General features: G+C 38.9%; 11 protein-coding genes, 1 non-coding gene and 1 pseudogene across 39 annotated transcripts; 7 read left to right on the top strand and 6 right to left on the bottom strand.

The window, feature by feature from the left end:
* The first annotated feature begins 4,578 nt into the window (after positions 1-4,578).
* Positions 4,579-7,369, top strand: LOC103707894 (probable trehalose-phosphate phosphatase 6). Its single transcript, XM_008792596.3, has 11 exons — positions 4,579-5,005; positions 5,109-5,249; positions 5,354-5,425; positions 5,516-5,614; positions 5,727-5,780; positions 5,887-5,988; positions 6,104-6,181; positions 6,297-6,366; positions 6,541-6,611; positions 6,754-6,846; positions 6,983-7,369. Exons 1-11 carry the CDS (start codon positions 4,730-4,732, stop codon positions 7,049-7,051), a joined length of 1,125 nt encoding a protein of 374 aa, XP_008790818.1. The 5' UTR covers positions 4,579-4,729; the 3' UTR covers positions 7,052-7,369.
* Positions 7,370-13,877: 6,508 nt separating this feature from the next.
* On the top strand, positions 13,878-21,039 carry LOC103707970 (pentatricopeptide repeat-containing protein At5g39710). Of its 2 annotated transcripts, none has more exons than XM_026804943.2 (4): positions 13,878-16,140; positions 19,128-19,256; positions 19,379-19,624; positions 20,173-21,039. In XM_026804943.2, exons 1-2 carry the CDS (start codon positions 13,917-13,919, stop codon positions 19,136-19,138), a joined length of 2,235 nt encoding a protein of 744 aa, XP_026660744.2. In that variant the 5' UTR covers positions 13,878-13,916; the 3' UTR covers positions 19,139-19,256; positions 19,379-19,624; positions 20,173-21,039. The 2 variants fall into 2 exon arrangements, with proteins under 2 accessions (XP_026660744.2, XP_008790931.2); XM_008792709.3 differs by having other exon boundaries at positions 13,878-16,339.
* Positions 21,040-22,053: 1,014 nt separating this feature from the next.
* LOC103707895 lies at positions 22,054-23,448 on the top strand (annotated as a pseudogene).
* Positions 23,449-31,545: 8,097 nt separating this feature from the next.
* Positions 31,546-32,916, top strand: LOC103707897. The gene has a single exon (XM_008792598.4). It carries the CDS (start codon positions 31,674-31,676, stop codon positions 32,589-32,591), a length of 918 nt encoding a protein of 305 aa, XP_008790820.3. The 5' UTR covers positions 31,546-31,673; the 3' UTR covers positions 32,592-32,916.
* Positions 32,917-45,407: 12,491 nt separating this feature from the next.
* Positions 45,408-46,679, top strand: LOC103699546 (putative protein TPRXL). The gene has a single exon (XM_017841098.3). It carries the CDS (start codon positions 45,408-45,410, stop codon positions 46,677-46,679), a length of 1,272 nt encoding a protein of 423 aa, XP_017696587.2.
* A 16,828-nt stretch (positions 46,680-63,507) lies between these two features.
* LOC103707898 (protein LNK1-like) lies at positions 63,508-84,122 on the bottom strand. 16 transcript variants are annotated; one of them, XR_003385884.2, is made up of 12 exons: positions 83,890-84,114; positions 83,690-83,767; positions 77,481-77,817; positions 77,232-77,340; positions 76,822-77,119; positions 76,615-76,728; positions 72,624-72,710; positions 71,977-72,513; positions 71,272-71,414; positions 68,319-68,454; positions 68,020-68,227; positions 63,508-63,813 (listed from the first exon to the last, which is right to left on the bottom strand). XR_003385884.2 is itself a non-coding variant. In XM_008792599.4 (12 exons), exons 2-12 carry the CDS (start codon positions 83,702-83,704, stop codon positions 68,186-68,188), a joined length of 1,716 nt encoding a protein of 571 aa, XP_008790821.2. In that variant the 5' UTR covers positions 83,705-83,767; positions 83,890-84,113; the 3' UTR covers positions 67,705-68,185. The 16 variants fall into 16 exon arrangements, 15 of the variants coding, with proteins under 15 accessions (XP_008790821.2, XP_026660760.2, XP_026660761.2 ...); XM_008792599.4 differs by lacking the exon at positions 63,508-63,813 and having other exon boundaries at positions 67,705-68,227; positions 71,977-72,281; positions 72,384-72,513; positions 83,890-84,113; XM_026804959.2 differs by lacking the exon at positions 63,508-63,813 and having other exon boundaries at positions 67,705-68,227; positions 71,977-72,281; positions 72,384-72,513; positions 72,624-72,701; positions 83,890-84,113.
* Positions 84,123-88,657: 4,535 nt separating this feature from the next.
* On the top strand, positions 88,658-88,730 carry TRNAR-ACG. The gene has a single exon. It is a non-coding gene; the product is annotated as a tRNA-Arg (tRNA).
* Positions 88,731-89,396: 666 nt separating this feature from the next.
* On the top strand, positions 89,397-93,507 carry LOC103707899 (annexin D1-like). Of its 7 annotated transcripts, none has more exons than XR_001879502.3 (5): positions 89,506-89,684; positions 89,776-89,921; positions 90,004-90,222; positions 91,552-91,772; positions 92,823-92,937. XR_001879502.3 is itself a non-coding variant. In XM_026804962.2 (5 exons), exons 1-5 carry the CDS (start codon positions 89,555-89,557, stop codon positions 93,114-93,116), a joined length of 948 nt encoding a protein of 315 aa, XP_026660763.2. In that variant the 5' UTR covers positions 89,532-89,554; the 3' UTR covers positions 93,117-93,507. The 7 variants fall into 7 exon arrangements, 1 of the variants encoding a protein (XP_026660763.2); XM_026804962.2 differs by having other exon boundaries at positions 89,532-89,626; positions 89,772-89,921; positions 91,560-91,772; positions 92,823-93,507; XR_003385885.2 differs by having other exon boundaries at positions 89,397-89,684; positions 90,902-92,946.
* Positions 93,508-97,557: 4,050 nt separating this feature from the next.
* LOC103707900 (mRNA-binding protein PUF3-like) lies at positions 97,558-107,770 on the bottom strand. 2 transcript variants are annotated; one of them, XM_008792610.3, is made up of 6 exons: positions 107,531-107,769; positions 106,009-107,422; positions 105,730-105,892; positions 99,989-100,152; positions 98,104-98,362; positions 97,558-98,018 (listed from the first exon to the last, which is right to left on the bottom strand). In XM_008792610.3, the coding sequence occupies exons 2-6, from the start codon at positions 107,367-107,369 to the stop codon at positions 97,911-97,913; spliced, it is 2,055 nt and encodes a 684-aa protein (XP_008790832.2). In that variant the 5' UTR covers positions 107,370-107,422; positions 107,531-107,769; the 3' UTR covers positions 97,558-97,910. The 2 variants fall into 2 exon arrangements, with proteins under 2 accessions (XP_008790832.2, XP_026660764.2); XM_026804963.2 differs by having other exon boundaries at positions 106,009-107,770.
* A 5,813-nt stretch (positions 107,771-113,583) lies between these two features.
* On the bottom strand, positions 113,584-119,602 carry LOC103707901. Its single transcript, XM_008792611.4, has 5 exons — positions 119,381-119,602; positions 119,216-119,289; positions 116,352-116,484; positions 115,690-116,001; positions 113,584-114,103 (listed from the first exon to the last, which is right to left on the bottom strand). The coding sequence occupies exons 1-5, from the start codon at positions 119,504-119,506 to the stop codon at positions 113,831-113,833; spliced, it is 918 nt and encodes a 305-aa protein (XP_008790833.1). The 5' UTR covers positions 119,507-119,602; the 3' UTR covers positions 113,584-113,830.
* Positions 119,603-123,548: 3,946 nt separating this feature from the next.
* On the bottom strand, positions 123,549-126,001 carry LOC120113334. The gene is made up of 2 exons (XM_039134486.1): positions 124,711-126,001; positions 123,549-123,622 (listed from the first exon to the last, which is right to left on the bottom strand). Exons 1-2 carry the CDS (start codon positions 125,999-126,001, stop codon positions 123,549-123,551), a joined length of 1,365 nt encoding a protein of 454 aa, XP_038990414.1.
* Positions 126,002-128,524: 2,523 nt separating this feature from the next.
* Positions 128,525-129,094, bottom strand: LOC103707903. The gene has a single exon (XM_008792612.3). The coding sequence runs from the start codon at positions 129,092-129,094 to the stop codon at positions 128,525-128,527; it is 570 nt and encodes a 189-aa protein (XP_008790834.1).
* A 1,863-nt stretch (positions 129,095-130,957) lies between these two features.
* LOC103707904 lies at positions 130,958-140,290 on the bottom strand. 5 transcript variants are annotated; one of them, XR_003385890.2, is made up of 7 exons: positions 140,132-140,290; positions 139,893-139,969; positions 136,129-137,166; positions 134,114-134,981; positions 131,886-132,041; positions 131,347-131,493; positions 130,958-131,254 (listed from the first exon to the last, which is right to left on the bottom strand). XR_003385890.2 is itself a non-coding variant. In XM_008792613.3 (5 exons), exons 3-5 carry the CDS (start codon positions 137,095-137,097, stop codon positions 131,447-131,449), a joined length of 1,884 nt encoding a protein of 627 aa, XP_008790835.1. In that variant the 5' UTR covers positions 137,098-137,166; positions 139,893-139,969; positions 140,132-140,289; the 3' UTR covers positions 131,000-131,446. The 5 variants fall into 5 exon arrangements, 1 of the variants encoding a protein (XP_008790835.1); XR_003385887.2 differs by lacking the exon at positions 131,886-132,041 and having other exon boundaries at positions 140,132-140,289; XR_003385888.2 differs by lacking the exon at positions 131,886-132,041 and having other exon boundaries at positions 130,958-131,176; positions 140,132-140,289.
* Between the last annotated feature and the right edge of the window lie 3,102 nt (positions 140,291-143,392).

Here is a 143,392-nt window from a genome sequence, read left to right as displayed (position 1 = left end):
AAAAGGAAGCAAATCATGACTCGGATGATTGCGAACCATCAGCCATCATTCCGGCAGTTAAATCGGTTGTGGCCGACCTCCACTTAGATAGCTGAGACCGAGCCGCACCCAGACCGTGATCCCCCCCAAATCCGACATCTTGCGGGCCCCATTACATTCTTGCACCCAATGGCCACCCGAAAGCTGGACCACCGTGGGACCCACATCCTCCACTATCCCTCAACGGCTGAGGTTCCACTCTCTCTTGATCCAACGGTCAAGAATTTGACACAAGTCCGAACAGACCCACTAATCGGTCGAGGCCGACAAACCCAATGATATCGCACCACGTCGCCCCACGGTCACCCCCCACCTGGGAAACTGGGAAGACGCTTCTTGCCACCCTGTCCCGTTCCGTTGACCCCGCGGAACGGTAAGATTGCTTGGTGAATACATGCAACCAATGGCGTGACGAAAAACGGGACGGGAATTAGGTGCTACAATGATCCGCAGGACTAGCGGAAGCAGTAGCGTCGACTTTAAAGGCCGCGGGGCTCATCAACCGAGTCGTAATCAACGGGTTTAGCGATAACGCTTGCTTTCCACTCATCTTCCATGGCCGACGTCGGACAATCGGTTTTGACAAACAAATAATAATAATAATCTTGTTTTAGATTAAAGATTAGGTGAAAAAACTGTAAATATAGAAAACTGAGACATGTGATTGACTAAGGTGGTGACAAAGAATTATAGAAATATATTCTTAGAATCTCATGCGCTGTTTCTCGAACGATGCCCTTCATGTTTTTCGAGGAGAATCCGTGCCCAAGAGCTTGTAGTCTAAAGTAGAAGACGGGATCAAACTTGTTGACAATTAGCATGGCCATGAAAATAACTACATAAGTGACAAGCCTGCGTCGTTGATTCGGAATTAGTTAAGAATTACATGCATCCCACTTTGAGAGTTTGCTTCTTTCTCAAGTTGCAGTTTGGCGCTAATTTACGAGCAGATGTCGGAAAGCTTAGTATATATAAGATATTACTGCACGCATTGCACTACAATCATTTGAAACTATGACACTTGCATGCACTGTTCCAGCCTACGACACATGTTCTGTTGATTGTCGGGGTGGGAAAAAAGTAGCAGTTGACTGTTTGCTTGTACTTAGACACGTGCCATACGCTCGAGTCATGTTAAGCATGCATAGAAATAAGTTTAATAAGTTTAAAATAGCAGCATGAAGTCGCTACGTGTATCATGTGTAAGTGAGTCGTACTTAGACAAATGCTTAATGTAGACACTTTGTTATTCATGGTTCTCTTCTAAGTCAATGACTACTGACTTTTCTTCGACAGCGTACCATTTTCAAGAATGGATTATTATATTGTCAACCACTCCAAACACATTTTTTTAATTGCCCACACAAATTCTATGCTTATATACACACTCTTCATTTGCCAAGAGCTTGAGATACCTAACCATGCGAAATCAAGTCATTGGCACGTTCCACTGCATATAGACAGATATCCGGCCAGATCTATATTCATCCACAAGTCCGCCACTGCAAATAGACAGATAGCCAGAGCTAGATATAGATTGATGGCATTGAAAGCAAAAGCAAGAGGCCATCACAGAGGAAGTGGAGCAGATCGCAGCCTTTTCTTTCCATTCACTGGGGCTTGTAGAGGAGATGAAAAAGAGGAGGTGCATAAAGCTGACTTGTCCCGTCTCCCTCTCTTTACGTTAAAAGACCACACCAACTCCAAGTCATAACAACACTGGAAAGTAGAAACGGAGCACAATGACTTGGAGTTGGTACTTAGAGAAGCTCGTGGTGTTTCCTAAAGGGATAGTAGTAAAAGGAGAGAAGAGCGCCGGAAATGGGGTAGGTTCAGAACCAAGTCAGAACGACGTGTCAGGAGATGCCAAGAGCTTGGGTGATAGCTCGGGAAACCCAAAGGTCCAAACGTTTAGACAGGTGGCTCCATTGGGGTCTTTCTGGAGCTAGAGACCAAGAGAACACGCGTCAGAAGAATGGAGTTTTTTAGTCCGGGTTCTTTGCACCGCCCAAGGCCTTTTCAGCGAGACACGAAAGTACAGAAGCTGAGAAGTTGGTTTTGGCCTTTGCGGACAACCCCTTTACAGCAATTTATTTTAGAAAAATGTAACAAAGACCGACCTCGACTCAAAAGAAAAAAAAGAGGCGGCCTACCATGTTCTTTATATCACAAGCACACCGTGTCCTACAACTAAACCAAACATCTGTCACGAGTAGGAGTAGTGAAAAAGCTTTTCTTTCTTTTTTTCTTCCAAAAAAAATTAAATTTAGGCCCCGTAGTATTACTCTTTAATTTACAAATAGCTTCATTTAGATGATACATTAATGCTTCGGTCTCTCGTTGAGGATAAGTGGTAATTTGATCACTCTTGTGAAAAATAGGACACACAAGATATGCATTTCAACAACATCTATATGGCTTCATTCAGTCCTTTTCAAGAAGAGATAGAATTCTTATGGAGGGCTGCCACTGATGAGCAACATCATCAAAAGTCCAAGCCACTGCACTGTGAGCATGTTGTGCAGTCATGGCTGCCCCTCTAATTTTTGCTTTCTTTTGGAAGTTGGACCACTACGTTTTTAACGCATAATTAACGTGATTTTTTATTTTTCTAAGAGGAGCTCTCATATGACTTTAGCTACTCATTAAGGGACGTGAGTTATATATATATCAACATCCATATGTAGGGATTGCAATGGTGGATTGTGACCTTGGGGTCTCTGATTCCTAGGAAGTTAAATATTTATATGAAAAGAAATGCCTCACTTACTCACCTCTAAAAATGTCAAAATCCTCACCCTCTTACTGGTTGACATATGGGTTATGCTTCATCACATCAACGTCCATACGTACGGTGGAACTTGTCAGTTGAAAAAACGTTAGCTTACGTGTGTTTTTAGATTCACAGGGGGGGGGGGTCCTCGACATTGCTTTCAGTTCATTGCACGCGAATACAACGCTCAAGCTTTAGGCTTTGTGCGGAAAGCTCACCTGCAATGGACTCGTTCATTTATGGAGTTCTACCTCGTTGGAAGCTTAGCAAGTGATTCTTTGAAGCCTAGTTTAGTGATTCATGCATTAAGCTATAATTATTCTTGCTCATGATCGCTTACTTTTTTTCGGCTAGTTGCCTGAATTCAAGCTCAACCTTGATGGTGTGTTAAATCTGTAGTTAAATTTACTATCACAGCACTTAAATTAAATACATGCTTAATTTTTTTTGATTTAAACTAAACAATCGGACACCAGCGACATAAGTAACAACAAGCATAGGTAACTTTTTCTACTAGAACAGTCAAATTTCATGAGATTGTTTAGGAATTCTGCTTGTGTATCTGGGCTCTAGAGGTTTGTAAAGTCAGAGAGATGGACAGATTAAAAATTACGAAACATAAATAATTTATATCGGGTTAGTCACGGTCATACAACCTATTTATGAGCTAAAGTAACTCTATAGATATAAAAAATTGATAAGAAACCGACTCCTCAAGCATTCTAGAAACTTGACAGTTGATTATTTGAGTCTAGATCCTCTTTAATTCTTGCAATAACTGATCTGCTAACTGTTCATGGATTAATGTCCATACACGTGTACTCAATTTGTTGATTAAAGAAATCGATCGATCCCACCATCATCCCATATAAGTTTTCATCCATGAGTTAAGAACTCCGCTATCTAGCTAGTTATTCAACAACCAAACCATATTTGTTTATAAAGCTATATTGTTATAATATTATCATAGGAAATTTTTTTTTTCTTTTTCATCATATTTGGTACATTTTAAAGTTTTATATACTTTATGCAAACTCAATAAAAAAATAATATAAGCTAATATAGAATCACACTAATAATAAAAAATATTACTAATTGATACAAGTTGTTATGTAACTCTTAAAATTATTCTAATAAAATAATATTAATAAAAAATAATATAGATTGATATGGAATAATGTTAATAAAAAATATATTATAAAATGATGTCAATTATGTTAATATATATAAAATAAACTAGTGAAAAAAAAGGGCAGCTGATTTTGTGCTTCCGCTTGGAGCTGCTTGTTTCCAGAGCTTCCCAGGGGCGTCAAACTCAGCGACCCAGGACCACGTCATATACTTTCACTAGAAGAAGCCCAAAAAAGTGCCGATAAAATAAAATAATTCGGTTGGGTAAAGGGGGGAGAGCGCAGAACCAAACCGAACCCAATATCGGCTATTAGTTAGTGATTTTTTTTTTTTTTGGGAAAAATTATTGCGACGAATCCGTGGGTGGCTACGCGGTTAAGGGATGGGAACTCTCACGTGGGGCCCACGAGGCTTGGCACGTGCAGCAGGGCCAGCTGGCGGTTGGCGAGGACCCACGATGAAGAGGACGGCGGATGGGTCCATTCATCGCCTGAAACCCCCTGGGGCCCACGTGAGGGCCAGTGGCGTGCGGCCTCTCGCGTGGGCCACCGCCGAGTCCACGATCTTCGTCTCCTTGTGGGTTCCATCCGTTATAAATCCCCCCCTTCGATCGCTTCCCCTTCTCCCTCGCCAGCTCCCCAACCGCTCTAACCTCCTGAACCCCCGCCCCCCCGCGCGCCGAACCTCCGCCTCTCGACGCGAAAAATCGTGTCTTTTCCCCCGTTTTCTCCACCGATTCCTCCTCGCCGTCCGCCACTAGAGTGTCTCGAGCTCGGAGGGCTCGTCATGACGAAGCAGAATGTGGTGATGCCGGAGGCCATGGCCATATCGGTGGCGGCCGTGGCCAACCCGCCGCCGCTATTCCCCTACCCACCGCCGATAAGGGGAGGAGGCGGGTTTGCGCTCAGGAAGAAGTATCCCTCCCAGCTAGACCTCGGCGGGAGGAGGACCAATACGTGGGTGGAGTCCATGAAGGCCTCCTCCCCCACCCACTCCAAGGCGGCCGCCGCCCTCGTGGCCGCCCCCTCCGTCGGCGCCCAGGACGAATACGCCACCTGGATTGTGAGTTATATTCTCCTTGCTTCTCTTTTTTTTTTCTTCAATCAAAGATTCGATTTTGATGTGCGCTAACCATGGTGGATTGGGTTATCCTTTTGGTGATCAGATGCGGCATCCTTCGGCTCTGAGCAAATTTGAACAAATCATTAGCGCTTCTAAAGGGAAGCAGATTGTGATGTTCTTGGACTACGATGGGACGCTCTCTCCCATCGTCGACGATCCGGACTCCGCCTTCATGTCCGACGCGGTGAGTTGCTCTGTTTTCCTCTGTTTTCGTGGTCCAATCCACCAGTTGATTCCATTGTATGGTTAAAGATGTGATTTTGATCTGTGTTTGCTCGTGGGAATTAGATGAGAGCTGCTGTGAGGGACGCCGCGAGGTTCTTCCCCACCGCTATCGTCAGCGGGCGGTGCCGAGACAAGGTACATTCCCATCCCCCCCGCCATCCAAAAGCTTGGCCTTTTCTTCTATCTTCCTCTTTTTCTAACTCTTTTCTTTTCTTTTTTTTTAAGGTGTATAGCTTCGTGGGGCTAGCAGAGTTGTACTACGCTGGCAGCCATGGCATGGACATCAAAGGCCCCGCCAGGGGCCCCAGATATAAAAAAGCTAAGGTTGGCACTCTCCTTCCTTCTCATAAAATCAGAAATAGCGAGTCCGTCACATCCCTTTCTCAGAGTTTTTCTCATATTTTGATCTATTTCTGTCTCATTTTGTGCGGTTCAGGCCAAGGCAGTTCTGTTTCAACCAGCTAGTGAATTCCTGCCCATGATAGATGAGGTTGGTTTCTCCTTCTAAGTCTCTGTAGCAAGCCTAGCCTGGAGCAGCAGCAGTCTATGATTTATATCTGGATGAAAGGATCTTTATGTATTATTATGTCTTTTAGGTTTATAAGGCTTTGTTGGAGAAAACCAAATCCGTCCCTGGTGCCAAGGTGGAGAATAACAAGTTCTGTGTGTCTGTCCACTTCAGATGCGTAGATGAAAAGGTCACAAGTCATATAATATTTGAGCCCCCCCTCCTATTCTTTTGCCATATTTGGTAAAAAAATATATCTTCTTTAATTAATTAATCCATAATACTTTTAAATTAACTTTATGCAGAGTTGGAGTGGATTGGCTGAGGAGGTGATGTCTGTGCTCAAGGAGTACCCCAGATTGCGGCTCACCCATGGAAGAAAGGTGTGACCTTGGTCTGGTTCAACTCTATTGGCCGCCATTTCTTTGTAGAGCATACTCTTTTATTGTTCTTTATAACATGAGTGTGACTTAGATTTTGCGGCTTCTTGACCATTAGGTCTTGGAGATTAAACCAACTATTAAATGGGATAAAGGGAAGGCCTTGGAGTTCTTGTTGGAGTCTCTTGGTAAGCTGAAAACCGCTAAACACACACACACACACATTACGTCACATCCCTTTCATTAGTTTGGTTTGTCGATCATACTATATATTAAGCAAAACTCACCAATTTTGTTGCTCTTCCTCAGTTCCTTGGCCTTTGATTGGAGCCACCTATTTTAATAATCTTGTTTCTCTCTAGGATTTGCCGACTGCAATGACGTGTTGCCTGTGTACATCGGAGATGATCGCACCGATGAAGACGCTTTCAAGGTATCTCATATTAATTCTTGTTTAAAGAGGATAACATTCATTTGATACTATAAATTTTTGTAGATGGCACTGTCTTTGCTTGTTTAAGTTCCTTAGCTAGTGTTACTAACAGCATGATATATGTTTTGCACTCGTGTACTAGGTCTTGCGTGATAGGGGACAAGGCTTTGGTATCCTTGTTTCCAAGCTTCCGAAGGAGACAAATGCCTCTTACTCTCTCCGAGAGCCCTCTGAGGCAAGTGCTGATGGCCGCTGCTTTCCATTCTTTCACCTCTAGGACCACTTAGATGGCTACACTCAAGTAGTTTTCTCATGTGTTTGTGTTCGGTGTCAAGTTGCTAATATGATTGATTCCTTGAATGCTTTTATAGGTCATGGACTTTTTACTTCGCCTAGTGGAGTGGAAGCGCCTCTCTTTGAAACCTGGGCCAATGGTGTAATAGGATAAGAAGGTGTCCCACCACTCCTGTGAAAAAAAAACTTGGACTTGTGGGATTCTATGAAATTGGGGAGCTACATATTCCCTTGTTCAGGAAGAAGAAAAAAATCCGCAAAATGTAACCTTTTGTACTTTAGCCTACTCTTTCTTTCCCCTCTTTTTTGGGTCTTTTCGTGGGCTTGGAAGTTGGAAGCAATGAAAAATTAGCTTTCCTGCCCTTACACAAGAAGCTAAAACCTTGTAATTAGTTCGATGTACAATGGGAAAAGAAGAAATAGCGATTATTTTCCTTCTATAACATTTGTGGAGTGTTACCCCATCTCTGGCTTTTGGATGATCTTTACTTGAGATCTGAATGGAAATGGGATCTGGAGTCACACTATCATTTCCACAAAAGTTTAAGGAGTCCGTACGATTACGAATGATATGATTCTTGAGAACATACATGAAGTTGGTTAAGCAGTATTCATTCGATTTATTTTCACTGCAAACAGACAGGTCTCTCTGTCTTCTTTAATCAAACTTACTGGCTGAGTGACATATAACTATATAAGTACATCAGCCTTTATATTTAAATGCACGTTATCGCTAATCCCATGCAGATGCATGTTATCACCGGTATTATGTTCATTGTTTAGTTAGATGTACTTTTTGGTCTTTGGGAAGAAAAGTTATTTTATGGAGCCATGTATCTTAATATGAGGACACCTATTTTGAGTTCAATGTAGGTATCGAACTCCAAACACTTTCTAGTGGTCCAGGGATCGATTTTGGCATGCCTGTTTCGGCTTAAACTTTCCATATCTAAATCTATCAACAAATGAAGCATCGACTTTGGTTGAGATGGTGGTTTGATGGCTTGCTTTTAGATGTTCCATGGATCCTCATCTGACTCGTCAAATGGCAATTTAAGTTCAGACAAGTTAAAGAGTGAGTAAATGATTTGACGCGTGCCATATTAGATTATTCAGCTAAATGACAGATAAAAGGAAGACAAGGAAACTCAAATTCCTAACCAACCTTAGCTTTTGCTTTACAGGCCCTGTGCACAGCAATGGCTAAATCAGCCAGGATTCCATTGTAGATTGTCCTTGAACTCGAACTTATTTCGATCATGCATCCGTAATATCTGAATGACATAGGTCTCAAAATCTGACATTGTTTGCTTCCCGCATCTACTTGTTGGCTGACTGTTCGTGCTGATCATGATGTACTAGTGTTAACGATTCAAGTTTAGACTCTATTGATTTAAAGGGTTCAAATATTCGGCCAACGCATTCTAGGTAGGTATAGAAGTAGGGAATAGTCACTTGTCATAGATAAATAACTTTTCAAGTGGTCCCATAATTTTCATTCTTTCACCTTTATGATGAAGAAAATCAGGAGTTAGCTCAAAAAATGGCATATGCCCCAATCATACAGATGAGCCTTTTCCGTCAATCAACAATCATATGCTGCTGCTCTTCAAAACCAGGAGAATGCACCATTATCAGAAAAGTATCCCCTACTGAATTAAGGCTTTCCAAATTTGATACAATCATCTCATTTGCTCTTTAAGCTTAGCAGCTTACGTAGCCTTGTAATCGTGCACTAATTATATGAAGACGGATGAGGACTTCGTCGTTCTACCTTATGAATTCGATCAGATCGGCATGGCCATTTTCAATCTCAATCAACGATGCTTCGAAGTCGAAAACACCCACCAACCGCAGCGTTCTAAATGGAATACCTTATCATCTCTATCAAGTCTACCTGCAGCCACAACATCCTTCCCATAAAGCAATCACAACAGGATTGAGATAGAGCCGCCAGGCAGGTTGGGACCCTGGTGGATAAATGTGACAACGCCAGAGAGGTCTCATGTCCTTTCTTGGGTGTCCAGCTAGTATCCAACTAGCTAGCTATCTCGGTTTGACCCTCACACAACTTCATTTAGCTCCAAAGAATTGGGCCGCTCTGAAGGATTCAATGTTCCTTTTAACCAATTAAGGAATCAGAGAGACTCTTCAGTCTTGGTGATGAGGTGCCAAGTCCTTGTGCATTGTAAGCTGTCATGGTTGCTTCTGATGCCATGTTTTAAAAGTCTATTCTTTAGGCGCCACATAATAGAGCAGTTTCGTGCAGGGAAACCTGGCTTTGTGCATGATGGCTGCATCCTAGCCTTGCCCCAAGATTCTGGTCATGTTTTGTGCTTTCAAATCTCAGGTTGAAAGAAAAGAGATTTAGTACCACCTACATGAAGTCGCAATATAATAAGTTGCATCCACGTACTATTTCAGGATTCATTAGATGCCACTGTACTATTGATGCATTAAATTGATGGAGCTTTGAGTCAATAATGCTGTCTTCTTTGCTCCCTCTCGTCCACACAAACCCCATTCATCCTGTGCTGCCCAGGCCAGGATGAAAGAAATCATCAAGAGCTGCTCTTATATTATTGAGATTCCCTTGAGATCCCCAACTCAAATGAGTTAGAAAAAGTCCTCTCGTATAGAATACGGACTGCAACCATTATAGGGTGCAGGAGAAAACATTAATATATGGGATATTTTACGCCAAAAGTCGTGGAGGAAGACATTGATCTTGAACCAAGGGACATGGGCAACCGCAGAGGGCACACGAACGTGATAGCACACCAAAGAGAGGATCTGTAAGCTTGAATTATTGTCCTTAGGGAGAGAGGATTACATAAGCACCATTTCACTAAAACATAGGTTCATTTCCCACACCTTTGGCCACCTTGGATCTCAGTCAGCCCCACCTAGAAAGAGGGAGTGGAATCTCAGCACCATCTGTTGAATTTCTTTTTGTTTTGGTAATAATGGGTGGGGGCTTGGGAGATACTTTTAGGTAGGGCATGAAAGAGGAGGCACCCACTAGGTGCAAAAGAATCTATGGTTGGAGAGGAGTTGGATTCCACTTCAGCCCTGATGCTTTTGAGCACACCTGGTCTCCGAATGGGGACAAGGAACATGCCTCCAGGCAATTCTGACATGGTTAAAGATGGTGCCCACTCCATTTGACTCATCATTGGTGCCAAAGCTCAAATAAACTAAGCCATGGGAGGCCCCCATTATTGGTGGGGAGAGGTTCTTCCAAGGCAACCACCCACTAGAACCTCTACTAATCATCAATCCATCAAAGTGTCCATCACATTGATGGAAAAGAAAGCAACCAACAACTCATCAAACGCATTGCTAACCAAAAAGCAACTGCAGATTCGGATAGTTATATAAATGAGCAATGAAGGAGGAATCCAAGGAAGGAGGTGCTTTCGAGAAGATTTAGATACGGCTACGTTCGAATCTTCGGTATAATATTAGCCAGCCTTCATAGTTCATGCATGTCGCCCTTCAGGTATACAATCATCCACATGCCAGTTCTGAACTGAATCCAAAAGATGAGTCGGGTGCAAGAACTACAATGACAACCATATAGTAATTATGGCAAAGAGTTGGCAGAGAGTGGACTCCTGTCCACGTGTTGAGTGGAGTCAGCATGCCAGATAAAATTCTCTCGTCTCTATGGCTACAGGACCGGGCCCCCCGCACAAAGGGGATCTAGTAGTGAGGGCTGGAGTGGGGGAAGCACTGATTGGGTTGAGCTTTTCTACAGAATTCTCTCATTTCTATGGCTACAGGACCGGGCCCCCCGCACAAAGGGGGATCTGGTGAGGGCTGGAGTGGGGGAAGCACTGATTGGGTTGAGCTTTTCTACAGTGTTGGTTAATGGGATCATCCTTGTTCTTCCATGTTCTTGTCACAAGGGGGCTACACGTGCCCTGAGGCGCCCCCTTCTGCCATGGGAACTGAATAAAAGCCGATGGGGGAGAACGATGGTGCTCTCCTTCCTCCATGACAGGCTCGAAAAGGCGAATGAAAGGTCATTTTGGAACCCTTTGCCCGCTAAGTTATGACTAAATATGATCGTTAATGGTATCATAGAAGTTTAGAGTTGAGAACTTACTGTACTGTTGGTAAACTAGAGGAGAAGATGGAATCCATTTTGATGCAACCATATCGACTAGACTGTAAAAATGGGGATGTGGTAGAATCTGAAGCATGACAAAACCAGGGTTTTACACTGATCAATATCACCTGAAAGAGTGTGCTTCGAATTTTCCGGGGTGAAGTCATGAAACAGTCATTTAAGTACTACAAACTTTTTCGTGAATGTGATAATAAACATAGTTCGGCTGCTTTGGTTATTTCACGACTCCGAAGTTTAAAGATCAGTATTAGTTTTAAAGCTATGGTTTTACCAAATAGAATTTTATCAACGAGTAGTGCTCAAACCTTGCTTCTATCAGCTCCCGATAAAAATGATGATGCTTTAACATTGGAAGGCCGGATTTGCTTGAGCCTGAGAACATCATTTGCATTGAAAGAAAGGTTTAAGACTCGAAGCTTCAAAACAGCAGAAGTATATTCTTCCCTTTTGAGCCAAAATTTCAAGTGTTTGCTTCCAATTTGTGATTTAATGCTCCCGCTACAATTCTTCCTTATGCTTTAAATTGAAGACTCATAGCACCAGGGATATAATCAGCTTTTAAGGGTTTGCACTTGAGGAAACTTGGCTTTGCGAAAAACCAATTTCATAGGGAGAAGAATTCCATATCACTTACATTTATTGGATGAATTATATGAATAACAATATAATTACCGATTTTCCAAGGTTAACTGAAGATCAATGATATATCGATCCAAATGATGAGTGCCTGTCAACTAAATTAAATAGCACATGGAAGCAGTTCAGATGTCTTGTGTTAAGTAGCATCTTTTAATTAGGTGGTGGAAATTATGGTGTTGTTGGTTTGTCAATATCTTAGCTTTTCACAAACTTTAATGTTGTTATTTATAATATAATCTGAACTCAAGGTGATAACAAAGATGCAGTCCAGTAACATGTTGCTTTCACAACTATGATTAAAAGACAAACAACTAAAAGGTGATCTTGCACCAAATCTAAATGACATTATGCTGTCTAGTAACATGGGATACTTGTGGGTCTGCAACAATTTCTATATTTATGACTGGTATCTATTGAAGCATCACTTATTTTGGACATCCTCTGAAGGTTCGGATATCGAATGTCCCAATTTATTGTCAGCCAGATTTCTTAAAGATAAACATGCATCTCAGCATGGAAATGACATAAATATTCATCTATTTTTTATTTGTATCGGTCACTGCAAGGACACCAAAAATAGAGAATTAGAAAAAACAAAAAAACAAGTTGATATATACTCTGAAACTGAAAATCGAATTTCCTTTTTATTGATCTAAGCTGAACTATAAATCTAATATTGATTTATATCAAGAGTAAACTAAAATGACCTTAAGTATATTTTACAGGTTATCCGGTTAGGATTCAATGAAAGCAGATTAGAAAACCTTAAGAATGGATTGACCAGATTTGTATTTCTGATGGAACCTAAATATGTCTCAGAATACCCATTTATGCCCATGAGGCAATGTGCCATTGTTAATTGGGTGTCCTTAGCTTATGAGGTGGAGTTTATTCTGTAAATATTCATGTGGTGCGAAAGGCCTCATGGTGTGATAGCAGCATGGACATCTGGGCCAGGCTTCTCCCATTTAAGGGATCCCCACAAATAACACAGTATATGGATGGGTTGGGGCCCCCTATTGGCCCATTTCCCAGTCCAGATTTCTAGGTCCATCTTTCGGAGATTGTCATGTTGGCCTGGGCTTTAAAATGTGGCCTAGTGGTCCACAACACCGCCTGGTCCATTAGAATTTGTCACCATAAGTGCTTATATACCTTGCATGATCATTTTAAGATTATCTAAGTCATGTAGTGCCTTGGATATCTATATTTCCACCTGTGGATATATATATTGGTATGTTTTTCTAAATGAATGTTGACAATTCATTTGTCTAAAAGAATCCTTCCATGATGGCAGTGGTGAATTCCCTTAACTATGGACTTGTATACCAGATTGCAAATATCTATCATCTATATTTGTTGTCATGGGACAAAAGTTTGTATTCGTGCATGAATGTTTCCCTTTGCGCTTTCCTTTTCTTTTTCCTTTTTTCTAGTTGGTGGGGGAGGGGCTGTTTGCTTAAATTTCCCTTTGCATCTTGTTGAAATCACCCTATTACACGACCTTGTCGTCCTAATTTCTTTTACCTAGTAACTTCAAGATTCTATAAGATTGATATATGCACTCAATAATGCTGCTATAGTTTTATTGAGTTTTCTTTAAAGTCTGTAGATTTCCGTGCCCATTGAAATTTAATGCTACTATTGTTTAATTGAGTTTTCTTTACAAGTCTGTGGCCATCCATGCCATTAAAAGTTAATGCTACTATAGTTCAATTGATGCGACTATAGTTTCATTGAGTTTTCTTTAAGAGTCTGTGGATTTCCATGCCCATTGAAACTCTTTCTTTTCTTTAATTAACAAATGAAATACAGTATTGCAAACTAAATTTCGAAAATCATACTAATGTTGAGGCATTGAGGCTTTTTTGAAACTAAATTTTTATGCCCTAAACCCGAAACTGAAGGAACCATTACCATTTTTCAGCCTTTTAATAAAGATCAATTATCTAACTTGTGTAATTTCATGTTATTCCCAATATTAGGTTGAAAGCATTTCCTACATGTGAAGAGGAGAATTTACTTCATATTCCTCCATTATGCTTATATTCAATAGGTTGGATGGACAAGATTTAAGATATAATTCACATTTTTCATATGTGACGTGTCCTCATAAAATATCTATGCGGAAAGAAAAGCCGCATAGAAAACATACGAGGACGTCCGTATTTTTGGCCCCTGTTGGGGAGCGACGTTTACATCGGAGGGAGTGGGTGGTGTCCCCTTCTAATGTCACCATGCGGCCCCTCACCCGCCCGCCGTCCTCCTCCGCTGCTGCCGCCCACCACCGCCTCCTCGCCGAGAAAGCCCTCGCGCTCCTTAAGTACCGCCGCCGCCTCGATGCCCTCGCTGCTGCCTTCACACCGGAGGCCGCCGCCGAGGCCCTCCTCCTCGCCCAGCCCAACCGCTCCCTCACCCTCGCCTTCCTACGCTGGGCCTCCCCTCTCCCCTTCTTCTCCGGATCCCTCCACCCCCAATCCCTTGCCCTCCTTCTCCTCTCCCGCTTCCGCCTCTTGCCCTCCGCCCTGTCCCTCGCCCGCCGCCTTGCCTCCCGCTTCCCCCCACCCCCCGTTGTCCACTCCGTCGCCGCCGCCATCCCCTTCCTCCGCACCTCACCCTCCCCTTCCGCCGCCTTCGACCTCCTCATCAAGTCTTACGCCTCTCTGGGCCGCGTTCCCGATGCTCTGTCCGCCCTCTCCCTCACGAAAGGCGCCGGCTTTGCCCCCGCCACCCTCTCCTACAACTCCATCCTTGACGCCATGTTCCGCTTCAGCCGGACCCCACGCAATACCATCGAAGAGTTCCTCGCCGACATCACGCGGTCAGGGGTATCCTTTAATGTTTACTCCTATAACATTTTGATCCGTGGGTTTTGCTCTTGGAGCGAATTGGATCGGGGGCTAGTTCTGCTCGCCGAGATGGAGCACGCCGGGTGTTCGCCAAATGTCGTCACGTACAATACTCTCATTGATGGCCACTGCAAGTCGGGGAAGGCCGACGATGCGTTTGGGCTGCTGAAAACAATGCACGAAAAGGGAGTGCAGCCAAATGCGGTTACTTATAACACGATTATCGATGGGTTGTGCCGGGAGGGCCGCGTGAAGGAGACGGGCAAGGTGGTCGATGAAATGGCGCGAGAGGGATTTTCTCCTGATGCTATTACTTATAACACATTGGTGAATGGGTATTGCCGGAAAGGGGATGTTCATAAAGCTCTCGTCTTGCATGCCGAGATGGCTCAAAAAGGGGTGGCACCTAACGTCGTGACATATACTTCTCTAATTAGTGCGATGTGTAAGGCGGGCAACTTGGCAAGAGCAATGGAGTTTGCTAAACAGATGAGGGAGAGAGGGCTTCAGCTTAATGAGATTACTTTCACAACTTTGATTGATGGTTTTGCTAAAAAGGGGTTCTTGGATGATGCTCTCTTGCTCATGAAGGAGATGCAAGAAAGTGGGATTTTGCCATCTGTCGTGAGTTATAATGCTCTTATTAATGGATATTGTACTTTGGGAAGAATGGATGAAGCCTTGGAGATCATTCGAGAAATGGAGGGAAATGGGTTGGTGCCTGATGTAGTCACTTATAGTACGTTACTAAGTGGGTACTGCAAGAATGGGGAGTTGGAGATGGCATTTCAGTTGAATCGAGAGATGGTTGCAAAGGGTGTGCTGCCTGATGCCATTACATACTCTTCGCTCATTAGGGGTCTCTGTGAGGTAAGGAGACTGGACAATGCTCATGAGCTTGTTGAGAAGATGTTGAGTTTGGGTTTACATCCTGATGAGTTCACGTACACAACACTGATTGATGCCCATTGCAAAGAAGGAGATATAAAGAAAGCTCTTCTTCTTCATGATGAGATGACAAAGAAAGGGATCCTTCCTGATGTCGTGACCTATAATGTGCTCATAAATGGCCTTAGAAAAATAGCTCGTACAAAGGAAGCAAAAAGGCTGCTTTTTAGGCTGTATTATGAGGAGTCTATTCCAGATAATATTGCATATGATGTGCTGATGGATTGTTGTGACAAGGGAGAATTCAAGAGTGTGGTCTCCCTTTTAAAGGGTTTTTGTATGAAAGGTTTGATGAATGAAGCCGATAAGGTATTTGAATCAATACTAGAGAGGAAGTGGAAGCCTAATGAGGTTGTTTATAGTGTCTTGATTCATGGACACTGTAGAGGAGGAAATGTGCAGAAGGCACTTGACTTATATAAGGAAATGATGCTGGCTGGTTTGGTTCCTAATGCAATAAGCACTATTTCACTAATTAAAGGTCTTTCTGAGGAGGGGATGGATGAGGAGATGAATCATGTTATTCAGAAACTATTGGGAAGTTGTATGCTTACAGATGCCGAAACTTCAAAGGTACTTGTTGAAGTTAATCACCAGGATGGCAACATGGAGGCCGTGTTCAATGCCCTGACTGAGATGGTCAAGGATGGACTCCTGCCAAATGGTGGGTGAAAGGATGAACTTGGTTCTTTTGATGGCTAGAATTAGATCTAATGGAGAATCATAGGACACTGTCATCTGTAATTTGGTGTTTGAATAAGTGTCTTTTAGAATTCGTAAATGAAGGTTCAGCTGGCACATTCTTGGGCAATGATTGAGGACAGTCTTTTTCTCTATCCAATGCTACCAAAACTCAGGCTCAGGTTTTGAATTTGCACTTTTCATTTTTAGCTCTATGTCCTATGCAAATCATTAATTTTAGGCTATTTTGTTTGATGTTGCATTGCTACCATGACTTCTTTGCATTTTAAAGTTGATTCATTAGCACTTGAACATTAAATAGATCAAAGAGTGTATCCCTCAGTAGTTTGGCCCACTTTGCTTCTGCATACTTTATATTACTAAAATAAGAGTGGTGCTATGTGCCATTAGATTTAATTTGTGTTATAATATGCATGCATATCTGTTGAGGATTGTACCCTGCTGTTCTAAATTTGTTTGCATGCTATGCCCAAAGCGCATGCTGTAACCCATCAATAAGAAATAACTCCAGACATGGTTAGAACTATGCTTGTCCTGATATACAGGTGATAATTGTATATTGAGTAAATTATAATAGAAACTTAGGAATTGCACTTTTGTTGGTTTGATTGGTTAAGATATGTGATAATGGCTCAGACGCACAACTTGGAACACCTATGGATATTGTCGAGTATATCTGTTTTCATGGTTCAAGACCATGATGTGGATACAAATGCAATGCTATAACATCTAATGGTGTTGTCAAGTATATAAATCATCTATTTTTTAGGGAAAAGATACTACTATGTGAGTCTTTTGTTTTTCTAGCAGGGAAGGAGTGGCAGGATCTTGTTAGATTTCATGAAAGGAGAGAATAAACAATTGTGGGATTGGGCGGCGGCAGGAGGGCGGGGGATGGATTATAGTTATTGGATTTAAAAGAATTGGGGAGTGTTTGTTGAAATTATATCCATTAAAAAAAATTTAAATATAGTAATGTTTCAGCATGTTATTTAATTATTTTTCATCATTAGAGAAAATAGCGAACCCATTGACCCCAACTTGTGCCTTCTACCATAGCATAGATATAATTCTGCAAAGAAGTTCCATGATGCCAACAATGCCTACATAGTTTGTCAGAATCCAGAGAATAATCAATCACCTCTGCTATCACAGTCAGATGATTTGCTTTGGTCATATGCTTTTAACATATGGGATCCTTCTAGAGTCCATTATATATTATGCAATGGATTTGACTAATTACATAGACTTTATTACTTTGCAAGTCAGCATATTTTAGTCTTCAACGTAAAGTTGGATACTATGACTTTAGACAGATTTTGGATAGGAAGTTCAGAAATAATTATTTTGGCATTTATAATTGGGAAACAATTTGAAGTTATTCAGCATTTATCTGTGGAACCATTTTGCAGTTTGTATTTGAAAAATGACTAAATCAGCCTTGCCATTAGTAGAGCAAAACTGTATTGAAGTTTTGATTTCCTTCATTAATATTGTCCAACAGATATATGCTAAAGGTCTCAAATATATTGCATAAGTTTTTGGTGATAAATATGCTATTTGAACTTCTATTCTTTTATTATTATTATATATGCATGTGTGTGCATCTCTTCTTCTTTTACTTTTTAGCTTTCCAATTCAGGTACGACAAAGATATGCATTGCTTTTAAATCAATAAATAGTTGTTTAAAATTTTGCATTTCGTTAATGTTAAAGGCAGGAACTCGCCGCCAAATCTTGTCCTATCATCTAGTATGGGTTATATGAATATTTTACCTTATCTGATGGCTAGATCTTATGGCAGTCATTGGATGCTGCAATGTTAATTTGCTAGCTTATTTGATAGCGCTTAGATATAAGATCAAAGGGTTCAGGCTTGACAATGAGATGGATGAACAGTGACAAAAGCGAAGCTGCATTCTCAAAAGAAAAAGCCTAGCTGCCAGCATTTCTTCCCTCTAACCCTCTCCCATTTCCAATAATTTCAGTCTCTCTTCATCTAATCTCTCAAAAATCTGACAATGGGTGGCAGGAGATCTGATCTCTTGAGCCCCAATTAGGGCACTGCAACTCCTTTGAAGAGCCAACAGGTGTGACAATCCTGTTTTCCATTCTTCCTTTTCTCCATAGTCTCAATCTCCATGAGTTTGCTTCCTTTGATGATCCATGTCTCCCTCACTCTTTTCTCTCTCCTATTGCTCTGGACACCAAGCAGCTGGATGGAGACATGCCCTGGGCTTCAGACCATGTGATCAACCCCATGCTGGAGTCCTGGAGCCACTTACTTAAGTGAGGTGATTATCAAGTCTTAGAGAGTCAGAGCTTGAGCTGGCCCGAAATTAAATGAGCTGAACTCAATCTGGCTATATTTATTGCTAAACTAAGCTTGCTTAAGTTCAGCTGATTTACGCCCCTGCCCACTACTACAATTTGTCAGAACACTGGATTCAATTCAAGCCCTTTCCCATTTTGCTGATTCTCATTTACAGGTAGTTCTAGTTCCAAAAGCAAGGAAGATGCTACATTGTCACAACCTAGGTTATTTTCTAAGAAAATATCATTGACCAAGTACGAGCTTCACCAGTGGTCCTCCGTAAGGCTTGTTTTTCTTATCCTTGTATAAATTCCAGCCAATCAGCTGGAAATATTCACCAAAAGAAGGCCTACAATTTTTCTAATAATAGGAGAAAACTATGCTGATTGTAATAAACCTGAGCTGGTTGACATTGTCATTTCAGAGGTTGACTTTGTAATTTCTGATATCATATTTCCGGATGGAAAGGTGATCAACCTTAAAAGAATGATTCTGGATTCATGTGATGAGTAAATATTTTAAAATTTTGATGTATAAAGTGCTTGCAACAAAATCTGGTTCGCTGCTAATCTTGTGCTCTTATAAACTGTTAGCATATGCTTTGACCGTCAGACTGACATAAAGTTATGGCGCAGAACTGTGCTGATGATGGCCGCTGCTAATCTCTGCTCCATTTACTGTCACTTTCCTATGAGGACCTCATCAAGGTGCAGAGGTCCTTGATGAAAGTTTACTGGGTTGGGCTACAAAATCTTTAAGTTCAGGTAGTAGCCACCACTGACGCTTTTTGCATTGGATTAATATTTAAGTTATGAATGAAATATGTGGTATAATGAGACTATTTACGAACAACTAATATTTTTGCTCTGTTTATTACTACACACAGCTACCTCACTGGGTTGAATTATTGGAATGATGCAACTGCTATGATGTTGCTGGTAGCCAAGCAACTTATCTCGAAAGGCATAAATGTGTGGCCATGCAAGCAAGTTCAGCATGAAATGAACTTGAATAAATTACGTGAAACATTGTTGCAACTTACGGATTACATGGGCAAGATGATTTCAGTCACATCAAATTGATACTCAATACAAGCATTCCAGCTTCCCACTGAAGCGGCAGGGTCCTCGAGGTAATATACTACCACATCCACAAAGAAAATTATAGTTGTATGCTTGTTGTATTCCAAATTCTGTGCACATTGTTTTTGGGCTCTAACTGGTATATTAGGTGCAACTGATTGACGAAGGGTACTGCTTCATTCCTTGGTTTTTGAGGCAGGGTTCTCAAACAGAACCCTCAATTTTACATATAGAAAGCATGAACAGTTACAAATACAATTAGGATATAATGGCTATCTCATCTTTTTCAAATTTTAGTCATTCAGTGAAGAACCAATAAATAATTAAGTCTCCATTTGGCCACATAAACTTGTAGATCTTAGTAACTAGAAAATATTCTGCATGATATTACACTAACTTATATTGCATTTTTGAGTTGTTTGAAATGCATGTTAGTTTTATGAATATGATCTTTACTATTTATCTTGTCATATAGAGCAATTAAAAAATGCTGGGATCCTCCATCTGTAATTAATCCTGAGGTCAATCCATAGTGGGTGTCACTCCTTTATTTCTTTCTTTCTTTTGTTTTTTTTTTTTACAATTTTATTTCCTCTAGAACCATCTCCTGGAGTCAAGCAGCTGCATCCTCTCCAGTCTCCTGTAATCTTCTTAATGGCAATTCAAAAGGACCTACTCCATTGCCGACCATGGGACAGATAGCACCCAGATGATACCTGTTGCACAAGAGATCGTCACTTAGCGAGCTGAACCCGGACGCATACCTGAATTCAACAGTTGGTGATGGGGGGAGTACTGTCCCACTCAAATCAGAAGGCATCTCACTATCTCAGGCGTTGGATTCCTGTGTGGACAGTGGAGCTCAACATTCATGACAAAAGGAAGAGATTTTACATGACAAAAGTATTCCTAATATCTGTCTTGCTAGAATAAAGAACGGAAATCCTATGGAGGAGGCACTAGAGAAGCAAATATAGGGTGGGCTTTGTATTTTACCATGTTTCTCCTGATTCGTATTTAAAAGAAAAACCAAAAATGAGGAACTCCACCTTCTAACAAAGTTGTTAGTCTCATGATTTGAAAAAAAAAAGCCCAGAGATGGAAAGAAAATTGCACACCGCATTCTCTTTCTTCCTCGTCAAACCTCTCTATCCATCCTCTTGTTCGTCAAGCTGTCTCTCTTGTCTGTGAAATCTTTCTTCTGCTTTCCGAGTTTCTTTCTTTTCCTTCAAATCTCTCTATTTTTTAGGCTCTTTGCATCTACTTGCACACGACATTCTCTTTCTTTCTCGGCGTGATGAACACTATATTTTGGAAACTATGTATTGATTTATCTGAAGATGTGCATTGGCTTACCAGATAATTAATTTGCTTGTTGTGTATCATCTAGCCATATGGTGTATATTGGTAAAAAGTATATTTTGGAAACTGTATATTGATCTATCTGGAGATATGTGTTAGATCACTGCTGGCTGTATATTAAAGAAGCTTGTAGTATGTATTAGGAAGTCGTTGAGTGCGTATCACCTAGCCATATAGTGTATACTGGTGAATATGATGTTTTGAAAATTATGCATCAATTTTTTTAAACATTCATATATTTTGTGCACGCCATATCTGCTTTTATTTTTTCTTTTAAATATAACATCTCATTGATAAAATTAGATCATTTACGTTAAAAGTATAGACAAAAGATTAGTATGATGATCGCATTGCTTCTTCTTTAACTAATAACTTTGATAAAATGTGTTTTAAAAAATAATGTTGACAAAATGCAAAACCTCACTTATGGCCATGTGGACTCTTGTTCAGTTGCATTGGAATTATGTGTTGTACTGGTTAAAAAATACTTGGTATTTGATATCTAAGATGCAAAAGAAAGGAAGCATGGATGGCTCTAACTGCTGATACGTGTGGCTCTGTTCAAATAAAAATACTTTACCCAAAAAAGGAAAAGCATTAAAGCTCTACCATTAATAAAGAAATTGAAAAACAGGCATACATGAATATTTTAACAGCTAGCCTTATATGACATAATTTTGAGATTATGATGGTATTATATAGATGCATGCATCATCTCATTCTAATATGGCCAATTAACACCAGGTTAACTTTTTATTAGATGGAAGTAAATAATACTCCTTACTGGATGGAAGATAGCCTAAAATATTCACCCTCAGGAGGAGTCGGGAACCAACCTTCTAAAATTAGGGATGGCAATTGAATCAAGTCGAACTAAGTATGGATTGGGTCGAATACAAGATAAATCAAAAATTTCTAAATCCAAATGCAGATAATTTATTAAAATGAGTTAGAAATTCAGTTCTGAATTTGATTATTTTATTAAAAATTTTAAGGGGGTTGAATCTGATCAAACGGGTTGAACGTTTATGCAGCTGCTCTCCTGCTCAAAATCCTTATTAATAAAAACAAGCAATTGTATAATCGTACATTAAATACCTGCTGACTGACTCCATCTCCTCCTTTTCTATATATATTCTCACCCCTAATCCCCCCGGCTTCATCGCATCACCAATCTCTCCAAAGCCAATTACAAAGATGATCCCTATGGCGAACGAGGGAGCCATCCTTCTCTTCCTCCTCATCTCCTCCTTAGCCATAATCTCCCATTCCACCACTCCCATCACCATAAAAGTAAGCTTTTTTTCTTTTCTTTCTTTCTTTCCTTCTTTTTTTTTTTTTTTTTATTTAGTACTTGACATGATATAATGTATGAGTACAACTAACAAAATCAGAAAAAAGAAAGCAGAATAAAAAATATCCGCTTGGCTCTTCAATTTTTTTTTTAAAGTGATGCGTGGCAAATTAGGCCATCCAATTAGCAACAAACGAACCTTTCCCATCCATTTGCTATCCCACCCTCCTGACACTTTCTTTTCTCTTTGTTAACAGCCCGTGAGCGGCGAAAATGATGAGAACCAGTGCGTGTATACGGTGTACATCAGAACAGGTTCCATCTGGAAGGGGGGCACGAACGCGGCGATCGGCCTCGCCCTTGCCGGATTCGACGGCTCGGGCTTCGCCATCACGGACATCAAGTCTTGGGGGGGCATCATGGAGGCCGGCCACAACTACTTCGAGAGGGCAACCTCGACATCTTCAGCGGCCGGGGACCGTGCCTGGAGACCCCGCCGTGCTGGATAAATCTGACCTCAGATGGCACCGGATCCCACCACGGGTGGTACTGCAACTACGTGGAGGTCACGACCACCGGTCCCCACATGGGGTGCGCCCAGCAACTGTTCACCATCGAGCAATGGATCGCCAACGACGCTCCGCCCTATCAGCTCTACGCCGCCCGCGACTACTGCTCCCATGCCGAGGAGGAGGCAAAGATCGCCGATCGGATGGGCCGGCATGTGACGCACGTGGCGTGAGACCTTCGCTGGGTTTTTGTTGGCCGAGCTCCTCCATTTTGCTGGTTCTGTATGGTTTTAATTATGTCAATTATTGCTTACCGGCCGGTTGATAAAATAAATGGCTAAGAGGTGATTCCTGTCTTAATTGTTCTTTTTCCTAATTGGAGGGATGATCTGGGCCGTTGGTGCGACGGTTGTCGTTCTGGTGATGCGGACCGTTGGATGGGGTTGGATAGGGTTCGAGGATTAGTTGATCGGTCATGTTTAAAGCCAGGAATGATCTGGGCCGCCCAAGATATCTACCACATCACCTATATTGGATATGCCACGATGCACCATGAATTGCACCGGACCTGCCTTATATTTATATTTCTGAGATAAAAAGAGAGATGCTCGTCTCTATATCCAGAGCTCTACATCTTACCCACCTGTGCCTTCAAGATAGCATAAATTTGTATTCCGGCAAAATGGTGCAGTAAAGACATCCTTCATTATCCGACCATTTTAACACCTTTTTTTAGTTCCTCCATTCTGCCCTATTCCGGGCTCAATATATTCTTCAACAAAACTGGCAGAAGAATCACATATGAGTGTTAGAAATCAGCATCCAGCCAAGTTGCAGGACTTAAATCACCCAAGAAAAAAGAGAGCATAACTTTGATTCTGTAACTGTCTGATAATGGAATGGACTCAATAAGCCCAGTGGGCCTAACCTATGTCCCAATGACAAATAGATTCTAAATTTACAAGCACAAACCTGATCAACCTATGGCACTCTAATGACCCTCCAAACCCAACATAGTGCTTGTGAGAATCCGTGCGAGCATATATCTAGTCTCATATTAGATTTTGGATACTTATATAGGACTGCGGAGCCTAAAAATACCTTCCGATTATTCATTTTGGGTATGACCCTAGATTATTACAAATGGTATCAGAGCGAACTAGACCCATAGCATTTATGGACTAGAAAATATTGCAGCATGGGTTCATGGAGGCTTGAACAGTGAGAGCATGTGAGGATCCGTGCGAGTGTGTATTTAATCCTATATCGGTTATTGGCCTAAGGTCTGGATTGTTATAGTGCCTGGCCGTGACTTCCCATATGCTCTTGTGCTAGGGAATGCAATGGGGCCAATTTCCATCAATATGATCCAAAATGGAGGCAAAATGATTAGATTCATCGAATGCAAAGACGAGTTGCTGTACTACCTACCAGTCCACAGGCACCTTGTAACCCCCTCCGGTCCTTTAGTCGCCACCACTTTTCACTTGATCTGTTCTTCTCCCTTTTGGTGGACCTGAAGACGTTGGCACGGGTGGTTAAAGATGTTACCACCTTTTCTTGGCCCCTTCCTCTTATTTCACCTTTAGTGGCTTCCATAGGATTGAAAGTATCATCCATGCATTTTAACGGTCCAAAACACCCAACTTTACCTCCACCTTCCATTCCTATACCATCAAATTAACTCTAGTAATGTTAATTATATGGGATAAAGATATTATGGTATCACATTATTGTTGCTTCTATATCAAACAGATCTCTTAGCCATGCGCTTGGCTCTATATTTTATTTAGGTCAGTACTAGGAAGGAGGCAATAATTATACGTTGCTAATATATATCATGCACTTCGACCATCCATGTATTATTAACTCGGACGGCCAACCATGTTTGAACAATGGAGAAAGGGTATGGAGGAATGTCAAGCTACATCCACTTAAACACATCTTAAAGATAGTTTGTAGAATTGTGGGTAAGCAGTTGTTTTTTTAAGTAAACAAGCAAGCAGTCTTGGCTGGATTGAGCTGCCAAACTACTGAATTGCAGGCCCCAGGCTACACCCCTCATGGACTTGAAAGGCCCATTCGAATTCTGTGGAGTTTGTCCCAAGGTTTGACCAGAGGTATGTGATATGGGTCTAGATTAGCGAGGCACAAGTTAGCACTCGGTTTAGATGGCACAGGTCAACAAGGTTTGGTCCGATGTGGTTAGGTTTGGTGCAGCAAGTAAACAATACTGGGGCCAAAACTATGCATAGATTAGCAATATACCAGCATGATATTTTCTTTTCTCTTTTCTCTCTCTCTCTCTTTTTTTTTTTTTTGTTGGGCTATCATGGATGAATCACACAAATCTAGTTTGAGTATACTTTCAAAAGTCAAAAAATAAAATATTCTAAAGAAAGGGTGGCAACGCCGCACTATCCGTTCATAGCATCTCGTCAGAATGATCAACGACAAAGGATGCAACTTAGTCCATGGCTTTCTATATATTCATCTCACTGTAAATACGACTTATCCTAAGGGTGGTACATTTTCTCGCAGGCTGCCAAATGTCCAGGAGCAAAAGGTGTTTGTTCGTGGTTTGCCCACCGATCCATTCGATCACGGTGGCCAAGTCGCCCTCCAAATGGATGAAGTCCGAGTAGCTTCTGGAACAAAGGTGTCATAAATCTGACTCCCACCGGCAACGATGAAGTTTATCTTGAGAAAACTTGGGGGTAGGGGCTCTCAAGTGATGAAAGATCATCCTGATCACCACTGGAGCTAAGATAGGGTCTCAGGTGTCTCGAGCTGTCATAGGTTCTCCAAGGGGAGGCGTGGGAGGTGAGTGGATGACTTCTACTGCCTGAGGGAGGGCTCTTTTGACAATGAATCTTTGTGGCTGACTGCTCATCTCTAAGACAGAGCCATTCCTTGCAAGCAAAATATGAAATGCCAAATAAGCAACCCAGACCTAGCCTCTAATAGGGGCTCTACTGGTACAATCTCTCAAGAGGAGAGAAAAATACCAACAGGTGCTGCCGACCAAAGAAAGATCAAGGAGGCATAAGGAAGCCCCCACACCCGAAACACCCATGGGCATTAGAAGAGGACATGAGCCACCGACCTCTCAAGAGGGCAAACATCACAATTTAGGAGAAAATTTATCTCCTATTTGATCAGCACTTCTCTGGTGGGCAGGTGGCCCCACGCTACCTTCCAAAGAAACAAGGCATCTTGAGGATGCGCCTCTAGTTTCGAGACCCATGAACAATCCTGTCTATGATTAGTGTCAATTATGTATAGCTCATATAGGTCCCTAGCCTTTACCTTCAGGCTGCCTCATCCTATCTTGTCAAAAATATCGACCTGAATAATTTTGGCATTTGATGGCCCATAGTTGAACATAAATTAAAAAAAAAAGCAATGATTAAAGAAAATTGAACTGCCACATTTGCCGTCAGAAAGCATAGACTAGGCAATGTGGTGATGAGTTAGGGTTAAGATGAGGATCACCCAAACCTGCCCAAATTTCGCCATTAGGTTGGCCCCAATGAGTCGGTTCGGCCCAATTGCACTCTTCCGGGTGCATTTAATTTCCTATCCACGGTTATTGATCAATCTAGATGCATCTCGGTCTCCGAATTCGAAAAACAAATTAAAATACAAGCAAAAGGTTGTAGTAGAGAAGTAATATAATAGTCATTCCAAACCTTTACATCTTCGAAGGGCCGAAAAGTATCAATTGAAAAGGTTCCGCAACAAAGCTGCTAGTAATCGACCATAGGAATATTAGTGGGGAGGGGCACCCTCTCCATGCTCTCAAGCACATTACACCTTTCATAATTGCACACTTTTTTTTTTTTCTGGTGAACATTATAAATATGAGTGCCTTAGCTTTATGACTATCCTCTACATACATTGAAAAACAAGGCGCTTAATATGAAATCCAACGCCTCTCACAAGCAAACATCATGCTTATGTTGTCCTTATTCTGAGAAAAATAAGCGAATACCTTATGAATATATCTCTCTCCTTGAATGTTCCCATGTTTGGTGGGCATCCCACTCATGACATTTCCCTGTTGTACATCAAGTGGTTATGGTCGACACTGCTTTATATCACAATCCATACTTTAATTCTTGACTCGCATCCTAGTCTCAGACTTCTTTCGAATGACTAATTAAGTACATGCTCGAGAACACTAGCTGCAAATACTCTTTTTTTTCTCATAAAAAAATGTTATAGGTATCTGAATTGCCTCATTTTTTTTTTCTGAATTTCTTTTCTGTTTGGTACTTTTTTTTTTTTTTAGCAAAAGCATATATTTGTTATAGAATCTCATTTTTCTATTCCCTTCCTTTTTCTCTTGGTTAGTCAGTTCAATTTTCAAATTGCAGGCAGTGCCGGCCCGAGCCCTAGGCGATCGAGGCGGTCGCCTAGGGCCTCGGACCAAAGGAAGGCCTCCGCCTCCGGCCTCCGCCCAGCGAGCTCCTCCTCCAGGCTCCAGCGACCAGCGGGCAGCGAGCCAGCGACCAGCGGGCAGCGAGCCAGCGACCAACGGTCCGCAACCGGCATCCAGGCCAACGGCAACGGGACAAGACATCTTAGCCATCCGCCCATCCCCCGTCCGTAGCGCGTCTTCTCCAGCTGCCCAAGCCCTAGCGTAGCCAACTAGCCCGTCTTCTCCATCCAACCATCCGCCTGGCACGCCACCGTCTTCTTGCTTCTTAAATCCCAAATAACCAAAGTGGACGGCGTCTTCTTCTTCATCCTTGAGTTCTTAAATCCCTAATCCTCAAGTCACTCAACAGTTCTTCCTCTTCCTTCCCGGCTTCCCGTTCCTCGAATCTCGATAAATCGGTTCTTGAGAGTTGAGACTTGACGCCGGCGTCTCTTCTCCAGGTCTCCTTCTCGTTCTCGGCCCTCCGCGGCTCCGCAGTCCGTCCTCGACTAGGTGTCAGGTGAGTTCTCCTTCTGGCTTCTCCAGCTCCGCCCCTATTCTCGATAACTCGGTTCTTGAGACTTGACGCCGGCGTCTCTTCTCCAGGTCTCCTTCTCGTTCTCGGCCCTCCGCGGCTCCGCAGTCCGTCCTCGAGGACCTCGACTAGGTGTCACTGTGTCAGGTGAGTTCTCCACTTCTCCTTCTGGCTTCTCCAGCTCCGCCCCTGTTTCCGCGGCTCCGCCCCTGTTTCTTATTCAGTTATTTGTTTTCCCCTTTGTTTCCGCGGCTCCGCCCCTGGGTGTCTGGCAGTCTGGGTCTGGCCGTTGGGCAGAATGTGCCGGCTGCCGGCAGGGGATTTATTTTTTTGGGCAGAATGTGCCGGCTGCCGGTAGGGGATTTATTTTTTGGGCAGAATGTGCCGGCTGCCGGAACTGTGCCGGCAGCCCGGCACCCATTTTCACTTTACTATTTATATTTCAATGCTATCAAAATTTTTATTGTCGGATTCTTGAAAATAAATTTTATGTCTATTCTTAAAAATTGATAATAGTTTTTCATGTCTAAGGTCTCCATTAAAATTGAGTTCGGCACTGCTTGTTGGGATTTGAGTTCGTCATCGAGTCCGGCACCGCTTGTTGGGACTGGAGTTCGTCGTCGAGTCCGGCACCGCTTCTATTGGCATTTCGGGTTTTATCATTTTCAACTCTATTCTATTTTGATTTGTTTGTAGTGATTGTCTTAATTATTTGGTTTGATAATATTATTTTTGGATTCAAATGTCTAATAGAAAATTTGAATGTGGGCATGAAAAACTCAAAAAGAAAAGAAAAATCGAAAAAACTCATTCAATCTCAAAAAGGTGCTTTAGATAGATTTATTGTCACAAATAAACAAAACACTACATCAAGTTCAACTCAAAACGAAATAGAGTTAGAAGATGATATAAAAAGAACGAAACAAAATGAGATTGACAACCAAACAATATCTAGTGAAGAACACAATAAGAAATTAGATGAAGATAGGATAAATAAGGATAGTATAGAATTTAATGAAACTAGTTCTATTTCTATAAATATATATGATCCTGGTCAATGGAAAAATATTGATACAAAGTTGAGAGATCTATTAGTAGAAAGAGGTCCAATTAGAGATTATGATCTTCATTTTCCTAGGGATGAAAATAATAGACACTTTTCTACTATACATTATATTCGTAAGTTACCTAATGGCGAAAAATATGATAGAAGATGGTTAGTGTATTCAAAGGATTTGGATAGGGTATATTGTTTTTGTTGTAAATTATTTGATTCAAAGTCTAGCACGAGTCAATTAGTCAATGAAGGAAGTAGGGATTGGAAAAATCTAGGTATCAAGCTTAAAAGTCATGAAACAACTAATGAGCATATCATTAGCATGAATAGGTGGATTGATATAGAAGTGAGATTGATAAAAAATAAGACAATTGATAAAAGTCTCCAAGAACAAATAAACCAAGAGAAGGATCATTGGAAAAAAAGTTTTATTGAGAATTATTGCTGTTGTAAAAAATCTTGCAAAAAATAATTTAGCATTTCGAGGAAAGAATGAAAAGATCTATCAAAGCAATAACGGAAATTTTCTAAGTTTTATTGAAACGATTGCAGAATTTGATCCAGTAATGCAAGAACATGTTCGACGCATTCAACATGGTGAAATTCACAATCATTATTTAGGTCATAATATTCAAAATGAATTGATTCAAATATTAGCGTCTGAAATTAAAGCTATAATAATTAAAAAGATTAAAGAAGCAAAATACTTTTCTGTAATACTTGATTGCACTCCTGATGCAAGCCATCAGGAACAAATGACCCTAGTTTTAAGATGTGTAGATACTTCAACAAGTCCAGTAAAAGTAGAAGAATATTTTTTAGAATTTTTAGAAGTAGATGATACCTCTGGAAAGGGCCTTTTTAATGAACTTATAAATATAATAGAAAAACATAAACTTGAGGTTAATGATATAAGAGGACAAGGGTATGACAATGGATCTAATATGAAAGGAAAACATCAAGGTGTACAAAAAAGATTATTAGATATAAATTCTAGAGCATTTTACACACCATGTGGATGTCATAACTTGAATTTAGTATTATGTGATACTGCTAACTCATGTCCTAAGGCTATATCTTTTTTTGGAGTAATACAACGAATTTATACCTTATTTTCTTCTTCTACAAAACGATGGAAAATTTTACAAGATAATGTATCTACATTAACTCTTAAACCTTTATCACAAACACGTTGGGAAAGTCGTATTGAAAGTGTCAAAGCAATTAAACATCAAGCTCCTAAAATAAGAGATGCCTTAATTCAATTAGCGGAAACTAGTGAAGATCCTAAAATAAAGAGTGAAGCCATATGTTTAGCTACATATGAGATTGAAAATTTTGAATTCTTATTAGGCATGAATATTTGGTACGATATATTGTTTGCTGTTAACTCAGTTAGTAAGAATTTACAATCTGAAGACATGCATATTGATGTTGCTATAGATCAATTAAAAGGTCTTCTTTCTTATTTAAAAAGTTATAGAGAAAATGGATTTATGAATGCTTTGAATTCATCTAAAGAAATTGCAAATGAAATGGAAATAGAACCTACATTTCGTGAAAAACGTGTGATCCGTAGAAAAAAACAATTTGATGAAAATACTGATGATGAGACAATAAGATCAGCTGAAGAATCTTTTAGAATTGATTACTTTTTATATGTAGTAGATCAAGCTATTTCTTCAATTCAAAGTAGGTTTGAACAATTCACCATATATGAAGATTTTTTTGGTTTTTTGTTTAATTTTAGAAAGTTAAAATCTTTGAATGAAGAGAATTTGAAAAGGTGTTGTCTTAATCTTGAAAACTATTTAAAGCATGGTGAATATTCTGATATTGATGGTCTTGATCTATTTTCAGAGTTAAACGTTTTAAAAGAAATTTTACAAATAGAAACTTGTACCCCTATTGATACTTTAAGTTTTATTAAAAAAACAGATTCTTTTCCAAATGCATGCATTGCTTACAGAATATTGTTAACAATACCTGTAACAGTTGCTTCTGCTGAAAGAAGTTTTTCAAAATTAAAGTTGATAAAATCTTATTTGCGGTCAACTATGTCACAAGAAAGATTAAATGGATTAGCTATATTATCGATTGAAAATAGTATTTTAATGAATCTTGAGTACAAAAGTTTGATTAGCAATTTTGCATCTCAAAAAGCTAGACGGATTATTTTTAAATAAATTTTTAAAATATTTTGCACTTATTAAAATTTATTATTATTATTATTATTATTTAGAAAAAAGGCCTCTCTTAGAAAGTTCGCCTTAGGCCCCCAAATGCATTGAGCCGCCCCTGATTGCAGGTATTTTGTACGAAGATGGAATTTAGCAAAAATCTAAAATTAGCATTTAAGTTTATAAGGCTACCATACTTTAACTTCAAGGTTACCCTAGCCGCACTCTATTTGTTTAGATATGTACTTCCAAAAGAGAGAGGAAAGGTGATTCCCTATCATCATAGACCCCCAAACCGTAAGATTTCTTTGCAGTCTTCTACTAATTACCAAGTGAACTCAAGAACATATATTAGAATTCCTCAAGAGTGGAGGTTATAAATAAATCAATTCTTCAGCATAGCTCTCTTTCTAGTTCTTCCGCTACTCTTAAGTTGATCTCTGATCCACCTTTACTTCAAGATGCAAAAAGCTAGGGCCCACAAAGGAGCCCTCCCCCGTGATCGACAGCCCAAAGCAAAAGGAGGAGAGACGGAGAGGGAAAAGGTGGTGAAAAAGACTATAATAAGAACCAAAGGAAGAAAGCAAAGCTGGCATACTCCTCCATTTTAAACCAACCTAACCTTTCCTCAGAGCCAGAGTAGCCATCCAAACAGCACAAACAAAAGAGAGGGAAACTAAGGGAACGAGAGAGATAGATAGATAGATAGAGAGGAGGAGGAGGAGGAGGAGGAGGACACATGAAAGGAAGAGTAGGAGGAGGTGGAGGAAGAGGGAATAATGGAGGGGCAGCAGCAGACCCTCTGGTCTGCCTCCCCTCCAGCTCCAGACGTCATCTGACACTGATGCCAAAGCCCATCTGTAGCCCATCTCGGCCCACAGAGCCCAGCAAACGCCGCCAGTCGAGGTCCCGCTGCCGGGGCCAGGCCAGCCCCCTCTTCAGGACGAAGACCAAGCACATGAGCTCGGAGATCGCCGAGCCGACGTCTCCCAAGGTCACCTGCGCCGGGCAGATCAAGGTGAGGTCCCGGCCCAGGCCCAGAGGCAGCCGTGACAAGGACTGGCTCTCCCTTGTGGAGGAGATAGAGAGGCTCCGCAAGCATCGGAAGAGGAGTAACTGGCGTGAGACCCTTAGCCTCAAGAAGGAAATCATGCAGTTCCTCGGAGCCCTCCGCGGGCTCCGCTTCAATATGAGGTGCTTCGGCTCGTTCCATGGCTCGGTCGATTGCACAACCGATGAAGAAGATGAGGACGAAGAGGAGGAGAAGGAAGTGGACAGCAGTGGCTCTAGGAATATATTCTCCAAGTGGTTTATGGTTCTAGAAGAGAACCAAGATCATGGATATGGGAAAGAAGTAGTGGAAGTAAAGGAAGAAGAAGAGAGAGATGGTACGTTCGAGGAGGTTGCACCACCTAATTCTGTGCCACCTCCAAACGCTCTCTTGCTCATGAGGTGTCGATCGGCGCCAGCCAAAGGGAGGTTAGAGGAAGAGGAGGTGACTGCAAAGTTGATCAAGGAGGAGGAGAAAGAGAAAGAGAGGTTGGTGCTGATGAGCTATGCTCCTGACTTCTTCAAGATCTCGACGGATATTGCAAAGGAGACTTGGATCGTTGGGAGCATGGATCCTTTAGCAAGGAATCGGAGCTGGAAGAGATAAGCTGCAAGAGATAAGGGATGAGAATAGAAGGGTGGTGGCGGTGGTGATAGCTAATTTTCTCGCATGATGCTTGTGGTGCTGGTGGTATATTAATCTCTCCTCTTCTTGTTTTTGGTTTTGGGTGATCCTAAATTCTTGTATGTGCGTGTTTATGTTCTTTCCCGATTTTGATATGCTTTTCCTTTTTTCCCCCCTCTGGAAATCGATCCACAAAACAGAGGTGAATATTATATTAACCTTGTATAGTCTCTTTATGCTTGTTGCCTCTTTTACTTTGTTGGAAGGATTGATTCTATAGAATGTATAGCTTCTTTCATTACTCTCTCTCTCATGCGTATCTCATAGAAATGCATCATATTTGTGTGTTTATATAGACGTATATGCAATGTGTATTGATACTGTATGTACACAAACACATGCACACGCACAGATTTATTACTTGATGGGGGGAAGTTTCCAGGAAGGGGGGTAAACTGAGTGTTATTGGGAAGGTATCACTAAGCGTGGATTAATTGTGTTTTGCACATATATTAGTATAGAAGGAAGAAGTCCTAATTAATTAAGGTCATGGTGGGGAAAGAAGTTGGCCTGGTGCATCTTGAACATATGTTCTTTTAGGAAGGGGAGGTGTAACCTTCATCCAATTACAGTGTTGAGAGTGCAACAACAAAATAGGTGCAGGCCCAATCAGCATTCTATGTACCTCAGTGTCATGGGGCATCAGCCTGGCCTCTGGGGTTAAATATGGAGTTGTCTAGTTGTAGTTGATTCAGAAAGGAGTAAAAGAAACAAACACATGCAACACCGTGTCCTTCAATTTCTACAGAATGGGGATTGATCTCTCAGGTGAGTAAAAGTAAAGGATAGCTGGAAATTAGTTCTTAAGTGCTTGGTTGGGTGGTTAGGAAGAAACATAAATGGTCATAAGATGACCACAGCAGATATATGTGTGAATATGGCTTCATAAATTTTCTTGACACTAATATTGTACCTACTGAGAAATGGAGCCGTCGGAAACTTGAATGATTTCAGCAGAAAGCTGTGGAGAAACACATCTGCTAAGGTCAAGTATTTTCAGAAGATGTTAAATCTGGTTGTGCAAAGTGAAATTTGTTCTTTTCAGAAGATGATGTAGTCACCTATTGAATACAAGAAATTCATGCATGAGTATCGCTGTGATGACTATAAGGAACTTTCAGTTGATATAACAGAAGGGTTTAGAGAAGAAGTAGTAATTTCTTGTGTCCAGAAGTTATAGTGTTTTGGCACCTTGTTGTTGTCCTTGCATAATGAGTTTGGTTTTATATGCACTATATATCTGATAAACCTTCTCAAAATTAATTATATTCCTTCTCTCCCATTCTTTCTGCAAAATGTCCGAGCACATCTAAAATCCTCACCTCCCCCACCTAATTAGAAGCTCGATTTGCAGTATCATACATCCTATAAATTACTTTTCCACACCGTCATCATTGCAAAAGTTTCTGTAACATTGCATTTATGCAGCAGTTTTTTGATAGATTAGAGCGTTTACTTAAATTTTAGATAAAAAATTTAGCCGAGATTCTCTAACGACCATCATCATTACCAACACCAGTGAACTGTTATTTATAGGACAAAGCTTGTAAACTATTTAGTAGGCTGTCTGCATGCAACAAAAAAAAAGAAAGAAAGAAAGAAAAAGTATGGTCCTACCACATTTCTTTAGTTAGAGAAGGAATCTCTTTTCGTGAACTAAATATGATAATTTAACAACCTCTAGCAGCAAAAGATCAAATCCACTTTGCAAATTGCAGGACAAGGGAGGCTCAGGATAAACAGAGGGTCCTTTGATATTGATCAATCTGAACATCTTGAGGCTCAAATGCAGTTTGCTTTGAATATAGACATAGTACAACGGATAAAGAAAACACACTGATTCTGAAACCTTTGAAGAACAAATATGTGATAACTGATGATGGTGACAAGCTGCATTAGGTACATACTTCAGCAAAAATATCAGCGAGAAGATAGAGGTGTCTTCGAAATCTGGTTTAGCCACCAAAGAAGGTTAGGAAATAAATAAATAAGTTTGAGCTGCTTGGCATGACTGCTACGTAACCTTTCTTCATCCTCAATATAATTTTCATAGACTGTAATTTCCTTTGTTCATTGGCAGTTATAACTAATGAATAAAGTTTAAATCAAACACATACGACAAATGAGATAAAATTTTATAAAATATATTGTGGCAATCTCTGGTAAACAACCCAAATGATTAGAAAGAGATCATCAAATCTACAAGGTTGCTCAGAAACATATGCCGACTTCTATGAACAGCAACAACTTAAGTGATGCAAGACGGGTCTCCTTTACTCTCCTTTTAATTCAATATTATGGTCCACACGCCAGAGAACTAGATGCAGTGAGTGAAAGCTGATATCTATGGTTGTGACAATTATCTTTCTGATAAATAAGGTCAAAGTTGTAGTTTTCATTTGGTTGCTTTATGCTTTGGCCTTAGCTTTCAAATCTTTTGAAGGTCATGTCTGCTTTTTTTTTTTTTAATATCCTTTTGATATATATCACCAGGAAATAATTCTTGATTATGTTAAAGTGTGCTACTAATGATCGGGCTCAAATTTTATTGCTTGGGCCTTAAAACGGGCTGGTCAAACTGAAAGTTTTCTTTTAGGATAAGACTTTGATGGGACACTACTCTCTATCTGAAAAGAATCATATGGAGCAACAGAAGGCAGAATTTATGTCGAAGTTGAGTTATACCCTCTCAAAAATTTTAGCTTTTTTAGAATATTTATACTATTGATGTTTATTTTAGGAAAAAATGTCCTATTAGAATTAGAAAGTGAAATTCGATCCAAATAATCTAAGGATAGTTCTTACAATGATAAATGGAAACTATGTATCTCGGTTTTTTAATCATCAACGAAAGAAAAGAGAACTTCAGCCCTACTTTTACAATTCTTTTATTTTTTTTAGTTTTCTTTTGAGAGATTCGAGTTGAGAAAAATCTTCTTTCCTCTTGATTGGATCAGCTAATCTATTTGCTGATGTGCTTCATTACAATTGGCCAGATGGGTTTGGAGAGCTTGCACATGTGAGAAGTCTATGGAGCTTACTTCATTTCCTGATGCCTTGTAACGGTGAATTGCCTTCTCATCTTCTCCCAGTCTGCAAAATGTGGGTAGAAATATGGAGATTTTTTTTCAAGAAGGCTATAGGATAGAATAAGTAAAGAGGAAAGATGCCCCTATTCTTTGTGAGTTTATTACTCCAAATTGAAGATCACTTAAAATATAAGTTAATCATAACAAACCAATAGAGATCTTTTGCTAAGAACTCATAAACTCAAACCAGAAGTAAAAAAACGGGGGGAAAATATGGAGGCTATATGAAGGAAAAAGCCAGAAGAGCTGCAGCTCAAAAAGCAGATTTAGCTATACTATTGTTTAGAATTACATAATGACATAAAAACAGATCTGGGGTAATAAGGTTACAGACCTTGAGGCCCCGTAAATAATACATATTGCAACAAGGTGATCAAGAGTAGTTCCATTGCCGAAAAAAAATTACTGAGTTATGTAGAGATGCCGGTCAGCCTTCTTGTGAAGTTTATACTTAATATTTAAGAAGAAAATATGATATATAAGTTGGTTGAACATAATTTATTAGCACCCATAACTCCAATTAGCAAATAAAAATATATTGCCTTTGTAATGACCTAGGACCTCACCAAAAATATTAACTGAAAGCTATTATTTAAGTTTATTGATCCCTGTATAAATACCCAAAATCTGTCTAGAGCATAGCCGATATAAGACTAAAGTCACTCAACACATATTTGCATGGTCCTCATACTCCTTTCATTTAAGCCCTAATATCTTCGCTAGTCTATGAGTCCAAATCAATTCAAATCCATTTACAAATACCACGATTAATCCATGATCAGGCCCTATGGACCCGTAATGCAGTATCCCTTAGTCCACATAGGTCATGAATTGGGTCTGATCTGATACCATTTGTAACGACCTAAGATTTCACCCAAAAAAGTTAGCCAAAAAATAGTATTTGAGTTTTATGATCTTGTATAAGTATACAAAATCTATCTATTGCATAATCGATGTAAGACTAAATACATGTCTGCTTGGTAATTAAAACTTTATTATAAATTCTTAGTACTAATTTGCAACTTCTTGAATTCAACAATTACAGAGGGATATGCAAGCGAGTCCATTTGCATGCCAACCCAAAGTCCTCTAGAGACAAAATGGGATACTTATTAGGACCTATTAGGCAAACCCAAATCTCGAAGTGGTCTTTAATTGCAGTACTACCATATTGCAGTAAAGATTCCCGGCCATGTACAGAAATTTTTATGCAGTGTCTTCAAGTTTACATGGATTATGAGCCGGATTCACTTTGGTACTAATTATAATAATTCAGGGCTTCATCCAAAAAGCTAGCTAGAATGTATTATTTTGATTTTTTTAATCCTATTTAGGTACTAAGATCTATCTAGTACGTACTCGATGTGGGACTAAAAATATATCTACATAGGTCTCATAGGGATAGACAACATCACATAGAGACGATGGCTCGGAGATTGGAACTTGCAAAGCAATTTCTATATTTGGATTAGGTCACCAGCCGCCCACGATTATGACTCAGATTCCCTGCTTGTTGAGCCCCAAGATAGATCTAATTTCCTACCTCTAGCACTTGGGAACAAAACAGTAACCTTAACTCACAAAAAGAGAAACAAAATAGTTACCATTTTAAGACTCCATCTATTGCTAAACTCCAATTATCTCCACTATGGTGATTTCCTCAAGCCATTCATTCTTGTTTTTCCAAATATAAAATGGGAGGTCAGAAAACCAGCCGCTTCATTGAGATAATGAGGTGAACAAACCAAGCCATGCCATTCATTAGCTCAAGCAAATGGATATTATGCGCACCTAGCAAGCTAGTTGTTCTATACTATGTTCCCATGATCCCCTACTTCCATACATGTTTTTAATGACCATCCTGAAGAATCTCTTCTTCTTTTTTTTTTTTTCTCGTTATATTGGATGTTGGATGAGGTTTGCAGGCAATTTTGGAGGATAACCTCTCTAAATTAATCTTAGTGAAGGCAGAATTTGATCCAAGATCTTCAATAGCACGAACAAAATAATTTACCACTAGGCTAGTTGGCATCTTTGATTTGCTTCTCTTGACCTATTAAGAGTTCATATCTTCAAAAGGTGCATTTTGATGAAGTAGATGCATTTATGGAATTGGCTTGTATATATCGACAAAGTATCTGGAAGGGAGTATTCAATCTTTCAACTGTAGCGGTTGTGGGAGGCAAAAAGAATTATACTTGTTTCCTTGCAGCATCAGGCTTGAGGAAAAGTAACTTCCAACTCCCAAGCATTGCATGGTTTAGATCAACTACTTTGCAAAAATTTCTGCTGCCACCAGAGCTTGGAGTTCTCTAATGACCATCGATTCTAGGCACACGTGCGGAGCACCTTGCATGAATCCAGAGCTCTAAATAGGCACGTTCTCATGCGACCCCCAAGAACTCATCAACTATCTCGACTCATGAACTTAAATCATGCTTCGAAAGGGAAGAGATTGAGGTTACCCATGTGTTTCGGAAGGCGAACAGAGCTGCAGATTGGGTCGCCTCCTTTGTTGCCCACCACTTAGAAAAGGTTCTTTGGACTGAGCTCGATTCCATTTCCTTTTCTTTATGTCGTCTTCTTTCTCTAGATGCTGAGCGTAGTATTCATGCTAGTTGATATGAACTACCATTGTACCAAAAAAAAAAAAGAAAAAAAAAAAAGGAAGAGATTCCATGAGCCAGGTATGGATCAGAGGAGGAGACATATTGGTTGTGTGGGCCGTGAATGATTTTAGCCCACAGCCCATAGAGTTTGACTCCATCTACTACAGAAACGCCGACACCACATGAAGCTGCAACGATTTTAGCCCATGGCCCATTAGACTTTTTAAGCCCACTTATTGCAAAGGCAACGCCGACACCTGAGGCGAGTGGGAAAAGAGGTCAGGGCCTCCGTCGCTCCGCCATTGGCTCCCGCTAGTGGGTTGGAAATCATGTCACTTTTTCCATCTCTGCGGGTCCCGCAGTGGCGGGAGAGCGAACCATTGCGCTTATTCAAAATTACGCCCGCTGTCTCCGCATTCATCTCAATTCTCAAGGAACCAAAAGACTTGGAGCTTCCCGTTCCATGTCTCCTACCTTCAATTTTAACCATCTGTGACAACGCAAGTCCAGAACCAAGGCAAAACTAAACGTGAAGTGATACCATGCTTGGTAGATTAACTTGGAGATCTGGCAACATGAGATCATGGTGCATGTCCGGAAGCAAAAGTTGATCTAATTTGGATTGTGGAAGCGATTGAATATGTATACTTGCGAGTAAGAAGCAATCTGAGATGAGATGTAGTATAGGTAGGGCAAACCTTGTAGGATCTAGACGCGAACTCACCTATCTTGGAAAGGAATTGGAGTTTCTCAGAATTGCAGTAAATTAACTAATAATAATTTTATTGATTGCTACAGTAATTTTAGAAGCAAGAAAAATATATAAAATAAATAAAAAAGATAATTCAACTAGAAGGTTGATATAGAATAACTAGGAGAAAGAAGAAAGAGAATTTGAGGCTAACTAAAGTAGGATAATTAACTGGAGTCTCACCAACTGAATCCCTTGATCTTACTAGAGTTGCACCAATCATCATTCCGAGTTTCTCACGTCTTCATCATTGTCATGCTAGCTTCGTATAAGGCTTTCTAGAGCCACACCAAAAGAAAACGAGCTTTTAAAATGTGTAAAAGTTTCCATATAGTTACACTGCAGCAAAATGAAGTCACACCATCAAGAATTCTCTGAAGAGAACTCAAAACTTCAATTCAATTTACTATGATGCAAAAGAGGAGAGAATACGAGGTATTTGTAGTATTCTAAAGCTCTTACATTGATAAAGACTTGTAAGAACCCTTAAAACTTGATTAGGACTTGAGAAATAACTAAAACATAGTTTTGTAGAAATAATCTGGCACCTTAAAGGTGCTTTCAGATGCTAACGACCATCAGACGATGATCTATTTGCAGTTGGATATGATCGATGATATACTAACTGCCATCTTAGTGCTCCCAAGATGATGATCTTACTATTGCTAGATGTATTATGGCGGTAGGGTTCTAATGTCAGAACCTTTGACTCGAACTCCACCAACACATGTTCTATTTTCCACCATAATTTTCTTCTTTGACCTTCAGTTGATACAATTCAACTTGTATGGGAAAGCTTATCTAATCTTGGCTACGACGGTTACACGCCAAAATTATATCTGTGCAATTTTTGGTAAATTTTCAAAGATATTTCTATTTGTGAAACACCTCGTAGTACTAGAAACATTTAATTTTCTTGGGCCCTTGTGAGTCTAGTGCATCCACATATTCATTCTTTTGGCCATCAATGTAGGCTCCCTGGTGATTGTCCAGGGTGATTCAGTGTTGCTTCTTTGGTCTTTGCATGAATCTAGAACTAGGAGTACTTCAGCCTACATCAGTAAAAATATGTTGGGATAGATCCAGTCAACACATCTGGTGTCCTATCCAAGTTTAGGGTAAACTATTATTCAGGCCCATAAACTGTCATCAGACTGGATTGGGTGCAAGTCGAACAAGAAATTTAGGACCCATCGGCCCAATTCGGCCAGACACTGACCTTGAAATAATTCCTTACTAAAGAAAGAAGCCTATGGCCCATAGTATTATAATCCATAGATATAGTGAACCAGTTTCCTGGACTTGCCTTCCCAGCGTTATACATTATACATAGATCAGCAGAGATTAAGATTTTTTTTAGTGATGAGAAATTTTTTCCATGAACCAAAGGAGTAAATAAGGCAACACGAGGGTGGATGTGCATCCTCAGTATGCGAGGGGTGCCTTGACGTGGAGGAATCTATTAGTCATGTTCTTTTTGGATGCCTTCGTGAAGCTCAGATCTGGAGGTGCACTATGGTTTCATTGCAGGTTACATTCTCGACTGAGGACTTCTTAAGCCTTTTGAAGCGGTCCTTGCGAAGGCCCAGTACTGTGGATTAGGGCATTAGATGTGCCTATGTGACCTATTACATTTGGATGGATAGAAATGCCTGGATCTTTGAGGATAAAAGAGTTCACCCAAAGACATTGGTGAACAGAGAATTACTTCACGCTACTGAGGTCACCAGTACCACCACTGCGGTTTTACCTGGTTCGGCTAGAGATACTTAGAGTTTTCATTCAGCTTGTGTAGCGACCAGGACGGTTCTTATCTTCTAGGACCTCCACCCCCAGCTTCCTTAAAGTCAACTTTGATGGCAGTGTTACCAAGAATGGAAGCAGATGAGGAGTAAGCTTTGTGATTAGAAACCATGACTCCAAACTTGTTGCAGCCGGAGGTCGGCCCACCTTCAACAAGTCTGTTATCGGAGTAGAGCTGCATGGGAGGGCATCGTCCATGCGAGGTTAGTTCTGGGTGTGGACAATATCTATGTTGAAGGTAACTCGATCATGGCGATCAACTAAATTCGAGGCTAGCATAGCAGTGACGATCAGCACCCGCTGCTTCGGGACATCTGCAGGCATTCGCCAAGTGAATGTCAGTCACCAATTGTTAGAGCGAATGCTAGTTGATAAGTAAATATAAGCTATAAATCTTAAGAAGAACATTATAATTTATTACACATTGAAAATTTTAGTAAATGATGATCCCATACTTTTCCTACTTTCATCATCCATCTAGATGTTTTAAGGCACTGCAAGTGAAATTTTACTCTTTTTGAAAGAAAAGCTAACTCCGCTTTACCTTACTATTTTGTTACACATAATTATACCACCTGAACCAATTAACCTAAGCCTGAACCTAGAGTTGCAACACAGAATTACAATGAGCCACAACTACTTGCAGCTTGTAAGGCCCCCAAAACTAGTTAAAACAAGCAAAAAAACAAAAGAAGCCAGGCTTTAGCGGTGAAGGTGAGTTTCCATCATTCTAAAGACACCATAAACGTTCTTTTGACTGCCCCTACTCACTTACGCATCCAAAACTGGTAGAGACTCCAAAATGGTCCATATCAGTGTGGTAGTAGTGGAGTTTTAACGTATAGAAGAGAAAGAAGGCGACACGAGGACTAGGGACAAGTTTTAGGCGTGGAAGTTTGGTGGGGATTGGCTGTAAGTGGCAGTTGCACGTATACCTCTCACATAATGCAAGCTTGCCCTCCTTTTAATGTTCCGTGTTCGACATGGGGAGTCCTCTATAAAGATTGAGAGATCTTTGAAGATTACAGCGTTAGGAATTGGATTACTTATTGTTCTTGGCCGGGTGACACTACATAGTTGGATACTAAATGCATCAAGTCTCGAGATAAATTTGGTTGAGCTAGTTATAGACTGACATCCAAAGTGTCATCCATCGTTGATGTTCTAGTTAAGCTGCTATATTTATATATGATATTAGAGTCTCCAATCATCTCCTCGGAGATATCATACTGTCATCCATTCATCAAGATTAAAATGAAGCATTTTAACACGCGAAACTGAATTTTTAACACAAGAATATATATTAATGCGAGATGTCAGCAAAGGATAGAGATCGAGTACCCATCATTGCATGTAATGCAACGTGGTTTATTCAAAAGAAGGAGACACCATGAAGCGATTGGTGCCGTCACTTCTACCTTTCGGCAATATAACTTTTTTGTATACATTTTACCCTATGAAGGGATGCATCAAGAGCAGTAAGCTGTATTTGTTAGGGTTTGGGACAATCATCTAAGGGACAGCATGAGTTATTGTAGCGTTGATAAGTAATGACAGCAAACCATACGTGTGGGAGTTGACTCCGTCAAGCTTATCCTCATGTCAACCTCTAAATACTTACCATCTCAAGCACATTAATATATTAGAACATGAAGCAAATTTATCATCTATTTTGCGTCAAGCAATGCATCGAGTAACTCTCGATATATCGGCTCATCGAGTTTCTATTGAAATAGGAACTACGCAAGAAAAAATACTAGTTAATTATTAGAGGTATTTCGAAAACATCTTGGTCAAAATACGACTTTCAAATAAAGTTTTAAATTAGTAGATGCTGCCAAAATGAGGGATGATGCCATACGGAAAAAGAACAAGATTCGTAGGATAGAAGAAACAAATAAATTTTTATAGATTTTTGTTAATCTATGTACCGAACTTATATAGACACATAAATTTATACGATTCGATCCCACCAAACTCTAGATGACAGTCTTCCACAAGTTCATGGTATGTGATCGGTTTTACCAATAATACGTGCAGAGCCAACGTCCTAAGTGATGTATCGGTCAAGCCTTCAGGATGGGTGACAGGTCCAAACTACTGTTGATGGTCCATTTCTCCAGTGTAGCAGATGGATGGGATGGCGACTTCAAGCTTTCCTTCTCATACCTAGAAATCGCCATGTGTGTTGTTCTCTCCTCTGGGGTCGATAGCTAGCGGGCTCCACCTACCAAATAAGTGATGGGCGATCCACTGCCTGCCACGTAATACGAGCCAGCCTAAAGGAACAGTTTCAAATGGCTATGTGGGGGTGGCTACTTAGCTCATTGGCAAGGCTTGTGTTGTGTGTCCAATATCCGATCCAGACGAGATGCAAAACTATATGTCAAGTAGGTCCCACCTTGACTGGTCAACCGAGTTAACCAGCCAGGAGATCAAACTGCAGACAAGGATCTAAACCCAGAGCTCAGGTAGGTTTGGTTTTGAGTCCATGAGTGAATAGTCCGACATATACATCCATTAATACTTGGCAACGTGTCGGAGCCTAGTTCCATGCATGAACTTTGTCGTTTTGAAGCCGAGTGTTTGGTGGCCATCCAGATTGATGATCGCGCTAGAAATGAACTTGACTATGATGACTTGCGTTATTTGCAAGAAATGAATTTAATAGATGGTGTATATATGTGCATATAGGTCGCAACAAGCTTGTGCTTAGCTCAACCAATCTGACCTTCCAAACTAAGAAGAGAAAAATTCATGGGAGGGGTTAAACACTTGTCTTTATGAAAATAGGGTAAAAGTATGAACGATAAGCACACAATGATCGCTTTAAAGTTAGTAAGAGGTCAAAAGGAATATAGGTTGGAGCCAAATAGTGTAAATGGTTCCACCAAACAGACCCACCGATATATATTAAGCTAACTCTATTAAAAGATAAAGAAATTGAATGATGATTCTAGTGTATGGAAGGTCCCTCGACCATTACAAGAACATTAGTCATGACTATCTGATGCGACATTAACATATGAAGAAGTAATATATAATTATAATGAGTCAAATATATTTTAATTAAGAAAAACAAGTTATTTTCTCCATAACCAATGCACAACCAAAGAGCCACAGGCAATAAATCTTCTTCTTCGTTGATAATTTTTTTGAAATTAATTTTAGTTGTAGCATTTGCTGCAATCTAAATTGAGATCATGGTATAAGAAAATATAAAATATATAAATAAATCTACTTCATCTTATGAGCTTAAGCTTTTAGGACAAGTGGTGATTTTAACATGGTATCAGAGCAGAGGAAATCCAGCCCATATGTGAGGAAAAGTGTAAGAAAATATAAAATATATAAATAAATCTACCTCATCCTATAAGCTTTTAGAACAGATTATGTACACCCAAGTTTAGCTCCACGACCTAACATGGAATCAAAGAATTCATATAGCAATCCAAAACTTAACATGATCTCTCATACGGGCATAACTAACCAAACGTACTCACGATCTGATCATTTGCTTAATTGATTTGATTATGCTCAAGTCCACCAACGTGTATGTCTACTATCATAACCCATTTTGGATCGGTGGCATTCAGATTATGATAAAGCATTAAAGCAACCTTAGCATTACTCCAAAACTCATTCTCTAAGGTTAGTTAAAGAAATTTGTTCCTTCGTTACCTTTTCTATAGCCCGACAAGTACACGAGAGAGAGAGAGAGAGAGAGAGAGAGAGAGAGAGAGGTGAGTGGTGCATCTTTCCCCCAGACTTTTTCCCTATAGGAACACTCTCACCCTGTAACACTTTCCCATGTCCCCTCCCTTCTATCTTAACCCAGTAACCCTCGTTCCCGGTGTTACCCTTCAACCCCCTTCTTAAAGTCTCCATGCCCGTTCACACGTCCTCCCATACAATACAACCATCGCTCTCTCTCTCTCTCTCTCTCTCTCTCTGTGCCCGGCTGCTACCCATCGCCAGCCTCCGCCGGACCCAGCCCCTCTGCAATCTCTGGAAGATCTTTTTTGAGTGGAAACGTGAGCTGAAGCCGCCCTCTTTTTTTGGCTAGAAAGAACCACCCCCTGCTTTTCCCTAACCCTCTTCTCCTCTCCTCTCTCCTTTCCCACTTTCTCTCCCCTCACAGCCTCATTCTCTCTCTTCTCCGCTCCCGGAACCTCCACCCCTTCTCCTCGTCAATGACCTAATATGCCTCCTCCCAGATCCTATGAGTAGATCTAACTCAGAAAACAAAACAAAAAAAAAAAACCCAGAAGACTCTCTCTCTCTCTCTCTCCCCCCCCCTCCCTTTCCTCTCCTCCGCCCCCCCAAACACCATGTGCTGAGATCCACTCTTTAAAGAGATGGTACTTTCTGCAAACCCCTCTTCTAGAATGATCATTCCATTTCCCTCTTAATTACTCCCTCCCTCGAAGGAATCTATCTCTCTGCTCCCTTTTTCCTCTCTTTCTCTCTCCCCCCCGCCGCCTTCATGGACTCCACAAACAGCGGCAGCATCCAGTCCTCCAGCGGCGGCGATGAGGAGTACGACTCCCGTGCCGACTCTATCTCCGCCCTCTTCCGCCCACCCTCCTCCTCCTCCTCCTCCTCTGCCGCCGCCACCTCCCTCCCCACTCCCGCTTTCTCCTCCGCCCACCCCAACTCCTTCTACTTCAACTCCCTCGCCTTCCTCGACCACTCCCACCTCCTCCCCATCGCCTCCTCCTCCTCCTCCCCCTGTCCTCCCCGCGCCCTCCGCCCCTCCCTCACTCCCACCTCCGACTTCCCCTCCCTCCCCCCTCCCTCCTCCACCTCCTCCCTCCCTCGTGGCCCACAAATTGCACAATCTCTGGTGCAACAACTGCCCGACAATCCCACCCCCACCGTCGCCCAGCCGCGGAGCTCCAAGAAGCGTTCCCGGGCCTCGCGCCGCGCCCCGACCACCGTCCTCACCACCGACACATCCAACTTCCGCGCCATGGTCCAAGAATTCACCGGCATCCCCTCCCCTCCCTTCAGCGCCGCCGCCTCCTCCCCCCTCTCCCCCTTCTCCCGTTCCCGCTTCGACCTCTTCTATTCCTCCTCCTCCTCCCCCGCCTCCTCCCTCCCCCCACCTTATCTCCGTCTCCGCCCTTTCGCCCAGAAACCTCCCACCTTTCCCTCTCTCAACCCTTCATCTTCTACTACCAGCACTGCTATTATTGATGCTCTTGCTTCTACTTGCAATACCATTTCAAATGCCAATGCCACCAGCTCCATTCCGATAGCCACTGCTGCTACTTGTACTACTTCGAATTCTACTCCCACTAATAATAACCGCCAACTGCCTTCACCTGATTTTGGACTCGGCAGCCAAAGCCAGACTCTCTTCAACCTCCAAAGCCAAGGCCCCGTTGTCAACTTCCAGTCCCTCCTCACCCACAAGGACACTCTCCCCACCATGCCGGCCTTCGCCCCGAGGCCGCAGGCCGTTATTCCATCGGCGGAGTTTGCTTCGGGCGAGCTCGGGCTCCCGCCGGGGCTTATCGGGTTGGAGGGCGTGCGCTCGGGCTGGGCTCGTGCGTCGGGGCCGGATGGCGGCGAGCACGCGCAAGTGAGGCCGGCGGTTGGAGCGAACTACAATGGTGCGCAGCAAAGGGTCAGCAGCTGCAAGCTGAACTACTCGGCGCCGGGCTCGTCCGAGTTTCATGCGGAGACCGGGTCCGAGGGCGTGGCGGCGCGGGGTGAAGGTATGGTTGACTCCTGGATTTGTTCTTCTGATTAGGAGATACAGGGATACATATATAGATGTAGGCAAAGAGGAAGGAGGAAAAGAAAGCTCTAGCTTACTTATTGGAGCTATGGCTAGTACTTTTTAGTATGCACCACTCCCTTCTTTTTATTCTCTTCTTTTATTTGTATGTAAATAGGGCTTCTCTTGTGAGATCTTATCATTATACAACCTTTAAAGACTCGTTTGATAACAGTTTTGGTGGGCTTCCTCATGCCCTCATCTTTGTTTGAAGCGCATCCCATATCCCTTGTTTCTTTGTGGATGCCATCACTCTGGACATTGTTCCGCTTAGAGTAGTTCAAGTAAGGAGGGAGGGGAGTGGTGTTTTTGGGACATCGTTGCTATAGCTACTGCAGAAGGTGGGGGAGGAGAAGAGAGAAGCTTTGTGGGTGTGCTCTTTGGACACTGTTCTAGTCTAGTGTGTACTTTGCAATAAGCTCTTGTTCTTGGGCTACAAAATATTGAGTATTTCTACACCTTTGGTTCATGGGATGGGAGTGATTGGCGGCGATATTTGGGGAATCGTTAGCCGCCAAAATGTTAAAAAATTTAGGAGTACCTCGCAGCCATAAAGTTAAAGGGCCATGAAGGGAAACATCTCCTTTAGAGACTTCCAACTGCTCCACATGAAAGTTTCCCTAGAATGCACTCCACCGAATAAACAACAGCAGGAGCAGCAACTACATCTTCGCAGCAACCAATCAAACTAATAAAATAAACGAAGAAATCAATCTTGTGGTACACTCTTCTCATTTTAAAAAATCACAGTGTGCATTATGGACCATGGATTAGCCTATGGTACAGATGCTTCCATACAAAATTTACGAGCTCAAGCGTGTTCCTTAACCAACGCTGCCTGGTTCCATAGCTTATTTCGTTGCTGGTATATGCTTTCTTATTTTATCTTGTTTCTGTGCATGTCTTCCGTATTTCTTTTCTTTTCCTTTTTTGAGCGAGAGAGATAGAACTATACCTTGGGAATGGTAGAAAAAGCCCTCTCTCTCTCTCTCTCTCTCTCTCTCTCTCTCTCTCTCTCTCTCTCTAGATCTCTCTCTGGATCAGTTTTCCTTTTTAGAATGATCTGGGGGATGATTAGCCGTGAGTTTTGGGGAGACTGGGCAAGGAGAGAGCGGTTGAATTATTTATCGTTGTTTGTATCAAAGTTGATTGATTTTACAAAAGTGGGGATGATTAGGTATGGGATTTGGTGTGTTGGGAGGGGCGTCATTGAGGTGTGACATGCGACTCTGCATCAAAAACATAGTGGCCCATGGCAGGGAATAATCTGCTCCTCAGCAATTATGGCTTCCCCCTTCCCTTTGATTGTCATGTGAGGGAGATTGCTTGACTGCTGCTTCAAAGAGAAAAATATTATGAAAAAGGAAAATATAACATATTTTAAAAAAAAAAACTCCATCGTCCGTCAAAAACAGTAGCCTCAAGATCGCCAGCACCCGCTCTGCATCCTCGCGCTCCGCTCCCCTATCCACCCCACCATCGTTGCCGCCACCCAGCAACCACCACCTGCCCCTACCGTCGCCGCCTCCAACACCGTGGCCATGCTGATCTGCACCTCCATCTCTGGGTGCTCCATCATCGCCTCCCCCAATCTCCTTAGCCTCTCCGGCCGCCCTGCCACCTCCATGCTCTTCCCCTCCGTCAACGAGTACACTTTCAGCACCTCCGTCTCTAGAGAAATGCTCCAGAGCTAACCAAGGAGAGGGCGGTGCACAGAGGCGGAGGACGCTGGTAGATCTGCCCAGGGTCGGGCGGAGAGGGGGGCTGGGGAGGACACCGATGGCACATAGAGGGACGAAGGTGCACTGGAGCCGGAGAACGGCAATGCAAGAAAACCAGGGAGAAAAATTAAATCTTCTTTTTGTTCCACTACGAACCTCATGCAGAATCTTTTCTTCAACACCACTCGCCGTAGCACCCTGATGTTCACCTCCTCGTCGGATGACTCCGTCATCATGCGGCCGCTACCGTTCGTTTCGCCGCCAAAACACCACCACTATTGGCACCGCCTCAGACCGGCCCGAGAGGAAGGCTAATCCAGAAGAATCCCAAGACTCCATATACATCACTCCAGGTCACAGACGACACTTTTGGAAGCTATAACTTAGTAATACAATATTCTAGAATATTGAGATGATTTTTTTAATTAGATAATTTTTCGAAATCTACTATATGACATAATATCCTTTAAAGACCTGTGTCTTTAGCGAACCAGCCTAAATTATACTGTATGTGGTTTGAAATGAACAAATCAAAATATTTTCTTTGGATAAGATTTTGCTGGGCATATCTCTCGTTTTGAGAAAAATCAAGCATAGCGATAGAAGACAGAGTTGATATAAAAGTTGAGATCCATTTTATTAAAAATTTTAATTTTTTCAAATTTATTTCTACTAAAAATATCTTATTTTAAAAAAAAATATTAAAATTAGAAGAAAAAAAATCGATCTAAATTATGTGAATCTCACTATTATCATCTAAGTCCTTCGCAACTCTTCTACCTTCTTATTTCTCTTAAAAGAAATTGAGTTGAGAGGAGAAGCGGCGGTGGTAGCAGGAGGGGCCGCCTTCTGCATCCTTGCAGTAAAAAGCTTCGGGGGCAGCCATAGGCGAGGCACTTTAAGATATCCAAGGTGTAGTTTTTTTTTTTCCTTAAATATGATATATATATATCGCTTTCTGTTTGAATCGGTCTACAGTTAATACACTCGGTCCAACTAATAATTTTCCTTAAAAGATAGCGATGGGAGGCTCCCATCTCTCAAGCCTCTGCTTCTCCTTGCTCCATGGAAAGAGACCTACAATTTAGAGCCAAACCCGAAAGTTGCAGAGCTTTCCAGTATCTGAAGTTTTGGCAGCCATACGCTATCCTAGAAAGCCTATATTCTTGTGCCAACGTATAGTAAGAGGGACAAACGAAGACATGTTCATAGTACGGGAAAGAAAGTGATGTGACATACTATTGAAACCCTTCCCCTTAAAAATCCTTATGATGGTCAAGTAAAAGCTGAAGAGGGGGGGTGGTTTGGGAAGAATCTTCTCCTCGGGTATAAAAAATCGGGCTAGACATGTTTATGGAAAGAGACATGTTTTGGGAAGTATCCCATGAGGAACTTTGATAGCTTGAAACATCTGAAATTTTCGCTCTGCTTCGGCTGCATACGGTATTTTTGATCTGAGAGCCCCTACCTCCGAGCTTTCTTAAGGTCAACTTTGATGGGTCAGTCCTGGACGATGACACGAGGGGAGATGCGAGTTTTGTTATTCGAAACTCGTCTGCCAGAATTGTGGCTGCTGGGGACAGTCAGTTATTTGACACTTCGGCTCCGAGTACGGAGCTGAGAGCTGCTTGGGCGGGCTTTCATCATGTCCGGTGCGTATTATAGGCCAGGTCCATCAACCTGGAGGGTGATTCAGCCACTGTTATCAGTTGGATCCGGAAGGGGTCCAAGGGGTAATGGTTGTGACCATCCATTGCTCCGGAACATTTGAGCTATGGTGAGGGTTGGAGGGACCTTTTAGATCAAGCATATATACCGTGAAACCAATGGTGTCGCGGATTGGATGGCTGCTTATGTAGCTTGTTACTCCGAAGGTACCCTGTAGATTGGATGTAGAGAGTTGCTCTTGGCACTCCGAGGTATCCTATTTTTTGACTTTATTAGATGTATCTGTACCCGTTAGGTATAATTCATCCGTCCTAGTAAAAAAAAAGAGGCATAAATAATTCAATATATGATATAGACATGAACATAAAAAAAATAGTAAGATTGGCGAGACCTATTAGTAATCTCTGTGCTGAAATTATGATAGAAGTATGTAACCAGGTAGAAAGAATTGTTAGTTCTGACTAGGGATATCAGCAAAAAAAAAATTTATTTGCTGAACGGGTAGTTTTAACTAAAATTAAATGAAAATAGTTTCAATGATAGGTTTGAAAATTAAAAATCGTTTGTTTTTAATTTGGTTATGGTTTTGGTGATTGTCTAATTAGAAACCAAAATCAAGCTCAAAAATCAAATATATTTGATATTTAATACCCTTAATACTCTTTATATTTAGTATAAATCTAAATTATTAACTCCATGAGAAAGGTTATCAAATAATCCTAGTCTTCTATCTCACTCAATTTGGACCGTTCATAGTTACATTGTCACAAACCGTAGTACGAAGAGAGGCAGGTTTCTTGTTGAATAAAAAAAGTTAAATGGTTTTCAATTTTTGGTTTCGATTTTGATTTTGTGGTTCTTTTTGGTCATGGTTATGATTTTTTTATTTCAAAAGGCATTTGATTTCAGTTTCTATTTTAGGGAGCTGTAGTAGATCTTGGAAACAAAAATCATATTGGACGGGCACCAGAGAAAGAAATATAGGGTCAGTTCCTATTTTTTTATTTTCTTTAGCACTCATGTTAAAAAAATAATCTAAAAGTACTAATAAAGTCGTCAATCCCATAAAAACACAACATCTTTTTTTTTTCTCGTTTTCAAAACATACTTTTTATCGCCACACACTATATAGCTAGATAATACATACCATGTAAATTAATTATTTAGCAAGTCAATAAGCATCTCTAGATAAATTGATGCATAGTTTTCAGAATATAGTATTAACCAGTGCACAATACATGTCCAAGTGATACATATTTAGCAAATTAGACAAAGATATGAAACTATGTACTGTGTACTGGTACTGATGAACATCATATTCTGAAAATTGTGTATTGATTTACTTAAAGGTATGTATTGGCTTGCTAAATAACTAATTTGCTTGATGTATATCATCTTGCTATGTACTATGTACTGATAAGAAGCATATTTTAGAAATTATGTATCGATTTATCTAAAGATGTGTATTAGATCGCTGCTAGGTTTGTGTCAAAGAGACTTGCAATATGTATCATGAAGTGACGAGTGTGTATCACCTAGCTATATAGTATGCACTGATGAATATAATATTTCAAAAATTATGTATTAATTTATTTATAGATGTATCTTGGGTTACTAGATGACTAATTTGCTAAGTGTATATCATTTGGTCGCGTACTGTGTACTGGTGAAGACTGTATTATGAAAACTATGCATCTATTTACTTAGAGGTGTGTATTAATTTGGTAGGTGATTAATTTACTTGGCATGTATCCTCTGCCCATATAGTATATGCAATTAAAAAGCATGTTCTGGAAACAAGGATGAAAAAGAATACCGCACTTTTTTTGTAATCACGAGCCTCACGACTCCATTAGTAAGAGAAGTCTTCGATTTTAGGTTTCTTCTTTTAAGCTGGGCACCAAGAAAAATAAAGCAAAATAGTAAGGCAAGGCTCGATATTTTTTTTCTCTAGTGCGCTCCTCGGTATGATTTTTGTTCTGATTTTGGCTTCAGCTTGGGCCTTTTTACTAACTGCACCGAATCCACTCCGTTGATATCAATGGACTGCAAAGTGAGGTGTTTTTCCGCTGTGACCTGCACCAAATTGAGGTATGGGTGCTAGTGTAACAAAAGCAATCCACCAACTAAAGTCAAGTGGGCATAATGGCTGCAACCAGACTGACAAGTACACGGAGCTTTGTCTCTTCCCTTGTCCCCTTATCATGCCCACTGGATCTAGATCAGATGATTCCTATCAAAATAGATCATAGGCTGATCATCAAAATAATTGACTTTAAGCCAAAGATGCCACATATGCTCTTCTTAGGAGAAACAAAGATTTTAGTTTAGGGTGAGGATTCCATGTGACTCTGGTAGCAGCATTATATTGCTCCCCTCAAATGAATCATGCCATTAGACGTGCTTCTAGCGTCAACCGATGCAAGCTTTTTGCCAGCTCTCACCTCTCTTTCTTCTCTTCTATTATTTTGGACGTCTGTTTCGCACGTTAAAGGGACTTTGATATAACCCGGGTACCAGCAAAACGCCCCTCGTAGTGGGATTGATGCGATTCAAAAAATTCAAGAACCAATCCCCTGTGCAACATGCAGCCACCGAAGCTTTTCTTTGGTACAAAGATAGGGCCCCAAAGCGTTCCGTTCTGATAGACATGGCACTGGTTCAGCCATTGCTAGTAGCACGACGCCGCTACATGAGTCGCATGCAGCTCACAAGTATAAACGCCAACCCTCTCGGGGCATCCAATGTCGTCACACATATGAACATATGTTTAGTCCCACATCGGTTATATATGGATGAAATCATGCATTATAGTCCATATAGACCAAAGGCGTTGTAGTCCATATTGGCTAAAGTATATTGTAGCACGGGTCTATTGAAACTGATCACGGGTTGATCATAACGTTTGTGAATAGATTTGTAGTATTTGGAAATGAATTTATTTGAATCTGGACCTTAACAATCTATGAACTCATCCCAAAAATCTAGTAGAAACGTATTATTGTGAGATCCATTTGCACCTTGATGGATAAAGAAATTATTTTAAGGTCAAGACCGGTGGCCAACTTATGGCGTTGAAAGGTAGCACGTGGGAGCTTTTATATTTCCCTCAATTAGTAATACGGTATTCGAAGCTATACGTGGGCTATGTTTAAAGTGAACTGCAAGCGTACGTGTTTTGGGGTGTCCTGCTTTTTTTTTTTTTTTTGGCTAAAGCGGATATATTATACATGATGGGTACGAATACACCTAAAAAAATCAAAAGATAACAATTCTCGGAGCACTCCGGGTAAATCCTCCCCCCATCCAAAGGGTTTTTCCAGAATAGTCAGCCACGTAAGAGGCTACCCAATCTGCCGCCCCGTTGGCCTCACGGTATACATGCTTTGCCTGAACGACCATCCCCCCACACATCATAGCCCGAATGTCCCTGAGCAGTGGACAGCTATCGCCAACACCACCCGCACCTTGATGGATCCAACCGATGACTGTCGTCGAGTCACTCTCCAGCACTATAACACAGGCAGGCAAAAAATGTTGGGCATAATTCAGTTCGGACCTGGCTGCTCTCAACTTCGCCTCCGAGATCGAAAGGTCAAAAATCTGGCAGCCACCAGCCGCAATCACCCTGCAATCCGGACCTCTGATGATAAAGTCCGCCCCTCCCCTGCTCTCGCCATCCAGAACACATCCGTCGAAATTCACCTTGAGGAAACTTGGAGGTGGGAGGCTCTCAGGTGAAGAACACCATGCGAAGCGGTCCATAAGCAAAAGAGGAGCCTTAAGTGTCCCGAGTTATCAAGGGTCCATCTGACAGATGCGACTGAATAACCTCAGCTGCCTGGCTCCAAGCTCGCTCAATCACGAGCTGTGGAGGGAGACAGCTCTCGTCAAATGTCTAGGCATTCGTGGACAGCCAGATCTGATATGCCATATAGGTCAGCACTGTAGCCACCTGTCTGGAGTATGGTGAAGCTGCCCACCGTCTGGTCATCTGCAGAAAGGATGCCGAGTCACACCAGCCTCTAGAAGGAACCCTGGCAAACTCCCAAATCCTCCTCACATGGTGACATTGGAACAGTGCATGGTCCACTCAATTGCCACCTGACAGAAGGGGCACTGGGGATGGATCTCCAAGCCCCTACTACTCAGGACGAGCCTCGTGGTAGCCTGCCCCAAGCAACCTTCCAGAGAAACAAGGCCATATTCGGATGCAAACCGAACTGCCAAACCCAGGCACAGTCGACCCCTGTGTACTGCACCCTCCGAAAGAGGCAGAAGGCATCGCCAACCCTGACTCTAAATTAATCTGCATGTCGAGCTCCATACCCACACATCGAGGACGGGGTAAACTGGGACTGGTACTAATCGAATCCTCTCAGCAAGCTGGTCACCAAACATCTGGGCTAAGCGCGTAGTGTCCCAGCCCGCCCCACCAGGCCGTATGAGGTCACTAACTCGTAGCCCTCCCAGGGTGTCAACGCTAACCATGGTCGGCCACCGCCCTACGTACTGGAAGCGAGACCACCCAGGAGTCTACCACCGCATCTACGCTCTATCCATCACCTATCAGCCACATGCAGTGAGACAAAATCCAAAGTACATACTCATCGATCTTCCGCCACAAGGGAGAGCACCGCCGACTCCTAGCCTGAGTCTCGCCAATCCGAGTCGGACCATACCGCGATACCATCACTTGACTCCAAAAATACTGGAGCTCCAATATGAATATAGCTGCATGCCTGGCCATCAAAGCCTCTCTCCTCGTCAGTAAAGACTGCACCTCTAGCCCGCCTTCTTGGATCAGAAAACAGATCGACTTTCAAGCTACAAAGTGCAGCTATAAAGTGCACCCTGTGGCCCCGCTGAGAGACCTCCAGATGAATTTCCGGACAAGGTGCTCTGTTGTTTTTCAGCACCCTGGACCATAGCACGTACCGATACACCCGTCTACGTGGTACTCGCTTGAGGCTTCAGGGCTAAGGTTGTGTTTAGGCTAGGATTACTAAGGTTGTGTTTAGGCTAGGATTACTAAGGTTGTGCTTAGGCTAGGATTACAATCAGCCAGTTTGGGTTCTAATTCCTATGCAAGTCATCTTTTGTTGTTATACCAAAATTTCCCTGACAATTGATTTATTGATCTGTCAGGCCATCACATTATTTGCCCAGTAGACGCAAACTAACCGTTTTTTTAATATTGTTTATAGTGTTACCTAGAATGTGCAAGATTATTGATAGTTCATCAATTTACAACCTTATTTTATTTTTATTTGTATGTCTATGCGTCTGCGTGGGAGTACGTAGCAGTGAAAAAGTCATCCTTTTAAGTTGTACTTGTTGACTTGTTTGGGTCGTATTTACTTTAGAATCGTGCAATCGTGCCATCCTACGAAAGAGAGAAGAAAAAACCATCTTTTTAAGCTGAACTTCGAATCTCTATTAATCTGGCCTTCTCGATTTTTTTGTGTGGAGAGATTAAACGTGAGACATAGTTTAGGTCCCATAGCATGTTGATGCTCTTATTTTATGAAGTGGCTATTACATCACCATGTAATCTTTAATAGATTGAGCTGAAGGGTGGTCTCCGTCCTACGGGAGTTAGGTAGCCCGAAGTAGAAAAAGGACCCCGCTGGAAAGACAAGCCGAGCAAGTTTTGCGTCTCCTATTTTAGGTTTATTGGGAACCGAGAAGGTCAACTCTCTACCGGCCTCCAAGCTGCCTTATTCTATCTTCTTAATCCCATAATTCATGCAGAGGAGCGGCTATAAAATTCTTTAAAAAAAAAAAGATTGTTACGTAACATAACTCGTCAACCCTCCACTGGGTGGCTTTTTATGTGGTCTGTCGCTTCAGGATACTCTATAGGCTGAGGAGAAGGAGTTGCCCAAAACACTCTGAAACCTATTATTTTCTGATTTTATTAAGCATATATGTACTTGATCGATATGAAACGTCCTCTTTAATAAGAAAAAAAAAAAAAAAAAAAGGAGGAGAAGAAGGTATGCATTCACGCTAGGATCATATAAAACATTCATTATAGAAAAATAATAAGAATAATAATAAAGCATGTAATCAAGAGAGGTTATTGGAACTTGCAGTGAAAAATATGTTAGCCAGCGCCGCATTAGACAAGAAGCAGTTGCCCTCCAAATGTGCCATAAAATCATGGTAATTTACAATATTGAAATCTAGAACCCATGTCGGATGAATTTGGAATGAGATACAATACTAAACACTCGCATGATTTTTGATAAGGCTCAGCATCGTACGAAATCAAATTCTGCAGTAAATTTGATTGTAGGAATTTCTTGCAAACAGATCTTTTACAACCCAAGTAGTAGAAATTTCTTGCAACTTGGGCATATGGAAGATTTCATTTCCTGTAACATCGTTACCAGCGTTTTTGTTGGTAATGTGGAAGCATTACTGCATCAGAGCCAGCCTTCATTGTTTACACTTCACACCTTTTGCAACCCTTTACACGCTTCATCTTTTAATATAAGAGATGTTGAAATAAATTTGATGAAGCTTTCAAAATCCAGGTGTATGCAACTTGCTCGGCACCTTTTCCTCCTCCATTTTTTTTTAAAAAAAAGATTTTATAAGTCAAGTAACTCGTTGAGCACTCATGTCAGCTTTATCTCGAAGACTTGGTGGAGCAAAATCCATAAATATTTAGGCATTGCAATCTATCACATTTAACTACACTCAATAAAAATAAAAAGTGAAAAAAGAGCTGCCATGCTTTAAAAGAATTGATTCCCGGTCAAGGAAATACTCCTTGCTCATTTTTATGTCCTTATAAGCTCGACCTATCATGAGCAATATGCCATTTCTACAACAAAAAAATGAAATCATCTTGTGGCATTAGAGTTATTGTGAAGAAAGAAACCACTTTTATTAACCATTGAAATATGACAAATAAGAAGGTCAGAAATTTTGATCAGTTAATGCTCAGGTGGTTGGTCCAACAACCGAAATACCCCTCTGATCATTATTTGATGTCATGAAAGTTCCCCTGCATAGATTGGATTCACTATCACTAAAAACATACTTTAAGTTTCCCATAAGTCAGTCCTCAATATTAATAATATTCCGCATGACCTCCACGCATGACACATTTCTCGACCCAATAAAGTTTAAACTTAGTCTATATTTCCAAGTGGTCATTTTGGCACCTTAATTTTTTATTTTCTTTTCCTTTTTAAGAAATGATCTTGGAAACTTAGGTTTAGTAGTAAACTCTTGAAGATACTTCTCAAAGTTCGAATCCAATCATATTAACAATAATCTCTGACTTATTGGAAAAGTTCAATGTTTTCTCATATTTTTTATTAAAAGAACTGGATTGCTCATTATTTATCCATGAATTGTTCGTGGCTCATTCAAGGCACATTTATGAATTACCAGTTAGTTATGCTATATGTTGTTACTCATGGGTTCGCCTTTGCTATTATTTACTGCTTTTAACTTTCATATAATTGTTCTTCATGTGAATAAATATACAAATATTTTAAGACATTACATTCTTTATTTTTGTCGATGTTTTTATATTTTAATTATCTTAACTTCTTTTTGGAACTTTTGATGATTTTTCTTGATTTTTACCTAATTCTAGATCCTTGTCTTGAGACAAATTGTTCTCTTTTTGAGCAAATCGAGGTAAATTATTCCTGAATGTCAGACTTCTGACTTTGTCTAGAGCATCAGTTATTAAATTGCAATAATTTTCCCAGATTCAATAACATACTATGTTTGCTCATTTGCATTTCTTTGCACTTGATATATAGCATGCATTTGCATACCTATGTTCTCTCCATTCACACCTTAAGAAATCCAAGATTAAGAGAGGAGAGTCACCAACTGAGTTATGCCTTCGTGGGAGGATCCAGGAATAAAAGATGACTTGTAGATGAATCATGATCTGAATGGGGACTAGACTAGTTAATTACACCACTATTTTTTAAAGAAATTACGATTTAATCAAGTTTTTTTTTTTTTTTTTGTGGTACCTTCATAACCTCACATTAAGGTAGAGAGTAGTTGGAACGTTGGGCACTCAATCATCTATTCCCATGCATGGATGGCTCGGGAAAAATAGGAGGTGCCAAAGTATATCCTATATTTCAATATCAATCTCTAATGGCCACTTAGGATAAGAAAACAGAGATGAGTGCTAACTCAAAGCAACTTGTAAAAAATAAAAATAGTATTTTTAAGTTAAATAATAATTAACTTTTTTTTATTAAATATATCAATACATTTTATGATTCCTCTCAGTTGTATGACAATCCATTGAGAACACCTTGAGATGTCATTATATATATATATATATATATATATATATATATATATATATATATATATATATATATATATATATATATATATATATATATATATATATATTCTTTTTTCATAAATTATATGTTTTAGAAAAATTAAAATTTATCCCATCGAAACTAGGCAACTCATCATTTTAAAACTTAGCAGCCATCATTTGACATCACTTTTATTTTTATATTTTTATAATCAAAAAAATAAAATATTTTCTTATTTTCAAAATTTTTAAAAATATAAATATATTTGGCATAATTAATTATTTTTGAAAATGTAATATGACGATATTAGTAGAGACAGTGATAACCGCGGTGGAGGCAATTAAGATAATTATGACATTGATGGCATAAGTGGCAGCGAAAGAATAAATCGAGTAGCAACATATGCTATGACTGTGTGGCAGCAATAATGGCAATGAAAGGCATCGTGATGTAGTATTGGAGGTAACGACGATGGCAACTATGATGGTGATCTAGCTCATGATAACAATTGCAGCGATGGATATGACAATAGTGAAGATAGTGTTATTGGTGGTAATAATAAAAAAAACATGAGTTTTTTATTCCTAAAAATATTGAAAGTAATCTTATTTTTATTTTAAAAAAATAAAAATAACCTTTGAATATAAAAATAAAAATAATAGTACCAAAAATCGTAAGGTGCTGCTCTTCGCGAATCCCAGCATACCATTTTTTATCTCAATTTCTATTTTTTAAAAATAAAAAAAAAATGTAAAAATGAGGCCTAAATATTCTAAATTTGTTTGAAAGCTCCAGAAGTGGGCGCTCCTTCCATATTTTGAACTCCATACATACATCTCAATGTTTTTTGTGCTAAATTCATTCAAGAGAAATGACTTGAAAACAACATGTACCAACCTTCCAATGGAGACCGTTACACATCGTGATGGACCCTTTTTTTTGTGGTTGGATGTGATTTTCTTGTAGCCCACAAGACTCCAACATTTAAAATTTTAAGTCAACATGTGTTTCTTATGCCAAGCTCTGAGATATTATGATTCTGAGGCTCTGTACAAAGTTTGGCATCATGTATCAATCTTTGTGGAATTATTGGATTGCAGTGTTCATGACTTAAAAAGCTTTCATGCAAAGCTCCTTTAATCTGATAATTGCTGCGAAAAGTTATGGATCATAATTGATGTACACCAATTCCTTCACCATTAGAACTTCATGCTATTCTACTAGTGATTAAAGAAATGCATGGATGTGGGACTTCCACATCTCCTGCTAGTTTAGTTTATTTTGTGTTTCAGACTCACAGGATTAGTCAAATAATTAGAATTGAGTAGTATGATACATTGGACCGATGACCATCAACTGCTGTTGAGGCAGTTTTTTAATTGTCTCAAACCTAATCGAAAGTTTAATTATTAATTTATCATATTAAAAAACTAAAGGAAGTGATTCTTCTACATCCTGGAGTTGGTGTTCATGGTTTGAAATACCATATATTAGAATGAACTTTTTTCCTAAAAAAACAAAAAAGAACAGCATTACTAAAGAAAAAAAAAAGAAGAATGCCATTAGTAATATGACAGTCATTGCAGTCTTTGATTTTGATCTCATCCTTTTATACAATATTTTTTAATTTCAATATTCATTTTTTAGTTTAAGATTTTTTTTTCAGCCTGTAGCTTTTGATGTAGATGGCAGACCTACCAATTTGCTCATACCTGTCCAAAATAAATAAGTAGGTAAGTGTTACTATATTCTGGCCAGATTCAAATTTTTAGTGACATTGACTTGATTATAAATGAGTTTGTTTGATATTTGAAACCTAGATTTGAATGATTAAAATTTATATAATTATTTCTTAAGGAAAAGAAAAAAAACACTGCAGCAAAAAATGGAGTGACAATATGTTCAAACTCTATAAATTTTTTTCTTAATTTTACTTCTCCTCTTCCTCACTGTAATTGTATGTCCAACTATAATCCCATATTTTGACATTATTTTAATTTTATTTTTGAAGATGTATATAACTGACAAAAGCTTTAATTAGATTGGAGGATTAGGTAAGAATCTCTATAAACATGGATTGAGAAGGTTTTCTGATCTGACCTAATTCTACTTGAGCTGATTTGACCTATTGCCAATCCAACCTTTCATTGTTCCTCTGTAATTATTTTACCATAAGTTTTGTGCTAGAAAAGCTAACTTCAATCGTTCTGAGACCCATTCCAAGAAAGACTTGATTAGGCAAGTAGCAGCCTATATTTTTACACAAAAAACAGTAACAGCATGTTATGAGATAAGTAATGGTTTCCGAGGGGACCATTATGGGGAAATAACAGCATTACATACTCCTTGCCTATAGGTCGAATTATAATTCTATTGCTATGTACATAGTAATATTATAGATTGGTAGGCTTCAATTTAAACATAATCAATTATTGACTAAGCTAGCATCTGGCTTTGTGTTAAGCTCCAATAATTTTCGCTAAATGCAGTTTTTACCTCCTATCTTTTGTCTAGGGCTGCAAACAAACTGAGCTCCTCGTGAGCAGCTCGGGCTCGGCTTGCTAAGAGCTTGTTCGAAATAAGCTGCTCTTCAAGTTAAGGACAAATGCATTTCACAACTCGATCGGTTCATATGCAAGCCAAGCTTGAACGTTTGTCCTGGTCGAATATAATGAAAAGGCTTGTTTCAGCTTGACTAACGCTCGACTCCTAATTTAGTCGAGCCGGGCTCGTGTAGGGTTTGTTGAACTTGGCTTCAGCTCAAGCTTGAGAACTTGGATCGGATCGTTTGCACCCATATTTTTAGCCCATAGAATGAGCTAAATTGCACTCGACTTTGATAAGTAAGTAATCATTTTGGACCCAAACCTAACAAAATCGGACAAGATTAATTCGAGCCGTGTCTTCTTTCGGACCCCATCAAACTTCAAATGTGTCGCTGACTTCAACCCACTGGCTGCCTTACAGATGTGTGGTCTGAAAAGCGAGGCTGCCTTTGGAAGTCTTTGATTCCAATAAATCATGATTCATTGCGATCTTTCTGTCTAAAATATGAAATGTCAACAATGAGAGCAAAATCATAAACTACTCTGTTTCTTATGATAATCCAAACATAATTCAAGCGTTGCTAATTATTTTCGACAGAAATCTGTTGTTAATTGTTAAGAACGGCTACCATTCCTACTTCAATACACCACGGAAAGCTAGATGCCTTTGCCATGAGACTTGCACCAGCTAAAGACAAGAAACTGCTATGCCTATGGCTAAGGGGCCTCCCTGTCTCACCTCATGATGCTGTTCCCAAACCTCACCTTTCCCCTCCCTCTAATGATGCCATCTCCCACAAATTAGATGTTACCATATTGCTTCCATCACGAGAAAGGCTAGTTGGAGGCTCAGCTCGGGGCCCATCCGTCCATCGACCAACCATACGAGCCATAATCCTATTATGGCTATATTATGTTATGCACTCTTCTTACCTTTCCAAAGGGCATGATGGCGGATAACGTAAGTTGGGGCTTGGATGAGGAGATGGGAGTGAGTTGGGTCTCTCTAGTTGATCACAACACCACACAAATTGTCGCCAAAAATCACTACTGGATGAATCAGATCTGACAGGTCTGGTTTAATAAATAAACTTGAGCTGAAGTAATACCAAAATACTGCCAAGTGTTCTGTAAAAAAAAAAAATATTGTTACATGTCAGGGTTCAAGACATGTTCACCTATTCTCAAACTTAATAAATAAACTTGAATTTGTATGTTAGAGTTATGAGACTAGATGCAAGCTTCTTTTATTCTAACCATGAAGCAATATCTTTGAAGCACGACCAATTTTTGGATTGAATAAGGTGTCCTTGCTTACTCTTTCTTAATTGTATGGTGGATTGAAGCAAGATCAAGCAGCTTCTCCTTTTGTTCTAACCCCATTCTAGGGCAAGTACCACATCCGTTACCTATATTATCTATCATATTTGCTGCCTCTCTAGGATCATTGAGTTCTTATCTCCTCATGTGATGAGCCATGTTCCATTAATGAGGCCACCTAAGCATTCTCTAGTATTAGGGTGCCATGTATAAATGTAGGCTTTTATATGATAGTTAAAAATCTCTAAGCAAACTGAGCTGACAAAGTAAACCCATCCTAAACGGGTCAAAATTTTAGTATTATACACTAGTTTTGATAATAGGTGCTAGACTTGTGCTTTATGGCTCAATAATTCCACCATCTTTTGCTGAATCTTCCTTGCTAGCTAATCAGCTGCTCGACTTCCTTCGCCGTATATAAATTTCTATGGGTTTAAATTGTTGCATCAAAATTTTTTATAGTCCTTGTGACACCTTGTCGTCCAATTGAGGGATCATGATTCATGAATTGTTAAATTTTCAGCAATGTAGCACAAATCACAAATATATTGGCCATGGCTGGCTATGATTATGAGCAAAAATCCATCAGTAGAATAGAGAAGGCGGGGAAACATAATTTGAGAGAGTGCATCCAGGTGTCTAAATAGCTTGAGTCACATAATTAATCCTAGTGCATTTCTTAAGCCCATTAGGGTCAATTTGGGCTTCCACTTGAATCTAATTGGTCTGGACTCATTTAAGCCTTCAGTCAATGCAGCCCAGGGCGAACGGACCAACCGAAACCCATTCGATATGTAATAAGTGGGCCTTCTCAAACCGTGTGACGCTCATAGGCCCCATCCCACGGACTCACGTCAGCGGTGCGTCACGCTTACGCACGGGCCCAACTGGAGAAAGTTGGTCCCGGTGGGGCCACTTCGGTTCACTAAATTCCAGTGGGCCCCGCTTGGGGGCCCGAGAATTGCGGCCGAAAGCTGCAACGTGCATTTATGATGGGGTGGGTGGTGCAATGGATTTCCGTTCCTGTGATTGTGACGGGGGCAGGTCAGCATCACACGGTCGTGGGCGGTGCGCACCCTGCTCCTCCGTACGGTGTGTCATCAGGACCCGACGCCCCACCTGACGTTGCCAGCTAGGGCTGTCCCTGCTTACGTGGGGCATCTGGGCCCACAGAGCACGCACTATTTTTTTTTTTTTTTTTTTTTTTGGTGGAGCACTGGAGAAATTACTAGATCCACCATGGTACTACGATCAAATAATCCAAACTAATATTGTTATTCCACATAAAATAAGATAAAAAAATAGATTAATTTTAATTTCTTCGTGCGCAGATTTTGCTTCTGATAGCCTAGATGCAGTACGCCTATCCTCGAGATCTCCGTATCCATGACAAAGCTGAGGACGGTCTGAGTTGGTATCATTTTTGCAAGACAGACTCCTAAGAGCTAATTGTATTATCGTCGAAAGTGTCTTGTCCATGGTGGTTGGAGAGATTCAGAGACAGACAAGATTAGTTGATGCTCACCTGCTTCTGCATAACATCCAAAAGAGTTTCAGAAAGTGTGTATCTCTGGTGGCTGGGAGTAGCCAATGGAACAGCCGAATAGGTTGTTTTTTATGTAGCTCGAACAAGAACTTATGAACTGATTCGTCTTCCATCTTGCTTCTGCTTTAAAATATTTTATTTTCTATCTTTATAGAATATATTCATATTGGATATATATGATTCGTCCGTTTCTAAAAATAAAAAAAACAAAAAACAAAAAAAAGCTATGTAGCAAGGTGCGTAACGATTTCAAAATTAGCATCCTTCTCTTGCTGTTCTAGAATCTTATAGCCCTTTTAATACTATAAATTATACCTCGACTAAAAGCGAGCATTCTCACATACTAAATATTTAAAAAGGTCAATAGCAAAATATGAAGTAAAATATTTTTATAAAAGTTTCTAACAAAAATTTAATAATATGATAGTTTAGCATGCTATAATTTGTGAGATGTTGTAAGCAGTGAACAAGAATAGCAATCCTGATTAAATTCACAAAGGAAAAAAATCTTTAACCAGAAAATCTATCCTAGTTAAATAGATAAAGGAAAAATCGTTAATTTATGCCAGGAAGATCTCGAGTTTTGAATCTTCCATCTACATGCACCAGAATTAATCAGATCATTTGTTTATTCTTGTCAATGATACTCCATTTATGCCCATGGCAAAATCTTTTGACATTGAAGAGAAATATAATGGCTTAGACCCATGTCTGATCTAATCACTTGGCCGGTCGGGTAGGTTCAGTCAAGCTTGACAAGCCCAGACTCGGTTTACTGAACCACTTTTATTCAGGTCCAGATAGTTCTCTGGAGGTCTCGCCAAGTTGGGTCATATTTTGTGATGTCCATACTTGACCCGACTAGGGTTCGAGTCTTTATCTGGACCACTAATTGGCCCATGGATTCGAACTTCAGGCATACCTTGGCATTGTGCTTGATTGTGTGTTTGATGCTTGTCTTTTACAGGCTTGGTGTTGTATTCTTCATAAGTTGAGGAAGGGAGGAACATGCATGTCTACATCTCATGACCCATGTAGTCGTTTCTCATATCAAAAATATAAAGGATAAAAACTTAATAATAAAAAAAGTTCACTTGGCTGATTAGCTTGCACAATGCATGATGTTAGGTAAACGAGAAATATAAATAATCTTAAAGATAGTATCATGCAATTCTTGGAACATATATTTCTTTTGTATGGAGATTAAGGAGAAGAACACTAGGATTTCTGCATTTCCATTGATTGCAGAAGTACAACTAGAGATGTTCGCATGAACTTTAATTCCTCAGGTTGGAATACGAGGCAATGAAGTTGATATACTTACTGTAATAGAGTTGTATATAAGGCAAGTTTACCAATGGAGACTTGACGTACGAGGTGATAATATGTAAATTTTCCTTCCACTTATAACATTTCTCTTTCTAATTTTTCTTGGATTATTCACCATGCCAACAACAACTAATTGCACAAATTGCTACTTCAAAGCAATAATCTAATGAACAGGGGACTTGTCTTAGTAGTCGGTCATATCCCTCTATTTAACAAGCAAAGGTTCTGAGTTTGAATTTTAGATGGTGCATCTCTAAATATCAGGACTTAGATAACTCTCTCTCTCTCTCTCTCTCTAAAAAAAGAAAAGAAAAGAAAATAAATAACAATTTATCAATTAGACCTAACTATACTATTTCACTAGTTCTCTCTTTATATATTTTCATTATTCAATATCATCACCAGCAATCAATTGCTAGGGCCAAAATTCCCTAATCCTACGCAAGGAATCTCAAATCTCCAGAAGGCAAGGCACTTTTTTTTTTTTGTTCCTCTCGATCTCTTTCTTACAAGCTATAAACCAAGTGTTTCAGATCCCTAGGTCCAATCAACATCCAATTCCACGTATATGTTGAGTACCAGGTTTTCATTCAGAAATTCCGTATTCATCATATAGTCTGGTAGTCTTTCTTTCTCCATAAGAATCCACCTAAGTTTAAGTACATGAATCAATTATCTGGTGGCGTAGCTTATCATATAATTGCAGTGGTCCTAAATTATGATATGACATCTCTGGAATGCTTCCAGTTAATGTGTTCTTTTATTCTTTGTACTGGTAATCAATCGTTAAGTGAGATGCCTATGAATATTAAAAAGGTCAGATTACCAGTTTGGTTTTAGTTCTAAGATTTTGTTCATTGATTAACTTTTATTTTTTAGGTACTTCAAATATTATTTATGGGAGAGGGCACTTGAAGACGACAGCACGTTTTGAAGGGGTGCAAGGCTATAAATGATCCCAAAGCAACCTATGAATACAACAGTTTTCCAGTGGGTTTTTGTTCCTCAGGGCTCGTTTGGTTCGCGGGAAGCATTTTCCTTCCTAGGAATATGATTCCTGGAAAACAAATTCCTAGAAAGAGGATGCCTAGAAAAGTACTTTTGGCATGTTTGGTTGACCATGGGAAAGTGACAAATTTCCAATGTGCTTATGTTTGGTTGGCCATCCACTTTCCTAGGAAAGTTATATATAATTCCTATTATGCCCTTAATAAAAATTAGGTTTTTAATGCCTCTTTAATGCTTCTTTAATGCTGAAAGGACTTTTTGGGAAAAAGTAAAAATGGAGTGATTCCCGCCTCATGGGAAAGTAACTTTCCCATGTTTCTCATGGGAAAGACTTTCCCATGAAATGTGGGAATCACATTCCCATGGGAATATAACTTTCCCTTCTCTCTCCTTTGAAAACTCCAACCAAACAAGAGGCATCTCATTACTTTCCCGTTGACCACACTTTCCCCCCTTCTTTTTCCGCGAACCAAACGAGCCCTAAATGATAAGTCTTCTAACTATATGCAGACCCTATTCTAAAAAAAAAAAAAAATGATAAAATTACTCATCACGAGTTACAAATATATCACTCTTTGGGGTAATTCATACATTTTCGACACTTCTTTTTTAGTTCCTTTGTATCATCATAAACAAATATGTAGAGTTTAACAGTGCTCTTTTATTACTTTTTTCTGTAGTTATGCTCTTTTATTATTTTAATACCGTAAGTAGTCAATGGGGAAGGACATTGTGACTACTGAGCTATTTTCACATTTTTCTACCAGAATTTCTCATATTAAGCTTCTCTTCCACATAAAAGAGTGCAGCTAAACATCTTGTTATCATGAAGAAATTACATTTTACTTATGTCCTGACCTAATGCAAGTCTTATTTTCCTCTAATTTTGGCATCTTAGATCTCTGAGTCATAAATCTTTGTACAAGTCTTTGATAGATGCTGCTTGATGCATAACTACCAAGATAGTCAAACTAAGTCTGTAAACACTCCAAAGAAATCCCACACCAGATGTCAAAATAATTTCACTCAACTACAACTCCACCTGGAGAACCAATCACTACCAAAGTCTTCTGATAATCTGATGGCAGATCACACTAAAGTTACATCATGATTGTATGCCTTGCAGGAAGAAACTAGTCAATCATATGAAGTTTTTCTGATTTCTTGTAAACAATTACAGACGCACATGTTTGACTTGGGAATCAACAGGGACGACGAACAACTGGATTCCAGACAAGCTATACATATATCCTAGGTAATCCAAGAGTGTAGCACAAAAGTAAAATAAGATTCCAGTTAGCTAAGCAAAAAGGAAACACTATAAATGTAAACTCACATTCCGAAATGCTAACCACCCATCTTTTCCCAGTACATCAACCATAAAGCAATTCATGCGAGATAAAATGACTAAAGAATGTGATCCATGGAGTCACTGAGTCACATCTGGACATTGTTGTTAAGAGCTATAATGAAGCATAAACAATGAAAGCATGCACGGACGAAATAAATGATAATAACCAATGGATAAGAACCACAAGATAGAGCACATTCCAAGAGATACATATAAAAATAAACTAGAAGCGCCATACTCTTCCACATGGATACAAAGCACTGACCTAAGTTTATACGCATTTACAGAATTAGTGAGTTTACATAATATCTGATCTTACTTTTCCCATTTTCTCTTATATAGAACACCTTGGACAGCTAGATCTTTTTAGCTGAAAGGATACATGATAGTAAACAAAGAAAGTAACCATCTACTCCAATAGAACTAAGGCACACATGTTACCGTAACTAAGATATAATATGTAACCATGTGAGAACATATACTCAAAAGTACAGCATAAAAACCTGTCCATCACTCTGATACCACTCAGATGACACTTCTGAGCAGGGGCAACGGTCCAATATGTGGAAGCAGTGGCTGAAGCACCAAACGTCATATTGCTGATTGGTACCCCTGCAGAACTGTATTGCAACAAGCGAATACTTGTTGATAGACCATATTGATCAGGCATTACTTCCTGGAAGCTGTAATGTGACCATGAATCTGTTCATCCTGTTACATGATAGAGTAAGAAGGGAAAAACAAAAGATTTCAATAGCACAAAAAAATATCGCAAGGTCCACCTTTACAATCAGAAACTTACAATCATATGTGATTCTAGTAACATAGAACTTTCAACTGATCTTGTCGCAGTCTGTGACGGTCTGTGGCAAAGTAAATGTGCAATGGAGTGATATACTGGATTTGTCTCAGTTTCAGTAGTTATATATTCTGCATACCTGATCGAGACCAACATGAAGAATAAATCTGCTGGTAAACATAAAGGAATAAAATGTAAACAATACAGAGAAAAAAAATGCTCAATGCATTTTCAGATCTTTCTACATTAGACAATATTATTTTCATTCGGCTCTTGTTAAAATCTTAATGTATTACGTTAAAGTCAATAATGAACCAGCAGCACACAATGTTTAACATTTCCTTTTCCTATTTATATAATTTATTATACTCTAGGGATAGAATCCTTTAAACAATAAATCCCTCCTTTTGCGTGCTTCATCGTAAAATTTATGATAATAAATAGCATTTGGTGAAAGAGAGACAATAGCACTTGTGCATATACAGATGCTAATAAACTGAGACCAGGAAGACATGCCATTCCGATTACTAACAATTCAACCCATTTTCACCAAGATTTTTATTAGCATTCCCAATGTCTCTATTGGAAAAAGTTTTATAAAAGTAAAAAGAGGGCATAATTTCATTGCCATTCATTCACATATATTTCCTACCATGAAAGAGCAACATCATAATTTTGAACAGCTTTTTTAACCTTCTTGGATGTCTTCAGCAATTGTCTCCATTGTAAACAGATCTGCATAAAAGAAGACTCTCTAGATTTTTCTATTCTGATACAAGCATTGTTCTCACTGTTTGTCATGAATATGCGCAAGTAAAGGATTGGGAACAAAAGATGAGCAAAGAAAGCCATAAGAATGAGTTGCATGCAACATTCATTAGGAAATAATGGCTGAATGTGGGAAGGTTGGAGTAAATGATGTTCCAAATATGAGTGGGGGCATAAGGGTATCCAATGGGTGGAAGAGTGAAAAGTTTTTGTAGAAATTAAAGGTGGACCAAGCCTCTTTCTACCTCTCTCTTTCTCGCTCTCCTTGCAGCAGCAGCCCTCCAACAAGGCTATCTCTATGTCTCTCCCTAGGTCTGTCCCACCCCTGCAACAGCTAATGGCCCCTTATCCAAGCTCCTTCATTCTCTGTCTTATGAATATTCTTTTTTTACTACTCGTAAGTATTTCTTGGCTCAGTCATATTGTGATAATAACACCTAGATTTAATTTATTTATATGTGGCATCTAATTAAAGTATTTTTTTCTTGATAATTGAGGAATAGCTAACTGTTTTTCTGCCCACTACATTAGACACCTGTTAACAAAAGAATTCAGCATGAAAGCAGTTTGTTTATTAATTGATAATTCTTTGGATGAAAAAAAAGGAAGCAGCATGCAATGTCTTTTTTTTGTAGATATTTTAAAAGATATTATAGAAAGTAACTGAAAAATGGTAAAAAGAGATTGAGAATTTGATGAATAGTAGCTTATGAACTCTTTTTTTCCTTTTGATATTTTTATACCAAATTAATTTAAGTCAGTAGTATAATTTGTTTTTTATTTTTTGATAAACTATAGTTCTGATCAAGGTTCATTAATCATGCATTAGGTAACAAAGCACCGTTGACTACAAGAAACTTGGGTTTGTTTCTACCAAGATGATTCTTTGGCAAATTACTTAAGATGAATTACCAGAAAATCTAATGTATACACCAATAGATGAATTAACTACAATATAATCTTGGTGAATGGTGAGATTAAGAAAAAATGGAAAACATATGCTCAAAAGTTATTTGAATAATGGCTAAAGGAACATTTTTAGTAGGATCAGATGAAGAGAGAATGCATAAGTAATACATTCCAAGGATTTAAATACTGCCTGTTCAGTAAGGTACTGCTACAATTCCAACATAAAAATAACAGCATGAGTGCGGACACCAATTCTCTCTTGAACTAGCCTGTACCAGTTGTATACAGATGGTCCATATTAACCGTACCAGTTTCATACTGGTCGCTTTTTATTCTTGGTGATGCTGACTATCTTGGTCTGTCTCAACTGTATTGGTATCATACCAGTATCATACCATTCTACGACAAAACACGTCTCGGTACCAGTATTTAAGCCCTTGCTACATTCAATTCAAATATTCAGAGAAAAATTTGAAAAGTCAATTGGCTGGATGATAAGGACAAACAAGAAAATATATAAGTTTTGAAACTAAAAAAATAAAAATAATAATCAAATAAATATTTTTGCTCCTATCTTGAAGATAATCAGAATATAATTAAGGAGCTATAAAAGTATGGCAGGTGAATGAATATTAGTAAAAGTGGCAACATACCCAAATTAACAAGCAATAACAGATGGAGAAATACAAATAGAAGACAAGGAATTAGTGTTAATCTTAAATTACTTGAAGAAAATTTATATGGAGTGCCATGAAAGGTCATTTGGTTAGCTTTCAAAATAGTGCATTAAAGAGGGATGTGATGATAACTATAGATAAGCATATAGAAGCAATTACTATAACAATAAATAGATATAGCAAGTGAGCATTCTACTGGGGCAGGCCTATGCAGCTCAGGACGATGCTCCCACGCACTGGAGATTGTTGGTGTGTTTCTTCTATGGGTTTCCCTCATGAAAACACAACTATGCCTCATTTTTTACTGATTGAACTTGAAAATGCTTCTTATTTATTTAAGAAAAAAATTGTATTATTTTGGTCAACAAGTCAATAAATCAAACTTGTTATAGTAACTTTCAGTGACATTGGTTGAGATAATGCCAAGCAATAGCAATAGCTCAGAAAGCAAACTGAAAATACTATAAAAAACTTTCAGCAAAGTGGGCACATTAAGATTTCAGCATGACAACCCAGCATTTCATAACTTTTAAACTCAAAGGACAAAAATCCATTGCATGTAAGCATTATATATTCGAAAGGTATAGCCAGATTGGGAAGACCTGTTTGGTTCCTCTGTGTCCAAAATTCCTCCTCTACTCTCTCTGCTGGAATTATTCGCGCAAGCAAAATTATGCCTTTTTTCAGCATTCCTTGCCAAACGGTACAAGCTATCTCTTATGCATAGTTTTGCTCCAACATCCAACTGAAATTTAAAAAGAGAAAAGTGAGTACTGCTCAGTCACTGCAAAAGCAATCCTTGCACATCCTAGTCAATTCTTGATTGACCCTACCCATGAAAGAATAAATAAAAAGGTAGCAATCTGGTGCAAAAACATAAAAATTGCATGCATTCATTAGAACTATACCTCTATAGTTAAGGTAGCAAATATCTAATTCAATATAAGGAAGTGATTTCTGAGTATGCAATGGATAGCATTTTATTGGAAATGTCCATCAAGCAGCATGTATTAGGTTTATTCATGGTGCATAATGCCGGCACAAGATAAAACAGAGGCAACTAGAACTGATGAAATTGTGCACTGGTTTCAAGCATCCACACAAACAAAGAATCGCATTTAAGAATATTATCCAGTAATAATGGTGTACAGATGAAATTTGTGCATTCAGAACGCAAGCTTCAATTTACCATAGCAACACAGAGCTCCACAAGGAAAGTGCACAAACACTTCTATACACATACATGCATTATTTGCCGTGCAATGCATACAGTTGATGGAAAATAGATTAAATGGGTTGAGCTATACCTGAACCACAACATCCTGAAGCTGTTGAAAGCTAATTGCTTTCAGTGAGATATCATCAGAAGAAGCAGATATCATGTAAGGGCTCTCTTGTACTGTTGAAGAATCTATATTAGTTGCGGGAAGTTCAAGGCTTTTGTCCTTTTGCACACTGTCACCTCTAGTTTCTTGCTGAAATCTATGGTGTTGTTCCTGACATGAAGTTATACTTGTAGATGGAGCCAGGTGAGGTAGATGCTTAACAGTCAATGCAGAACATAAGTTCTGTCGAAGGCATGGTTTTTCATTGATTTCCTCAGGCGTCATAGCTGGAGGCTTGGACAAAGTAAGAGGCAAGTTCTCCATGCAGTGTGGAAAATAATTTCCAACATGTGCTGAGACTTTACAAGAAGAGGAAGGATTATACTCACTACCAGATAAAATACTTGATGCTGTCTGTGTAAACAGATCCTGATACAAAGTACGGCTGCCCTCCAGTTGTGCATCAGGACTGAAGGTGTGCATGTAGCTTGAAGAATCAGATCCCCAGATTTGATTTTCCTTTGGAAAAATATGATATGAATAAGGTTCCTGAGCTGAGAAAACTGAAGAGAGATTACCCTGATCTGCAAATTTTTGCATTTGACCAGGGCCAGAGAAAGAATTGTTACTTGTAGATTCTGAAGGTCGATATTTTTCATTTCCTTCAAATAAGTATTGTCTTCCAGCTGCTTTGAGTGCATATTAATCTGTAGAAGCTAAAATGAAGAAACTGAAGGATATAAAATGGTGTGTACTAGGCAATCCATTGAGAAAAACCTCTAAGATTGTCTGTTCAATCATAAATCATTCTATTCAATTATAAATCATTGAAAGAAAATTGCAATAATAGGTCCGAACTGACATTTAATGGTCACAGTTGGTGACTATTCATCTGTTTATCGAATGCTTGAAAGTCTAACCAACATGATACAATAGACACTGACTGCATAACATAGAGACTTTAAAAGATTTTTTTTAAAAAAATGTCTATAATTCAAATGACTTCCTGTGATCTGATTTAGTCCACTATACCCCATGCTTCAAGAAAGTAAAACATCCAAAGGTATACAATGATACTGATATAATAAAATATATTTATCAGGCATGCCATTTCAAGTTCCTCCTTCAATACACAGCATTATTGTTTAAGTGGATTATATATCTCATTGTAGTTATTCCACCCAATCATGAAATGGCTCCACAACTGGTAAACAGTAGCTGTCAAATTTCATTCTCCTAATGCAAGTCCCCTTTTTCTTTTGATTACTTTGTTCCATGGAAATTGATAATCTTATAGCAAAGCTAAGTCTAGCACATATAGTGTACCTCCATATCCTCTATCTAAATAATGTGATCTGAAAGTTATTCAAAGGAGAAAGAAGAACAAAAGAATCCATTGAAATTCACATGCAAATTATGAATCCAGATCTTAAAGCAAATCAGCACTTAGAATCTAACAGCTGATTTTCTCTTCTCCTCCCTTTGGTTGAATTTCAGCAGCAATACAAACTATAATGCCCAGAAAGTCTGATTTTCCTTGTTTTAGGATCTGGTTTGAGCAGATACAGTTTGTAAACATCAGATAAAAAAACTGAGGGATGAGATTGGGTATAACCTTAAATACAAGTACAGATTGATTTCTTGACAGATTATCAATCAATTTTAATATGGGAAGACACCTGTCAACAATTTCAGCCTTTCACCAACAGGTTTCTTTAATAAACAATAAATACACAAATTTGAAATTATATGTTCAAGAACTTTTCTATACATGAGATTTCACCCTCCTTTACAGCCCCCAAAACTGCAATCTCAATAATCGAAAAAAATATTCAATCTTCACTTTAAAGAGGCCCCAAAGTTCTATGTTTGGAATACTATGCATGAAAATATAAAAAAAAATTGTGTAGATAAACTAGTGAGGCTCCTATCAGTTTTGTGAGATAGAAATAGTTACTAATGAGAGGCAAGTGGTCAGCTTGTAAAGCAGGAGCCCTCACATTATCATTCCTCCACTCACCACCTTTTTTCTCCCATTTAAGTCCATGCAAAGTCAAATGCATTGCTTAATCAAGACCACTGCTTTAATATCCCAAGTAGAAATTCATGGTTTGCACCACCCATATTTTGAAGGCTTGGGCATATAACATAGGTCGCCATGCTCTCTTTAAAGCCAGTATGTCCCTCTTACATGAGTCCATTGATGCAATGCTCTTAGTAGGTGAAAAACATCCAACGTAAGGAGAAATGCAAGGTTAAAATTGCACACAATGATGTAGATAGTTTGGCAAGATTTCATATGTCTACAAGGAGACTGAAACTAAAGTCCACTATCTGAAGACGCTTAAGAATTATGAACTGATCTTTCCATTTCTTCTCTAAAGACATTGTTAGCAGAAAAAATAGGTTTGTATCTGGTGAATTTTATTTGTACACCATGAGTGTCTGCATCAAGCCAAATTATATCCTAGTTATAGTTCTACCTTGAAATGTTTAATTAGTTTCTTCCTTCGTTTTGCATGTAACAAGACATTGCTAGAGAATTAAGTAGGGAGTTTCCAACCTTGTTATTGATGAATACTGTTTGATTCACAATGCAAGCAGTGAATCTACGACCAGGATATGTTTCTAATTACTTAGCAGTCATACAATGACGTGGAGGGATAACTTCATAATAGGTAGCTGTATCGTCCTTGATTCCTTTTTATTCATGCATTTCTTTTTATTAAAACCCTAGATGATGAAAAAGACAAAATATATAAATCAACTTATCAATGCATGGTGAAACATTGTCTGATTTGGATTAAAGTCGATTAAAATTTACCAGCAAATCTATTGTCTAGTTTTCCTAGATGTTCTCCATGATATGTTTATTTATTGAATAACAAACTGTGAATCTATGCTCCATTAGTTTCTTTGCTTTCATTGCTTAACTACTTTGTGAGTATGAAAAAAGACCAAATTAGCTGTATGATTTCAGTATATCCTTCTAGTTAAGTAACCTCATTACAAAAAGGATGCTCTAAGTTATCAACAACATAGTTAATATGTGTCCCTTGCATGATGAATGAAAGCCTTTGATACTTCAATAGCATTTTAAATTTTATAATAAAGATAAGAAACCTTGAAGTTGCATCACAAGCACTGTGGAGTTACACCAAAGCAATGACAGAGCTGCATCCAGCCAATTAATATAGGTGCACCCAGCCAATTTTCTCAACTATTTGAGAAGAAAGGACTAAATGGCTAGTTATAGTCTTATAGAGTTTCATGATGGCTTAGAACTTGAACTATGATGAGAAAAAGAAAGGAAAAAAACAATAAAGTCCCTTTCAGTAAACTTAATAAAACTCCTATTTTCAGCAACAACTTTGCCAAATGAAGAAAATTACAGGGAAAAAGTCAAGAAATTAGTTAAGGTTCAGGTTTAATTTACAGAAGCTACACAATGGCAAAATTGTGAATATCAGCACCTGCAACATCTTTGAGCAAAACAGTACTTCACATAAAAGGCCATAACTCTTTGTCTAAACTCCACAACAATTTGATTCAGTCTCTTACAAAGCTGATTTGGTACCATTAAACTAGTTTAATTTTCTAATTTCATATGGAAAATACTGGTGAAGACTTTTTTAACTGCTACCGTCCATAACCAATTAAGCCTATTACTTGACTCAAAATAAAACTATAACATTGACCCACTTTATAAGGAAGTCTCTAACTAGATGGCCTTCTTCAGACACATCGATGTTGCTGCTGGTGCTAGTAGGTGGGAACTCCTCTACCTTCACCAAGAATCTCTTCCAAATCTCACTTCCAAAATATCGCATCAATAAGAAAGCGTGCAAGAGCATTATCATAGGAAGCATCTTCACAAATATGTTTCCCTTTCTAGTTTGATATGTATTCCATGTCACCATACTGTTTTCTTCAGATTGAGATGTCAAAGATTAGGCTGTATTTCTAGTTCTCATTTACAAAGTTCGATTTGGTTAAGGGTTTTGGAATTTTGAGTGATCGGTCATTTTATTTAGAATATGCATGTTGCAGCATGTCAAAGCACTAGGCTCCCCTTTTTCCACCTATAATGAAACTCAACTTCTTGCAGGTTTCTTTGTAAACCTAAAGCACTAGACCCAATCTGGGGGCTCGGACAGGGCTTTGGTTGGAAAACCATCAGCATATGCTCCTATCTTGCACCATCTTGGTTCAGGTCTACTATCTTTTCATGCATTTCAGTGTTAATTCTTAGCCTTAACCTTCTCCAATCCGCGCTCCAAATTGCCGATCAATGTAGACTTACCTAAATAATGCATAGAACTTCACTTAGTATTAGTTTCATTTGCTATCCAAATAACCTGTCTTATAGATCCAACTTCCACCAGATGCATAGTTCTGAAACTGTGTTGAGATCATAATCTAATGAGTTGGTTAGCAAATTCTGAAACAATTTTTTAAGTGAATGTCGATCAGCAAGATTTGTGGCAATTCAATAAGAACTGAAAATTGATAATATGCTAATTACAATGTCTAGGACCTTGCATTCATTCAAGCTATTCTCACTGTATAATCAGCTGGAAAAAAAAAAAAAAAATAAATTTGTGAATTTATGCTGATTACCGTATTAAGATTCTCACATTCATTCAAGCTACTTCCGTTGCTAACATGCATAAGTGTTGATTTAATCTCAGTACCTCCACCCCCATCATATGTCTGCAGCTGTAGAAGCAAGTACTGTAAGAATTTAACTTTATGTAAATATTCTACTTTCTCTCTTATCAACCACACATAAAAATGATTGTGCACAATGAAAATATTTTCACTAACCTTTTCCTGTAGCGGACAGTCACCCTTATTTTCACTATCACTAACCAATGCAAAAGATTGGTAACCATGACTCAAGGACTTATCACTATCAGCAGCCAATAGATTTTTTCCAGGTAAAATGTTGGTTATTGAGCTACAATATGCTGGTGTACCATTTAAAGATGCTGGGCCTAAAACTGAAGATTGTGAGCATGACTTGGAAGTATCTCCTATCCCATAGGTGCTATGTGAAGAAGATGAAAACCATGATAGCTCTTCTGCAATGCTGCTTCCTTGCCCAAATGTGGAATCACAAGTTCTCCGAAAAAAGAAAAAAAGAAAACAAATGAAAGCAATCATCATGGTAGAAAATATTAGAAATTGCTGTAGAAATAAGAAGCCAGATCTAGAATAAGAGCTATATAAGCTACCTAAGCAGTCTATCAATATCCTCAAAATTGCCAATATCAGGCAAATCATGATATGGAAGATCATTTTTTCTGTTCAGTTGTTCATTTTCCACAAAAACAAGTCCAGCATCTGCAGTGGAATTATCAAGAAGTGAGAAATTGAAGACTCCCCTTGGCAGCAACCCTAGATTCAACAATAGGATTCTGATGCAAAATATATTCTTTTCCGTATACATATTGCATTATTGAAGCAATTTTCAAGGAATTTACCATCTTGGGAAGTTAAAGAAGTGAAGCCATTGAAGGAATTTGGATCATAAAATGCTGGAACTACTTTTCTAGATGCATGAGTCGATGAGCCCTCCGGCACCGTTGAGCTTCCACCCTTTGGAGAAGGGCAAAAGGCTCTTTGTTCTTTTCCCAGAAGAACATTTTTATTCCTAGATCCTCTGTTGCTTGTGCTCTTTCCAGCTTCATTTCCTACTTCATATTGTGGCTTCTTAAGAAAATCACCTAATACTACAGCTTCATTAACACTTTTACCACCTTGATGAGGCACTATATGATGATTGCTCTCATCAAATTCGTCCCAAACAATATTTGCAACCTGGACAAGCGAATTAACAGCTAAGTTACACAATCTTGCTTCAAAGCAATGAACTTATAATTATTTATTTATAAGAAAGATTTAAATATGACGGTATCCAATATTAATAAGCCAATGCTTATATAGCACACTGAAAGGAAAGAATGACATTTATATTGAATTTGAAATGAACAGAAGGCATGAAAATCAATGAGCATTGTACCATTATCGAACAGAAGATAGCCTGCGACGACATAATTCTTTTTTTTGTTTGTATTTTTTCTGCTGAGTGGAAGCAAGTACAACACTATATTTCTTTTACTACATTGAATATTTTTGAAGATATAAAAAAAAATAATTTTTCAGTAATTAATTCATATGTCACAACAGATGTCCTCATGCCCTTTATCTCCATGATAAAGACCGAAAGTATATCTGTTGAAATACCAGTTCAATATGTACTCAATAGCTTCCTTGCTCAAAATTAAGTGATTGAAAGAATCAACTAGCTAAAGTACTTCCAAAGCGTAGGTAGTTATATTATTTTGAACGCCATTACTAGGTTTCTAACCCAAAAAATAAGAAAAATAAAAGTAAATTGGTACCAACAGCTATTGTTCTAGAATCGAATGATGTCAGTTGTAACCAACTTCACACAACATAATAAATATTGGTTTCATAGGGCAAAATAAAGGTTAATGGAGAAGACAAATATTACCTCAAGTTCTTTTCTTTCCCTCAGTCACACTTGTCAGATGTCCACCACCACATCCCCACACAAATTTGAGAACTATGCGAGAGGGGTTGTTAGGGCCCGGTCCTCATGTGTGACCCAGCCTTCCACCATCCAACAAATCAAAAAGGCAAGTAGAAATACATATAACACAAAAAAAGGAAAATAAAGAAAGAGGCATTGCAATCTTATAAATTAGGTTGGCATGAGATGGTTAGGATGTCATTTAATGAAAGATGAGGTCAGTCAAAATTGATGAGAATTGGGTCATTTAGCTTGTTCTAATCAGGGTAGCGGAGATGTCATTGGTAGTAAGGACAGCTCGCTCCTTTGGTATTGAAGAACGGCCATTGCAATTAGGAAAGGTATGAAGGGACATTATCATGCTTCCTGAAGTGGTCCAATCTTGTATGGGACAATAGTGCATGAATGTGACATGTGCTGATGGGTGCAAAAGCTCTCCACTCTTAAGCAACTAGAGATCCAATGTTTGATCTTAAGAACCTGAAAATTTTCCAACGATAGAGATGACCAACAATGACTAGATTATTGAATAACTAGTGAATGTACCATAGGAAGAATCCATACAATGAACACATCCGGTCAGTGGAGATCAACAATCATATCAGTTAAATTTCCATATATTTGTGGAAGTATTAGTAACTATCAGATGGTAATATGTCACGGGGAAAAGATTTTGGTGCTCTAATACAATCAAACTTGAGGAGCAAGGCTGAATGGACCATTTGAGTCTGGCAAACCTCTAAAGGAGGCAAGAACAGGAACGCATGCCAAGTTTATTGGCTATAGCCTCTGTATCTAGTATGCACTGTTATACATGTCAAGAAATTCAAATAATAGCATGTACAATTACGCACCTTTAGAAATTGCAAACACCAGGTTCTTAAAGTTACTCATTTGTTGAGATTTCAAGCCAATTTATGATCTCTTTTTTTTATGTTAATTCAATCTAATGACAACCTACCTTACTAACTGTAAATAAAAACCACCATTATCCAATAAAAGACCCACATAAGTCTGTTTCACAAATCATCATTTTGCAATTAATGGGAGTCTCTGCTTGCAAATAGTATGCAACCAAACTTGCATTTAGCTTTGTACTAAATTTGATTCAAAGCCTATAAAGATTGCTTGTCAGATTTCTATTTGGCTAAACAGGATATTGCTTTGTACCAAAGACTATTTGGACTAATTGAGATGAATTTGCAAAAAACTGATACCCCTATGAACTATGAACTTGTTATCTCAAGCAACAAGCCACCAATTTTATCTCAGCCCTTGCACCTAACTTCACATGAGTGGTGCTCGGACACATGACATGGATGTCAGGTGTCCAAGTGCAAAGATGTATATGACACAGAAACCTTTAACAAATCTGACACAGATAAACATCTATATCTTATAAATCTGCATGTATATATGGAAGTTATGAATGGATGGATGCATAAAATGTATAACCAGTTGGACCAATTGCACCAAAATTTTATAAATATGATATCTTCTACTAAATACTATGGTAGACTTGACAACTTTTACATAGAAGTTTTACATACAGATATGTTTAGGATGTGACATATTTAGAGCTGAAAAAGGGTTGGATATTATCCAACCATATTTGCTTCTATGTCCAATTTAGATCCAATTCAAATACAAAATTTTGTATCTGATTGAAATTTAGATCTACAGCTTATGGATTCTTCCAATGTGGATCTGGATATCTAGATGAAGCTAGGAGAAATCTCAAGTCTTAAAAAATGCATCAAAATAACGTTAGAAGTTGGGACCGAACCCCTAACCCTTTTGGTAGTTAGTAGCTTCTTAATCACTAAAATAATACTGACTATTGTTTCAAAATGATGATTTATTGTGCTTATTAAAAATCTATTCACAATTTCACATCATTAAATGAAGTAATTTGAAATATGTTGTGATATTTCAATACTTAATTCTATCCATGAAATATTCTTTTTCCTTTGATAGAAAATGGAAAACATATGATATTTTAAAAACTTCATTATTAAAAATATCAATAATTTTTACATACTTTTACATTATATATAATTTTTCTTACAGTTTTTTTTAAAAAATAGATGATTCATGATTTTTTTTAATTAAGCTACAAATAAAGTGGAGTCAGAAATTTAAATCCATATAATATAACAGGTGGTATTTAATATAAAAATTAATTAATATTTATATTATATTTTTGTATATTTTTATTTTAAAAATACTTTGAATACAAAATCTAGTCTGATCGATCAATCCGGTGGTTACATCAGTAACCGGTGACCCAAACCCTTGGCTACATGGATTTCTACTTTGAATTTAATAACTATGCCTTAGACTCTTACCTAGATACCTTAGTCACGTGCGGTCTAGATAGTGGATGTCGGTCCCATCCTTTATGATTATATCATTCATGTTAATTCTCATTACCAAGTTATGCTCAAAATTCAATTTATATCTGAAATAATGTCCGACTTATGCTTATATTCATATAGAGAAATATAGATATAACTAATATCTGACTTATACCCATATCCGTTTAGAATAAATATGGATCCAATTCATATCCATGTATGTTTAGAACAAATATAGATACTAATTTTGTTTTTTCTATTTAATATCAATGTCTATATTAGTATCCACTAAAAAATATGGATACAGATATGGGTATACCAGAATTCGATTCATACCCAATCCATTTTCAGCCCTAGATATATCGACTTGATGATTTGAATTGTCCAAAGTATCTTGAGGTATCCAATATGTTCAAGCGTCTAATATATCAAAAAACCCAAAATTTGAAGTGTCTAAGCACCAAGATATCTTAGCACCATGGCAAAACAACCTGGCAACCATAAGTTACACCAACAAATGCCCCTACTTTTGCTCCTTAGCTTTCTGATTGTCCTACACCGCAATACTACCATTCAGTACATCAAACAGTTATTTACTAGAAGCCCAAATTGCAGTCACCGGTGCATGATCAACTAGGTAGCAACAATTCCCTCCTTTCTTGTATGCAGTTACCACCACTCCCGAGACACTTTGCTAAGTTATACCTATATTCCCTGATTGAGATCACAAAGGTAGATGTCAAACTTATTTCCTACAACAACTATTGATAGCTCATCTGTTATAGTTTTCTCCTCTTGATTCGAACCCACCTTTTTGCACGAGTCGTGCAAAACCCTAAGTGGTGTGATGTGAATCACAAGGAGAATGAGAAGGTAGGAATGCAATTTTTTCAAGAAGAATGGAGAAGGATTGACCAAGCTGTGAAGTGATATTTCGATAAAGGAGCCATAAGCACAGTTGGAAGATTGAGCAACTCTGCCTTGCCTCTCAATCTGGCAGGACAAGTTCTATGTTCTCATCCTTAAGTCAATGGTTCAACTTGTATTTTCACCGTCATGCTGATGCACAATAATCCCGTGGATGTAAATGGGTATTTTGATGACACTACTAACTGTGATAAAGCTAAACTGCTACTAAATGGACAGAATTTCTATTCTGAGACCCTTTTTTGAAAACAACATACAGGGATGCCCTTGGAATATGCATCATCTAAATATGTACACTGCCTTTTATGGCAGTTAGATGAGGAGTTTCATCCCTCCTCCAGGCAGGTTTCTCTGGATAAGGGAGGAGAAGTATCCATTAACCAAACAGATATCTTTATGCTCTACAAGAGATTTGTTGACTGTGGATATTATTCTGCAATCAAGGAAAGTCGAAAACAGGTATGACTTCACTCACCAAGCTTATTCAAAGTTTATTATGTTACTGGTTGCATTGATTAAATCATAGCACCAGCATCAATGCTCATACTGTCAATGCCTTCAAGAAAACTTCATCATCAGTTCCACATGAAAGGTTTTGAACCGCTGTAATAGCATTAAGATTGCTCACATATTTGCGCATAGTAGCGTGAACAAATACTAGAGATTATGGATGACTGGATCATATGACACGTCATCCTACAAAACAGCACTCGAGATTGACTTTGAAAAGTAAACTTCAGTCTGGAGCACGTTTAATGTTACCTTCAAGCTGGTAATGTTACTCTGCCAGACTGGATTGTTGTCAGTATTGTCAAAACTTTCAATCAGTTTATAAGCAAATCAACAAAGAAACATCATAAAATTATTCTTGAGTGCCACGGTTTGTCACATGATCACCTTACCAAAGCCACATGCTCATAAATAATTCAACCAAGCTCCAAGCCTTCTGTGATTCGCACTGGTCCATGTATCCTAACAAGAAAATTCACCATTGAGTAGTGCTTGTGACCTACTCCAGTGGCTTGAACTGATGATTTCCACCACGTCAAGGTGATAACGTACCCCTGAATTATGCCCCTTCCCTGCCTCATCAAGATATAGAGCTAACTAATTCTGTTTCTCAAAAGAATGACAACTGATTCTCACTCCTTTGTGGAGGTAGGATTCTGGGCTCTAGCCTCCATAAGCCATGAGATCACTCTCATTTTCCTTCTTATTTTAGATGTTATTCATCATCAACCAGCCCAACTTCCTTTCATGATAATCATGATAACATTACAAACTGCAGCCAACATGGTATGCATAAGTTCTCAAAACCTATAGAACACGATACCAATAGTGAGAAAATATATGTTCTGCTACTAAGCATCTCTAGTGTTTTAATCTCACATCAGCTCATAGATGATTTCACCAGACCAAAGGGCAGGAAGCAATTTTGTCATTTAAATGACAAGATGTATGTTCTTAACAACTAACAGCAAACTGAGGGGGGGAATTAGAGAAAACAATGTCAAATGTCATTCAGTTTGTCTGATTGCTAAATTACAGAGTTGTTACTGTGATACAGGAAGGTCAATAGTGTACATATGTGTAACCTCGTGATTAGCGGGGGGGGAATAAACTCATGAAGAAAACAATAACTAAATCTCCACAATCTAATGAATTTTTTTTTCAATGTTTACTGAATTATAATCTTTGGGATGCTAGCCCCAAGAGAAAATACAAATTAGATGCAGTGTGAACTTCTTTACTACTAGAAACAATAACAAATCAAACTTCACATATAAAAATAACAAAAGTCCAAATTTAGACTTCTTTTTCTAGAATCCACGAAATGCAAAGCAAATGCCACCTCATGATCTGACATCCCTTCAGATAATCTATCCCGGACCAAAGCTAGAAAAAGCTGTCGAATCCGATTTCATATTTACTGCAAAAACAAATGACAAGAAACACCGCTAAATACCAGAAATTCGACTAAAAACATAATTTTTTGCCCAAAAGACACATGAAGAGAGGGGGGGAATCAAACATAAATCTTTCACACAAAACCTTAAAAGAAGCACCTCGGAACCTCAGAGCTCCAGCCCCCCAACCAGCTCCTCACACAGTTTCAGTTCAAGAACACCACACCCAATCAATCGAGAGCCAGAAACCCGAACCCTAGATCTCGAGGGCTAAGGAAATCACTCTCCGCCCCACTTTCTCCAGAGCCTTCCCATGCCGTCGTCTCCCAGACTCAATTATTTTTTAAAAAAATAAAACGTTTGTTCCCGAATTTTTTAACTGGGAAGACCCGCCCTTCCCTTGCCTCGTGGTCGAGATGCAAACTCACGGCGGAGGCCCACCAAAGATAGTTCGTCGACACGTGGCGGTAGAGGGTTTGGCGGAGAAGTGGGCAGGGCCGAGGCCCGAGGGACATTCTGGCGAGGCGGCGGTGGAACATAACGTTGACTGATGGGACTTTTTCGGCTTCGGGTTTGCCGTTTTTGGCGGTTTGGGGTTGGCCCCGTAGAGGAACAAGCGTCCGGCGGTACAACTTGGGAGTGGTTGGCGGAGATATCGGACAATTGGTTCGGCGAGCCTAACATTTAGGTGAGTTGAAGCGATTTGGATCTGATGTTTGATCACGGTACGGGCCAGGATCCCACGAGATGCCTAACTTTGTCGTGTAACCCAGTCACGACGATGATGACAAATGCGGATTACAGTAAGACCAGCTTCAAATTTATATGGATATATATAACTCTTCATAAAAAAAATTTTACACTTTTAACCTTAGCCGCTTCATAAGAAAGACTGAATATGTGAAAGATTACATACTATGATGGTTATTTTTTTTTTTTTAGTTGATTGCTTTTTTATAATTTAAGAAACTTTTGACTTTTTAAAAAATAATATTTTTTTTGTTGTATTTTATTATTGGTGAAAATTTGATTTATTATGTTCTATATATTCGGCTCTTATTTTGTTCCATGCCAAGTAAATTAGTAATATTTATTTATTTATTTATTTATTTTGTAAAAAGTAAATTAGTTTTACCTAATTTTACCCACCCAACTTCATTTTGAGACGAGCACAGGTATGGATAATAGCCTACTTAACACATATCCAACCTATTTCCATCCTTACTTATAGTATTCGAGCATTACGTGATTTGATAAAAACATTCGTCAATACCAACATCAACGTATATTTGAATTATGTTGTGCATAACTACTTGTGCAGCAAAAAAATGTTGTCATTATGGGCATAAGTTATGACAGATACGCAATGGACCGGACTGGGCAAATCCCGAAATAGTTATAATAGTTTTTATAATAATACAATGGTAATTATCAAAACCCTAATATGTGAATAGAGATGATTGTCACTAACGCTATTGAGCCATCTAGCCTGGAGCCTCCAGTGAATTACCTTTTGTGTGATGCCTGCAAGACTCACATGCTAGATTCGAGAGTGTATTCTTGGTTAGCCTTTTTTGCCCCACAGTGATAACTGGGGATAGCAATCAAAACTGTTGGGCTGTCCCTCCTATGCGGAGGTGACGAGCCCAACCCATTCACACTTGCACACGTGCCCACTCGCTCTCTCTCACACACACACACATACACACATGTACAAAAAGAAAAAGGACTTTGGTGGTAGCTTGCTCCCCTCCCCCGGCCAACTCAAGGTGAACTTTGATGGTAGCTTGCTCGGTGGTGGTGGTGGAGCTCGAGCTGCATTCGTGATTAGAGATCAGGCGTTTAGATTGGTTGCTGCTGGGGGATGCCGCTCCTTCGAGGCTTCAGTATTAGGGGTGGAGCTCCAGGCTGCATAGCAGAGTATTGCCTACACAAGACAGGTGCTAGAGGCTAGACACATCATTTTGGAGGGGGACTTGGCAGTGGTGGTGGAGTGGATTCTCTAGGAAGGGTGGAGGGGAGCAGAGCACCCGCTCCTCGGCGATATTTAGCGGTTAGCGAGAGAGTGTGATCCTTTGCAAGTTGTCCATGTGTACCAAGAGGCGAAGAGATTCTTTGGATATGGAAGCTGAATGTTCATTTATCTTTGAGCAGTTTTCTTTGATCTCATGCGAGATTAGTATGAGTAGCCGATGTAAAAAATAAATAAATAAATAAATAACAGAGAGAGTAGTGAGAGAGTTGTTAGTGGTTGATGTGGTCAATGATCAGCCTCATTTTGATTTTTGGTCCAAGCCAAGTTTTGGAACCATTCTTGAAGAAATTTCAGTATTATTCGATAGGAGCTTTAGTTTGATCGGTGTTGATTGCTTTTATTTGCTTATTCACTTGGATATACTTTGTTGAGATCCATGCTTGATCGGGTATTTTTTGTAAAATCTACCTTTAGGTGATAATGATGTTGTTATTGTGGGCAAAAGAATATGTTATTGCTGTTTGTAAGCCCCTAGTCTAACTAGAAGGGACCATTTGCAACCTCGTTAATTTTTAAATTACTAGGAGATTTGCCGATTCAAGGGTTTCTCATATCCAGTCCCTTGATATTTCTAGATTGCTTGCTACTTACTACTATTGTTGTGCTTGTAGGATTGGTGTTTGCAATTATCATTGTCCATTTTAGTTTGCATAATGAGAGGTAGAAAATTTTTGTGGTATGTTTTGTAACTTAGGTGTTTACCCCAACAAAACTGTACACGTCTAAGTGGATGTAAGTCAACGTCTCATAGAGTATTGCTAAACTCAGACGCATGTCATAGAGGATCACAATGAAATGGTATTTTGGTGGAATTATGGGAGGTCATGCTTATGCTTGTGCACAAGTTAATCTTGACAGTTAGTAGAGAAGACATTAGAGTATAAGTATTTCAAACATGTGTAGGTGTATGACATCCAAGATTTTTTATTAGATAGCATCTGCAAGCATCCACGACCATAACACAATATGCAAAAGCTTTCATGTTATGTTATCAAAGATACTTGTTCCTAAAAATTCATCCTGTACTCTTCTTATCCCTATGAAACGCTATAATACCCTCACCAGGGGGCAAAAAATATTGTTGTATATCAAAATAATGGACTTCGTAGATGAAAAGATATAAAAGAAAAATTACTCACACAAGAATAATTTTTCTCTGAAAATTTGTACCGAGCACAAAGCCTGGGACCGAGTAGGAAGCTAGCAGTTGATCTGCGTGCACAGGAAAAAAATCTGGAAGAAGAATGATATCACCTATTTGTGTGCAAATCTCAATGGATTTGGCTGGCCCACATATTATTTATCTCTCTGGGATATATGCTTTTACTACTATATTGGAATAAACTGCGGCAGTTGCTGGATTTGAACCCAGCCTGGTGGCCATGGGGGTTTACTGCAAGGTAATTCCCAGAGAAAAATGATGGAAGTAGCATAAAAATCTCACGCTTTAGAGTTACACAGGTGCTGTAATTTTTTCTGCTCGCCCTCTCACTAGCAGTCCGAATCATGTTATATACTGGTTGTCGCCTGCCATTTAAATCTCCAACAGAGACGTTACATGAATTTTTTAGCAATATTTCTTTGTTAGATGCTCATTTTCAGAAGGAAGCATAGATTTTTCTGACTGGCCAGCGAGTCTAGTGCTTGCATCAAAATTCTCGTACACCTCATCAAAGGATCAGTTTCGCTCCTCAAGGCAACGCATTGTAAATCAATGCAGATCGGATTAAAAGTTTATCAACCCGATCTCTTTATTCAACATATCAAAAATTTAGATCTTATTAAATAGATAACTAGTCTCCGCACAACTTATTTATTAAATATGTTAGATTAGGATAAATGAGTTAAATATGTTAAGTAGGTTTTAATGAATTAAATGAATTTAATAAACTAAACAGATTAAACGGATTTGGTTAAATATAATAGAAATGAGTTAAGCGGATTTTAAATGGATTAAATATATTAAAAGAATAAAGTTATGATGTGATTTATTTTTTAAATAGATTAAAAATCTAAATACGGACTAACCGATTTAATATATAAATTTAAATGAGTTATTTCATGTACAATTCAAATTTATTTATGCCAATTCTAAATATGGGTCGATCACTCGACAAGTTGCATCATAAATTGCCACCACTAAAATGCAGACGCATGAGAGAGCATGACTACAAGAGTTGCCGGCGGCAAGGGTCTTATAACAACCCAGGATCTCATCCAAAATGTCTAACTGAAAGTTATTATGTGGATTCCTTGATCCTGTATAAGTACCCAAGATCTACCCAGCAAATAACCGATGTGAGACTAAATACATGCCCACACGGGTCCTCACATACTCTCCCCATTCAAGTTCTAACGTCCTCGTCAGGCTAAATGTTCAAATCCATTCAAATCTAATCACAAACACCACAATAGGCTCGCGGTTAGCTCCAAAAGATTCGTGCTGCAGTATTTCCTAGTTCACATAGGTTATGGGTTGGGTCCGCTCTAATACGATTTGTAACAACCCAGGACATCATCCAAAATGGCTAGTCGAACAATTATTAATTGGGTTCCTTGATCATGTATAAGTACCCAAGATCTATCTAACAAATAACCGATGTGAGACTAAACACACGTCTACATGTCTTTCATAGGCAAGCAATTCTAGCACATTTAGTTGCAAATACAAATCAGGATAGGACTCTTTCCTCATGTAATCACAAGATCATCCTAAATTACATGGCCTAAGTTTTGAACTCTTTCTCAGCCGTCGGATTCACTCTCGTATTGCAGTCGTCGTCGTGGTCCCTGGTCCACCGAACGGACGTGGGGTAATTGAAGGAGAGTTGCCATTTACAAATTATTCCTAATTCGTTGATGGGCGCGGTATAACGATGACTCCATGGCCCAATGGATAAGGCGCTGGTCTACGGAACCAGAGATTCTGGGTTCGATCCCCAGTGGAGTCGTTCTTTCATTTTGTTCTTACATAAGACAGCTCATGCCTCTATTTTTCATTTCATTTTACCTGAATACACGTCAGAGGACAAATTCGTCATTTAAAATGTGTCAAGCCCATGAGGGTCATTTCGTTCTGTACCTCCCGCCATCCACGCCCCTCGCCGAGTCGCCGCACACGCGTTCACGCCGTACTGCGCCTCGCCACGAGCCATATAATCTCTTCCCAAAAATAGCCGTTGGTACCTCTGCCCCTGCTCCAAAGGCCCTGCCACCATCGGAAAATGCCACCTTTTTCCACATCCAACGGCCACAAACGAGCATCCCAAATAAGTACGACAAAAACTGTGTATCGCAATAGGACCATTGTCGCGCGGGAAATATAGCTAGCTTGGCACCGCAAACGTGGCATAGAAAAAGGTGTGCCCACCGTCCCGTATATTTCATTGCCCGCAGTTCGGATCTACTGCCGAGCAGAAGCATTCATTTCGAGAGCACCATCATCGATCGAAACGTTTCGCTTTAATGATCGTGTAAGAGCCACCAGGCCAAGATGCGGCGAAACACGCATCCTAAAGTACGGCGTGTTCGTTGCCGGCTTCCATAGCGTTTCCGCTGCCCAGCGGATGTCACCCGCGTCATATTTTATTAATCATCCACCCAAAATTCAGGGCCAACCGTTGATTTATCGAATTAGCCAACACACAGACGACACGTAGGGGGATCAGGATTATTTATCGTGCACCGAGGAAGAGGATACCCTGGACCTTTCTCGTCCCTCTTCAAAACCTCTTCCCTTCTGCTTTCTCTCTCGATCGATTGCTCTCGCTCAGCCATGGCGACTCTCAAGGTTCCGGCTACCGTTCCTTCTCCATCGGAGGACGCCGAGCAGCTCCGCAAGGCCTTTGAAGGGATCATTCCCTGCTTGTTTTCCTTCTCCCTTCGTCTTCTCTCCGGATCTTAAAGTAAGGGCCTGCAATCTTGTCTCAGAAACCTTATAAACTCTAGTATGACCCCGACCGATCCTTTATGATTTCTTTTTCGTTTTTATGGCAGGTTGGGGCACAAATGAGGCGCTGATCATCTCCATCCTCGGCCACCGCACCGCTGCCCGGCGCCGCGCCATCCGCCAGGCTTACCACCAGACCTACAACGAGGACCTCCTCAAGTCCCTCGACGGAGAGATCTCCGGCGACTTCGAGGTTTGATTTGTCTCCAAGGATTCTTCTTTTTTGCTGTTTTCAGGATGTGGTTTGGGCTGAGATCTGAGGGATTTGAGAGCAGAGAGCTGTGCTGCTGTGGACCCTGGATCCGGCGGAGAGGGATGCGTGGCTGGCGAACGAGGCGGTGAGGAAGTGGCGCCCCGGGAACCGGGTGTTGATCGAGATAGCCTGTGCGAGGAGTTCCAGGGAGCTGTTTGCGGTGAGGCAGGCGTACCATGCGCGGTTTAAGAGGTCTCTCGAGGAGGATGTGGCGGCCCACACCACTGGGGATTTCCGTAAGGTAATTGCAAAGGGTTAAAAAAAGGATTTGGTGGTTGGTTTGTGATCTGGATATGGTCTCCGGATGGAAATTTTTGCTTGACAATGATCAAGTTTGTGTTTTGACTGCTGTTTTACTGTGTCTTTAACAAGATCAAGTTGTGGCTTTTTTGGACTGTAGTAACCTGTATTTTTGTTTTGCTTATTTTATCCATGCCTTTGATGCTTCTTTTGTGACTTGGGTTTAACCTCTGAATGAAGATTTTCACTTATAGTTGTCAAATTTAAACTTTGATCGTTGTTTACAATGCCTTCAATGCCGCTGGACTTTGGCACCGTGGAATTTCGTGTGTAATATTATTTATTTCTGTTTACTTGATTGGTATATGGTTTCAATATTGTTTCTCAGCTCGAAGACTTTTTTGTTTGGCAGTTGTCCAACTGGAACTTTTTTTTGCTGTTTAATGTACCTTTGAAGTGATCAGGCTCTGGCATTGTGGGTTCTAGTGTATGTTTATTACTCAATTGATTTTTGGTTTGATGCTCATTTTATCCTTTGGATTTGATCTCTCTATCACGAATTTTCCTAGGTGGTCATCATATTTAACTTCGATTATGGTTCTGTCTTCTTCAATATCATTGGACTTGGGCATTCTGCACTTGAGTGTAGTATGTGAAATTTCTTCCCTCTTTTTCTTCAGTCCAAGTGTTGATTTGTTCTTGAAAGCACAAGAGGGAGAGTGGAATGTCCATATTTAGCTGCCACTTCTTGCTTATCATTGGGATTCCTTTTTAAGAACTTTCTGCTAAAAAGGTAGGTAACTAGACTTATATACTGAGGTGCTTCTTGGTCGCTTGCATCGCTAAATGTTGTCCTTGGACTAGGGTAGTTGTACTATAGGTCATGGGGAATAGACTTCTGGTCTCCAGCGCCCCTCTTTTTTTCTGGCGTCTTGCTTTGAGACCTTCAGCTCAATGCGATTAAGTGGTAGAGTAAGGTGATGGTTTTGTTAGTTGGTGTAGTGAAGGTGGTTATACCATCATTACATTGAATACTGACCACCTGCAATGGAAGATGTTTCCATCCAGAAGCTTAAGCAAAACAGGATTAGCAGACTGTTTGCTGAAAGATGTTCACTTTGTAAGCCGGTTACCAAAAGTTGTTCAGTTTCAGACCCTGTGTTAATTGTCTGTTAAAGCATAAGTATTTTCCTGCGGCGCCCAATCTCTCACACTTTTGAGAGGGGGTAAACTATTGATGTAGAATTGAACAAAAGAAAAACAGAATAAAGAGCAACTATAGAAAGCAATGAGATCTTATTTTGTGGGTTATTCACTAGAGGTCATTCAGTGTTTCAGCTTTTGGTGCCACTTGTAAGTGCATACCGCTATGAAAATGCAGAGGTCAACTTGACTTTGGCAAAATCAGAAGCCAAGATGCTGCATGAGAAGATCTCTGGTAAGGCCTACAACCATGAAGACCTTATTAGGATCCTTGCTACGAGGAGCAAGGCACAACTGGTTGCAACATTTAATTACTACAATGATGAGTTTGGTAATTCAGTTAACAAGGTAAACACACTTCTTTTAGTTAAGCTTTTCCTTCATTAACCAATGTCGGTGCTTAATTTCTCATACGAGGAGTTTATTAGTTGATTCTTGATAGCTGTACTGATTATGTTCATTCTTAGTATTTGTTGATTCTCAGCCATGATAAGTGTGCTGTTTATGTGTTATTGTCATATGGTTTCCTTTTTCAATTCCTCTTTTTTTTGTTGTCTGTTTCTAAATTTCATCTTGTAGTCCTTGCTTTTTCACCTTAAAAGAAAATTGTGCAAATTCTTGGTTCTTTTTTGCTCCAATAGATGTTTACACCTTTATTCTTTAAAATTTTCTTGTATGTTTCATTCTATATAATTTTTCATTCATTCCTACATGGTGCTATATGCTTTGCCATTTGAAGCTTTTCCCTCCACCCATCTTTATGACATTCACCAAGGCTAATCAGATACCCCTGTGCTCCATGTCAAAGTTCGATGAGGTAATTTGAGGCACTATTATGCTCTTCCTGCTAATAGCTATCCGACCTTATTTGGCTTGTTGAGCACTTTAACCTTAATCTGTGTCACTCCTTATCTGATAATAATACTTCTTTGAAATTGGCAAACACCTATGTTTAGATCCTTACATCTATAGTTAGTGGATAAAATCTTCTGCCTCAATGTTGTAGACTCTTTGGAACCTTTTCTTCTTTTTTTTTTCAAATTCTCCCAGTGCTCCACATCCGCTTTCCTGCACCTGAATCTGTTCACACCTGCTCTTGATTCAGACAACAAAGCTTCTATAATGTGTCTGTGATTGAATTATGAATCTTTTGCTGCATGCCAACTTTCTGGCAGCGACAGCATTTCTCTACTCCATCCAACCTGTTCATGTTTTATTAGTTACGTCAGAATCATTGTGGAAAGAATTTTCCCCTAATCACTAGTGGAATTTCTCTCTAAAAACTAAAAATTGGATGGAATCTAAACTGTTGTCTTGCTGCATTTAACATCCCAAAAGCTGCATCCCAACTTCTATTGTTGAGCTTCTTCCTATCTGGGTTTTGGCTTGGTTTCACAGGATTTAAAATGTGATCCCAAGGATGAGTTCCTTGCTGCACTGAGGGCCGCCATTCGTTGCATTTGCTTCCCTGAAAGATATTTTGAGAAGGTCATTCGGTCGGCGATAAACGGGCTGAGAACGGAAGAGAATGCCCTTACTCGAGTCATAACCACTTGTGCTGAGGTCGACTTGAAGGAGATTGCAGAGGTTTACCAGAAGAGAAACAGCATGCCACTCGAGCACGCAATTAAGGGCGACACTACTGGAGATTATGAAGCCATGCTTCTTGCACTGTTAGGCCAGGAAGCTTGAGGAGCGTTCTGGTTACTTGGCTGAATCCCTTTTCAAAAAAATCCTGGTACTGAATGGTAGTAAGCTGAAGTAAGTCTGTTTTAGAAGTTGGTGGCATGCTCGGATGTGGATAGCCTCCCAGTTTGTGCGGTAGTAAATTATGGAGCATGCCAGGTTGTTCTCCTGTTCTGTGCTATGTTAATGAATGTGGATTTTTACCTTCATCAACATCTGACTCGTATGAAATTTCGCTCTTCTCTTAGCCATGCATGCTATTTGAAGCATGATTTTTATAGAATCAGCTAGCAATCACCCCATCATGTTCTAGTAATCATGTATAGAATCAGCTAAACATGCAGGCATTTCATGAAGTTAACCATGAACAAAACTAGAAAAATATGATGCTAGATTGAGCAAGTATAACGCTTTGTCTTGGATTTATCAAGTTTTAGCTCACTAGATTATGAATCATAAATGGAGGTTATAAATTTAAAGGAATTTTGTTTATATTTTGATGGCACAGTGGCGTCTACAAGAGATGCGTCATTATCAGGTAACTGTTTATATTTATGGGGCAGTAAATAGTATATATGTTTTATAGATTTATATATAATTGATTCGTTCTCTAACCCACCCAGCATATCTAAACTTATATTCCACTCACATGGCTTCTTAAGAATGAGATTTAAACAAGGGCTCGTTTGGTTCGCAGGAAAATGAGGAGGGAAAGTGTGGTCAACGGGAAAGTAATAAAATGCCTCTTGTTTGGTTGGAGTTTTCAAAGGAGAGAGATGGGAAAGTTGTATTCCCATGGGAATATGATTCCCACATTTCATGGGAAAGTCTTTCCCATGAGAAACATGGAAAAGTTACTTTCCCATGAGGTGGGAATCACTCCTTTTTTATTTTTTTCCCAAAAAGACCCTTCAGCATTAAAGAAGCATTAAAGAGGCATTAAAGACCTAATTTTTATTAAGGGCATAATAGGAATTATACATAACTTTCCTAGGAAAGTGGATGGTTAACCAAACATAAGCACTTTGGAAATTAGTCACTTTCCCATGGTTAACCAAACATGTCAAAAGTACTTTCCTAGGTATCCTCTTCCTAGGAATCTGATTCCCAGGAATCATATTCCTAAGAGGGAAAATACTTCCCGCGAACCAAACGAGCCCCAAGATCAATCATAATATAGGCGACTAATTATATAAGCCAGCCAAGTCAAAAGATCAATTTGCGTAGAGATTACCTAAAAATCCTGGTTAGTCCTAAACCACTTAACGATCTCAAATATAGGATGTGTAAAACTTGAATAAAGAGAAAAAAAATCTTTCACAGAAGTTCATGCATTGAGACATGCATGCTCTTCTTGGTCAGCCATACTTTAATAAAATATTTTTACAGCTTAAGAACTCCAATTAATTAAGCTGAAAGCACAAGGAAAGAGAGTGAGGTAAAGAAAAGATCATGATTCAAGGAGGTAGCAACAAATTGGAAAATTCAGTTGATTCCAAAAGCAAAACATGAGGCGTCTGATTGATGATTGCAAGATAAGAATAAATGGATCCAAAAATGTACCCTTTGGTGGTTGTCCAAGAAGAGAGGATTGGAGCCTTGAAAGAAGGCTGCAGACCCCACGCCACCCTGGCGACGCGGACCTCGTCCTTGTCCTCGGAGCTCTGGGACGGCCCTCCGTTTCACTTCCCCAGGGATAAGAACAAAGAGACTCGGGTGAGCAGAGGGCGCCGCGCATGGAGCCAACCAATGGCATCCGCCCTCCGCTGGATCGAGGCCTACCTTATACTAAGAGTGATGAGAGCGATACGGGCATTAAATTTTTGTTTTTTTTTCGGTGGACCATACCTCAAGAAAGCATGAATGCAGCATATTCAGGACATTTTAGGTTGATTTTATAGCCGAGAATGCAATCACGTAGAGGAAAGCACCTTCTTACTATAACGCAAATGCCTTATAGCTTTCTAGAGTAACGATGGAAATCTCTCGATTTTCTCCTCATTTTGCACCATGATTGCTGGTTTTTCTGTTTCACTTTTGAAAACACCGAAATGTGTCTCCTTGCCCCAAGTCATTAAGATAAGGTAAAATTTATCATCCCAAATGATAAAAATAATATTGAACTTAATCCATGCACAAGGTAGGGTCCATCGTCCTACAGGATAGGATTGGACTGGGTTGGGTTAGCCTATCATGGGTACCCCAATTTTGGGTTGAAGACCCAAAGTCTAACAAATAGAGCAGAAATGAATAAGATAGATGTGCAAAGATCTAAGGGAAGGGAAGAGGAAGAGAAAAGTAAAACACGAAAAAGCTTTGTCTCCATCTATAGACCGGGACTTTATACATAAAGGAAGAAGAAAGTAGAAAGATGTAGTACCCAAAGTCTTGTTAATATTCCTACTTCTTTGGTTGCAAGAGGCTACGAGGGTGGAGGGATTAGGGTTTCATAGTGCTAGACAAAGATAGAAATATGTATGTATAAGGATGGAGGCTAGGTTTAAGAGAAAACTTTGGTAAAGTTCCTCTATACTCGTTATTATCCTAATTTCTATCTCGAATTATGGGGATAATGAAGGGGTATTTATAGGGCAAGAGGAATGTTACAAGGGTTATGATTAAATTAGAGATAGATTTAGATCCAAGGGCTGTTAAATGACTAGATCCTATTTACTAGGTTGTGAGGGAAGAAATTGATGATGTATATATATTCAAGAGGATTTGCTATGAATATATTTCTGTGTTTCTTTAGGGTTCCATGGCCAAGATTTTGTAGAAAGAGGAGAAACTGATTTAAGAGCTAGGATGAGAACTCTTTGGAACTAGTAGCCTTGATTAATTTAAAGTAGCATGTTTTTATTGGCTAAAAGTAGGGAGGGGGGGATTATAGAGGTGTATGGTTGGGATTGGATGAGCTTGTTCTTCTTAGTTTATATTTCTTTAGATCAATGAGATGAAAGGATAAAGGGAAGGGCTAGATTAAGAAGAGAGGTCTTAATCCAAGGATGGAAAGGGAAACTAAATTGTAGGAGGGGGATAGGCAATTCATGCTCCTCTTGAGGCGAAGGAGTGATAAGCGATCGAGATTATATAGAGGGAGAGAGGAGGATCTAAACGATGATGATAGGATGATATGATTGTATTTTGGGTGAAAACCCCAAGGGGGTTTCATAGGCTAAATAAATCATTAGAAAAGGTTTTGAGAGCCAAATACAAATATTTAAGTCTCATCTACTGCATGTCATAAGAATGGTATAAAAAAAAGAGGGGGGAGGTTGTTATGGATCTTACCTTTGTCCTCTTGTAGGGTTAGGATTTGTTGTTAGGATGATAAAGCTAGACATGGTATTTGGAGAGATGAGTAGCTTAAGAGGAGATAGGGAAGGATTGAGTTGCAGAGTCATGACAATAATGAGGTAGAAGCTTATTATAGTACCACTTACACACTAAGAGACAAGTGATCCCCCGAAAAAAGGATGATAGAGGCTGGAAAAGAGCCGTTACATGTGAACCCTCATATAATATAATCTTCTTCAAGGTGTGCACTTGTGCTAAACAAGAGACAGTGAAGATATCATAGGCATGGTCATTACAATTAAGTCTAGCTTGAACCTACATTGGTTTCAAGTTAGGTGAGTGCCAGGTGTAGTACACCAATTGGAATTCAACCCCCATTCCCTTGCCCAACTGGCTAGAAATAATAACATTAGAGCAAGGGCTTAGTGGTTACAAGATTGATATATTATATCCAATCCATTTCTAATCTATTTTCAGACCTAGAATCGGTTAATGCTGGTCAAAGTTTTCGTCCTTATCTTTTTTATTTTAAGGTTGAAGTTGTGACTTGGGGGCAATCGCCATGCATCAGTAAATAAAGTTGCTAAAAGAAACAGGGAACTAAGAAATAAATCTATTGCCAGCAGAAAAATAATTGATAGCAGCTAAATTATTCTTAAAGAAAGTGATGGTCATGCTGCACTGACCAAATCTTAAAAAAAGTTGCACATTGGGCAGCATACAGAGGTAAAACAGAATGATATCACCAGCAATGGCTCAACCAGGACTCTGCAGAAATTGTTGAATCAGCATATAAAAAGCAATAGAAGCAATGTTAGAACCTGTTCAACTAATGGAAGGAGAGCAATGATGCAAGTCATGCAATTAAATTGGAATCCCACTTCATGGCAGTGGGCAGGCTACCATTCGGACTTCCAGCTCTGACAAGATCAAGGCGTCATAACTTCCTGGAGTCAGTACCATAATAGCTTCATGATTTTGTCAGACAAGTACTATGATTAACATAAAAGCTACATACAACAAACCACTAGAAACAAGAAAATCAATCACCATATTGAATCACCAACATAGACCACAACATATCCACAGCATAGACCATTCCAACTGCTAATCTCTTAATATCCACAACATATTGCCTAACATCAGCTCAGGCCAGAACTAGAGAAACTGGACTGTAATAACTAGAGAAACTGTACTGCTATTACACTGTACAATTGCATATGATGCAACTGTTTCAAGACAGGAGGATAATCGTAGTTCTGGTAATCAAAGAGAGCAGAAAATAAAACAGTCAGTGTGCATTACATCCACATTACAAACGTACCTAAGTAACTGGAAGCAAAATTGATAATTTTTACAGCTCTATGCCCTAATGCATAAGAGCTGCAACAGGACACCAATAGTTGCCATGTGGTATCATTACTCTCAATCCTGATGTTATATCGATAAGCTATTAGTGAACAGAGGACAACAACACAGCCTCTTTACTGTCCTAAATCTACATCACTTCCTCAGCAGTGCTCGGGAGAAGATCCGTTTGCAATATGGACTGGTTCGAAGGACCGATGCATGAGGACGGATGGCTTCGACCAGTGCAGCATGGAGATATCCCTGGAAAGAAGACATTGACATCAGAGGCTTTATCTCTATCCACGAAAATATATTTTAATATCAATAGTGTGTTGGTGATAAAAACCTTGGAATTCCCAAGGGCAGATTGAATGACATAGTTTGCATAGGGGTCCTGCAGTAACTGCTCAAATTGAGGCACTGAGAGCAATTCAGCTATAATCTGTTCTCGGTGGTCTTCTCCAAAAAATTTGAGGCACTTTTCCACTACATTGCTGCTGAACTTTTGTGTTGAGAGGTTTACATAATGCCCTTTAAATTGGGATACCAAAATTGCAGTTGCTGATGGATCTTTTAGTTCTAAGATATATTGAACAACATAGTTTCTGAGGCATAAAACAGAAGCATTATAAGAATGAGGATGCAGTGATACAACAGTAATGACAGAACTCTAGCTGTGGTATCGATATTACGTAAAACAAAAACAAGAATGGCAAAAAATGATTCCATGATATCAAGAATATAATAAAAAAGAGAGAAATCATATAAGAAAAGGACAAAAGCTTAATGTATAAGCACTGTTGACATTCGTGAAAGGTTCCACAACAACAAACACTATCTGGATTAATGCTTACCAAAATAGATTCTAACAAAATGCTTGGAGTCAAAAAATACACAAGGAATTCCTAACTGATCAATTCTTGCAATCTTTGCCAGTAGATTTTTTGAAGGATTAACAATGACTATGCGTTTGTTTGTGTAATCAAAAATTCTGAATTCACAAATAATGTTATGAATGATAAATCCGGCCCAGATTCTGGTAATACACCTCCATTGATCAGATAGCAGTCCATCCCAAAACATTTTCATATATCCATATCTAAATACTGCAACTTGAGTGCACTCTCATATCTAAACCAGCCAAGTGCCATCCCCTTGGTTAATGTCTCTTTCACTATTTAAGTGTCTCTGAGGAAATTTTGTTCGGCATATTTTTATCGTTCTCCACCAACTTTTATGAGGTATTCTTGCCTTCACATCCTAATGACATTGATTTTGAAATAGAACTCAAATTGAATTTAATCTCATTTTACTCCCTGCAATGTCCAAGGCATCACTTTAACATGTAAATAGTTTTAGGTCCCCAATTTAGACTTGATTCATGCCAATGACACTTCTCTGCAAAACTAGGCCTGAAGAGTAGGGAGATAATCCGACAATGATCATTGAATGAAATGCATTATATGATAAGTACAATCACTATCTGATATGACAAAAACACTAGATAGATGGCTAATATATAATTTGTTGTAAAGGAATATAGAATGGAAAAGGAAAGTAACAGGAAGAATAGGAAGAAATGTAGAAAATCATCAACTAAAAATCTTTAGACATCTGTTAATCCAATTCAAGTCCAACTCTCTCCACAATGCAAAGCAATACATGGCTATGCACAGAAAAATGTGATAAAACTTGGATCTAAACCTCACATTTATGTACTATGTGCAAGGTCTGCAATCTCGATACCGGGTACTATATCGGTACCTTATCAATTTGGTATGGTATGATATGGTACAATACACCTTTATGCTGAAATATCTCTCTTATCCATTTTCTCAATTTTTATTTTGGTACGCCTCGGTACAGGTGGTACAAGGTTTGTACTGATTTAAATATATATTTTGTACCGGTTTTCTTCCGATACGGTATGCCCCGTACCGGACGGTATGGCAGACCTTAACTATGCGGAATGTCAGAATCTCAACCATTGACCTTAGACTTTAGTTCCCAGGCTTTGGGACCTAATATTGACCCAAAAATACCAACCATAACCTCAGAAAATTCTGATAGATCCTGACCCATATATGGAACTGCAGCCAACAACATACAGCTGATGTTGATGCTGACACATGTAAAGTCACTATTGATAGGCACCAAAACAACTCAGAAATATTGAGGAAGATTGATGTTCTAAAGACAGAAAAAAGCTGTTTTATTATTAAAATAATCACCCAAAAGCATCTTGGGCAAGGAAAAGCCCATTAGCAGAAATTTCAGCAACCAGGTTTGCTCGATATTCTCCAATGGCATGACCTATGCAGCGTTGCAAGACACAACATCCATGACGATGAGTTGCAATGTCAACACAATGCTCAGCAGCAGCAGCAAAAATAAACTGCCAAAAAAAAAATAAAAACATTATTACATGAAAAACAACAAAAACAGAATCATTTGCATGATAATATGATAATATAGAGTTGGTGAAACTTAAAAGAAAATGATTTAATATGTAGTGGGTGGAAGTAAATAACTTTACAAATCAGATTAACAATGCATCATTGATTTGGATTTTTTAAGGGAAGGACCCCAATGCTCATTTTAGCAAAATTCCAGAATGAGGTGAAAATGTTTTTTGAATCACAGGCAGTTGCAGATTTTCTGCAGCTCTCACTTTTTCCTTCCAAGACAGTTGAAGTTGACATTTTTTTGTTCATGTTTAGAGGCACTAGTTTAAACCCATTTTCTTTCCTGGAAAGCAAACACAATCTGAAGAGGAGATTAGAACAATGATCTCCACAGCACAATACCAAAACATATATCATAAAATGGAAAAGAAGAAAGAAGTAAACATTTTGTAGCTATAAACATTACGAAAAGGAAAAAACTGCCCCAGCTGAAGAAAGAAGTAAACATTTAGTAGCTATAAACATTACGAAAAGGAAAAAACTGCCCCCGCTGTGAAGGCCTTGCGGATGTGCATCCCTCTAGGCAGCCTTCCCTTATAGTTTGCCATAAGTGTTTTGTTCAGTTATTGATATACTCTTAACCATGAAGTTGTTAAGGACAATTATAACCATATGATATCCGATTGACCAATTAATGTACCCTCTTTAACAGAAACTAAATATCCTAATAGACACCGGCATAGCACACAAAATGAACAGAAAACAAACTTATCTATCTCACATATTCATCATATATTTTTCTATGGATGATTCAAGTTTACCTCTTAATCCTTAATAGCATGAAGATTGCATTTCACTTTTAGCTGACCAATTACATAATCAAAACCAATACAAAATTCAAAATCCCACTTCGTTTGTCAACTTTGTTCTTGCTTTAAAAGCGTCATATGTTCCAAAAAGAGGAACAAACATGCCTCATGAATATTACCAACTACAGAAGAACTCTTTAACAAAAGAAGCTCATATGTACATTTATGTTACATGTTGATAAATGAAAAGGTAGATGTTGTAATGGAAATTCATAAAAGATTGAAAATCCTATTTATGTGGTCAACTTTGATTTTGCTTTGAACGCATCATATATTCCAAAAAGAGGACGAGCGATGCCTACCGAATATTCCAAATTAAAAAAATATCAAACAGAAACTCATATGCATATTTAGTCGCTAACTAAAGAACTGGATTCTGGTCACATGGTGTTATACAATCAATAAGTCCTGAGGCTTTAGTGGCTTATGAGGGTCAGCTTTACAAATTTTGCTTACATTTTACTCCCTATCCCACTTGTTTAGCTTTTATTTCCTCCCAAGTCCATTTCATGTTTTCCACAATTTATATTGATGATTATTTCTAGATGGATACATATGATCAGGTGTAATGATATTGTTAGAAACCAGATTGACTTACATGGTGTGCTAAAGAACAAGATGTCAATAAACCACCCAAATACCTGTTTTCCAGAGCATGAGGAATTTGGAGCATGATTATTCACATGACGAGGATTTATTTCTACATCTAAGCATTATAGAATAAGGTGTTGCTTTAGGGATGTCCATTTTGCAGGTCAGTCACTCTTATGCTAGCAATTGTCGACTGCCACTTGACAATTACATAACATGGCTGCATATTCACCACCTGTCTTTCTGATTTGCATCATAAATCAACAGTTGTCAATATCAATTAAGATGCTCTAGAGTGAATTCATAACATGACACCATAGCTGGCACAATCGGTCCATGACCTTGCCCTAGTTTCACCAATATATCTTCAATACACAGCACATTATTTTCATGCTTGATAGAATCTCTAGTTGATATTGGGATAACCAAAGCTATATTCATTAGCACTTCTATCTTATCTTGCTCTGAATCATTTGTACATTTATAATTTTGATGGATTAATCCTCATACTGCTTTCATCAATTTTAGAGTGCACATAATTATCGACTTTTACCTTAAAATCCAGGAATCTTTTATTCATCTTTTTTTCCCTCTCCAAATCTACCATAATTCTGGTTCATCTTAGATGTGCATTAGGCCATCTAGGATCCCCATACATGTTCATCTTACATGTATGGGGAAAGGCATGCACATGTATAAAGACAACATACATGTATCTATATATAATTTGGAAAGTCAGTTGAAAGACACCAAAAAGAAAGAAAAGAAAAGAAAGATAAACCAGAATAGCAAAGAGAATATAATTAGAACTAATTTTCGCCTCCTAGCAGCTCGCACTCTGGAATCAGGTGCTGAAATAAGAATTCAGGTTTCTTATGCTTTTATCAGTCATTTCTAGGATCCAGATATCTAATTTCATTGTAGTTTGTATTGCTTGCTAAACCTCTGCATAAGAAACCTTGCAATCTCAAAACCATTGAAGCACATTCCATGAGTTATTGCTTGATAGAACATTCCATTATCATCTGATTATAGGTCAACTACATTTTTCCAAATTAAATTATTCTTAGCGAAAACTCATTCAATTATCGGTCAGCTCCATTCAAATAAATTTGATCTATAGGCAGTTCATGGGGAAGCAGATATTTTGGAAACACAGTTCATAAGGAAGCGCTTAGGAAGCAAATAGGATATAAGAATTCCAAAGCGACGTGTTAGCGGAGGTAGAAGATTCTTTTGCAAATGTATGAACGCACACATCAGATTATGTATGATTTTTAGTTTGTCTTCATTTTATGCTATATTATGTGTTAGCGTCTGACTTATTTGTTCTCTAATTGTTTAACTACTTCAATTATCAATGTTCATTATTTTGAGGGAAATTGATGAAAAACATGAATGGTTATTTTATGAATTTGCGCACTAATTTTGTTTATGATAGTTGTATGAAGGTTTTATTGTAAACAAGGTTTACCATAAAGGTGCATACCACTCCATACCAAACATATGATACTATACCACTATCGAATTGAGACTTGGTAAGAGGGCCGTACCTAGTCTCGGCTGGCCCTGTACCAGGCATACTAACACTATATCAGCATGGTACCAGTACATGGCCAGCAGTGAGATTGCAAACCCTGATTTTGAATCTAATTACTAGAATGATCAACTTCAAGTGCCTTATGCTTTATATACATTCCAATCTCCTTACCTAAGAGCCATCAAAACTTTTCTTGGTATACCATTTTATGGTTTATTCAAATCTATAGTCAAAACATTTTATGGTAAAACTCTACCAACAGTTATATCTATGTATCGTGATCACTGTTCTAGGCTCCCATAATTTCGTAGTGCAACGATTGTAATTGGGATCAGGTCTCTGATCAAGTAACAACCTATTTAATGAGAATTAGATTTTGTCAAATTTGGTTATGTTCTGCTTAATTTGGGTAAAAACAAGTGAACTTTAAGTGAAGTCTAAAGTTTACTGAACTCAAAAATGTCTTCAACAAAATGAGGGAACAATTATTTGTTCTTTTATGAATGGCCCTAACATATTTATAAGAAGCAAGCTCACAAGGGCAAAAAGCCCGAAGCTATTTTTTCTGGCTTCTACTAAAAGCCACCTTTTGCCTTATGCTTCTATGAGAAGTACTCATCTGAATGTTACCAAAGACCTTCTCTTTTTCAAAAAGCAATTTTTTGACCTTAAAAGTCACAAAATGAAAGCTTTTTAAGCAACACCAAATGCACCTTTATTCTTGATAGACTAACACCATTTAATTGATCCGAGAATTCTTTCTATTCTACATCTAATTTAGAAGAACTTTATTTCTAACTAGCTAGAAGTTTTCAAAGCTGTTACATGTTATTCAAAATACACATATAAACCTACATTTGGATTTTGTGTGCTCTAGAATGTATTAATCTGATTAATTTAATTAGAGATTTGACAAGCCCAATCATAAATGCATCAAGATTCAATCTGCAATTAGTGGTCAACATTTCATAGAAAGTAAACTGTTGAATATTGGTGTATCGAGTTTCGGTATGCTATCCACACCGAATACCGGTACCAAACTGGTACGGTATGCCCTGTACTGCTTGGTTCAGGCCAATATGGTATACCATGTTGTTGACCATCACAACTGACAGGAATATGTTTGATGCAGTGCATTAGAAATTCAGATATGTAGAAAAGGTGACATGGTAACAGCTAAAGCAAAAACATGTCAGGCCAGTTTACGGTCCACTTGTCTGTAAAACAAATTTCTAGTTTTGGATATCAAAGAAGTTTTTCAGGAGAGCATATAACAGCTATTACCTCATTATTCCTTTTACAGGGGTCTCCCTTAGTTTGGAAATTGGACAGGCATACTAAAGGAACTCTACTAATATTTTTGCAAAAATAACACGTTTGCTAGTACAAGGTGGAGAATGATTTAAACCTTTATAGCATCCTTTATAATTATTTCCTTGCGAACTCTGAACCTCTTACACCTGTAGCCTTTCCCAGTCAATCCATCTATGCCTTTGTTACAAAGATAAAACTCTGAAAACCTTTGTAACTTAACATGTTTATATAATTTCCCAAAGAAATGTCTATTAGAAGATCAATGCTGTCTGATGAACAAACATGCTCAGAAGAAGCACAAAAGGTTTTTCCTTTTTTTTGAGGGTAAGATGGAGGAAGCAAATACTTCCACAAAAAGGTTATTTCAAGAAATATGAAAAAGCACATTCAGGTTATTAGCCTCATATGCAAAATATGACCACTTTGGGTGCTTCATTCAACATTAAAATATAAAAAAATAGATATTTTTCTTGCTTAAAGGCGTTATCATACAAGGTGTTATTGCTGATGAGATATTGCATGTAGAGTTAAATGTGTAAAAATGTCTCAGACAAGCAAAGGAAAGATAATAAATAAAATGGAAGCAATATAAAAGTCTACAAGAATTCATGATTTTCCAAGTTGTATTATGGATTACTTCATATAATGGGCTCAATTTAATTAACTACCAAGTGAGCAAGTCTTCAAAAGTTTAACATCGGAACAAAGGGAAAAGCAATATAGTCTGAAATCCATACTTGAAAAAATGCATTTCATACAAAGACATATATTGGTAAAGATAAAACGGCAGATGGAATTTAACCTCCAACAATTTCATGAAATTAAATAATTTGGAAGAAGGATCACAAATAATTGGAAACAATTAATAGCAGGAGAAAAAGATTAGAACAAGATTAGAACAAATGGAATAACAACATGTCCCAATTCTCTAATCAAAGATCTATACAAAATGCATTCAGGTTGAATATATTTAAGGAGTAAGATAGGACAATGACTATAGAGTAAAAGAGCATGACACCCTCATACCATAGTGTGAATTAGATGACAATGGAGATTATAAAAAAAGCTCGTCTAAATGCGACAATCAACAGATTAAAAGCATTCATGTGCATAAAAAATCAGTAAACATTACATATATTCCCATGCGTAAAAGTTAAAACATATACAGTTTGAGCATGAACTAAATAGCATATGATACATTTCAACCATAAAAAATTAATCAAATAGTCTAACAAAAACAATAAAATGTATACCTCATTGTCTTCTGGTGAAAGAGATTGCAAGCAACGCTGGACCACATGATTGCCATTCAAGTCCTTGATAAGGTCAAGAAACCCTAGCTTAAGGGCAGAAATCACCAGTTCTTTTTCCTGCGGGATTTTGATGGTCTCTATCAATTTCTGCACTGCCCGTGTCCTGGAACAACACAGCGTGACACCGATTAAAACAAATTAAAGTAAAACTTAACATGATTATGGTAGAATATAGCATCAGAGGTAAATACAAAAAACAACATGAGCAAAGAGCAGTACCCATGAGTGTTTAGAGAGATCCTGACGAGGTCGGCCGGGTCTTCTGTGAGTATGAGAAGTATCTTCAACCTCTGCTCTTCAGTGCAGACTTCCAGCAGCTTCTGCATGAGATAGTTCCCAAAAGGGTTCACCATGAGCTCAACCACATGATCGATGATCCCGTTAAATATCATATCCACTTCATGAACCTTCCCCTCATCGAACTTCTGCTGCAGCAACCGGCACCCATGCTGGTCCTTTGCCATGCGGTAAATATTCCCTTCATACATCAAATTATCATATTTTACAGGTGGCAGTGACGAGCACTGAAGCCTCGGACTATGCACACCAGACCTCCCTCTCACATCCAAGAGGTCATCAAGCTGTGGCAGCCTGCTGTGCTCCCTCGGGAACTCCCGCTCATCGTTCCCCACAGACCGCAGCCCTTTCCCTTGTATAATTAAACTATCCTCGCAGCCGAAAGCTTCAACATTTCTGAGATTCCTCATCGGGGACGGGGACTGCAGTCCCCAACCATTCGCCGGCGCCACTGATGCCGCCCATCCATTCAGCTCCGGTGGCCTCGGTGAATTCAAGAAAGCCAAATTCTGATTAAGACCATCCGCGCCCTGCTGCAGGAAGGCTTCAGCAAACGAAGACTGGTAAAGGGCTCTCACCGAATTGTCAGAGTGCTGGCCCAACCCGCCATTGCCACCGATCTGCAGGCCATTCAACACGTCATCCCAGTTCTGCTGTGAATACACACGGGTCGGGCAGGTCAGCGGGGCATCGGACCGCCGGGCTTGGAGCCACAAATCCGATAAATTAGTGCAATGCTGCTGGGGGACGAAGCCAGGCGATCTACGGTCGTCATTGAATGGCACCGTGCTCGGTTGAACAGAGCGACGAACAACTCTGTAGTTGTCTTCGAAGGGTCCCCTCCAGCCGGCATTGCTATAGCCGCTCTGGAGAAGATGCGGGTCGGCCGGGACACCCCCGAGCCGCCCCATCCCCGGCCCCCCGTCGCCATTCCCGACATTCATGGCACCGAAGCGATCAACAAGGCCGAACTCCTCCATCAGCGGGAAGCGGCCGGGCTCCGGGGAGCGGCACCGCCCGTCGTCACTGGAAATCGAGCTCGACCCCGACGACGACGCCTGAAACATCCACCCATTGCCATGGCCACGGGGATGCCACGGGGCGGCGCCGGCATACAAGCCATGATGGCCGGGCAACCCACGGCGTGCGTTGTCCGCGCCGCTACCGATGCTACGAGCGTCGGCACCGGGGATGGGGTGTTCCTGATGATAGGGGGATGTTGCCTGGGGGATCTCGTTCAAGAGCAAATCCATCTCCTTCTCCTCCGGCAACTCTACCTTCATGGTTCGCCCGTCCTCGAGAATTCTAAGAAAATCCCCGAAAACCGACGGAAAATCTCCAAAACGGAAAAGGGATCGAGAAAGAGAGAAGAAGGGAATCAGAATAAAATCCAATCGATAAAACAGAAAATTAGCCGATGTGGAGGTGGCAATTGAGATCGTACTGGGGTTCTTCGAGATGGGGTAAGGAAGAAGAGCGAGTTTTCACAGAGCGATCGGGAGAGAGGCGATGCGGTGGTGGTGGACGTTTCGGTGAGGACGCGATGAGGGCTTCGTCGAGGGACGTTGATGCACCGGGCGTTTGCTATGGAGGCAGCCCACCATTGGAGGCCGGAGAAACGAGAGGTAGGGGGAGGACAGTCGGAGAAGAGAGGAAGAGACGCAGAGGGGACAGCGAATTTATATGTGTGGGTTTATGGGGTTTTAATATTTATTTTAATACACACGATTTTCCTCTGAGTTAGAGTTCGAGTGGGACTCTAGGAGTCCCACAATCTGTGGGATTCCTTTCAGGTTAAGATAACGATTAATTTGGGCTTTATTCGTCAAGAGATTGGATAGATATAGGTGTTGAAACTGAATTGGAATCGAATTGTTAGGCCCTTGATTTCTTTTTTTTTTTGGCCTTTTGGTTAGTTTGTAGCCCTTGAGTTTGAGTCATCATAATTTCAAATTTTAAAAAATAGATAATTGCAAGCGGATTCTGAAGTAAACCTTCTCTACTGAACAAATTTGTTTCAATATTTTTATGGTAGATTAAAGGCATCAACTTATACATCAATAATTTTTTTCCAATAATTTAAGGAATCTTGATATATTTCTTGATATTATTCAATTAAGAGTTTACATTTTGTTTGGAGACTGTGCAAATACGATTTTCTAAGATAGTTAAATATCTTCTATTAATATAGATTAAATATTTTCTAAATTTATAAATATATTAGTGGGTTGATCGTTGGACTTTGTTCCATCCTTCCAATCTCTTCTAAACTATCCATTAATAGTTCTAATATCATTCAAGGAAGTATTTGTCAATAGTTAGTCGGTCATTTCCTAAAATTTCTCCTACATATATTTATATCATTTAATTAGGAAGTTAGTTTCTGATAATCTTATTTAAAATTTTACTTAATAAATATTTTAGTATATATATAATTCAGAAATTAAATTTTAGGTTTTTAAGAAAATATTCAATTCATAAATTAAATTTAAAATATTAATTGAAATTAGAAAATTTGCGCTATTACTCATAATAGAAAAAATTTTAGTCATCAAAAAAAATCATATACCATATTACGAAATATATCTCTTCTTTCTTATTTGAATCTAAAATTATTTTTATTTAAAAATTAAGTTATATCAAACTCTCACATCCCCTTCATTTATATCGCAACATACATTGCAATTTGAGAAATCTGGTATTAAATTAAGTTATTTTTATATTGTTTGGATATTGTTTTAAAATTTGAAAAAGAAATTTTATGTTAAATGTGATGCGTATAGAAGTTTGAATTTTGAATATTTCAAAAGGAAGAAAATTTTCTTCCTCCTAACTATCCCGGATTATTCGGTTCGCATCCAAACAGAAAAAAATTCGCCAGCCGTTCGGGAACCCAGCTCCATTATCTAATACCACCCACGTCTGATTAGAATCGGACGGCGTGGAATCGTCCGCCCGAAGACGCGCTTCCAGGTGCCTGGACGCGGCGTAAAAGTTCCAAATAGTTTGTACCAAAAAAAAAAAAGTTCCAGGTAGGAGATCACTCGGCGGGGACACGTGTCAGGAAGAGATCGCGGCGTATCTTTCGCGCGAAGTATGCCTTTGTTCGCGCCTGGAAACCGTTGGATCATGCACTGCCCGCTTCGAAATCTGTGCAGCGGAGTCCGGAGCACTTTGCGATCTGTGCAGAGGACGATCCAACGGCAATCTGGGGCGAAGGAAGGCGTATCCTTCTTTCGTGCCATGGTTACAACCACGTTGCATTGCAATTATGGCGCTCAGTAGGGCCTGTCCGGGATAACCGAATTTAACTACCCGGAAGAGTAAAGGGAATATGAAGCGGGGGATGCGGGCTTAAAACGCGCTTTTGTGAAAAGAGGAAGGGAATTAAATGACATAAATGCCAACTTTGGGGTCTATTCTTCACTAAAGCAGTTGATGGCTTCTCTTGGTAAATGAGGCATGGTATGTTGCTATGCACTAGGAAAAGAAGTTATGGTATGGTGAAAGTCAGATTTTTTTTTTTTTGCTGAAAGTAAGAATTTCTTGCTATCTTTTCTTTTATAAAAGTAATAAAATAATTTTAAATAATAAAATATAAAAATAATAATTCTAAATATATTTCTATCTTGATTTCCATGATTTAATTTTCAAAAATAAAAAATAAAAAATAAAAATGATTTCAGATAGGATCTTAGTAGCTGTAGATATGTAAGTTTGGCCTTCAACTTGATTTGACCTAACTTCATTTAAATATGAGCTACTAGAATAACTTTTTTCAAAATGAACTTACTAGGTAACAAAGTTAAGTTTGGTCATATGTAATTGTAAAATGTGTTAAGTTAGACATCTAGATTTAATTGTGCATGCTTGTTTGAAACAAGCTATGTATGGGTGAACTTGTAAATTTCAAAAGGCACATGTAGAATATGAAATAAGAACATACAAAATTAAATCATACAAAGTTATGACTAGCTTAGTTATAATATATAAAAGCATCATAGATTTTTATAGATGAAGACAACTCAAAATAAACCTATTAGGCTAAAATGTTTTGTCATTTTATTTTTGGGATTGTATCAAGTATTTACATAATATATGAATAATCTCCCTCCCAAGTGGAGGCTATCCTTCCTTTATCTAGGAGAGTATGAATATCCAAAGATAGTCATCCTTGCATTAGGATAAAACAAACTTCATATTTTTTTTATGGTACAAAATAGGATAGCATTGAGCTTTCAAGCAGATACTCTTATAAAATTTATTCAAAGTATTGTTTGTTTTATTAACAAAGTAAAATGTTATTTTTGAAAGCCATGTTTAAATATTTCTTCAAAATATGTTAGAAGTAAATATTAGAATTGTGATGAGTAATTCTCAACATTTTCTCATGCAATTCCATCTCAACATTTTTTTTCTCCGCTTCCACTGTTCCACAAGCCACCCTCTCTCAAAGAAAATAACCCACTATTATAGGCATGCATAACTTTTAAAATTCAATCAGTTTGAACATCAGATTCTATTGAATTTACTATACTCCATATTTCTCTCCCTCATGTTTTCTTATGCAAACTGTGGTATCCCAAGACTTCATCCAAAAAAGACTAGCCGAAGGTATAATTTGAGGTCAGCACTGCTTGAATGCCCAAGACCTTACCCACATGTAATTAATACAAGACTAAATACATTCCTGCAGGGCTCCTCGCACACTTACTTCAAGATACCAACCTCTCGCTCCGACATTCTAGCTTTGTAATCGTCACTTCAAATGCCCAAATATATCTAATAAAACATTGCCGGAATCCCAATTATCTTAGTTCCACGATGCTTTTGCTATGCCGCTCTAATTCATTCCTTCAAATAATTACCAGATAATTCATTCAGACAGTCAACCTTGTCCCACAATATTCATGTCTACGCCATCTTAAAAGTTCAACATTGCCTTAAGGTAGGCTTCATCACCTTGTAGAGTTGATGCAAATAATTTTTCAGGATAACTAATATGTGATTTTATGATTTGGCTCATTTCAGCTATCTCCGATGCCTGATGTTGTCCTAATTACATAGTATAATGCTTCTGTGGTAACCTTCTAGTATGATTGAGATGAATGCTTTATTTAAAGCCCTTGCTATAGGACTTGTACAAGAATTTACATAAAGATTTGGATAGAAATTTGGAAATGAGTTTTTCCTCCCCATTGTGGGTGATCTCCTTTTTCTCCTCTTATGCCTGCCTCATCATGCACTTATTATCTCAGTTCTACCAGCTTCCGAGAAAAGTATTATGCCCTAGAATGACTCAATATATATATATGTGTGTGTGTGTGCGTGTGTGTATATATATATATATATCCACATCTCAGTTGTCTTCTTTTAAAATTGAGAATTGGATGCCAGTTATTATTGTGACAATAAGGAATATAGATGCCAAGAGTACAACTGAATGTACTGCTAATAACCTGAACTCCATAAGGTGGGCATCTTTGACCAGTTATGGCATCACAAGTATCATGTGTCAATGTACTGTCTTGTTATGAAGCTCCAAGCTATATGATAATAGCAACATATAGCTGCTTCTCTTTAGCTTCTCAGAAGATTTTGCCTACTTCAGTGGACTATAAAGATTTAGATAGGACAGTTGAGAAAGTTTCACAAGATCCACCAAGCTTTAGGCCAACTGCTGAGGGCAATCTCTCTAGGCACAACTATGGCTGAGTGCAGTCTGGTGCAATCCCCATATGGATACTGCAAACCTCAGTCAGAACAGTTTCCCTTGCGCCTGAGAACCACCAAACTTACTCTCAATCCAACCCTTGTTGCTGGCTGTTGGTACCCAAAGATTGGGTTTGCTTGGGCCAAAGCCCACGGAGGATTCTGTATGGACACTCCAAATACACCTAGCTCTCAGTCAGCCGAAGTACCTCTCAGTCAGAACCAGGTAATTGTAAGTTCCATTTTGAACCTTTGGATCAACTGGTACCAAAAAGAGGGGAAAAAAGGACAAAAAAAAATATATATATATTTTGGATGGTGAATTACAAATCGATAGAAAGCGGTTTAAGTCTTTGATCAGTTTGTAACTCTTCATAAATATTATTGCTACTAGTTCATATAGCTTTTTTTTTGTAAATTATTATGTGACGAAGTTATTCGTCTATCTTAGCATAATTATTGTGATCAGTAAATTTCGTGCTCGAATTATGATCATCGAACCAAGCCTCTTTTTTTTCCCCCTCAACTGAGGTCTAGTATGAAACACAAATCCAAGTCAAGGAAAATATCAAAAAGGGACCAGTGGCTTCACAACTGGCTAATAAGCTAACATATATCCTCAGAGTTGCAGCTGAAAATCTGCTCAAGGTGAGATTTAAGACGAGTTGGATTCACAAGGAAATTTAAAATATCTAATAGAAATAGCGACCTTACTGGTCATTTTCAAGTTTATGCAACCATGAAGTAAAGGACTTATTGAGCGAATATACAAGGAATATGCAGGACTCATTTGATTATTCTGTATAAAAGTAGGTGAGTCTTTTTAAGCATGGTCATTTTGGATAAGAGATGACCATATCCATGCCCTGGTGACTACTACTATTAAAAAAAAAAACAAAAAGATGCACATTAATTTGTTTTTATGTGCGCCTCCATTGACAATATCTGTGCGTAAACTGAGATAAATGTGGGCATTTCTTTAAGGTTAGACCATTTTCACAAGAAATATAAATAAACAAATAGAAGTGATCCTTTTCTTGGAAAATTAAAGCAATAGAGCAGATTTCTTCTGCATAATCCCCATACAACATTTCGCATCCTAAAATGCACTTATTCTGGATATTTGGCAATTCAGGCTGAGCTTGGAGAGATTTCATGCAATGCATATTTACTCTGAAGGGAAGAGAGCTGCTAATTAGGTAGCAAATTATTTCATTGACCATTCTAGATCTCATTTCTGGGCATCTACTTCTCCTAACATGAAATCTTTTTGATTTTCTATTTTTTGAGGATGTCTGATTGTCTATAGGGTCATGCTATTTAGTATATGCACAAAAAAGGAAGCTTGAAGACTGCAACCTGCTAAAATTTTCCCAGCAGTTTGGCGATTTCATCATTCTCCATCCCATAAATCCAGGTATGAACCTGAGATAGCCCAGGTTTCAGATTAGGGGCACCATTTCTCGTGAAAGATAAACAAGCTGTCTCCCCAGCATACAACCCAGTTCTGGGGTGATATTGTCACACCAAAGTACCAAACCTCTAGGTTTTACGGCCAAATGCCATTAGCAAAGCTTTCCAAAAAGTACAAGAAGTTCAGAGGTTGTTTGCAATGACAGACTCCAAGAGAAGACTCTTCATATAATCATGGCTTACATACCTTTCTAACTGGGGTAAGCATTCTGGCTGTCCTCCACAGTGTTCAATTTTGTAGGTAGCCCATCTCATACTTAATTGCAATTGCACAGTGAAAAGAAGGGGGAGAAATTATTTACTCCAAGATCAGGTCCAAAATCATGATCGTGTGGCATGCTACAAAGAACGATACAAGAAAAAACGTATGGGACAGCATTCCATTGTTTGAACTTTAAATTAGATACATATATGATAACAATCTCCATGACATCAGAGCTAAGACCAAACACTGCTAAAACAACAAGCACATGCAGAAGTGTTTTAATCAGTCCAGAGAAACATCTTTCCTGACTTAAATTAGGAACCAACACATGCTGATATAAATATGTTAGGATAGTTAAACCAGTGCGATGCTGCTCTCACCGCCAGGGGGCTTACGGACACCGCCATAGTATTCCCTGGAAGCAGACTTCCCATCAGCAAATATATCACTGCCGCTAATTTCCCTCAGCTTTGCCATGCTCAGGGGCTTCTCAGCAGATCCAGGCTGTGCTTCTTCTTTGAAAATGTCATTACCTGTAAGCTCTTGAAATTTCTGGTTGTGGATTTTCCTTGCTGTCTTGATCACAGGCTCCTCACTAAACATGATATTGCTTGGACCCCCAGCCGGCTACAAATATTGAACAAAAGGATGAATACTTCAAATATTAAAAAAAAAGTAATATAAAGAATATGGACCAACAATTAGCACAAGGAAATTCATGTCAAATACTTCGTGGTTATAAGGAAAAAGAACATTGATCAAAAGCAATTTAAATTTAAAAAAAAAAAACAATAATCAGGTTGCCATTTTCTGCACGTAGTGCTTCAAGGAGACTGGTAAGACTGCAATATGCACGCATCCTACAAAGATCACCTCGATTTGTAGGAGGTTGAGGGAATTAAAGATAATTTTCACAAAGTGTAAAAGCAATACGAGGCTTGATAGCCTTGAACAAAACCAGCGCTTTGCATTGTAGAGGTGATAAATAATCTGTAATAGACTCTTACGGAACCACTGAAAAAGAAAGAAAAAGAAAGAAAAGTGACGCTACTGCAATCTCACATGCATCTTCGAACATGGAATACATGTGCATACATTAGACACTAATTCCTACATTGTTAAGCGTTAAAGATATGTGCATATAGAACAACCACACTCACTTCCATCAGCAGAATACCTCTATTCAGGATGATCCTTATATCACTTGGGCTTGGGTACGAGTGTAGTGTGCAGATGAGTGACAGATTTTCTCATACCCATGTATCATACCTCCACTCATTTACAGGTGTAAAAATGCAGGTACTTTGAGGTAAACTGTGAATAGCACAGACTATTGTTCATGAAGCAGACCATTACAAAAGTCGATCAATCATTTCTCCCAACACAAGCAGCTCTTTGTTTGCAAAACCATAAATAGAAGTAACCAACAAACCAATTGTGAGCCAAATAAACTTTATGATTCCTGATCCTACATCATGATAAACATAAACATTTCATAATGAATGAAAAGTAGAAAAAGAAAAAAGAGAAGCACCACAATCAGATGTTTCTGAATACAAAAATTTTGTGAGTGATTATAATGCAGAACGAAACGAATGTATCAGTTCGTGTAACAGGAAAATACTAATTAGCCACTTGAAATGCATTATTCTGATAGAGTGGAGCAGCAAAAGCAACACTGAATGATATAAGCCACTAGAAATTTCAAAATGACAAGCATTTTGAAAACAGAAAAAGAAAATAGGCACCGCAGATTCCAATATTTAGCAAACAATGAACACTTAAGAATTGTGTGAGAGAACAGAAAGGCGAAAACTTAGGAAGCAAGTCATTGCTTTGATACATTAGGATGTTTCCAAGTAATTTCTCTGGAGCTCCCATGCATTTTCTTTACAGGCCAATCTCGTGTTTCACCCAACTTTCACAGGTAAGTCGCAAGAAAACATTTTGAGCATTATGAAAATATTACCCAGCAGCTATGTAAAGAAACTTCCAAATCCTAAAAATTTTCCACTATAGTATTAAAAATATCAATGCTTCTTGGTTTTATAAGAAGGGCAGAGATGCTTGATGAAAGGAAAAACATAGTTTTACAGTTATCTCCGCTAAAGAGTGTGAAACAAAGTCCAAAAACAGCAGCATAAGGTGCTTTAGAATTTTTTTAAAAAAAAATCAGAAACATAAGATCATGTTTTACCCATCTTCTCACTCACATTGGATACTTTCACAGATGTATGTATGTTTCGTGGCTGGGGTAACCCGAAGTCCAAATTGCCCCTCAACTCCAAATTCCGAGCTGCTAAAGGCCTAGGTGGAACCTCGGGAGGAGGACCAAAGATGTCATGCCCACTAAGTTCTTTGCACTTTGCGTCAGAGGTCTGCTTCTTAGTTTTAGCCTCTAACTCACTATCCAAAGTACCACTTAGCTCTCGCTGCTTTGCTACCTCCGTAAGTGTGGTGGGCTTCTTTGGAGAGACACTCTCATCAGCACGGAATGAGATTTGGCTCATTGCGCTAACTGCTTGCTGATGGACAAAAACATAAAAGCCAAGCGATTCAGTTCCACATTAGAATGTAAAGCATATATTTAGGCTTTTAAGGCCAAAACAAGAGTGAATGGATACTAAAGCAAAATTAACACACCGAAACTAATAAGTGTAAAAATCTTATTTGGTGAATAGTAAATGTTCAATGCTAGTGTAGCAAAAGGAAATGGGAGCATAACAATTGTTATTTGTCACTCTTCTACTTGTTGTTAAAGTAAACCGATTTTATTGGTATTCCAGTGTACAATGAAAAATCATTGAACTAATAGAACATTTTTAGTAAGTTTAAATTTAGAGGTTTGGTCTCCCAAATAATTTTGAAGAGATACCTGATACATTCGTACACCTGTTTTATTAGGATTTGAGGCAGAAGCATCAGATTCAGATGCACCATTTTCCTCGCCAGCTGCAAAGATACCACTACCAGTTATCTCTCTCAATTTTGAGCCAGAGCAAGGTTTCCTGTAAGTTGAAAAGCATAGTGTTATAGCTTTCAATAGAAGTACAAACTTCAAATAATGTGATTCATCAAGTATAGAGTGCATCATCAATTGTTCAAACTTCAAACTTTGTTATATGTAAATTGTTGCTTTAGTCATTAAGGTATCTCCAACCAGTTCTTGCTCAGTCAAACTACAACAAACAAGTTTATGCACGTATATATTATATAATGATCGAGCAATATATTTTGCTTGTAAATGAAGTGCATGCATTAACACAACCACATGAACCTACAAAATTACATTTGCACTATAGTATAAAACAGCAAAAGTGGCAGTCATCTCGGGTTCAGTCTGTCATAGCCTTCTAGCTACCACATTGCTGAAGGACTTCATCCAGCTCGGCAGTTAAAGGGATAAATGGTGGAGTTGTCACTAACAAGATGCCTACAGGTTTACCAACTAGGGTTTCCTCAGATAAGCCAGCAAAAAGAAGAAGCAATAGGCACTATCACCATCTAGACAAGGAGTTTGGACCATAAAAATTTTGACCTTTCAGACAACCATGATGGAACCAAATCTTTCTTAACCTAACATTCTATATTTAACATTTTTAGAGTCCAGCCTTCTCAAAATGAAACTTCTAATGCCACACAAATTAATGGATTGACATGACTGACTTTGAAATGACATGTTTAGTCATTTATTCTGCATGACAGCTCATAAACTTATTTGACCAACTCAGCCACAATAGCACTTAAATTCCTACATGACAAGAAAACTAAGTAGAAGTACTTATAACTTAAATTTTCAACCCTTGACCAATGACCAAACAGTTGAGCCTTCATGAAGTTAATTTTTATGATAAGGTGGATTAGGTCCATTTGCCTAGATTGCTCAATGTGCTGTTATAATCTCAGATGATAAATGCCCATCAATTGCATGGCATCATGATCTCCATTGTGTCTATTCAACTCCAATGCTAGTCTACCTAGGAAAACTAGAGTTCCATCATGTCACTTCGAAAACATATTGTACAAAAAAAGACTTGCAGAAAGTGAACGTAACTAATGCACATCTGCCATTCCATGCAAGCTTAGGACCTTAAACATCCAATCAGACTAACCAAATAAATGCATACCCATCCATGACCATAAATTTCTTCTTTTCTTAAATGATCATGTCTACGGAAGAAGGGTCTAACCAGCTTCCAACAGATACTATTATTACATTAAAAAATGCAGCCCATCAACAAGGTCAGAGACCCGTAAGCCAATGATGTAACAAAATAATTCAACATACTTTCAGATAAAAAGTTAGGACAACTGATTGTTTCCATACAATTATTAGGAGGCACATTTTTATGGATGTTAAATATGACATCTCATCTGGTTTTCATGACGGTTACTGATTGTAATACCAAGATTAAATAACTATCAGGATGTTACTTCATAAATGAATATAGCATATGGCATTGTCAAGTCCTGACACATGCTGCCATGCATATGACCAAGCATACAAAAGAAAACAAGTCAATATCAGATAGCAAGCAAATCTGAAATTTGGCACTCTGGAGGCATTTATTATGCAATGGTTAAGATGCAGAATCCTGTGGAAGTAATTTGGGTGGGGGTTAATCCATGGAGATTGTAGGGTCGTGTCCATGATAGGCCCAGGAGGGGTCCCTTTCATATCCAGCTTTTAAGCCTCAATAATCAGGGGGTCCTAGGGAGGCAGTAAATCACATTCTTGTTGGAATTAAATCTACCCTGCTTAGCAGAGATATGAAAACACCTAACTTAAACGGGTAGCCGGAGATGAGTAAAGCACTGAATACTAAATTTACTGGCAGCAACACATTTGCACCAAACAATCATAATAATAATATCTTCCATAAATAGGTTCATTAGGAAACACGAAGATACTAATTGGCAGGACCCTAGGTTCAAGTGGCATGTGATTGAGATAACTACTGCTCTTCAAGATTTTTACAAATAGTGCTTTTACCAAACAATTCCTCATTTCAAAATCATAGAAACTTCATGATTCCATGAATAGCAAGTCTAAGCTATCCATTCTTACTAGGAGCACCACCATCCAGTGAAAATATTAAAGATCAAAGGGCCATAACATTTTCTCCATACATACCATGAAATGTGATTCTCATCATCCTTGATTTTCCTTAGCCTATGGCTTCTTCAACTTAATTACTTCATTTAAGAATCATACAGTCAAGCAGTCTTTTTTATGGATGAAAATAAAATGTGTAAAATATCAAATCCACACTAATGATAAAAATTTTGTGCCACGACCCGTAAAATCCACATTCATGCACTGAACAGCATCAACAGGATAAATATACAATGCATTGACAGCTATAGTAGTTGGCATAAAGAGCTACAATTTCCAACCAAATAACGGTTCTTAAAAAAAATTATCATCGTACGGGAAAAAGAACAAAAAAGAAAAATTAAAACGGAAAGATTGACAGAGAGATCGGCAGCAAAGCATGTTAAATCCCGGAATGGAAATCAACATGCTTGACTTTACCAAAATATATCTCAGGAAAAATCACTGCCTTTCGCATTCGCTTCTCGCGGATTGGATCAAGAAATCGGTCAGATCAAGAAGATAGCACTTGACAGCTAGATCAAGTTCAGTAACCAAAATAGAAAGAAAAAAAAAATTAGGATCTACCAAGAAAGATCAACGAAAGCCCAAGCCACCGAGACCCGAACAGGACTGGATCTCACCTCTTGTTCACGCTCGCGGCCTCCTCCTCGCTCAACTGGGCTCCGAACATAACCGGGCTGATCCCTCCCGCCGGCTGCAAGAAATCCCGCAGAAATGGAAACCATGAGCCTCCGGAAGAGAAAGAAACGGCGCCGCATTCCTCGCCGGAGGGGGGAGGGGCGTACCTTGTGGGTACGGCGGGCGGGGGTAGCGGACTCGGCGGCCGGCGATTCCGAGGGAGGGGTCTCCGACCAGGTGAGCAAATCCGCCGTCGAGGTGTGGGGCTTCCTCACTGGTACGCTCCTCTCCATCGCGCTTCGATTCGCTTCGCTTCTCTTCTTCGCCTCCGACTCCGAGAGAGAAAGAGAGAGAGAGAGAGAGAGAGGAGAGAAGGCGTGTATGCTTTGGTGGAGTGGACCAGAAGTCGAAATAAAGTGTAGCTGAGGCTGACCTCCCTCTCTCTCTCTCTCTCTCTCTCTCTCTCTCTCGTCTTTTTCCCTTTTTTGTCCTTTTGGATTTTTTCTCTCTCTTCACGCAGGGGAAACCAGGACGTCAATTCCGGAGATGACGTGGCTATCGTCTCTTTCTCTCTCTGAATCGCGTCACCTTCAGTGGAGTGACACCCGTTACAACGTTACTATTGTTTGGGAGGGGTGAAGCACGTGGGGGAGAGAAGGGAATATTTTCGACATATGGCCGTGATTCACCAAATCTTCAAATTCGTTTGAATTGATGAATGTAGCCCTGTTCTTGATTAGTGTTTTTTTGTCTTTGGTACAAGAGAGATGAATATAATAATTACATAAGCTTGACATGATGATATGCAATTTGGTAATGTATCACTTATTCAAATACATATGCATATAATAATATTATAAAAACTATAAAAAAAATTACTATAATCTTTTGAATGAAAATGAATATAGAGATAAGATACCATTGAATTGTTTATACTACAAGAAATTTTCTTATAGACTTTGCTCATCTTCCAAAAAAAAATTTCTATACGGTTAATTGTAATCGATATTATAAAAATTATTGCCATATTAAAAGTGATATATTAGGGACATTATTTATCTATGCATCAAATAGTTCAAAATATATAATTTTAATAGTTCGATGTAATGCTTTTGCATGATTTATAATCTAGAAGCATCCAACTCTATTAAATTCTGACCATACAAAATTTTATGATATGCAGATTGTAATCAAAGATATAGATTTTCATATATCTTTTTATATAGTTTAACAAAATAATACTATAATCATTAATTTTTGTGCTCACTTGATGTATGAAGCAATAGTCTCAAAAATACAAAATTTTGGTTTGTCAATAGTTTTTTTATTATTATATAAATATGGTCAGGAATATGGACTTTCAATTTCAAGTATGAATTATAAATTTTGAATTAGTGGCTTGAGATCTCAATACTTCTAGAAGGAGAATAGACCGGCTCTTCATTATAACTTTTTATAGATTTCTATATAAAATTATATTATTAAAAATAATAATAATAACTCTATTTTTATAACTTTTTACTATATCGAAATCCAACCTTCATAAAACACTTAGAAACTAACACGATGGCACCTGCTTATCAAATAAAAGTTACGGATAGAGTATCTTCCGAAATGGCTATATTATAAAATATACAAGTCAACTTTATTACATAATAAGAAAAATAAATTTTTTATTAGTATCAAATTCGTCAAGTTATTTACCAGAACTTTTCAAACTACCAACTAAAAATTAAACTGCTCAGCTTTACCAATAAGCACTAATTTTTGAGTGCATGCATCCAGTGGATTTAAGTATTAGGCCATGAATTATATTCTAATGTAAAGTCATGGAGAATGCAATTAGGTAAGTTATCTAATAATATCATTCAATTTTTTTTTAAAAAAATATTTTCTCATGCTGCCAACAGCTAACAACACCTCTCAATTAATGCTGCAACCTAACAATTTCAAAATTTGAATTTAAATTTCCACCATGTAACGGTCCGGGCATTACGGCCCACATCAGCTCAAAAGCATCGGAGGTTAACTTAACTGGGGCGGTGAGGGGATCTCACACTCAAGTGGCCATGGATTTTTTTTTTTATTTTTGGTAAAAAGTCGCCTTGATTTTTTTTTAGGAAACAGACTTTGGACGGTGGATGGCATCGTGCTAACGAATTCGGCGGAAAATTCTTTTCCCAAATTACCATTTTACCCCTCGCACTTAAATAGATTTTGACGGATGGCGCACCAACAAAGTGGCAGTGGACCCGTTCGGTCAATATAATTCCCCGGATAAATAGAGAGCCGTTCGATAGGAAAGATCGGACGGTTGAGTTTGTCTCAACTGATGCTAGCATTAAGATACAGTTGTTGCGGGTGACGTACTGTTGTTTGATCTCGACCGTTCAACAACTGATGATACTGTACGCTAACGAGAAATTATTCTCACAATCCTAACAGTTTGATGAAACCATCACAAGATACGCTCCCTTAAAAGTCTGAGTTGAAAAGTCTTGAAGTCTACCCATTAGAGTTAATTGATATTTTTTTTGCCCTCCTTCCAAAGGTAGGTGCTTCAGAAGCTTGTGAGCAAATAATTTCTTGGATTGTACCCCAAAAAAACAATTTCTTGGATTCGAAGGGCTTAAGACTTTGATATATTTACTAATTGGTTCTACTATTTTCTTTTGGCTTAACACTAATTTCCATATTTTACACTAGCACTTCAACTTTTATAATTTTTAATCTCCGTTTCACTTAAAAATAAAAGTAGATCGGATAACATATGTTCGGATTTATTTTCGTATCTAAATATATTCGGATATAGATAGAAATTCGAGTATTTGACTAATATCCATATTTATATCTATATCTGGCAAAGAAAAATGAATATAGATATGGATAGACAACTATCCAATCCGTATTCGAATATCCGATTCTATTTATAACCTTATTTAATTTTATATAACGTTTATAAATTTTTAAGAAAAATAAATAACCATATTAATATACTATGGACTTACTTTTTCATCCACTTAGTAATATCTTCAATTCTATGATGATAAAGTTTAATTATCCAAGTTATATCCGTATTTATATGCATGCCTCTGAAATCTAATTTGTATTCATATTTGTTTAGAACAAATGTGGATACGAATTTCTGTATCTAACTAACATTCATATCCATATTCGAATTCCTCAAACAAAACAAATATAGATATGGATATACTAATATTTGATCTATTTTCAGTCTAATTTCAGTCCTAGTTTCTTCGAGAGGTTAAAAACCAACTTTCAATAAATCTTTTTTATAAAAAATAGCATATCTTGCTATGTTGTAAACATGTGTGATTTAGGGGAATCTTCGTAAAAAGTTGACTGGCTTTATATAACAATACATCAAAGTAATTATCAACATCCAAGCTCATTATTTTTACTATCTTCCACTTTCATTTAAGTATTATGTGATTGTGGGGCTAGTTTATGGTTTTCAAACATGGGAGAAAAAGTTTCTACCTGAAAAACGTGGAAGATATAGTGACACAAATTGTTCAGGTGCTAGATGTCATTGCATTATACTATGCTGTCCATCATTACCATTATGAAAATTTAAAATATTGAAAACTAAGGCAAGGTTTCCAATCAAATAAAATCTAGAGTTAAATAATTAAAAGCAGCGGATGGAGGAAAGACATATTGAGTGTGCAATATCACTCACAATGCCTAGAAGATTAACCTTTCCCCTTCGGATATAACAGATGCCAAGACCTTAGATGAGACACCCATGATGGAATCCTCTTGCACTGGTATTGGTATTAGCAAGCTTTTACAGTTTCCCTTTAATGATTTTCTGAGTGATTATTCTTTCAAGCAGTCTCCATGTCGGAAGAAAATCATATCTAATTCAGGTCATTGCTTATAAGTTCTAAAATCTGCGAGCCAACTCATCCTTAGTTAAAGAGAAATTTGTGTACAAATTTTATTTTTGGCAGTTAGTGTACAAATATTAGAAATGTAGTTCATGTTCTAGATTCTAATCTTCAGAGTAACATGCCCATTGTTTCTGCAGAAAATTAAAAAAAATTTATATAATTTATAAAATTGCTTATTCTTTTATGATTAAGTTTCATAAATTTAGGGAGCAACTAATTATGAAAATATATCTTAAAATTGAAAAGGATAAATAATAGCACACAATTACTAATAGATGAGAGCATGGGAAAATTACTTTAACAAATACAGAAGACTAGAAAAATAATGGCGGTCTGACTTTAACTGAGGGTCCTAGAATACAGTCTGACTTTTAAGACAACTCCCCCTAGAAGCAATGTCCTAAAAAAAAGTTCAAAATTAAGAATATTTGGATGAAGTCTCATCCATTAATTCAGAAAACTCAACAAGGAAGGGCACATGGGAAACCTCAACTGAAGATTGGAACACAGTCAGCAATAAAAAAACTTCAATGTTTTTGCAACTATGCAGTCCAATGATGATGCGAGACACTGCCCATCTCATCGTAGCAATAACAAGTCTGACTAGGGGCTGTAAGATAAATTTGCAAACAAACTCATGCTCGGCTCGAAATCGACTTGCTCAATTAGTAAATGAGATGAAAATGGCCGAATTCCACTCCTTGAATGTGCATATCAAGGCATCAACTGCTCGAACATATCTTTATTTATTAGTTTATTTCTCCATGAGCGCCCAGGTCGTTCAGGTTATTTGTGTTCAAAATAGTTTGCCTAAAAACTGCTATATTTTTATTTTATAAAAATATTATAAAAAAATAATTTACTAGAACAAAGTCAGAAGAGTATATACTATTCTAAAAATGTGATTGGTTTCATCCCCAAGATGCAACGGCAATAGTTCCGAACATACATAATGTTTCAGAAACATCTTATTTTTTCAGAAATCAACATTCTTTTCTGCAGAGTTACATCTCTTCTCAAAGAGGCGTCTCACAAAAAATATTTTAAACTAAAAATTAGATAAAATTATTTATTTTTTTAATTAAAATACCAACAATTTGGCATTGGTTGAACTTGTAGTCCCTAAAGCATAGCCGGTGCCAAACCTATTGAGAGTAAATACACTGTAGCAACAAATGGTCTATCCATTCTTCCGCGTAACGTGCAGCAGCTTCCAACATTTATGCCTGTTTGTTAAGTTGTCAGCTGTGAGGACCTCATTATTATTGTAACATAACCAGTTGAAGATTTTGATTTTTTCTGGGTTGGTAGTTTCCATATGATCGATATTCCCAAACAAAGATTTGACTCTGCCGGGCAAGAGGAAGTTGTAACATTTGTTTCACCTGAGAAAGTGTCGGTTTGAATCCACTTCAATGTCCGTTTGTCATTCCCATTTGTGAGCTGAACTTAAAAGCGTCCTAGGTTAGTGTTTTTTTTTTTTTTTTTTTTGATGAAACGGGCATTTCATACAACACGGGTACGAATACACCCAATAGAGTCAGAAAACAAAAGGCCCCGAAGAGCTCTGGGCAACTCACACTCGCCTGACCATAGGGTGCTTCCTGAGTGGCTCGCAACATATGCCGCCACCCAGTCGGCTGCCCCATTGGCCTCGCGATATACATGCATGGCCTGGAAACTAACCTCCCTCGCCATATCCCAAATGTCATGGATCAGAGGGTGAACTCCCCCATAGCTGCACGAGCCTTTTCGGACCCAGCTGATCACAGTAGCAGAATCTCCCTCTAACAGGACAGAAGTCGCCTGAAGCACACGCCGCACATAGCACATACCCATCCAGGCTGCCCGCAGCTCTGCCCCAGGAACCGAAGTGTCAAAAATCTGACAGCCCCCTGCCACCACCACACCAGAGCTCGGTCCCCTGATAACAAAACCAGCCCCTCCTCTCCTACCTCCATCCAAGACTGAGCCATCAAAATTGACCTTGAGGAAACTCGGGGGTGGAGGCTCCCAGGTAAAAAATACCCTATGTGAAGCTGCCGAAGCAGAATGGGGGCCCCAGGTGTCTCGAGCTATCAAAGGTCTATGGGCTAAGTCTACATGTATAATCTCTGCTGCCTGAGCACTGGCCCGCTCCATCACAAAACGCGGTGAAGGCCTACCCTCGCCAAAAACACGGGCATTCCTGGCCAGCCATATCTGATAAGCTGTACAAGCTGCCTGAATAGCCATCCTGCGCCTCAGAGGGGTGCTCGCCCATCGCTGGACCCTCTCCAAAAAACAGTCCCTCCGACTCCACGCATCCTCCGGAATCCCAGTCAGCCTCCAAGCATCCCGCGCCCGATCGCACTGGAATAGGACATGATCCACCGACTCGTCCTCCCCACAATCCGGACATAGAGGAGAGAGGCCCACTCCTCGTCTGCTCAGCACTGAACACGTCGGCAAACACTCCCAAGCCACCTTCCAGAGGAAAAGAGCAGCCCTCTGGTGTAGCCCAAACCTCCACACCCAGCCACAATCTAGGCCTGGCACAGACTCCCGCTGAATAACTCGAGAAACATCACCAACCCCGACACTCGCTCTGCAAGTAGTGCTCCAGACCCTGACATCCGGACCTGCAGACACCGGAATGGGAAGTGCCCGAACCCGCTCTGCCAAATGCTCTCCAAACAGCTGGTCAAGTCTGTCACCATCCCACTCTGCCGCCCCCGGCCTGAGAAGGTCAGAAACCCGGAGTCCCTCTGCCCCCGATCCACTAAACATCGTCGGCCATAATCTCAATGGGAGCGCATCCACCCATGAGTCCTCAGTCACATCAATACTCCGTCCATCGCCGATCAACCATCTAGTATGAGCCAAAGCCATCGGCAAGTGCCGCCCAATCTCTCGCCATATAAAGGAAACTCTGCGGCCCCTACCGCCTGTACAGTGAATCCCGCACGACCGTATCTAGCTAACATGATCTGGCTCCAAAAGCCCTGTGGCTCCAAAACAACCTGTACAGCCCGTCGTGCCAGTAGAGCCTCGCGCCGCGCCTGGAGTGACTGCACCCCTAAACCTCCCTCCCGCAGTGGCAAACATACCCTCTCCCAGGCCATCAAATGTACTCCGCGACCTCCCCCACCAGAGCCCCATAGGAACCTCCTCATGAGCCTCTCAATCTCCTCCAGTACAGTCTTCGGCACAACAGTATGTGCCATCAAATAAATAGGCATAGAGCATAGAACTGACCTGATCAGCGTCAATCTGCCCATCATAGAGAGAGAGGACGCTCTCCAACCCTCGAGTCTGCTCCGCACCCTCTGCACCAAGGTAGAGCACTCCGCCACCCGCAGCCTCCTCCCTGTAAGGGGGACCCCCAGGTAAACCAGGGCCCCCTCCTCCTCCTGCATCCCTAGGATCGCCCTGACCTCCCGTCGCACCCTCCGCTCCGTGCTCGGACTGAAGTGTATGGCAGATTTTTGGAGATTGACTCTCTGCCCAGACATCTCGCAGTACTCCATCAAGACCCTCCGAAGGGCTCTCGCATCAGTCCCTCTCGCCCGAGTGAGCAAGAGGCAGTCATCTGCAAACAATAGGTGAGAAATGGGGGTGCCAGGAGCTGGACTATAGGCGACCAACTCCCGATTCCCACAAGCAGCATGCAAAGCACTCCCGATTCCTAGGTTAGTGTTTAAGCAATGTTTAAATGGAAGACAGTGCTAAGAGGAGGTTAGCGTGTAGGATTCCGAGACACTTTTAAGCATTATCTACCCTCTTTCTTACCCATCAGTTTTTGGCATCTGACGACACTTATAAGCATCGTTTTACTATTTGCTTTCAACGACGTTAATTAACATCATCTTAGTTTCATCCATGTCGACGCTACTTAAAAGCGTCGACAAATTTTGGCGCAGTAGCCAAAATTACGGACGCTTCTACCTAGCGTTAGCATGTATATGTTGATATTTTCCCATTTTCCTATAGTGGGAGGGCCTAAATTCTGCGGTTGCCTCATATATATATATATATATATATATATATGTCATGGGAGTTCTGAAGTTTGACATCCAGTTTCTCGGTTTCATGAAGTTGACTGTTAGTAGCTTGGGTTCGGAGATTACGGAACCTTGTGTTGAGTGCTTGCTCCTCGTGCCATGGTTCTTTCCAAAAGGAAGTTAGCTGACCGCTGCTTACCTCTGGTTTTGTGAATTGTTGGAACAGCTTAGAGATTTGAAGAAATGCTTCTCCAAAATGGGGAGGCGATCCTTAATTATGAGGTAGTTTGAGGGCTGCAGAGGAGCTCTGCTGTGGGAGTATATTGTCTGAATCAAGTTGTGCCATGGTATGTGTGAGTCGGTGAAGAATTTCGACCACCATTTCAGAAGCAAACTTTGGTTCAGAACTTTTAGATCTGTGAGGCCCAAACCTCCAATCTTCTTAGGCCTGCATACTTGGTCCCAACTATACCCAAACATTTTGGTTTTTCGAACTGGTTTGAGGTGGACATGAGGAATGGCTCTCCTTGCTGCATTGATGAGAGTTAATCTTCCGGCTATCGTCAACACTTTGCACTAACCTTTTTTCCAACCCGAAATTCCAATCTTGGGGTTTGAGAGAAGAGTGATGCAGTGGAATTCAACGGGAAACTTTGCACTAACCTTTTAAAGTATTTGGTGACGAAAAAATTTTCTTCGCCAAGTTCGTAACCAATACCCTGTTGCTAAAAGTCATCTTCGACGAAAATAGTAATTCGACACAAAATATTAACACATATATAATTCGTGGTACAATAATTCATCACTAAAAGTAAGCAAATAACGTTGCTTAAACATTTATTTTGTCGTGAAAAATTAGATCTAAGAATCATGTATATTATTTAGCCATACAAAATATTTATTGCTAAAAAATAAATATTTAGCGATAAAATATTATCCTTACCAAAAAAATAAAAATCCGTCTATGACGAAACATAATTTTGTTGCCAAATATAAAAAATATTAGCGACAAAATTAAATAGTCACAAAAAAATTGCTAGTATCTTTTATTTTCTTGTATCCATAAGTATATATTTGAAAACAATTCTAATATCATCATCAAAAGTAATAACTAATTCATGATAAAAAAAATATATTGTCATTAAAAGTCATGCTATTCATGACAATAATTTTTCGTTGCAAAAATATCATAAATTATTATGAATAAAATTACCGCCAAAAGACTAGAGTGGAAGTATTTGGCACCACAAATGTAGCGACAAAAATTAGCAACAAAATATAATTTCGTTGCTAATATACTACTTAAATAATATTTTATCACAAATATTTTATTTCGCTGCCTTATAGTGCTTATTAGTGACAAACTATAATTCATAGCAAATTATTTTGTATTGACCATTTTCTCGTAGTGTCACCATCCATCAACTATCGTTGCAGCTTGAAACATATCCTCCTCACTTCCAATCCAGTCACAGTGCTTACAACCACAGTCCTTCAAACTCATCAAGTGGCCAACCCTCCCCTTGTACTTCACATTCACAACATTAACCTTCATCTCTATGAACAAAGTGGGCGATTTGAGCCCGTTTAATCCTCGACTTGTTGTAACAAAGCTGACCCATCTCTCCAACGACGCGTCGCTGGTGCCCAACACGTCCTTCCATGCAAGCTTTCCTCTTCCCAAGAGCTTAGATCCTGTGAACCTTCCAAGAACTGGCATGGTTCTTCTCCATCGCAGCTCGAACACAATACTTTGGTGCTCGAGTAGCTCTCCAATGGGGTCCGAGGCACCCCAACACTCGAATGATGCAAGCTCGTTCCAACGAGGGTTGCCCGTGGATCGGATCTCTTGGGTGTCCACGCGAATCCTTCTCCCATTGCCGGGAAATATATAGTACCGAACAAAGAGGTTTCCGGGGAGGTCAAGATCAAAATTTGCTAGTCTACCAACTTTCAGCTCACACTCGAGGGAATGAGACATGGTTAAGAGAATGAAACGACAAGGAGCAAGGAAGAAATAAGAAGAGAATATAACTTGGGTTTGAGATGGTTTGATGAGGATTTCTTATATAAGTGGTGAGGGTCTTTGGTGTTGGTAGGGGCCACAATATGGATAGAAAATACGAAAGAATAACCACCCAAATCACGGTTGATTTGATGTGCACTTTTGAGCAAACCGTGGGCTTTGGTATGGCCTTTGAGCATTACCAAAGGTCAAATAACCATAGAGAACATATAGAAATAGGAGTGCGTTACTATAATAGAGTTTTTTTTGGGTATGGATCATTGCTGGCTCCTATAAAATTTGAGTGAAATTATCAATTATGAGCAGATAGAAGTATGAAGCCAGTTATTATTTTGCATGGACATGAAGAAGGGATTGAATTCATTATACATTCTCATGTATAGACTAAGAGAAATCATATAGTCACTATGGTTCTAAAAATACACTCATTTGACATGGGCAGTTAATGAGATGTTAATCCATATAGGCCCTGCAAATATAGAGAACTGATTGGTTCTCAGAAATTTTTCAAGTCCATGAAAAACCAGATCTGACCTGTTACATTATTTGGGCACTGTCAAGAGCCATATGGACAAATATGCAGCCATCTTTCTAATTTCCAAATTTATGTCAAAGTATGTCATTTCTCATATGCTCTCCATGTCTCATATGATGAGTCATGTGACCCTAATTATCTTTTAAAACTCCCTTTCAGTCCATTGGGATTGGGCTCTAGACCCACCATGAATAATCCTGTAATATACACCATAAACAGAGATGGCATTTCACTAGTTGGCTACCAAGGAGGATGAGCACCCTCAAACTGTAGTAGCTTTAAGGCCTATTATTATAAGAGCAAATGTCATGGGTGAGAAAGTTGATCAGTGGCGGCGGCTACTGAGTGAGATTAACTTGTGGCCAACACTTTGAAGAAAAGAAAAGTGAACCATAAAAAATCCCATCCATAACCCTTTTGGCTTGTATAAGATTAAGCCATCTTCTGAAACTTGCACTAAAGAAATTCAGATATCCAATGGCTGTTGCGCTTTCAGCTTTCCAGATGTCAAGGAATCTTAGTCATGCTCTGGATAGACCTTAGAAGGGATAAAGAGATAAGTTCCAAGGGCAAGAGGCTTATCTTCTAAAAGATCACATTGAATGGCAAAAGCCGAACCTACAGAGCTCTTGGCTTTTCCCATTTCTAACTATAATATGAGAAAAGCTACTTTACTCATGAGCTTAAGACCTGTGATGCACTGAACTTTCTTATTTAGTAGGAGAAAGAGAATCCAGTCACCATAAATATATTGTATGCTACCACGAAGAGTTTCTCGAAGGAATATACCAAAATAATTATTAATTCTTATTGTCAAAATTGCTTAGAGATGAGTAAATGTGGATAAAGTGTAATCTTAACATAAGAAAAGAAATCCATTCACCATAGATATATTTACATGGTACCAGATTTTCTCGAAGAAATTCACCAAAACAAAAAAATTTACATTAGCTATGTTGTATGCCCCAAAATGTTGCAATGTAGATGATATTAGTTTAAAAAAAAAGAATTGAGGCAAATGCCTTTAAATTTAGAAAGAATGGGTTGGAAATCAATTGATTAAATTGTTTAAAAGAAGGCCCTTAGCAGCACCTGTGGAGCATAACAGGGGGCCCCAGTATGGGAAGAGACCTACTATAGTTACTTGGGGCCCTAACTAGAATGAGAAAGAATCCCCACTAATTTGGTATAGGGTGAAAAATCTGGAACAATGATCTCTTCGTACCCTTAAAAGCAACAAGCAACTTTAATAGAACTCAATAGCATCCTCTTAGAATAATGTGTTGATAAGAAGCAAAGCAATGAACTATACGGCATTTTCGAACAAATATATGTGAGACATATTCTAATATTCTAGATTCTGGTTCATTTGAACAGTGATAAAAGGCAATATCTGACGTAAAGAACAGTGAAGAGAGTAAAAGGATTACCATTTCGTAGTACTCATTTGTAAGGCATACATTTACCAAAGAGCAGTAATCCAATGAAATACAAGTCCAACTCTGCCAACCATTCCAAAGCAAACGATCTCCTTATCAACCCATAACATCACCAAAAACACCTTGAAAGCTTTCATATTTCTAAGGAGAAACAACAGCGATAATGAATAGGGAAAGAGTTCTTATTCAGTTCAACTTTAAATAAGGGATCTGAATACCTCAGTAGTACTTACACTTCAAGGAACCGAGCAACAACGCCCTTCACACTTGAGGTTCAAAGAAGCTCTCTGATGACGATTAACATAGTCTGTGACGTGTTAATCACTTGGGAAATCATGTATCATCTTCCACAAGCAGCACATTATATCCATGACTCGTATCTATTTCAAAAGGTCATAATAAGATCATATAAACTGTTTACAGAAATAGATAAAAGTAAAACGGTAAAGATCTCCTTAATTGACTATAGCTCTTTTAATCCTTCCATTTCTATGATATGAAATATCACTAGCCCACAAAAAAGAGAGCAGCACGATTATGGAAACTTTAGAGACAATTCACCTATTTTGGTGGATGAGCGGGAAATGGGGATCAACTATAGTCTTTCATGCCTAAAGTGCCATATATTTAGCATAATAATTACTATTGTTCAGAAGTAAGATATTCACTTAAGAGCAACCAAATAGAAAAGATGACTTTCTTCTGATTTCTTCTTTAACTGAGAGAGAGAGAGAGAGAGAGAGAGAGGAGAGACCGATCCAAGAAAAGTTACCTAGGTTCAAATGCTTTGGAATGCACCATTCAGGAGTCGAACTTAGAACCACCTCCAAGGAGAGGAATGCAACCACTGGGCTGTTTTCCAGTTTGCAGGATAAAAAAATGAACGTAGTCTAGGTTGATGGTAGAAATTTTGCTGAAGCTTTAGTTGCTGGAAATGAAGGTACATAAGACTAAAAGACCAGAAGTGCAAACATAATGACGAAGTGAAAAATGAGAACCTTAAGTGGGTAAGAAACATGCACAATGGTGTGTAATTTGAAAGAAATAGACCAGATTCGTTTATGATCATCAGGCCAAATTTAAGACAGGCAGCAAATCTAATTTGAATGATACTATGAGAAAAATTTATTTATATCGTCCTTCAATATTTTGCAAGCCTTATTGCTGATATTGTTTCCCTAACTCCAACAAAAATAATGCCTTTCAAAGTCAATAGCATTTGTTACATATATTCTTTTCTCAAATTGATGGAAAGATTCTTGTTTTGAGTGAAAAGGTAAGAAAATGGGGAGAGTGAACTACAGCCAGATAGGGAATGTTGAGTCTAGAGAAAATGTGCTGCCCCTCAAAGCGTTAGAGAAAATGAAGATTGCAATCAATGTAATATTTCTAAGAAAAGCTTCTGAAAGTTGCAAATTATCACATAGGGAATGTTGAGTCTAGGACCTCCACAAGAACTAGATTAACAAAAAAAATATACAACACCAGATAGTTGAGATGGTTGTGCTTCTTCCCCTGAATATATGTACACATGTATCACAAACTACAATAATTGGAGGAGAAGAAGCACATCCATCTCATGTTTTAAGCCTACAAGATCTAGTTTAGGACAGCTGTGCCATTATCATTTGATAGAATATTTAAAAGAAGAACAAGAAAGAAACAAACCACAACAAAAGAATAGTGTTTTTTATTAAATATTAGTGGGCCTCATTCTCTAGGGATCTAACTTCTCTATTCATGCAAACGATGGTTGGATTTGGGACAACTCATTTCAGAGGACAAATAATTCCCAAAAAGGCTTATTAGATGTTCAGAAAACAGTAATATCGGTGGGGAAGCTCCTATGCTTAACTTCCATTTTCTCTAAAAAGAGAAATGCCCTTCATGCCATTTCAGGTATGTGTAAGGTAGGTGATGTGCTCCAAAGTAAGCATGCACAAGCAAAAACAAGAACGAAGATGACAAGAAGAGAAGGTGAAAGGAGATGCAAATATCCTTAAAAGTGGAGCTTCCTAACACAAAGTAATAATAATCAGATATCATGGTTTATTAATGAACCTTTTTTTGATTGGTCTTTCAATAACTTCACAAATTGGCTCTTGTAGCTTCACGATCATGAAGGGCTACAAAAAGACCATGGGGCACATGATCCAAACTGAACATGTGTGAGCCCTCGTTTTTTGCCCAAATCTGATCCCCTCAGAAACAGGTCAGACGGCATCCATCTTTTCTACCTTTTGATTAGCAAATCAGGTCTGTCATAAATGGATATGCTCCATCAATCAGAACTAATTAGGTAGGGTATACATAAGTCGGATTGGTTATGTAAGGTCATTGTTTGACAAATGGTTGTGAAGTGAGACCAGAAGCAGGGAAGTGCTGGAGTGGCGTTAACTTTCCAAGCCCAAGAAGCACCTTCAAGTCTGCTGTGAATCAAGCTAAAGCCTGTTTATTAAAAAAAGAAGGAAAAAAGGGATTCTTTGAAGCTTGCTATGTCAAAGCATACTGTCAGATGAGACAAGATGGTGTAGATAAATAAGTATTCATATATTAACTTTATTATTGGATCTTACTCCTGGAAATGAAAATTCAATGCAACACAGCTTCAGGTATATTACCTTGGTCTAGTGTCAAAGAATATGTGCAAATGTGCATCAGCCATACCAAAACCAGACAAATATTTACACATCCAGTACTTTCTAAGAGGATTAAGATAAATATCATTTATTATGTGCCACTAAGTAAATTTGCTGCATATGGAACACATGGGAGAGAAACAAATAATATTATTCTAATATCAATTAGCTTCTTTGGGCATACAAAGAACAATGAAATAGATTACTGAAAAAAAATTTACTCATTTTAATGCATTTAGCAAAACTCAACAAAAGAAGTAACATAGTATGCACTTAGTACATTGATGCCATAGTTATCACTAAATTGTGTGCAGTCAAACATGGTTCTTTGTGTTTTTAAATTAATAAAGAGTTTTGATACCTTTTGTAGCAGCCTTGTTATATATATCTTTCCGGTAGTCAGCATTTTTCCATTCACTCTCATCATCATCTGCTTCTCCTCTTCCATCATCTCCAATATCACTTTCGCTAGCTGTCTCCCACTCAGAGTCATCAGCCTCTTGGCCAAATACATCTCCAGTATCACCCTCACAATGAACTCCCCCATGCTTTATAGCTGCTTCTCTGAATAGCCATGCAGCACGCATCTGCTTCTTGACTAACCTTTCAGCATAATCAGGAACTTTGTTTTGTCTCAAAGAAAGGTCGGGATCATTTGACTGAGAACACTCATTAATGAAAAGAATGGCATCTAACAAGCTCTCCTTAGCTAAAGCAAGCATATCATATGCTTGGGCTCTTCTCCACAGGCTTTTGGCATGACGATTAGGAGGGTTATGAAGGCACAATGCACGTGTAGCATCGCTAATGGCTGCCAATGGCTGCTGCAAGAGAAGATAACACTGAGCCCTGTTGCTGTACAACACAACTCTCTCTTTTTTTGACTTCATGGGACACAATGCCAGCGCTTCAGAGTACTTTGATGCAGCTCCTGCAATATTTCCTGAAGAAAATAAAGAATTTCCTTCCAGCTTAACAACCAGTGCTGCTGCCTGCTTTATATGCAGATCCTCCTTTGGCATATTCTTCTCCCATGTTAATCTCTGCCTGGAACTCAAAAGCTCGTCAATTTGTTCTTTCGTATGGCTGCTGATAAAATTGCGTGCTGTCCCATGTGACTGTATACATTCTTGAAGGACGCTAACAATATTGTCCCCAAGTCTTTTATGATCACCAAGAGTTGAAATTTCTGCTAAATCTATAAGTGCTGGGGCTGCCTTATCTATCACCTATTAAACAACAAATACAACACCCTTCAGAGAAAAACAATAAATTTTATGACTAAAGAACTTTTGATGTGTTGCAAATAAAATCCGTAACTGGTTAACAGTATATGATTAGCAATAATGCTGTCATTGAAATGTCAATGACTCCATGAGTTGGACAAGAACTTTTAGAGCATTAGTTTCCTAATTTTAACCATAAATAGCATCATCAATAGGGCAATCTAATGTTTGCTGTGTCATTAGTCACAGAATTTAAGATGTTGATCGAGGTTATCATGTTTAATACTTTAGGACAAGCATGAGATAGGATACATTTTGCTTATAATTGCTCTATTTATGATCTTATTTGAGTATAGCTCCTCCAGAAAATGAGCATATGACTCTAAGATTGTTTAGAACCTTTCAACTAGAAATAACCGGCTATGGCCATGTTTTGCAATGTCATGAAACCATGTCAAATCTTATATCTGAATTGCAGTGCTCTTCTGAAAATAAATCATTGCATCACCATACTGCCCTTAAATCCAACATTTTGCTCAAGCTTGGAATTGTGGAGAAAGCTCTTAAAGCTTGTGCTGGATTTCTCACGGAGCATCTTAAGATGAGCCCACTGGACCAGCACTCTGCTGATTGCTCCATGTTTCAGCTTCTTCATGGGATGATCTAGATTAGCTAATAGCTGAATTTGAAATTGTCCATCTTTTGAGACATGGTAAAACTTCATTATCATGATTTGCTAGAATTTGGATTCTTTTTGAGGTTAGAAACATGGAAGACTGGGAAGGTGATTCTTTTTGAGGTTAGAAACATGGAAGACTGGGAAGGTGATCTTACACGCCTGAAAGGAACAACCAGCACATAAAGAAATGAAGCAACTCTTGCACTTGTCTGAATACAATCCTTTGGAAAGGAGAAGCTAAAGGAAATGGACATTGTTTTCATAATCAGAGTCCCAAACATCAACAAACAAGAAACCTCGTGTGTGGAATTGTTTAAAATCTCAAAATGCCGCTATGAGGCTAACAACCCTTATGCATTCCATTCCAGGTCATCTGTTTCCAGATTCATCTCTAATTGCACTTTGTCCTAACCATGTTAAATAAAGCAGATAAGCAAATATAATGGATGGAACATAGATATAGCATAGTACCTTATGGCAAGTACTTGGATCTTGAAGTAACCAAACAAGACAATCAATAGCCATGTACTGCCAGTCATCTGATGAACAAGCAATATTACATAGTGCATCGATGATACCAGGACAGTTAGCAACAGAACTCCTCCCAAGCTTGTGTTGGCAAATTGTTCGCAGTAAACCAATACCAGCTGGCGAGTTCTCATTGACAAGCCCACCCCACATGCCTGGTAATTTCATTAAAAATTCTGGCTTGCATATATCAGGGAGAAACTCAGGCTTGAAAGCGAAGCAATTAATTAGCTGAAGAGACCAGCACTGTAACTGACTGGCCCATTCCTCTGCTTTCCTGGACTCCATTTCCACACCACCCATCCCCCGTGTAAGTAGATCGCAGTGATAGCTTAGTCTCCTATCCATGAACTGGTAAAAGTGAGAGTAGACAATCTCTAGAGAACTTGACGCCAGCTGAATGGCAAGCTCAAGGACTTCTCCATGACTTGCCACCGCAGGAAATGTACTAGGATATGTAGCCAAGTGTCCCAGGGCCCTAACTGCTACCCTTTGTTCCACCCAGGTCAGCCTACCTCGTAAAAGTTCAACTAAGGGAGGAATAACTCCAGCATGCACCGCAGTTTCTGCAAACTCTTCCATATTCATGGTGTAAGATCCAATTATATGAGCTGCATAATAGGGGATGTATATGTTCTGGTCATGTGTAAGCCAACGCCTGTTCTTTAAGCCCTTCCATATCAATGCACCCATGCATTCAAATATTCCCAAGTTAACAAATTCAGGATCATTTGGATGCGCCATGGCAGTGTTCCAAAGGCCACTGATAGGGAGAACCTGGCCATCATCATCTTGAGAAGGAAGCTCTCTAAAGAACTTCAGTATACTTGTTCTTCTTTTATTTGGATTTCCCTCCTTCATGACACAGAAGAAGCATCCTGGGTAAGGACAGTCAGGTGATATCTTATCCATGATGGAAGGACCAACCGTTAGCCACAGTTTATTGATTCAATTACTCGTTGTATCTGGTTACTGTTGTAGCTGCATCATTTAACCACATAAGTTAATGCATCAAACTATTCAAGTATGAACTGATGAGCAACTAACTTGGAAAGTGAAGACAGAACCATGAAAATCAGATAATCAAGTAGTTATTTTATAAATCTATGCAGTGAGATAGAAATAATAAGTTCGTAATCCAAACAGAGAAATCCTTTTCTGATTGCAGAACTAATGCAAAAGGTGGATTTGTAACAAAAGATGAGATTTTACAAGTATGCAGTATCACTTAATATAATTTGACGAATCGAGCTGAAAATATTATAGAAGCAAATAAAATTATATTGCATTAAAAAAGAGTCCAGCATGGGAATGTTTTACAACATAAGCATACAAGCAACTGATAAAATAACATATAAGGAAAATGCTTAGCATAGCATGTCTCCTCACCAGAAAAGCACTGAATTAGCAAAATTATCTGGTTATATGATCAACATCAGTGAGAAAGAATCAAGATGTCTGGTTCAACAGGAAGTGATGATGTGCAACTGCAGAGCATAGTATCTGGATTATCTACTTCCCTTTGATGTTCAGAACTGCTATGGTATGTTAGCTAAGTGACTTGGCTGCTGTATGATGGATCCAGCAGATGTGGATTTCACGGAAAGTTTACAGTTCCTACTTATGATCACCTTATGCTTCCCATATGCTCTTACACATCTAGCAACTCCACTGCACAAATACAAATATACTCCAATTGATGGCTTATTATCACATATAGCACAAGTATGGTCAGAAAACCAAGAAGATATTTCTGGCTGTCAATGACATATATGGTGACATCTTAACCATTTCAAGTAAATTCAATTCCTTCAAGCATCTAAAATATCCAAAATCTCAAGTTCTTTTCCAACTTATTGATAGTTTGATGTCTCGCCTCGCGTATCAACCTAACCAATGTGCTTTACATAGATCCTGGAATCAAAGTCCAACATCAACTTAAAGAATTCAGTTTTTTTAACTCTTTCATATGCTGTTCTTTCTAGGAAATGGAAAAAAGGTTCCCATTTGCAAGCACTACAGATGTGACCAAAGTTGCTGTTTCATCTCAGATTGCATAGACCTAAAGCATTCAAATTTTGTCCGAGCAAGCTAAAGCCTACTCCAAAATTGAATATAAAGCTCATATTAGTTCCAAATATCTCCCTTGAAAAATCATCAAAAAATTTCACTACAAAAAACCAGCAATGAAAGTGTGAGAATTCAAGTCTCCCGACAGTGTACAGCTGATGCATATGGGAAAAAGAAATTTCTTAAGCCAGTCCTAATGGGTGGCTGAGATTGCACAGTTTAGCATTCAAAATATAATTGCGGTCTTCACGAAATTAATATGAATGAGCCTAATGCATATAAGCTATGGGATTATTACGAAATTAATATGAATGAGCCTAATGCATATAAGCTATGGGATTAAAGGTATGGTCTAATCCAACTGACTGAAAGAGTTAAACAGAATCTGGACAAAGCATCAACAAAATGGTACCTCCAAAACATATAGTTCTACAAACATGCTGAGATTGTTATCAATCATAATTTTTATACTCTAGTCTATAGATATAAATCTATAAACTCATGCATCAACACAAACAACAATTAAGAACTAGTATAATAATAGATGCATATGGTGAAAATATAACAACAATGGGTAGCAAAAGAAAGAAAAATAAGAAATATAATACACACACAAAGACCTTAATTACCGGACAATCATTTAAGCTAAAGGAAATTATCAGTGGCATAGAAGCAATTTCTAACTAGTTAAAGAAAATTGAGAAGGAGACTAGTCAGAATTCAGTGCCTACAGCTTTGGACTACAAAAAATAATAAAAGCTTTGTAATACGAGTACAGATATTAAAGAAAGAATTTACTAACAGATTCAAAATACAACAATGTTTTGCTAGTCTTTCAAACTTCAATGTTCTAACAGTTTAAGTCAAACCAAATCCTTAAATGGTAGATGATTTCAGTCTCTTATCCAAAAGAACTCTTTCAAATATAGATTGTTGAGATTTGGCCATTTGGGATCTGGGATTTTCAAATATTGAGCTTTCTTTTTTCAGGCTTGACCTGGTTTGAGGAAGAGAAAGGGGAGGAATAATGTTTATTTTCCGTGTAAGCAAAAATTTAAAAAAGATTAAAGCAATTGGCAGTTGAACGTGCGATCGAGAGAATCAACTTTGTTATACTCCTTATTCCGTCATAATTTTTTCAACTATCTTTACTCCTCCACCTCTTTCAAGCCAGTAATAAGCCATCATCTCTGTGCTCACAATCAAAACAGGCAATCAAACTCCCCTCACCATCTCCAAAGCCTTCTCACTGCATCCGGGCTGCAGCAGTCCACCTCCCTTCTCCACCCACCCTCAACTCTTATGGCAATAGCCTTTCCCGCAAGCCCTTGGCACAACTTAGATAAGCTTAAGATAACCTTAGAACACCCCCACCCTCATCCCCTGACCTCCACTACGTTCTCCATTTCCTTCAGATAAGTTTACAGGTACACTAAAGTCACTATTTTCGGATATGAATAACCTCAAAAAACCAATCTTACTACTCTAAACATAAAGGAAGGGGTAAAATAACAAACCCTAATCAGAAAGAAACGATCTTTTCGAAAGATAAGGCGCGAGAAACCAAATGAATCACGCCCCTTCAATCATTGAACATAAAAACAGGAAAAGTGAGGGGAAAATGGAATTTTGAATACCTCCAAACGAAGACTGAGACGAAGGCGAAGCAGAACCATGCCGCCGAGCTCTCTAGGAAATGAGCATCTTAACGCACCTGGATTTAATTAAAGAAACCAAATCTAAAGATGTAAAGGCGCAACAAAATCCCTCTTTGTTTCCCTAGAAATTGACAGATAGAAGAAGACAATGACAGGAAGAACTGAAAAAGGGGGCAAGAAGGCGAGAGGTAGTTGGGATTCTGGCACGCGAGAAGAACCTCTGGATCCTGCTTGCTTTTTTAGCCGTTGCGGAGGCCCGATGAAGCTCGTAGACTGTTGCAGACGTTGCAAATTCTGCCACTCTTTTGGACAAAGCCCTCGCTTGCCCTCCTTTCTCGTGTGATTCTGGAAAGCTCCTTTTCTTTTTCCTACTTAGATCTGCCTTTTTTTGTTTTTAATCCACGAGATCTATTAGACATTATTTTGCATTTTTTTTATTTTATTTTCTTTTAAAAATATTTTATTTTGTTTTTTTGCCATAAGGGGGAAGAGCAAATTTTGTTTTTGGACGGCGTTGCAATCATTTTTATGAAGGATTTTTCACATATGGACTTTTATAAATATTTAAAATCACATATATGTATTTTACTATTTACACATATTTTATAAATTATTCTTTTATGTATATCCATATAAATATATAAAATTATATGGATATTTTATAAATTTATTATATATATATATACTTTATAAATTATTATTGGTTATACTATAATTTTGTATTTTTGGAGTGGTTAATTTGTTGTATAGGGAGCTCAATGAGTTGGAGATTGTTGTGGTTCAAATTCGGCCCGAGAGGGACCACGCCGGAGGAGTCGGAGAAGCTACCGGTCCGGATGGAAGAAGGACGTCTCTTCCTGCGCGCTGGCGAACCTGCACAAAGTCTCACTAGTGGGATTCCGGTGGAAGCCCTCCAATGATTAAGTTAGAGTGAATCTTAGCTGGAGCAACCAAAAGTCTTTTAAGTGTCACCTGATGGGGTTATTTATAGTTCTCGCGGAGGTGCTCAGGCGGCCGAGGTATGACCCGTCTCATTATGGGAGGGAATGGCAAAGGCCAGGTGGCGCGTGGCCACGGCTTGCTTGGGGCATAGGTTTTAAGTTGTTCTTGCGCACAGTATGGCGTTGCAGGCGTTAACAAGGTATGGCCCTTGGCAGCAAGGTATGGCCCTTGGCAGCAAGGTATGGCTCCTGGTCGTCATGTCATAGAGTGGCTAGCAAACAAAGCATGGCGCGGTGAGGTTTTTATGTACAGCCACGTATGCGGGCGTAGGGGCGTGCATAGGTGCGCACGTGTATGCGGCCGTAGGCGAGATCAGACTCGCTTAGAGCCGCAACCTTTACTTGGTGAAGTTAGCTTGATGAGCATTGAGGTCAGGCTGACTTAGAGGGCTATGACATATGTTCGGTGAGGTCAGCTCGGCGGACTCTGAGGTCGGCTCAGCCTCCTAGGCTCTGAAGTCAGCTCGGTAGGGCGCCCCGAGCTCGGGCTAGGGCATTATTGTGGATACATGCGGTCGACAGGGCCTCTTCGACTTTTGGTCGATCCTGCAGGGCAGGCTCGAGGCGCATCATTGTAGATACTTGCGGTCGACGAGGCCTCTTCGGCTCTTAGTCGATCCTGCAGGGCACCCCAAGTCCGGCTCGAGGGGTGTCATTGTAGATACCTGCGGTCGACGGGGCCTCTTCGGCTCTTGGTCAATCCTATAGGGGGCCCCGAGCCCGGCTCGAGGGGCATCATTGTAGATACCTACGGTCGACGGGCCTCTTCGGCTCTTGGTCGATTCTACAGGGCGCTCCAAGCCCGGCTCGAGGGGCGTCATTGTAGATACCTGCAGGTGACAGGGCCTCTTCGACTCTTGGTCGATCTTGCAGGCTCATGACAGTGGAGAGATCTGGCCGAGGTTGACTCGGCCTTTGGTAAGGTCCGGGGTCGGACTGGCGCTCAACGGGACCAAGGTCTGACATGCTCGATGCTGAGGTCTATTTGGCTGAAATTGGGTGGTCCCACGCTGAGGTAGGACGATCCATTTTGCTTTCCATTAGAGATATTTTTTGAAGAGTTTTGGAAGTTTTTATAGTGGATGAGTCGATCCCTAAAAATCACGAGTCGACTCTAGCATAAATGAGTCGACTCTGAATGGCCACAGAAAGAAAACAAAAAACAGCTCTTTCACAAGTCGACCTTTGAAGATTACAAGTCAGTCCTTGAAGAATTCGAATCGACCCGTATGCGTCTGACAATAGTAACAACTAGTTTTTCTACGAAACTAGAACGACAATATTCACTCCTAATAGCTATTTTTAGCATCTCTAACGACTAGAAATATGTTCTAAACAATTATTGCATGGGAACACCCAAAAAAAAGACGACAAAAAAAAAAGGAGATCAAGAAAAGTGAGTGGATGAGGTAAAAGGAAAGAAACATAAGTCTATTACCACTTCTTGAGCTTCAACTTGAGGATAAATTTGAGAAATAAAGCCTCCTCCCATTTCAGAGTAAGCTTCCAAACAAACTTAGTGCCATCTCTTTATATCCTTCTCCTATTTTACCTTGTCATATAATAGGACAGGTAACTCTCAGACTTATCCAGATATGTTTAAATCGGAGTTAGACTAAGATGGGAGAAAAGACCGAGCCTAAATAAAGTGATAATCTAGTTATTAAGTTCTCTTATCAAGGTGCCCAAATAATCAATGGTTGAGCCCCACACCTCCATACCATATTCTTATATATCAGAATATCAAGAACACCGAGATAGGCCATCGCCCAATATCTTTATGAACCATAGTTTTTATTTGGGTCACCCATCAATTAACCTAAATCACTTTTTTGCGGACAACATGGAATCAATGGTAAACTACATTTTTTTATAAGAAATCTTCCACGTTATTCTTTACTTTTTAAGGGAACAGCGCAATCCGTCTTTGATTTGTGTTTGAGGTGCAACATCGAACATGGGTGCTTGGATTTGTTTCCACCCACATTCAACTGCTATCGAATATCACCTGCAATTCATATGAAGTACTACATAAATCCCCGGCAAGCCTATGTAGAAGTTTTAATAAAATCTAATATAACATTGGGTTTTACTATACAAATAAGTGATGAATATTTGAGAATGAAGAAACGAGTACTGATGTGGCAGCTGTTCTTCAGCATTTTTTCCCTCAATTATAATGGTTAAAATTGGAATTAACACCTACTCATCCAAATCATTCTGCGATACATGGATAGTTGTTGACTCGGTGTTCCTCTGTCCGATCCCGAACAAGAAGGATGCCAATCTTTATTATTATTATTATTTTTTTAAGCAAGGCCGTAGGAGAAATCCTAATTTTTTTATTTTTTCCAATGACTTCTTCATATAATTTAAAATTCATTTGATTTAAGAAATTTTTTTTCCACTATTATTTTTTGAAAAATTAATTTATAAAAATATGATGTCTAAAAAAATAATTTAAATATTTTTAATGAA

This window comes from Phoenix dactylifera, chromosome 15, assembly GCF_009389715.1.
Source record: "Phoenix dactylifera cultivar Barhee BC4 chromosome 15, palm_55x_up_171113_PBpolish2nd_filt_p, whole genome shotgun sequence".
Lineage (NCBI taxonomy): Eukaryota > Viridiplantae > Streptophyta > Magnoliopsida > Arecales > Arecaceae > Phoenix > Phoenix dactylifera.
This window is presented reverse-complemented; position numbering and strand designations above follow the sequence as displayed.

Bases quoted from the DNA above. Each gene is read 5' to 3' on its own strand.
- LOC103707894 (XM_008792596.3), top strand. From the start codon at position 4,730: ATGACGAAGCAGAATGTGGTGATGCCGGAGGCCATGGCCATATCGGTG. The intron at 5,781-5,886 runs GTTGGTTTCTCC...TATGTCTTTTAG, and splicing joins TCCTGCCCATGATAGATGAG to GTTTATAAGGCTTTGTTGGA. The intron at 5,989-6,103 runs GTCACAAGTCAT...AACTTTATGCAG, and splicing joins TCAGATGCGTAGATGAAAAG to AGTTGGAGTGGATTGGCTGA.
- LOC103707970 (XM_026804943.2), top strand. From the start codon at position 13,917: ATGCGGCCCCTCACCCGCCCGCCGTCCTCCTCCGCTGCTGCCGCCCAC.
- LOC103707897 (XM_008792598.4), top strand. From the start codon at position 31,674: ATGAAAGGAAGAGTAGGAGGAGGTGGAGGAAGAGGGAATAATGGAGGG.
- LOC103699546 (XM_017841098.3), top strand. From the start codon at position 45,408: ATGGACTCCACAAACAGCGGCAGCATCCAGTCCTCCAGCGGCGGCGAT.
- LOC103707898 (XM_026804946.2), bottom strand. The intron at 68,455-71,271 runs GTCTTCCCAATC...GGTCTCGATCAG, and splicing joins GACACAGAGGAACCAAACAG to GTATGCAGAATATATAACTA. The intron at 68,228-68,318 runs GTAAGTTTCTGA...ATCATGTAACAG, and splicing joins TACTAGAATCACATATGATT to GATGAACAGATTCATGGTCA.
- LOC103707899 (XM_026804962.2), top strand. From the start codon at position 89,555: ATGGCGACTCTCAAGGTTCCGGCTACCGTTCCTTCTCCATCGGAGGAC. The intron at 89,627-89,771 runs GAAGGGATCATT...TTCGTTTTTATG, and splicing joins AGCAGCTCCGCAAGGCCTTT to GCAGGTTGGGGCACAAATGA. The intron at 89,922-90,003 runs GTTTGATTTGTC...ATTTGAGAGCAG, and splicing joins AGATCTCCGGCGACTTCGAG to AGAGCTGTGCTGCTGTGGAC.
- LOC103707900 (XM_026804963.2), bottom strand. From the start codon at position 107,369: ATGAAGGTAGAGTTGCCGGAGGAGAAGGAGATGGATTTGCTCTTGAAC. The intron at 105,893-106,008 runs GTACTGCTCTTT...GTGTTGTTCCAG, and splicing joins ATCTCTCTAAACACTCATGG to GACACGGGCAGTGCAGAAAT. The intron at 98,019-98,103 runs GTTTTTATCACC...TCTTCTTTCCAG, and splicing joins CTGCCCTTGGGAATTCCAAG to GGATATCTCCATGCTGCACT.
- LOC103707901 (XM_008792611.4), bottom strand. From the start codon at position 119,506: ATGGAGAGGAGCGTACCAGTGAGGAAGCCCCACACCTCGACGGCGGAT. The intron at 116,485-119,215 runs GTGAGATCCAGT...TTCAACTTACAG, and splicing joins GCCGCGAGCGTGAACAAGAG to GAAACCTTGCTCTGGCTCAA. The intron at 114,104-115,689 runs GTGAGTGAGAAG...CAATATTTGTAG, and splicing joins CATCTGTGAAAGTATCCAAT to CCGGCTGGGGGTCCAAGCAA.
- LOC120113334 (XM_039134486.1), bottom strand. From the start codon at position 126,001: ATGGCTTTGGCTCATACTAGATGGTTGATCGGCGATGGACGGAGTATT. The intron at 123,623-124,710 runs GTGAGTTGCCCA...TCCAATCTTCAG, and splicing joins CACCCTATGGTCAGGCGAGT to TTGAGGTTTCCCATGTGCCC.
- LOC103707903 (XM_008792612.3), bottom strand. From the start codon at position 129,094: ATGTCTCATTCCCTCGAGTGTGAGCTGAAAGTTGGTAGACTAGCAAAT.
- LOC103707904 (XM_008792613.3), bottom strand. From the start codon at position 137,097: ATGGATAAGATATCACCTGACTGTCCTTACCCAGGATGCTTCTTCTGT. The intron at 134,982-136,128 runs GTACTATGCTAT...GTTGTTTAATAG, and splicing joins ATCCAAGTACTTGCCATAAG to GTGATAGATAAGGCAGCCCC. The intron at 131,494-134,113 runs GTATCAAAACTC...CTTTTGAAATAG, and splicing joins TAACAAGGCTGCTACAAAAG to ATACGAGTCATGGATATAAT.